The following is a 121,896-nucleotide window of genomic DNA, read 5'->3' as shown; positions in this document are numbered from 1 at the left end:
AGGGTCAAAGCTCTTATTGTACAAGACAATGATCTTGCCAGTCTTCATGTATTCCTCGGAAACTTGGGTTCTTAGCAAGAAAAATTGCAAATTCTTGGCCACTTTCGAGAAAAGAATCCTCCGAAGAATTTTTGGCCCCCTACATGAGGATGGACGATTCCGTAGCCTACACAATGACGAAATCTATGAGCGATACCATGACCGTCAGGTTGTGGATAAAATCCGGCTCAATAGGTTACGGTGGGCGGGTCACTTAATCCGTATGGATGATGATCCCACCCGGAAAGTCTATAATGGCAATATCTATGGTAGAAAAAGAAGAGGACGCAGTCCTTGCCTGAGATGGAACGATGACATAGGCCAGTACGCCAGGCAGCTTTTAGGGACGTCGAATTAGTGGACTTCGGCCCAAAACCGGAATATCGAACTCCTTATTAAGACAGGTCTAGACCGGATACCGGTTGTTGCGCCGTTGATGATGATGATGACCCTTCATATAAATCCGTAAATTTTCGAACCTACCTTGATCTGATTTATCAAAACTAGGATTAAATTTGACGTCAGGTAAGGATATTTTTATTTTGAAAGAAAAAAAACTGTAAATTAACATTATCTATATATTTTTTTCAAAAATAAATATAAACCGATCGAAAGAAACCTTTCTGCTTAGTCCTGCATTTTATTAGCATCATCACATCGAACAACACATTCTTCATAATTCCATTTAGGGAAAACTCTCTTATATAAATACAGGAACACTGTATCGTACGATTTCAGCTGACCATCGAAAACGCATTTCATATGACCATGCGTGCCTAAAGACTCCTTGATGTGTCCCAAACGGCCGCATTTTGTACGTAGTTGAACTGGTTTGAAGTATTCAACGTCAGGCTTGTTGAAGAACATATAACGGACGGTGGCACTCTTGCGATTTATCTTAAAAGGATGCCCGCTGAGAACTATTCTCTTCAAAATTATCCTGTCTGGATTGCAGGATAGCAGACAACCACGCGCAACGAGGGCTAAGCTCGTATCAGGATTTTCTTTGAAGCACAACACAGGAGCCGGAGGAAATTGAATTGGTGCGTAAAACGTCGCCACTACTGTTGTGTGAGGTCTGAAGAATCGTTCGTACTGAAAGATTAAAAAAAATATTATTTTCGGAAAAATCAGTTGACAGGATCGGTTTGAAATTGTACCTTGTGTTTAGCGCCGTTTGTATGCTGACTAAAAATAGGATTGACAACAAATCTTCGGTAACCGCATTGAATAATCAACTTTTCCTTAGATTTGATTGGAACCTCTGAATCCGGTATTCGCTTCAGTATCACGTTAACAACAGACATTTGGTGTTCATGCGGCAAAATGCCGTACATCACAATATTAGGTGATTGCTGGGCGGATTGATAAGCGGCCCATTTTTCCTGGGGAACGTTGGCAACGTGAACGGTAATATACCACCCGGGCTGAAATTTAAATGTAAAATTAGATTCTATATAACTTTTTGTTGCTTTCTGTGTTGTTTATTGTTGTACATACCATCACACCATCCACTTCCGCCGCTTCCTGGATTACCCGACGTTTCGTACGATCGAAATTTTTGAATTGATAAATCCGTGCATAATCGCTCGGGAGATTCTCTTTAGGATCCCATGGCGACGTTCTATCAAAATAGGTTTATTGAAATGAAATTCGTTTAGAAATAAATCTCGAATATGTACCTGAACGATTCCAATCCTCTGTACTTTTGGAATCTTTCCTTTGCTGGAATGTCCTGTGGAGTATCAATTTCGTCTGGCCATAACTGATCGGTGCGCGCTTCTTTAATTTTTCTCAGAGTTTCTATTTCCTCGTGGAGGTCCATCGCTGAAAATATATGAATAACAATTGTTGCACAGAGAAGCTTATATTTTGGCGAATTTTTGGCAATATTTAGACTATACGTAAAAACTTATTTTATCAGTAAGGTATTGACTGAATGAAAAAACTTGTTTTATATCTGAGTGAAATTATGCGGTGTTTCCAACGATTAATTAATTGAAATAATAAAAACTTGTTGTTTCTTTTTCGTTGGTGTGGATATTTATTCTTGCAAATACCGATATTTCGGGAACCACTTGCTCCCTTCATCAGTGCTAACAAGTTTGCATGTAAAGCAAACGATATTGCACGAGCATTGTTTTTCTTCTTCAGTCTTTGCCCCGTTCAGAAGTGGGGTCGGCTCGTCTTGATGGGTTGAACTATTTCGCTTCATGCATTAGCGCAACCTGGATGACCTGAAGTGGCGTTCCACAACTGGCGGTCTTTGTGATTGACGTACCGCTCTGTCGTATGTCGATATGGGGATGCGCCGATCGTGCAAAAATTGCGAGAAAGACGTCTTGGATGGAAGGGTCATGTAATTCACGTTAAGGAGAATTCACTCGCCAAGATTGGTCTGAACATCGAAGTCGATGATAAGCGAACAAAACAACGGAAAAACGGTGAATCAATACGCTGAATGGGGATTTGAAGGCCTCGCGACTACTTCAAGATCAGGCCTTTGATAAAACATGCATTATGTATATTATGTATATGCATTTAGCATGTCAGACTACTCACTTTAGTGTGTTATTGATATTTAGTACTTTGGCTTGCAGTAAATTTAAATGGTAAAGACAACTTGGAGCTACTCTAACTTTGTTAGTAATAGTATGATTTTGATCAAACTTGGGGATAATATGCTTCATGACTAACTTTTATAACTCTGGGATAAACTTAAGGGGGATTTTTACTCAATTTCATAGATTATTCACTGCATGTCTGGGCGTTCACAGTTCCCACCTTCTCACCAAAGTTCGTCTCAATCGGTATAGCCGTTTCCGAGAAAAGTGCGTGTGACAGACAGACGGACAGACAGACAGACATTGAACCGATTTTAACCGACCCCGCTTGTGAACGAGACGAAGACTAAACAAGTCGGGAAACCGCACTTCAGGTATAAAAGGTTTTGTGTTTCCCTATGCGAGGAGCATAATGCGGTTGGCTGATAAATCTGAGCGATTTAAATACCTCGGGTTAATGCTATCAGCCAATGGAGAACTGCGTAATAAAATTGTTTTACGCATTAACGCAACCTGGATGAAGTGGCATTTCACAACAAGTGTTCTTTGTGATCGACGCATCAGCGCAACATTCCGAATCTAAAATTTACTGCAATGTCGTCCGTCTGCCGCTCTCTATAGTTTTGAGTGTTGGCCGACTATAAAAGACAATGAGCGGTATCTTGCGGTAATGGAGACGAAGATGTTGCGTTGTACGAGTGACGTGACACGTTTTGATGACATTCGAAATGAGGATATCCGCGATCGATATGGGGTTGCACCGATCGTGGAAAAACTGCGAGTGAGGCGTTTTCGATGGTGTGGTCAAGTAATTCACGCTAACGAGAATTCACTTAACAATATTGGGCTGAACATCGAAGTCACTGGTAAGCAACCAAAATGCCGCCCCAAATAACGGTGGCTTGATACGCTGGATGGGGATTTAAAGGCCACGCGATTACATCCTGATCAGTCATTTCATAAAATGAAATGACGAAACCGATCACGGCGAGCCGACCCCGCTTGTGAACGGGACAAAGGCTGAAGAAAACGAAGATGTGAGCGACGAGGAACGACAGCTCCGTGCCACATAGCTAAAAATTCCATTGCTCTCTATTTTTTAAAAAGCAATTTAAATAAATCAATTGATGGAAAGCCCTGACTATTGATAATAGTCAATCTTATACGCTCCCCACACTGAATTTAATATTATTAGCAAATGCCAAGAATTTAACCTACATCAGATATGAAAAAGGGCTGGGGAGAATTAGATTCTTCTTGAATGGAATTTTAATATTTCACTCGAATGTCAATTATTTTTGTTAATTATGACGTCAGCATCTTATTTGTATGGCTGAGGATGATAAGTTTAAACTGCTATAACTTTGACACTAATAGTTGAACTTTCATTAAACTTGGCACGAGGCTGTCCTCTATGTCGGTGCTAAATTTAGTAAACCTAGGATGATCTTAAGGGAAGTTTTCAGTCAATTTCTAAAAGTTGGTAATATACTATTAGTAAGTTTATTTGAGCAGATATCGGAATTGGACATATTTTGAGGCATACATTTCATCTAAATGCACCACCCTGATTTTTTTCGGATTTTTAGCTTGGGTAGCTTCCGAAAATGAGTCCTGTCTCACTTTAAGTGCGTACATTTTGACTCCTCACTCGCACACTTTGCAATTCACGACAAACTAATATCAGTTGCGGAAAGTACTAATCGAGACCTTTCACTTGATACCCTACACGACTATATCCGATGAAAAAAATTGTTGAATCCCCTTTTGCATGTATGGGGGACCCTCCTTTAAGCTCCACCTAAATTTATGCTACTCGCTGTATGCGTGGGATTTCATAATCCCCATCTGTCCACCAAATTTCGTTCGGATCGGTTTAGCGGTTTTGGAGAAAGGTGAGTGTGACAGCCAAACAAACAGACAGTGAGTCGATTTTAATAAGGTTTTGTTTTACACAAAACCTTACAAAAAAAATTAGCAGATATCGAACTTCTCTCAGGCCCCCATTGCCACCAGCTAGAAAAATCTTTTGATAAAAAGAACAAATTTGAACACTCAGTATTTGCCGTAGAAAGAAAAGTTTAAAAGAGCGAAGTACACATCTGTTCATCATTCAACTCAGTCACATCAAAGGAAACTACAACTTAATATTGTCCTTAATAACTTCTTAGAAAACGGTCAGGTACGACACTACTACGAAAACGATAAATATGATACCGCCATTAGGAGTTATTCCATTACACCGATGCGACTAAACCACTTTGTGTTTTTCTAATGAGGTTATGCAGAAATGTTCGAGTTAAACTGATATGGTCACATCGCTGGAATTTGTACGGACAATCAATAAGATTTATCAGCCCTAAAAGACAACACCGTATCAAACTCGTCAGTATAGTGCTGCCATCAGATATTGCTTAAATTTAATCAACTGAAAGAATCGCTCCTTATGTGAATGCCAAGACATCGTTGATATGAGAAGGCTGACAGCCTGGCGCTCAGGGAGGCGACTTTTGGTGTTGAAACCAATCACTGCTATGTTTGCAATGGGATCCAGTAAAAACCGAAAGATTCTTTGCGAACAATACAGAATCTGATTCAGACGATTAAAATTTCAAGAACCTTTTCCCGATACTTATAAAATTGTGCGCACCTAAATCATATTTTTCATCATTAACGGGGCCATCAGATACAGAAACCATTTCGAATTGTTCCTCAGTATCGCTTCGTGCTTGCTCCATCTCCTCATCTGAATTCACTTCTGATGCACATGACATAAAGTCCTGGAAAATGGAATATTGCATTATTCAATTGAAATTTAAAAAACCCATTCAATGATCTACACATACTTCATCACTATTTTCATCGTCATCATCTTCAGCATCGTTATCATCGACTTCCTCCACATCTGGAATCCAACATGCCTGATAGTCACTCATTCCCTTCGGTACGCGCTTCACAAGTCGCGTCTTCTTTGTTTCTTCATTTGCATTTGCAATTTCATCTTCGGTCGGCCAAGTCTGCTCTGCATCCATCTCATCTGGAATATTTTCGGTTTGCAAGCTAGTCTGTTTGCTTGGTTCTGATTTTGCAATCACCCTTACTTCAGTGGTGGTCATTTCTGCCTCTTTACTCTTATCATATTTATGTGGATCGGTGGGAGCATCAATTTGACTCATTTGGAAATCTCCTAAGCCGGGGATATGCACTAATCCGTTAACATCTAACGGGATTCCGCGCAAGAAGCCTGTCAATTTAAGTGTTCCATTTTCTCCATCTGCATCGGGAACGTACTCCACCTTTTCAGCATGTAGATGTGGCCGATTAGCAGCATTGTGTAGGATATTTTTCTTCTGTCCACCAATTCTCCGCAGCATGTTCAGACCTTCTGCATTAGTGTCCAGTTGCATGATTTTCTCCTCCGGCAATAGTTTAGAAATAAATTTTTGAACGTTAGCTTTGAGTTGTTGCTTCTTCTTCGGATTTATTGATTCCATATCCATAAGGGCGACTATTGGAGAGGGAATTCCTTGGGCGCTTATCATATTGAATATTTTCTGACCCCACCGATCAAACACTTCGTCTTCACCGGTGATTGCGGAAGTGAGTAGCAAAGTTGTATCGCAGACTTTCAGATAATCTAAAACTGCTAGTTCATTTCCATGTCCTGTTGGCGGTATGATGAATGCAAATCGCTGCTTGAAACGAGGCACAGTAATGTATGTCACGCCAGCTAGAGATTTATCAACAATTGCTTCGTCATCAGCGGCTGACAGTACAGCTAACGCTGACTGGGCATCAATATGACCGTGAAGTGGTAGAATGCAAACAAGAAATGGAGCTGTGCTGGTTCCGCCCAGTAGTCGCTTTTTTGCGAGAATTTCATCTCGCTTATTTTTACGAATCTAATATAAACGAAAAAGCAGTTTTAGAAATGAAGCATTTGATTTAAGCTACATATGTACAAAGTTTCATATGCTGCAATCCAAAAGCTAATAAGTTTAGCAAAGAAATAATTATAACATGTACAGCGAAAAATAAAAATATGAAAATATTTTGATTTTTTCCGTAGTTTGAAAACACAAAATTGTAATATTATGCCCCTTGGCTTCGTAACTTGGGTTTTTCGTGTAGGGTTGTCTGCTCTGCCCAACCCTCAACCTGGTGGACCAATTGGTACAATTTGTCACGTTTTTAGACGCGGGGGACTTGCCTTCATCCTTCTTCGTCTGCAGTTTTTTATTAAGAAAAAAACCCCAGCCACGTGGGGGTTGATATAGGGTTTGATAGTAGAACTGTTGGTGTTGATTCAGCAGGGGTTTCCTAGGTTTTATGCTCCATCGTGGGTACCAATCCACGTTTCGCTCTAGGACCTATACTACCCTTTGAACGCGGTTATCCACTGTGGTCGGTGAAGAACTAGGTGAGCTTCTATCCATCTATCCATCCACTGAGATAGTAACTCCCTTAATTTAGGGATTGAGAATTCGTTCAATTCGTTCCTTCCTTGCCATAAAAGGAGACTAAAAGGAATAGTGACGTGTGTGTTGTTTTTTGCTTCTCCATGCCTCAGACAAGAACGAACTTATTGTTTATAATGTAGTATTCAAGTTGGTCTTCGAAATGCACGCCCGCTCCTCGACAACTCTATCGAGGGCCCCCAAAAAGCTTACTCTCTCCCCAGCTTAATTTAGAGTTCTACCGCTACAAGTTGGACACTCTGAGAAAAGTTTGCTTCAGAAAATTGTTTAGTATTGGGTCGGCATTAAAGCCTTTTTTGCCGGCGCTACTCAGGTCGCCACGTCTCGAAAGGGCAGCAAAAATTTGGCTGACTGTCAAATCGTGCAAACTGATCGATGGAGACAAGGGGTTAAAGGCTCTATTGCGAGTAATAGCAAGCGTGATGAACTCGAGCTACGATACTGTTTCGAGATGTAAGTATAGTGAGCACCGTGTCGAAGGAACATTTATTATTGCTCTGATCAGATAAGAAGAAGTTACTACAAATGACATGGAGGACCGTATCTCACGTCACGGAATAACTTGCAGGTCTTCTCCGGTCGGAGACTTTAACGTTCGGCTCCTCAATCATGATGAGAAACAGCTGAAGAAGTGAAAGGATCACGGTTCACAGAACTAGGAATGTTTGCACTTCCAAGCAGTAGCTATCCTGCAAAACTGTTCTTTGCATTCTGAGAATCTGATATTTTCCAATTGAATGAAAAAAGCAAATGACCGTAAGGATTCCGAAGGAGGGAACTCGTATTGAGTGCGGCAACTGGAGAAGTTTTTTCGTGCTTCCTGCTGTCGTGAAGATCTTAGCTGACATCATTCTTGAATACATCGAGGAACACCTCAAAAGCTTGGTCGACATGAAGCAGGTTGATTTCCGAGCTGAATCCTTCTGTACCGATCAGATTAACATCGATCCACCTGCTCTTCAACGACAACGTCAACAGGGTGTCTGTTGTCTACAAGAGGGATATTCCGAAAAACTTCCATTAATAAAGAGATACATGATGCAAAATATCATTTGTTGCATTACGGTAAATTTGCCGAGGATTTTGAAGGAGTGTCAGCGAAGCGATGAGCTGCCTAAATAAGAGGAAGACTGACATTCTTTCTAGCCAGTATCCTAAATCACCAATGCCAAGGGATAGATAGCATGATTGTGAGATTTCATTTCGACAAGCAAATAGGAACACGATGGGGTAACAGAGTAAATTGGGAGAGCGTGACCGTGAAGTACGGCTTCAACAACCAACTAATTACCTAGTTCACTGATAAATCCCCTCACAGCAGAGGGAGCGGGCCCCGAGGTCATTAGTCCAAAGAAAACCCATAGATATGCCCCATCAACCCACAAAATATTGATAGATAGCGTAACATTGCTGTTTTGGTCGATATTCAGGCGGCTATTAAAGCATTAAGTCCAACCGGGTAAACTCTAAACTGGATGGGAATGTCTTAATAGACTGGAGACGCTTGGCGAGAATATTAACATTTGGATGCTTTGGGTTCAAAGCTACATTGGATTAGAAGGTAATGAGGCAGCGGATAAGCAGGCCAGGAAAGGAACTGCTACACCGCTATCTGGACCAGAAACCCTCCGTGCAATCAGACGGAGGATGCTGGCCGAACCTACCAGGGATGGGCAATCCAAGGTGATTGGGGATATCTGTGAGTGATGAAACTTCCATATATATCCTGGGACAATGTCCAGCACTTCTGTAAAGTAGGTCAATATACCTGGGAGAATACTTAAAACCTGAAGCCAAGCTGAAACACCTACTAAATTCCTGTCGGTTATAGGCTTGATCGACAAAGTATTATTGATAAGTAAACTAAAAACATTAAAGGGGCACAATAGTGTCCGGATAGCTGAGTGGTTAGAGCACGAGGCTGTCGTACGGAAGGTTGCGGTTCAAATCTTACTGGTGGCAGTGGGATTTGTATCGTGATTTGACGTCAGATACCAGTCGACTCAGCTATAAATGAGTACCTGAGTCAAATCACGGTAATAATCTCGGGCGACCGCAATGCTGACCACATTGCCTCCTATAGGGCACTATAATTCTGTAGTGTACCGTTACGGTCTTGAATGAAGTGCTCTTACACACTTCAAAGTCCTGATCCAATTGGATTGTTGCGCCAACGATTATTATTATTAATAGTTCCTTTAGAACGCGATGCTAACTGACTTGTATATTTTGAACGTAATCACAAGGCAGCACTTAAAAAGATAAGAATAAGGAATGCTTAAAATAATTCCTCTAATTCGGGGATATTAAGCAAACCTGCCATAGACGATACCAAGTTCGTTTGATACAGAGTCGAGTGTAGAACCTGCCATAAAGCCAATTAGTCACTTGCCACAACATCGATCACACCACAATCAGCAGTCGATTTAAACGTGGCTTTCTGGATGTGCGTGGCATAGAGTTACCTGCGCCTTCATGTTGCGGCCACAACAACTGGTTTAGAGAGCTTCGACCCATCATACAGAATTCTGCTGTTATTCGAAAATTGGAAGACTAACTTGCTGATTAGACGATTGTTTCGCGAAAGCCATCAAAAATGTTCCAAAATCCTAGGGATGCGGTGACTGCGGGAACATGGAAACGAATTCACAAACGTGAGGAGTTAAAGGATCCACTTTTCACTGCGAATGGTGGCCAACTCACAGCAATGCAAAATGCGAATACGAACTGTCCTTCCAAAGAAAACTGAAACTAACACGGCCGTCAGTATTCAAAGACGATCTCCGGCAGAACTATTTCTGGCGACCTCTGCAGTTTCTCTTGAAATACTTCTACACAACCGAAAATTTGGGAATTTGAGATCTTTCCCAGGAAATGAAAGACTGGGATGATTGTTTAAATTCAAAGAAAGGTAAACTTCTTGAGTGTGGATCAAAACACTTGCATTTACGAGAAGAGTATTGAAGGCGTCCAAATTACGTACAAATTGATCGTATATGTGAGAACCGTCGTTACTGCGGTTGGAAAATCCCGCTTCCTTATTACAAGGTTTACAGGATGCAGGATCCCTACTCAGAACATATCTGCAACTAGTGAATAATGACCAGCTAGAGTGCCCAAAATACTACTACACGTCTTCAATTCAACAGGATAAACTTTGCAGCATGTTTGTTTGCTTCTAACAGGGAAAGTTTGGTGTGTTTAGCAGCCTTAAGAGGGTCTACCGTCGTGGCTCCAGGAAATTGATTGTTTTGCATATTTTGAAAGTAGATTATGTTTGGAGGCGGAATATGAACACCTGTGGCCTTTTCGAGCGATTACTGGCGTGTGACCGCTCCGTTCATTTTTCCACCTATAAATTGTTCCCCAAAGACGTTAACAGTTAAGCGTTAACATTCTTATAATGCGTATGAATATGTGTCTGGGGCTGTGAGTGCTTTTCAAGGTTTTGTGTAAAACAAAATTCGTACTTTCCAAAGCTGGTCTTAATTTTGACATTTAACAGGGTGCCCAACCGAAAAATCTGAAAAAAAAATTAAGAGGCTGCCACTGTGTGGTGGCTAGGCTCGAAAATACTTTCCATACCGATATCCCTTCAAGTAAAGTTAATAATAGTGTATTACTATAATTTTCAGTAATTGGCTTCAGAGTTTCCCTTAAATTCATCCTAGCACCACGAAATTTTACAAGAATGTAGGCTATAATGTAGAACTTGATCCTACCAAGGTGGTGGAAATCGCACTATTATTAAAAAAGTTAGGTCGAAATTGTCACTTCTTCGGAAATACAAGATTTTAAATGTCAATATCACTCGAAAGTGAATATTCTCACATAATATATGCGTATATTACGTGTTACGCACTAATGGAACAAATTCACACCCACATGTCTTTATAAAAGAAATACACAAAACATTTTATACCTGAAGCGTCCAGCTTCCGGTTTCCCGACTTGTTATATTGTATGTTGAAGATAGCTTAGGTTAGAAAAACCCGGTTTTTCTGCTATTTGAATCAGAAATGGATTCGAAAAGAAAGCAAAGTAAGGGCTACAACGTCGTATCACAGATCGCTTGAAAAAAGGGAAGAACAATAATCCTCATTTGATGGAAAATGAGACGAAATATACAAGTAAGTCGGCGCGAAAACTCAGTTGCAAGTGATCGTTAGGAGCACTGGTCAGCTAGTCTGGAAAAACTGTCATGGAGAAGTGATTCAAATGGATCATTCGGTGTGATAATTTTGACGATAAAAAATGCCAAGTTCTCCGTTAACGCGTTTGATTGGTGTCGGGCTTGAAAGAATGAATAAATTTTTCAACTTTATGGACATTTGTATTAGTATTGCGAATAACACTTTTTATGCGACTCTTAAAAACATCAGGATCGCCAGAGAAAGAGTTAAATGTGGCGCATGGGAATGTTACTGAACATCTGACTTTCGAGTCTTGGAAGAACCATGGTTTTACTTCACTGAAAAGCTTTGGAAGCTTCAGCGGGAAAGTGCTCGACGCGATAATAAAATCTACCCTCTGCCAATTATGCGCCTCTCAAAAACCTTTACGAGAAGAAAACATTGAAGAATTTGAAAAATGATACGAAACGTACCAGAAAGATTGTTCTATCAATCATACAGGAAGTGCGGGTAAAAGGGAGTTCGATGTCATTACGGAAATGTTTATGAGGTCAATTGTGAAATACGTTCAGTACATTTGAGACGGCGGGAGTAAACTTTCAAAGGAATTCTTCAGTCAAACATTATGGGGACGTAGTAATTGTACGAAAAAAAGAATGTGTAGGGCACATCGAAAAGCGAATAGGAACACGGCTCGGAAAACTAAAAAAGATAATGTAAGGCGGCAAGGGAAAAGGAAAGTTGACCGACAAACTTATTGGAGGACGAAATTTTATTGGTTTGTAATTCTGTAGATGACATGAAGAATGCCACTTTGGCTTTGAACCCCAATATTCAAAGTGCCCTGGAGAAAAAAGATCTTTGGCGTAACAGACCTGCACTGAGTTATAGTTTAAGAGCTGTCGGTGAAGCAACAGCCGCACAATCAGAAGACCTACTGGAAGTCAAATTTTGTCGAATTTTGATCAGAAACAAACTGACTCCGGCTCGGCTAAATTTTTGCATACATATAAAGTGAAAACCGTAGAAGATCGTATGGGGGGAAAAATAAAAATATTTACAGGATAAGGAAAAAAACCTAGTTCTTTTTTCAACGTATATACATGGACACTAATTTCAAACATATATATATTTTACAGTCATTTCTTAGCTGCGATTTGACGTGTATTCGAATACTCAAGCTATCGTAGTTTTTAAGTTATTATGACTTTAGTAGTGTAAAGGCGACGATTTTTTTAGAAATTAAAATGCTAAAGGATTAAGAAATCGAAAAAAATGACTTAATATTTTTTGCTTAGAATTACATGAGGAATCGGTTGGAATACAATTTATCCGGTAATTTTGGAACACCATGTATATGTGAGAGATATAAATGCGAAATGTCAAAATACTTTTTCATATGCAAATTCAAGGTGTTTTCTGCAACTTTAAGCCTTCTGACAGTCTTTTATCTTCCACGTAGCCTTCTGACAACATGTGTACTGCATTTGTGGGTCTTCACTCTCTATGTATGCAAGAATTCAAACGTGCAGGAGTCAGTTTCTTTCTGACCAAAATTTGACAGGATTGACAGCCCGCCCACGCCTTAGTCTTCCAGTAGGCTTTCTGACTGTTGCTTCACCGACAACATTCCATCTGCAGTTAAAATTTTGCGTGCATGTAAATTTTCATGTAGCCAGCTATCCGTCTATTAACGGGCTTGGCGATAGCCCAAGACAACCAAGAGGGGAAACTAAGGTGTATTAAAACGTGAGAGAAAGCAATATTGCATATTATTAAAAGCATTCTCTCGTCAGATTGTCGCGTAGCCATAGACACTACAGACCGTTAAATATTGGCAAAGATAAAAGCTTTTCCTTTCTATTCAAAACGTAAACTCCTGCTCCCGAACCCGATTTTGTTTTTAAACTATTGGTGTAGAAGGCCTCAGTATATCCTGCCATGTGTTTCTTCTGGTTCCTCTCAGTTTGTTCTACGTCTGAGTAGAACTTCATATCTTCTGCCAAGCAGGCAGGCAGGGTTTGCAGAAATCTCCAATTCTCCCCCTTCCACTTCTGTCTCCTATTCACCCGAATAATGTACTTCCAAGAGAATCTGTACAGATGCAATTCTGGAACTCATGAAAGTCTCATTTGGCTTTTTAAGAGAAACCACCTTAGCCGACTCATCTCCTTTACGGACTCTACATAGTTTTAAAAATTCTCTTTCGCCTTCCAGTCCCTTACAGTATGTTCTAAAGGAGTCTCGCTGTGAGTTCCAGAAATTTAACCCGTCGTCATTCTTATTGCTTTTATAAACCCAATTCAGAAATCGTTTGTTTAACCTTAAGGGGGTCATCCCGTGTGTCGGATGCGCGGAATCGATTTTTTTTGGCATCAATTGTATCTATATATAAATGTATGGGAAAAGTGATTTTTCGATATTCGGAGTCGTTCGGAAATTATAGTGTTAAACACGTGATAAGTCACATGCCAGATTTATGTCGATCGGCCTAATAAAGTTCGTATTTATCGGTCGGAATAACATTCGAAAGACTTCGCTAAAAGGACAAGAATTGAAGGCAAGGCTGTACTTGTGTCTCTTCAGGAAACCTAAGGTTTATGGACTAGGTATAGCAGATTAATGTCCAGTTAAGGTTTTATGGCTAAAATTCGCATTCTACTTTTTAAATGGGTTTTTCTCGAAACTGCATGTTGGAAATCGGCTGCCACTATAGACCACAATCTATCTACCGAAATTCTTTGAAATTTTCAGGACTTATTCAGAACATATTTCTACGATCCGCAAACTAGGATAATTGCGATTCATTCGTTAGTTGTTAATATTTTTTAATAATCCTAGTTTGCGAAGTATAGGTGAGCCTTACATTAAAATACCGTTTACTTTTTTCTTCAATATGATCGCAGCGCCCTGTAGTGTGGCAACAGAAAAACCCCTTTTTTGGAGATGGGTGTATAAATTCCTCTGTATTTCAACAATGAACTATGTGATCGGGCTGGAAAAATTACTATACACGTTCAAGATATTAATAAATCTATGGTAAATATTCGTACTTGTATCTTTATCCAGTTCTTCACAAAAAAATTGCTAAAGCCAAAAAACGGCCTTAAATTTTTTTACAATTCTCGGTTCCACGAGGAGACCGTTTTACCGTTTTTACCTCAGGTAATAGTACAATCTACTTCAAAGTATTCTAAAAGTGTGCAATTTAGAGTTTCATTGCTACGGCTACGTTATGCACTATCCCAGTATGATCGACAGGTCTGTCGCTTTAGGCTGCCTGGTGCAAAATTGGAGGAAGTGGGTAGCCTTTCCGAGAGATCCTGGAAGTAGCTAAAACACATATTGGCAATCCAATTGTCACTTCCAATCAAATATATAAGGAGTACGCGAAAAACCGATTTTATTTTCAATCATCATTGACCATTAAGTTCACACAAGGAACGATAGATTTAACTCGTCACAGATCACAGAAGAACTGAAACGTTGAAAAAATATAGACTCAAAGTTATAAACTCATCAGCAATGGCCTGAAAGTTGTCTTGAAATTAATGAAAAGTGTCTTTACAATTGTAGGAGGCTCTTGGACTGATGGGAGTTATTCAAGAGTTGCATTAAATATAAGTTTACGGGTGTACCAAATGCACCTAAGCCACAAAGCTAATCCTTCGATAGCAATGAATATTCGCAATATTCGAATCTCCTTTCAACAAGGAAGAAAAATCACTCAAGTCTTGTGAACATAATTTAGCTCATCCCTTGCGCTTGTTGTTCGCTTCTATCAAATTTCGAATAATCAAATGCGAGGTAAACAGCTCTCGTGAGGATTTCGAATTTTACATTACCTGGTTTGCCTGATTACGCCGCTGTTCACGTCGCTGCTGCTGCTTTTGTTTATGCGAGACAGCCTTCAAGGATACTTTGCCTAAACAATAGAAATGATTCCTGATATTTGTTGACTTTTCGAACCACAAAGAGCTAACCTTTGAGTGCATTGTCGATGGCACCCTTCGAACGGTGACGCCCAGTTTTGTGAGGCTTATTAGGTTGCTTAAACGACCCCGGACGATGTGATTGCTGATCTACAGCCATTTTCTTCCGAATTATAATTTATGTAGTGATAAACGCGAAACCGGCCCAATCAAAACAAGAACGAAAACACTAGCACGTTTGAGCACATGTCAAGTGACAGTTGGAAAGGAATGCTGTCAAAACACACTTGAAGAGGGTCAAATATTAAATTGAGTTCAATGGCGCGTACACGTTTGTGGTGAAAAGGTTTGAGGCTAAACTTAGAGCAGGCAAGTCTACTTCAACTTGTGAAGAGCGTTAATCGGTTGATTCGTGGTGAAGGATTAGTCGTCCCTTTGTATATTCTGTAGGATTTGGAAAGCAAATATTTGTAAATTTGAAGGAAAAATCATTCTTAAAAGGGCTTTATTAGCAAAACTACTTTTTATGGCGCTAGATTTATGCTATTCGTTACTAAATTTTTGATCGATGCTAGGCGACCGCAAGTCCACCATTTTCAAATAGACTAAAAAAAAAGTAGAATGACTTCCGCGCCGTAAAACGCCTTACGAATGCTTTTCAAACCGTCGCTAATTCTGGGCTGGTTCGATGTAGGATATTAAAAACTCACGGCTCTATTATTAAGTAGGTTTCAACTAAAACAGATGGGAAGCTTTTATCGCTAATGTGGAGTGTTCATTACAAAGTATATTTTTATAATAATCATACTAAAGTTACTCCATTCTACGAAGAAAAAAACAGCATCATAGAGAACAAAACAAAAAAAAAGGTAAATTATAGTAAAAACTAAAATTTATATATAAAATAATAATAAAAGAAAAAGAGAAAATAATAAGCGAATAAAAGGAAATCAAACCAAAATTCAATAATCTAGAATGATATTCGGTTGTAAAATAATAAATAAGAATAATATAACACAAATAAAATAAAACAAGTCGGGAAACTGGAAGCTTGACGCTTCAGGTATAAAAGGTTTTGTGTTTCCCTTTGTAAAAAGCATACCGCAGTTCCCCACTGGCCAATAGCATTGACTCGAGATATTTAAATTGCTCAGCGCTGTAAGCTACAGTAACCTGCCCAGAACTGAGTAAATTAAATATCTTGGGTCAATGTTATCAGCCAATGGAGACCTGCATGAAATGTTTTCACGCATTAATGCGACCTGGATGAAGTGGCATTCCACAACTGGTGTTCTTTGTGATCGACGTATCAGCGAACGTCTCAAATCTAAAATTTACCACAATGTCGCCCGTCTGCCGCTCTTTATAGTTCTGAGTGTTGGCTGACTATAAAAGACAATGAACGTCTTCGACGGTATGGTCACGTAATTCACGTTAACGAGAATTCACTTATCAAGATTGTTCTGAACATCGAAGTCAATGGTAGGCGACCAAAAGACCGCCGAAACAACGGTGGCTTGATACGCTGGATGGGCCTCTAAAAGCTTCGAAATTACATCCAGATCAGGCATTTGATAAAATAAAATGGCGAAACCGATCACGACGAGCCGACCCCGCTTGTGAACGGGAAAAAGGCTGAAGAAAAACAAGAAAATGTGAGGAGCGACGAGCTAATGACAACTCGGTGTCACATAGTTAAAAATTACATTGCCCTCTAGCTTTTAGAAAGCGATTTAAGGGGGTCATACCGTGTGAAGGTCGTTTTTTTTTCGCTTTTTAGATTTTTTTTTGTGAAGAATTCGATAAAGATACAAACACGAATTTTTGACCACATATTTATTAATGTCTTGAGCATGCGTAGTAGATTGAAATACAGAGCAATTTATACACCCATCTCCAAAAAAAGGTGTTTTTCTGCTGCCACGCTAGACGGCACTGCGATCAAATTTTTGGTGCCGTGTTAAACTTTTTTTCGTGAATTTTGGTGTTTCTTAAGGCTTCTTTAATGAATAAAAAAAAACTACTGAATGAATCGCAATTATCCTAGTTTGCGTTTCCTGAATATTTCAAAGAATTTCGTTGGATAGATTTTGGGCTATGGTGGCAGCAGATTTTCAATATGCAGTTTCGAGAAAAACGCATTTAAAAAGTAGAATGTGATTTTTAGCATAAAATCTTTCTTGATCATTGATCTGCTAAACCTAGTCCATACACTTTAGGTTTCTTCAATAAACACATGTACAGCCTTGGCCTCATTTCAGTGATGCCTTCTGGCGCTTTTAGTGCAAGCGCAGTTTTTAAATAATTCAGATCAGTCAAAATAATTGTGAAGATTTATGTATTAAAATTAATACAATCAAAGTAAAAATTTACACAGAAGGTCGGGTAGGCCAAACAATTGTAATAACCACCCATTGAAATAAAGTTAAGTTAGTTAAGCTTAATATTTAAGCTAGAATTAATCCATCATGTATTAGCGTAAGTCACTATGATCAATAAAAAAAAACTTAAACTTAAAACTTAATGGCCTCATTTCTTGTCCTTTTAGCGAAGTCATTCGAACTTCATTTGGACCGATAAATACGCGCATTATTACGGCGATCGGCATAAATCTGGCATGAAACTTATTACGTGTTTAACACTATAATTTCCGAGCAACTCCAAATATCAAAAAATCACTTTGCCCATATATTCTACACTATATCTAAACACAACTAATGCCAAAAAAAAATCGATTTCACGGATCCGACACACGGGATGACCCCCTTAATTAAATCATTTGATGGAAAGCCCTGTATTGATAATAGTCAATCCATATCCATATCCATATCCACTTTCGAGTGATATTGACATTCGAAGTCTTGAATTTCCAAAGAAGTGACAACTTTGACCTATTATAACTTTGTTAGTAATAGTGCAATTTCCACCAAATTTGGTAAGATCAAGCTGAATATTATAGCCTACATTGCTGCAACATTACGTGGTATTACGATGAACTAAAGGGGGGGTTGTGCAGCCAATTACTGAAAATTATAGCAATATATTCTTATCAACTTTATTTGAAGAGATATCGGTATGAAAGGTATGTCGGAGCCTAGCCACCATATAGTGGCAGCTTCTTGACTTTTTTTCAGATTTTGCGGTTAGGCAGTTTCTGAGAATGGCCCCGTGAAATAAATGATCACTTTCGACCCCCCACACTCCCCGCATTTTCAACAAGTGTCAAAACTAAGACCAGCTTCAGAAAGTACTAGCCGATACCTTCAATTTGATACCCCACATGACTATATTTGATGAAAAAAAAATGTACACCCCCATTTTGCAAGTATGGGGAAACCCTCCTCCTCCCCAAAAAATCCAACGTCAAAACGATGTATACGTGCGTGTTCACAGTTCCCACCTTTGCACCAAATTTGGTGTCAATCGCTATAACCGTCTCCGATATAAAGGCGCGTGACGGACAGACAGACAGACAGTAAACCGATAAGGTTTTGTGTTTACACAAAACCTTAAAAAGGGCCAGGGAGAAGTAGATTTTTCATGACTGGAATTTTAATATTTCATTCGAATGTCAATTATTCTCATTAATTATGACGTCAGTATCTTATTTGTATGGCTAAGGATGCGGTAAATTCGCAGGAAATTGATAAGTTTGAACTTCTATAACTTTGACACTAATAGTGGGATTTCCATAAGATGGTGCATGTGTATGCACGAGACAATCCTCTGTCGGTGCAATTTAGTACTCCTAGGATGAACTTAACGTGAGAATAAGTTGCTCTCCATTTGGTCCAGTCCAACATCAAGTGGATGTGGACTTAGGATCCCTCACTTATTCTAAACAATAACTTAAGGGGGGTTTTCAGTCAATTTCCAAAAGTCGGTAATATGCTATTGGTAAGTTTATTTGAGAAGATATCGAAATGGGAGGAAATTTGAGACCCAGATTTCATCTAAGGGCATCATCTTGTTTTTTTTTTGGATTTTTGGGCTGGGTAGTTTCCGAAAATGAGTCGTGTCTCATTTTAAGTGCGTACATTTTGACTCCTTACTTGCGCACTTACAATTCACGCCAAACCTAATGTTTCGGAACTACTACTAACTATTTAACTATTACTAACCAATACCTTTCATTTGATACCCGACACGACTATATCCAGTGAAAATTTTCTTTAAATCCCCCCTTTCCATGTATGGGGAGCCCCCCTTTAAACTCCACCTAACTTTATGTCACTCACTGTATGCGTGGGATTTCATAGTTCCATCTATCCACCAAATTTCGTTCGGATCGGTTTAGCCGTTTTGCGTATGACAGACAGACAGACAGACAGTGAACCGATTTTAATAAGGTTTTGTTTCACACAAAACCTTGAAAAGATAAAACGTTCCACCGTTTAAATAATGAATAAATAGGCATGTGTATATATTAACAACCTAGTGCTTTACTTTGGCCTGCATACAAGAATAACTTCGTACAACGTACATATATGGGCAACATCTAAGTTTTCAGCACGGTTAAATCAGAGAAAAATTGTCAGTTAAATCATATAAATAAACCACTAGAAAAAGAATCAGATCTGTCTACTCACAATGGAAGGGCTCACGCAATGGTCAGGGAACAAATCTAAATATAATCGTCGTGAAATTGAGTTGTAACTTGGAGATTTTCCGCTCGGCTTTTCTTCTTATCCAAAACGATTGTTTTGTTAAGTTTTGGTTCACTTTCATTCACACACACTATCTACCCATTCTTCTAACATAAAAATACATCTGACTTTATTTTTAATGTTTATTTCCTTTCGAAATGACAAAAAAATCTTTACAACAATAAATTATAAAATTATTATTTCGCATAATTTACATTATATTAAAATATTCTGTTCTAAAGTCTAACTAGATTTACTTATTTGACCATGATGACCATGACCTCGGTTCTCCTAAAATTACTCTTTTGTACCGTCTCTATCTAATAGGATGCTAAAAGATTATGTTTTTATTTCAAAATATTCTGCAAATGCTCTACAGAATATTGAAATTGTTCAAAAAATCTCGGTAATAGAAATTAAGATAAAGGAAGTTTGCCTTTTGGAGTTCATTTAAAATGAAAAATTGACTCTACTTAATGAAATGTGTAAAAAAATATTCCCGAGTTGAAAATCTAAACTCTGTTCCTTTCTAATGGTAAACACTACAATACTTATCTAATATCACGGTTTTACAATTGAAATTACGAAATTAGATCATTTGAATTATCGGTAAATTCTAAATCACACATCAATGAAAAGTGGTCGGAGGGATACTGAAAGCTGGGTGTTCGATTAACGCCAATTTCGTTTTCTGATGGGAATTGTAGACAATTATTGACCTAAAATATACAAAATCTAATTAATTGGATTCAGTTTGGATCTACTAAGCGAATGTAGAAAACTAATAACGAGAACAAATTAAGGAATGCTTTTGAAGAATGAAATTTGGACTACTATATTGCAAACTTTTTTTAGAAGAAATAGGAATGCATATGGTCGCCTTGCATAAGAGCGCGGCATTGTCAAAGTTAAAGTCAAAATAATCAAAACAAAAACCGCTTACCTTCAAATGCTTCTTAGAATAGAAGATATAATCGATCGTATGGCAAACTTCTCCTTCTTCTCGAATCTTCCAAGTAGTATATGGTGGCTCACTGTTAGCAGACAACTCGGCAAGGCTCAAATCTTCTTTTGAACCCCCATCTGACTCACTATTTTCGTTAGTGGTAGCATTGCCGTTACATTGTTTCGATGCATTGGTTTTTTCCTTTATATTCAGATCTGCATATGCACTCGACAGCCCCAACGCTTTGTAACTTAAAACTGTACTGTAGATAGGTTCAATTGGTTCGGCATTGAAGTCCCCAGATATTATAACTGGTCGGCCTTGAGCCATTGCATTCACAAATCTGAGCAAATCCTTGCCTTGTTCATTTCTCAGTTTCGACAATAGGGCACCGTTACGGGCTTTCAAGTGTGTTGTACAAATACAAATTTCCTTTCCACTTTCATTGATTCGTAGATTTGCAACAATCGCAACTTGATTGCTTTGAACTCGCCACACTTCCAGGACGCGGGTGTCAAAATTGATAAGTTCGAATTTATCACGTTTGTAGAAGATAGCACAGCCATCGGGACCATTGTTGTCTTGAATGTAGAGACATGGTGAGTCTGGTTTCGGGAAAAATATGCCGTTGTAGTTTTGTGAGCCGAGCATTCGTTCGAGAAATTTGAAATGATCGACTTCCTAGTTGTGGAGAAAAGATTGAGTAATTTGTAACAAATTGAATGTAAGGGAGACCACTCTCTAAATTACCTGTAAGCAGACGACATCAGGGTTATTGCGTACAATCTCCTCCACAATTAGATATTTTCGATTTTCCCAGGTAAGAGCCTCCTCGGGGCATTTAACGAATCCATCATTGTTTTGTCCAAGACCTGAAAAAATGAAATAACAAGCATGTACTGAGTCCTTTTGAAATAATATGAATGACATATTATATTTATGAAGTGAAATAGATGTGAATAGAGCTGTAGAGAGGGCATTTGTGTGAGTGAAAATGATGCATGCCGCCTATTATTCCTTCCTAGAAAGAACTTGCGGGCTGTTATTGTGGTCTTTGAATTTATGACAATGGTAATATCTCCTGGACCAGTAGAACTTATGGGAAAAAAGCAAGAGCTGTAAGGCGCATGTATTACCGCATGTATTAACAAAGGATCATAAACATTAAGTTTCTCATAACAGTTCTTAATTGCTACAATACCATCAGTTCGTCATAATAAACAAACAAAAACAAACAAGTGCAGGTGCCAATAGTAAACTAAACAATTAAAGAGTAAACATAGGTTCAATAGATTTAAACTTGCCTTTTGTCCTTTAACATTACTAAAACCAAATAGAACCATGTGCGTAATATAGTGAATACTTGTGCTCAAGTGCATAATAATAATACTAGCACGCGCACGTAACAAACTCAAGAATGAATGATCTGCAACAATTGGTCTCCAGATTAAATGGAACGAAAGTGCTGGAAATACCAAAACAGTCAATTGAACAGTAGAAGTGCGGAGGGGAAGACCGCACTTTTTACCAATGATGGGGAGAAATTTTACTAACTTCGACTGCAATATTTCCTCACCAAAGCCTCGCTAGAAGAAAATGTTTGTAGGCAGCCAGTGAATTTTTCTGGAGCTTCAAATATCTTTTTTCCGACAAAGAAAAATAATTCACAAAAAAATTGAACAATCCGCAAAAAACAGTTGCATTTCAGCTTGGACAATGCCGCAAAGAGCCATATCATCAAAAAGTTTTGGGTTCCGGGTGACATACGGGTTATACTTCGAAGTTGACAGAAATTCTTATTAAGGGATCATCATGTGAGCACTGTTTTTCATCCACACACCAGCACCGCAGGATACGCAGATTGATTGGTTGTTCGTCGATTTTAAGCCACTTCCACTCGCCGACGTCAACTGATCAAATCAGACGCGTAATCAACTATTGGAAAGGGGGAAGGATCAGTAAACGACTATGACAAGTCTAAAACTTTTGAAGTTCTATGGAGTGTTGGGCATTGAAATGTATTGAAACTATAATATAATTATGCTAATTCTAAAAACGTCATTCAATCGGGAAAACTACTTTTCCCTCTTCCTTCTGCTCGTGATTTTCCTCAGCTTTAATAGTGTTACCAGGGTAACGAGATAATCACTCTGCACACTGTGTTGGGCCATTAATTTTTCCTCTTTTTTCCAGAAGAGCCGCTATATCTTTGTCGCGATTCTGGCTGATGCGGTATTCCGAACTAGCTAGCAATATGGTCTATAAGAGCTATAACCACGGAAGTTCATTGAACATTACATTGCTACTTTTGCCTCATTTCTAGTTTGCACGCAGGGGAATGTGTGGAATAACATACTCTCTGGATTTAAACGTTTTTGTCAGGGAGAAAAGGAAAAGATAGATGACAACTATTACTCCAAATACGGAGGTAATTTATCGAACTGACATCAAGCGACTGAATAGACAGGATCCGAAAGTGCTCTTCAGGGAAATCCCCAAACCAACTACCCGATTTGGTAGTTCCTGTGTCCTATTCGAAGGCTCGCTTGGTATCCAAATTGAGTTTGTTTGCGAAAGAAGTGCTGGATAATGAACAGAGATACTTAGTTTTCAAAAACTCACTTCTGCTGGCTCGATAATCAATGGCAACGTATTCTCTTTCCGAGGTAGTCAAGCTAGCTGCTCCGACAGACCCCATGACTCGCGGGCAATATACATCGTCGTTCGTGGCAAATGGTGCATAACGTGTTTTCTAGAATCTTAAACCAGAATCTTTAACTGCGATCATGGTAGAAAAAAATGCAATCCCAAGTAACGTAGCAATTTGATGGTTCAAATTGATTATTTTTTGAACTCATTACTCTAAGGAAAATATTTAATGGGATATCTACGGGGGTAATTAGCTACTAGTGAGAACAAAGAAATTAGTTGTAAATATTTTATGAATTAACCAATAATTTGCCGCTGGATATTGTATCCAGTAGATGCATGCATAATATATTTTTTTCGGTTTTCTCAAATCGCGACGTTCATTCCTTCAAATATACTTTACCACCTGCTAGCCGCGTCGGGTTTAGGATGGGGAAAACCCTATTGAAAGTGACAGCTAAGGTAGGGGCCTCAGTCTTGAATGAACTACGACGTCTTCAATATGAAGGTGGAATTAGGTTTTCAGAATCGACTTTTTTTAATTGCATAGATCGTTGACTTAACTTTCCCAAAATGTCCTGCGAAAATTTCAATTCTATGAGCATGGAACCGAGCGCTTTATGTTCTTACGTAATCTTGGAGCGCAATATAAATAGCGTATTTATGAATAAGTGGCATCAGTCCTTCTACGAGTGCATTTGGATTTCTTCTAACTGCATTTTGTTTATAATTACGAATCGTAAATATTCCCTTATCCGAAAGGCGAGTTTTCAAACAATTTATTTTCAAACGCGCTTTTCTCAAAATTACGTTTTTCACCCGCAAAAATAAGTTAGTAATGTAAAATTGAAACCTTTTTGGCTTTAGATAAAAATTGGTGTCGCTACACGCCCTGAGGTTGGAGAACTCTAGTTACGACTTTCAGGGGAATGATGTGGCATAGCTTTTTAATTTTTGGCCTGAATTTTTGGAAAAAATTGGCAAAAGTTATTCGAAATACGATGAAGAAACTATCCTACCACTAAAAATTCCAATTTTTCTACTAAAAAATTCCAATTCCATCTCGGACACAGAGCAGTGAATGTTTGTCGAAATTTTGTTTGCAATTTTCGGCGATAGCGTTGTAACTGAATGTGTCAGGAGTGGTTAATTCAGACATAGTCGTGATGGAGAAAGTTGGATCGAAAATCAGTCGCGTTGTGAAAAGACAAACCTTGAAAGCGACGAATTGTTAGTGGCACTGGAGGAGGAGAGTAAACTGACACGAATCGGAAGGCTCTCTTATCTTTTTAAGAAGAACGAAACACCCCTCTCGACATAAAAAGCAGAATTGCACTCTCATAGCACGCAATAAGGCGTTTTGTAGGATATTCGAGGTATTTTTTAATGGGAACTGTTACCATACTACCGAACCTTAACAGCAGAAGTATAAGGTGCTTAGCTAGAGCATCCCGAGGCGGCGTTGAAGGAAAATTTCCATTCGTGGTGAATAGAGGCAATTGTGAAATGACAATGCTAAGCCTCACACTGCTAAACTTCCCCGACTTTGCCCCATAAAGTGTTGGCCTATTTCGTTCTTTCGCACAATCATTTGGAAGGAAATGATTTTTTTAACAAAGACGCTCTAAAAACCGAACTTTCGGATTTCTTCTTATTTAAATCATATGAAATTTATAAAAAAAACACTACTACTTGTTGGTAGTAAGAAATCGACCACGAAGGACACCAGTACCATATTAGATTAAAAATGGAAACAATTTTCTAAGTTTTATTTAAAAACAAAAAAATGAAACAACTTATGCACACACAATACATAGTCAATAGTCTCCATCACCAAATCGGAATAGTCCCAGAAGCATGCGCACGTTTCTTCCGAGATCAACCGAACAGAACCGTTTGTGGTATACATCGATCGAAATTGACACAAAAAGGTCCAGCCAACAAAAAATTAGGATGAAAATGATTATATTGTTGGGCGACAATAATACAACCCCCTACACTATAATTGATTTGAGCAACACTATTGAGCTTAGATATAAGAGTTCAAATACTTTTGCGGTCAACGAGTCTAAAATAAGGACCTTAACTTGAATCCAACTCAACAGGATGTAAAAAATCGAAAATTATGATGTGGAGAAATTAAATCATCTCAGTAAACTGAAAAATCTTACTATCAGACATGGTATGTTTTGCTTAGTTCTCACAATATGAAGTTTGGAAAAGGCCACAGGAAAGAAGCTATATACGAACTATCTTAAGGCTTGAATAACTGAAGGCACATGAGATGCTAATAAATGTACAAGATAACGGATGCCTGCGGTGCATTTCTGAAATCTAACTTTCATTAAAATATTGAAGCTCCAATGAAATGACAACAGTTACCGAATTGTCTTAAAGAACACCACATAAACGATATAAAAAGTTTACATTTGTTCATAATATTATGCTTTCAAGATTTTTCTAGGAGTGATAGAAAAAGAGCGTTATTATAGAGGATCTGAGCACAATTTGACTTGAGATTTTGCTCACTCGTGGGCAGTTCATTTTGGGATTTTAAACTATACAAACCATGAATTGTTTCCAAATTAAAAGTTTTGTTAGGGGTAAAACAAATCTTCGAAACAAGAAAAATTGTTGCCATGAACGCCAATCGCAAAGGAAAGTTACTTGTAATTTGCAACAACGACAAAAATCGATAATGAATAAGTGCAAATTTGATGTATTGCAAATGAATACTTACATTGAGAGAGAATATTCCATTGCAGAAGCCTTAGCTGATTAGAAGATGTAATTGGAGCACTGCATACTGCAAAGGAAAACAAATTTAATAACTTCTCTTAAGTAATCAAATCATCCCCAAAATACCTTTTGAAACAGCATTCAACTTCAATACACGTAATCCAGCTGTGATATCACTAGAAAGAACTGCTTCCTTGTTTTCAACAGGCTTAAGGAACTGGCGATTCAATAGTGGTGGCCGATTCTCACCCCTCATCATTCTACAATATTGCATTAAGCCAGTCGTCGACAAGCCATGAGGAACTTCTATGCTGTCATCTTGAGAGTCAGGATTATTGATTTTTGGAGCTGAATTGAATGAGCCCATCCTGGAAAAAAAATGTTTATTAAATTATTGCATTGACATATATTGAATAATTCGAAGTTGAATAATCAAAATTACAACACTTAGCAATAATTCTATGTAATTTTTGCACGTTTTTGATTTATAAAGTTTGAAACACTGAACCTTGCAAGCATAACCTTCTGCAAATATGCTTTACGATCATTTTTGCAGGGTTCTTTGGATGATCGTTTCATTATTTCCTTTTCCATTTTAGCAAATTTTGTCTTGAATTCACTTCGATCAATTATTGGGATTTTAAAAACTGTGGTGTAGAATCTGTGCAAGACTGATCTTGTTAAAGGTTCAAAATAAACTGAACAGTTCACTTTAAAGTAGGAGTCGTTCTAAAATTCAGAATAGCTGCGGAAAAATGTATTGCTTCCACAAATGCTTCTCCCGTGCTAACTTGGTTCACATACGCAAACAATAGACTATTTGTAAAGATGATGATCATCGCTCAGGTTGCAGGTCATCGATGATTTTATCTAAATTCTGGCTCTTCTAGGGATAATGTTGTTATTTTTCAGAGGTTTCAATACTCTGGATGTTATGAAACTGAATTTAGTTTCTATGGTTTCATGCGAAAAAGGCTATTAAAGGGTTTGTCATTTAAGTTACATTTTCATGAAGTCATAAAAGATACTTATGTTTAAAAACCGAATTATTTTTGCGCTTTTCCTTCATTATTTGTCAGCAGTATTAATTTGATATTTGATTAAATTTCAATGTCGAGATGTTAAAATGTATAACTGGAGCCAGTTGAAATATATGTTCACTTTTATATTATAGAGGGAAGTGCTACTGAAACACTTTAATAGATTTTGGATTTAAGAAGTGCGATATGGGTATGTGTAGTGGAAGATAGGCAACATTTTGGAAATAAATTGATGCAAAAGCAGAAAACTACGTTTTAGTTATTCTGCATAAGGCTGTCACTGGAAGTGCAAAATGAACGGCTGAATGATGATACGTTTTGAAAGAAGTCTGGTGACAAATAATCATAGCACTAAGGTTATGTGCGCAGGCTTAAATATGAAAAGTTGATTTCATAATTTGCAACATCGATGAAGAAATATTTAAACGTGGTGAACTATAATAAAAAGTTATGCCCTGGGTCATCACCACCTCGTCTCGTACTACACGTCTGGCCAAGAAAAATTTGATCGGACAGGACTGGGAACTACTCAACCATTCAATTCACGTTTGCCGTGTTTCCTCACTCTTCCTTTCTCCAATTTCTCAAATATTTCTTGAACAGCACTTTTGGAACGTGAATATATATATATATCTTGTGAAATGTCTTCTTACTTCAAACTGAGGAATCATAAGTTTCTCAGTAAATTTCTAAAATTTAGTAAAATATTAGAGCGCGTGGTAAATACGATTAGAGCGCGATATATTTGCAAACAGCCACAACTTAGTTGTTTTCATACAGAGGGGGTTTATCAGTACTGCAATCGGTAGTTTAAAATAAAAACGAAACTTTAAGAAAATGCTGGAAGCTTGACATTCACTGTATATCATAGCGGAGAAATGGAAAAAAATCTTTTTTTCTTAAAAGAAATATTAATGGTCTGAAGCTTCTGTCTTGGATTTGGCGGGATCAACAGAGTAGTGTAGTTTATTATAAAGTGCTTAGATCAAATCATCACGCTATCAACTATAGTTTATGGTTTTGAGCCAAGCATTAGAGGAAAACCAGCCATTATACAAGCAAAGACCCCACAATAAAACTTAATTTTTGCTATATAACAACGGTTGCCCTTCTTGGGTGAATAGCTCTCAGATCATCATCTAGCCTTATGGTTTCCTATCGACTTCAATGCTTAGACTAATCTTAGTAAATGAGTTCTAGTTACCGCAAATTACTATACCTATATCTTTATTTGAATATATTCGGTTTTATTTTTAAACCTTGATTTTCGTCAAGTTTTTTATTTGTATTTGCTACCCCACATGACCATTGAGAGAAATAATATAAGCCCCCTTTTGCATACTCGTATATGTGTTTCAAAGGCTATACATATATTCGAACTGAATTTCCTGATATATTTAGCTGTTTTAGAGAAAATTCGATGTGACAGGGAAGCAGACAATCGAAAATCGAGTTGCCAACCTATGTAGCATTATTATATCCTATTCATAGGAGAATTGTAATAAGAAATGAAAATCACGAAAAGAACATTTTCGTGCTACGTTTATTATACGGATTCTTTTGGCAAATAAAATCGATTTACTGTGTCTGTCCCACGCACTTTCCTCGAAAATGACTATAGCAATTGAAATAAACGTTGGTGGACATATGGCGACTATAAGATCCTATGCAAACTGTGTGTGCCACTAATTTGAGTAGAGCTTAAGGAGGGCTCCTCATACATGTAAAAGGGAGATGTAACATTTTTTTCACTTAATTTAGCCGTGTTGATATCCCACATGGAGGTGAAGAGTTTCAATTAGTATCTTTACAAAGAGATCTTAGTTTCGACATCAGTTGAAAAATATGGAAGGTGTCAAAAGGTACCCCCTTATAGTGAAACAGGACAGATTTCCAGAAACTACTCAATCAAAAAATCCGAAAAAATATCAGGATGAAACCCAGATCTCAAAATGCATCCCATTTCGATATTTGCTCAAATGAAGCCAATAATAGTATATCACTAAGTTCATCCTAGGAGAACCAAATTTTGCAGTAGAATGGAAAATGGATATCTCTAGTTCCGGAAGACTATAAAAAAGTTATAGCAGATCAACATTATCAATTCCGTGTGAGTTTACACAGCTTACGCCATAGAAATGTGCTGCAGACCTCATAATTAACGAGAACAGGTGACATACAGGTAGTGCTAAAGACTATTTTTCCCCATTGCTTTTTGATGTTTTATGTGAAACAAAACCTTATTAAAATCGATGCAATGTCTGCCTATCTATCTGTCGCACCTGATTTACTTGGAAGCGCCTGTCGTCTATGATTCCCTGCAATCCGGCAAGTGGTACCATTTTCTGTTGAGTTTATAGGGGGTGCGCCCCACATATGCGAAAAGTAATAATAAAATATACATTTTTGGAAAGTTTGAAGGAAATGCAACTAATGTTAACAAAGTTATAAAAGATCAAAATTTTGAATGATATCATTATCATATAAAGTGAACTTATATGAACGGCGGAGTTGGCTATATAAAGAAATATTTTGAATTTTAAGCTATGTATGAACAGAAAAACATGGATAACAATTTTCTCGCACAGAACGAACACAAAACTTTATATCCGAAGGGTCCAACTTCTGATATTCCGACTTGTCTATATCTGTTTTACCTATAAGTGAATTTTTGGCGCACTTACAAAATAATGCTCAACTCTCGACGCAGTATTTTCAAGAACAAATTAGTTGTGCAAATGGTTTTTAAAGACTAGTGCATAATAAAACTTTCAACTATATACAAATTTAGCTATCGTAGGTGTATATTTAAAGTTCCTCACATAAGAAAACACAACGCCTTTCATACCTTCCAGTTTCCAGTTTCCTGACTTATATTTAGGTTGAAGTGCCTATTCTAGAAGGCAGATCCTCTTTTCTTCAGTGTATTTCATAACTGAGATGGGCACATGAACCAAAAATGGCTAATGATGATTTTTCCCCAGTTGATGTGGTCCAATAGAACTCAGGACTTAATTAATCAACAAAAGTAAAATTTTCAATTCAAATTGTTTTGATGAAATTAAATTTGTGGATGAATCACGCAAAGGATCAAAACCATTAATTTAAACCAACATAAAGACGCTTAAACCTTGATAGCCATAGCCATAGCTATCACTACCAAGTTAAAACTCTCGAAATCATGATTTTAAGTATCGAAAGCGATATAGACCATGATAAACGTCAATTTTGACATACAAGACTTTTAGAAAATTAAGGAAATATTACTGTTAATAGACAACATCTTTCACGCGCCTTCTAAGAACTGTTTATAGTTCCATATTCATTTAACACACGATATACTAATCAATCCAAGAATTTTTGACAGCATATAGTAAATTAATTTAAATTACTTTTTATTTACATGTAGAGCATGCAACTCATTATTATTATTCAAATTAACTTTTTTTCTCATGAAAAGAATATGCAAATCAGACTTTTTGAGTCACATTTATGTATGCTTGTGAGTACGCACGCTTTGTTGTCTATTTCGAGGTGGTTGGCACACGCTCCAGATGAAAGTATGGAGCCAAGCCGGCACCAAAATTCAAATAGTATTCTAAATTGTGTATTGTCAATACTCATACTAAAGGTGAAGATACACTATAACAATTCAAGATAGTGATCATTTTGTAAACTATCTTGCGTTTATTTGTCTGTCTGGCGTGTGTTTGTTGTATATTCTCTGTTATGATTATCTCTGTTATTGCTATGGCTTGACAAAACAATTATTCAAGGTGAAAAACTAGGCAGTCTCTGCATTAGATCGGCAGCAATTCGGATTAGAAAATTCTTTAGCATGCGTTACTGATTGCTTGATTTATTCGAATTCTGCATGGGTCGATTAAAAATTCAAGGTTGATGTATTTTATCTTTTGAAATTGTCAATAAAATAAATTTAAGAACGGAAACCGCATTTGATGTGTATTTATGTGTGTATGCATATGTGATCGATGACTTTTTCATAGAGAAAAATAATATTTTGTAGTTTATGTTGTGGGAAAAAGAATCAACTTTTGATGATGAATGAAACTGGATTATTAGCTCATAAATGCTAACAATTTGTCCTTGAAAGTTTCCTTGAAAAAAACCTACTAACTTTATTATATTGTTGGTTCATAATACAATTTTTGAAATTGAGACGTGCTGATTCAATCATGATAAAATGAGGGTAACCCTTGGTCACGAATCCTCATCGTCAACGGCGCAACAACCGGTATCCGATCTAGGCCTGCCTTAATAAGGAACTCCAGACATCCCGGTTTTGCGCCGAGGTTCACCAATTCGATATCCCTAAAAGCTGTCTGGCGTCCTGACCTACGCCATCGCTCCATCTTAGGCAGGGTCTGCCTCGTCTTCTTTTTCTACCATAGATATTGCCCTTATAGACTTTCCGGGTGGGATCATCCTCATCCATACGGATTAAGTGACTCGCCCACCATAACCTATTGAGCCGGATTTTATCCACAACCGGACGGTCATGGAATCGCTCATATATTTCATCACTGTGTAGGCTACGGAATCGTCCATCCTTATGTAGGGGGCCACAAATTCTTCGGAAGATTCTTCTCTCGAACGCGGCCAAGAGTTCGCAATCCTGCGCGCTATAAAAGTTCATCTATCGCTGAAGGTTTATTTTTCTTGTAATTGGAAACGTTGTCAACTCTCCCCAAAAAATAAGAGATAGATTCGATAAAAAGAACTGATTTGCTTAAAGTTGTTATACAAGTGGTGACTTTTCCCAAAAAGGAACAACGGAAAGTACAAAGTAAAGTAACACGAAAAAAAAATATTCCGTTTAAGAATTCAACTATTTTTATACCCCATTTTGAGGTTTTAATGCAAGGATTGAGGAGATCGTGATAACTGAAAAGTGATAATTCGTTTAACGGACCCGTTCTTAGACACTACACAACCGAAAAATCTGAAAAAATCACGAAACCGCCATTGTGCGATGTCTAAGCCTCAAAATACGCTCCATATTTATATCTATATCTCTTTAAATAAATTATTAATAGAATATTAATTTTCTCGAAATTGACTGAAAGTCCCCTGAAGTCTATCCCAGAAGCAACAAGTTTAGTAATATGGTCTATAATATACACTATGATATTTCCAAGTTTGATGGGAATCGCGCTATTAGTAACAAAGTGATAATAAGTAAAAGTTGTGCGTTTTGTTCAAATTTGCTACAATATAGAACTGAATATCAGTATCACACTTAATTGAATAGTCTGACATACCAAAAACATAAACATTACGAGGTAGGTACAAATAACACAGATGTACACTTAAATATTCTTACATAAGAAATACACAAAACCTTTTATACTTGAAGCGCCGAAAACTGGTTTTATTGATTCAATCGTAAATTTTTTTCGAAGATGAAGCACATACATATACTTGCGAAAAGTAGAGGAAAATTTGCAAGGAAAACTGAAAAAAGTCTTTTCAGAAAACGTATATAATATACATCTTAAAAAGTTCCATTCTCATCCGAGAATTCGAATGTGAGAAACTAAGGAAACATATTATGTCCACTGATATTTACACGTTTAACCCAATAACATATAATTATTTGTTATTTTTAAGAACGCATAGAAAACTAGCATTTTGATATCTGCATCAAATCGTGTGCTCAGAGCAAGACAACAAAGAAAGCGGCTTACAAATCATTTTGCACATTTTTTTGACATTTAACTATATGTTCAATAGGTTTAGGTCAAGAAGAGGCAAGTTATGAATTTTTATGAGACAATAAAGATGGCATCCGGTGGGCGGGCATTTCAATCAAAATTATTTCATATTGTATTAAATAATTATGCCAGTAAATCGGGAAAATGTAATGGTAACAGTAGATTAAATGAACGTATCACTTTGGATTCTTTCGAAACAACTACGTAGAAGGCGGTAATCCAAATAATACACCAATGAAACTTTGTCGATTTTCACTCAAACGTTTTTAACTTGTTGCACGGTTACATGGATACAAGAAGCCAGTCGGTTGCTTTATAACCAGAACATACAATACATTTAAGAGATCTTCAGAGCGCACACCTTGATTCAAGGTTTATTTTTCGATCCCTTTTATTTCCTGTGTGTAGTTTTCCTGGTTTAGGTTTAGCAACATTTTCTTCAAACTTCTCAGAATTATGTCTTATTCCTTATACTGAGTAATCTTCAAAAATATGGTAATATACCATTAATAATGCTATTTGTGCAGATATCGGAATGGAATATATAATACTTTGAGGCAACGATTTCATATAAATATGCTATTGTGATTTTTAGTTGGATAGACTCAGCATGAGACCTATTTCATTTTTTGGATTCACATTTTGACCCCACACTCCCCTAGGTTTCACTCAGTATCAACATGAGCTCATTTGAAAAGTTCTAATTGAACCCTTTCATTTGATACCCCACTTGAACATACTCAGTGAACAAAGTTGCTGCAACCTTTTCCCCCTAAACTCGACAGAAAATAGCGTCACTTGCTATATGCAAAGATATTCACGAACCACACATTATCACTGAATTTCGTGCCAATAAGTACAGTTGTTCCCGAGTGAATCGAATGTGACAGACAGAGAGCAAAGATTGAATCGATTTTAATAAGGTTTTGTTTCACAGAAAACATTCAAAAGGCAAAGGAGGGATCGAATATGCAGTGACATTTAAGCCAATCCTACGTGTGAAATGTTTACGTACAATGTGGATCAGTCCTTAGGAAACCGCACTGGAACTCGCTAATTTTGTTTCTGACGTCTTTAATCTGACTTAATTCGGAAATGCTTGTTAAACCATTGCGCATGGCACAGATAATTACAATTCATCCTCAATTTTATGCATAACATAAGTTTACCTAGTTCATTATTTGTAATTTGTGTTAAAAAGAGGACCAGCAGGACAAACTCATACCAACGTGATCCCACATAATAAACCGTCTACAGTCGACTCAAGTAAAAGTGAACCAAATACTCTTAATGGGTTAAATTAATTTCATATTTATCATGTGAAAGATTACCAAACCCCGCAAATATGCCATATAATTCGCATGCTTTAGAGAAATTTATAATGTACTATTCAAACATGTAAGTTGAATATTATATTAATTAAAATGTAGCCATAAAGTATCATTTCACAAGAAATGATGGTGTTGGAAACGTAAGAGCTTATGATCGAGCATGCAATTGTAATCTAAACTAATCCAAACATTGCATTATCAACATGATTAACAATTTTATCAGCAATACTTGTTTATTAATAGTGAATGCTTTTGCATATAATGACAGACAAAAAGGCGTTATGTAAATTTTGATAATGGTTTGAGAACGGAAGAAACTTTGCCAGACTATATATCAGTAAAACTTTCCAGACTTATATTTGTTTATGTTCATTGAGAATTGGAATAAGTTTCTGCCTTTTTAATACAGGTATCTTAAATAATTTCAATGAAATGACAAAACGAATACACGATCGTAAGCTGAACCTGCCTCTAGGCGTCATCTGTTCTTATTGAGAGAAGGCTATCCTTAGCATTTTTGCGGTTTTGGATCCTAGGTGTTGGCAATTGAAAGGTTGAAGAAGACTCGGAATTATTGGTTTAATGTAGAGTGTTGCGTAATAGAAACTGAAGTCGAGAAACCGGAAGCTGACGCTTCAGGTATGAAAGGTTTTATGTGTTTCTTATATAAAGACATTTGAGTGTGCATTGGTCGCATTAGTACCTAGTATATAATGTGCGAATATCCACTTTCACGTGATATTGACATTTAAAATCTTGAATTTGCAGAGAAGCGGCAAATTTTGTTAGTAAGAGTGCGATTGTCACCAAACTTGGTAGAATCATGCTCTAGGTTATAGCCTATATGGGGGTTTTGCAGCCAATTACTAAAAATTATAGTAATATACTATCATTAACTTTATTTGAATAGGTATCGATATGGAGGCCTAGGCACCATATAGTGGCAGCCTCCTGATTTTTTCAGATTTTCGGTTGGGTAGTTTCTGAGAAAAGATCACTTTCGACCGTTTCCCTCCGCATCTTTCCAACAAATGTTAAAACTAATACCGGCTTCGGAAAGTACTAACCGAGACCTTTCATTTGATACCCCACATGACTATATTTGATGAAGAAAAATTTCACACGGTCCTTTTGCACGGGGACCTCTTCCCTCCCCATAAAGTCAATGTAGAATTATGTAACTCACTGTATGCGTGGGCGTTCACAGTTCCCACCTTTCCACCAAATTTGATATGAACCACTACAATCATCTCCGAAAAAAATGCGTGACGGACAGACAGACAGACAGTAAACCGAAATCGAACTTAGTTCGCAAAGACCCAAGTCTGTCTTGTCATTGGAAAAGTGTTGAATAAAAATTCAACGTTGTATGGTTCTGGAAGAGACGAAATCATGGAAGGGATTGTGATTCCAGAGAATCTCAACTCGAAATTCCCTGATGCTATTAATTGAGTTCTACACATAAGTGTGATCTCGCGATATTTGTAGCAATTAAATTATTTGAAATAGTTCTGACTCGCCTTTTCTATTCGCTAATAATATTTGTTAAGCTTGCTCAAGGTGCAGATTTGTTAGCACTGATGAAGGGAACAGGTGGTTCCCGAAATATCGGAATTCGTAAGCTTAATAACGATTACTAGCGAATAGAAAGGACAAGTCTTAATTATTTCAAATAATTGAGTTCACTAAAAATATTTTTAACATGCCATGGCAGTTCATCCCCCGATGCCATTTCACTCGGTGTTCTCCAGCAAGTTCTAAAAATGAATTAGATCGTTTCCGAGCAAATGTGTATTCTCAGAGCAATCACTGCATGACGACTGGTAATAAGGCATTATTTTTCCGAGACATAAAATGAAGGATATCACGGAGTGCAGCAATTATAGACTACTCTGCTATTTTCCTAGACCTCATACGATCAGAACAACAGCGCCCCATACCAAAGAGACTTCACTGCAGGAAAATCAGCAACACGTCAGGATTTCTCTCTGCTGCAAACGATGTAAAAACTGTCAGAATATGGCCATCAGTTGCACCATCTTTTCATCCTAGGGTGAAACTGTACACGGCCATTAGAGAATTCGGTATCCCGGCCAAATTGATAAGACTGACTAGATTGACTCTGACAGCAGGATCAGTCTCGAGACCATTCAACCTCAACAACGGTCTAAGACAAAGGTATGCCTTATCATGCTTCCTCATTAAACTTGCCCTGGAAAAAGTGATCCTGATGTTAATGTGAGAAGCACTACCCTCTTCGAGTCCACCCAACTATTGACCTATGTTGGCGATATTGACATTGTGGGAGGAATTAACCGAGGTGTACAGCCTACTTTCTTTCAGATCGAGCCGCGGCGATTACCGCGAAATTTTACGCTGCGCTTTAATGAAGGCATGCCGAAATACATGAAGCAAAGAAACAACAACATCAAATCGTACTGGTCAAAGTAGGAGACTACAACTTTGAGACCGTTGATCATTTCAAATGACTACTATCTAGGGTCGAAAATTACAGTTACAGCGATGAAATCTGTACACAGTTGTTGGCGGCCAACAGAGCCTATTTAAGCTTACAAAAACCGTTCCGCTCGAAATGTTTCACCATAACACCAAAGCTCTTACTGTATAAGGTAATGATTTTGCCAGTCCTCATGTCTTCCCCGGAGAGCTGAGTTCTTAGCAAGAAAAATTACCGCGTTCGAGGGACGGATTCTTCGAAGAATTTTTCGCCCTTACATAAGAATAGATGATCCCGTAACTTATACAACACCGATTTATGAGCGATACACTCATGGTATCACCAGGATTACATAATCCGTATGGGTTATGATGATTCAGTCTGGAAAGTCTATAAGACAATATATATATATATATATATGTTAAAAAAAAGAAGACGGATCAGACGCTACCTCAGGTGGAGCGATGGAATTGGTGAACTTTGGCGCAAAACCGGGATGTCTGGGGTTCCTTACTAAGACAAGTCTAGACCGTATACCGTTAATGATGAGAGACAAAAAAATATCAGGAGAGTAAAGTGCCTTGGCTTGGAATGGGTTGACAATGATCCCCACTTAGTGAAACATGTCATTACCGATGATGAATTTTGGATATTTAAATGAAAACTTTGAAATTGAATACTGTTACCTCTTGAAATCCTTTTTTTTAACAGCCATCATTCACAGAAAGTTTGGATATCTAGACGATAGAATTTTGAAAAACTTCCTGGGCCTAATTGTCTTACTTCTTTCCCCTTCTTACGAAATCGAAAAATCAACTCAAGGGATGCCATTGTTCAAAAGATTGTACCTATCCAATTGAAGACTATTCCAGTATCGGAATTTTAGCATTGTTATTAAGGTTGAAAAAACCGTGTTAGCTGGCTTTTTAAGAAAATTATTTTAAGTGATGTTGAATTTCAATTTTTTAGTTATTAACTAGAGGCGTCCTTGAATTAAGTTTTTATCGATTCTAGTCAGCTACGCTAAGCCCTACATTGGAGCCGTCAAATAATATTTAGAAGCAGTGATCCGAATTTGCTCCCTATAGTTTTCATTAATTTCGGTTTAAGCAATTAACTTTGGCTGGAAAGCAGCTTAGTTCTTATAAAGGAGCTAATAATTGCTCTAATGAATGGATTGAGACGAAGGGCGATACGGACCATAAGATTTCCTTAAAAGAGTCTACTAACCATATTTGAGGTCGAAAACTTATTCGTCTTTCCAGAAAAAATCAGTACTCAATCTTGGAAGATCAGAAGCAAAGTGGTAATCCGCTTTCGATTAGCATTCGAGGTACTTTGTGTGATAACCTAATCAGATAAGTACCTCAGACATTTGAAATAATTTTAATTAAACTGATAATAATCACGTTATTCTCACAAGCACGTAATCTTTATAGTAAATTGTATTCAATATTGTTGACCCGAAAAGAAAAAAATGAAAAATATAGGTCAAATGACGATTCCACGACACATTTAATATGGTTTATGTAAATTAATATGCGTAATGTGCCAGGAAGGACTAGCAGGTTAAGTAAACAATGGATCATTGTTGCCAGAGATAATAGTAATTGCACAATGGAAATGACTTTCATTTAACAAAAAAAGGGAAAATGACTGGGATGATTTGCTAAGTATGTGGCGATGTTGGATACGGGGGTACCCAAGGCGAGGCTGTTAAACGTACATCTATTTTGGGCTTTATGTAAAAAAGTATAAAACTTTGATAAAGGTGTATTGTTAGCTTGCCCGGAAAATAATTCCAAATCGATTCAATCTATTCTTATGAGATACTATTTTGATTTTCTAATGGAAATCCCAGACAGTTCCACTTTTTATCATAACATGTAGGACAAAGTGTTTCCCACTATTTTTTATTTGAAATAAGGGGTCAAGAGAATTAGGGACCGAAATATATGACTTCAGTTAGGTTTTCAATAAGCGTTTTTTTTTTCTAAGGCAAACTAAGAACCCAGATAAATTCTTTTTGTGTCAAGTACAAGCACGTTTCTAAGCGTAATCGGAGATTGAGTTGCCTATGCCTTATGAACCTCTATTTTCAAACTCAAAACTAAAGGGTCAGAAATGAACCTACCTCAAATAATTCGTCACGGAAAAAAATAAAAATTATTTTTAAAGTTTGACAGGTTCCGGGATAGATGAAGTTAGTAGCCTTCAACACAAGTTTAATGGATGGCACAGGCAAGGAATCAAGAACTAGAAAGAAAGTGATAATCCAATAAGCTCAGAACACTGTTGATGAATATCTAACTGCTCAATGGTCGATAGATTTAGTGGAGGAAACAAACCGATTAAAGCAGATAGTTGAAGGGAATTGCTGAGCATAAATAAGGAAAGAATACGGGACCAGTTAAATAACTCTGGTTCTTCGGACATCCTGCGGCTTATATAGAACAAAGACAACTAAATCTTGGGATATATCAGCTCGAACAAAGCAAATATTATATTCCAGAGCAGTTTAGAGACGTATTCACGCACATAAGAGAGCTGCCTTAATTTTCCGGCTCCAAGTAAAAAGACTATCTAACCAATCTACATATATGGGTAACAGCAGGCGGAGGTCAGAATTCTAGCAAGGAATGATGCTATTAGTACCAAGTTAGTGTTAGATTGTTCGGTTATTGATGACATGGCGATTCTGTATTGTTATTTGAGCTGTTGCGCCCATAATGCAGCTAAGGTTAATACACCACTACTTGATGTACTCCTGGCGATTCTGTCCAAAAAGTGGTATGCAATCAAAATATATATAGTATCAGATGGATGAGTGGAGTAGAATGTAAATGTAACCACATTGTATTTTTATTCTGCTTTAAATAGTAATAAAGGAAAATCATTCAAAATTTGATATGTACAATATAATTTATTAAGGGTGCCCTTAGTGCCTGAACATTAAGAAAAAAATAATGTGGACAAAGTGTGAATTAATCGACAGCCAAAAAATTGTTAAATTGATGGAACAATGAGGAACAACAGAGTTAGTTTTTTATTGACAATTATTAGCAATTTTTTGCTTTACCTAGGCATAAAAAATCTTCACAGAAGTTTGGTATTGGTATTTACCCTTCGTTTACAAAGTTCAACAAAAACCAGGCGAAACTTAAATAGGCATTTTCTCGAACTATTATGGAAATTAGTGCACTCTATGTATGTGTAAGAATGGAGAGAAGCTTAGCCCTTGAACACTTAGACCGTATTGACCCGTACTCGACTTCCCCGACCCTCATGCTAAACTGAATAATTAAGACAAGTCGGGAAAAGGAAGCTAGACGCTTCAGGTATGAAAGGTTCTGTGTATTTCTTTTATAAGGACAGTTGAGTGCGAATTTGCCCCATTAGTACGTGAAACGTAATATACGCATATATTATGTAAGAATATCCACTTTGGGGTGATATTGACATTCAAAATCTTGAATTTGAACTTTGACCTATTATAACTTTGTTAGTAATAGTGCGATTCCGACAAAACTAGGTAGGATCAAGCTCTATAATATAGCCTACATTGCTGCATTTCGTGGTGCTAGGATGAACTCAACGGAGGTTCTGTAGCCAATTACTGAATAATATTATTAACTTTATTTGAAGGGATATCGGTATAGAAGGTATTTCGGAGCCTAGCCACCATATAGTGGCAGCCTTTTGATTTTTTTTTTTCAAATTTTTCGGTTGGACACTTTCTGAGAATGGCCCCATTAAATAAATGACCACTTTCAACCCCCCGCACTCCCCGCCTTTCCAACAAATGTCGAAGCTAATACCAGCTTGGGAAAGTACTAATCGAAACCTTTCATGTGATGCCCCACATGACTATATTTGGTGGAAAAAAATGTACACCCACGTTTTGCATGTATGAGGAGTTTTTAAAGTTGGCCGACCTCGTAACTGGAACAAATTTTTCCCGATTGACTTGAAATTGTAATTATCTATCTATTATTACATTCTGCATGGAAATACATACGAATTTTTCGATACATTACATAGTTCTTTCAATAAATAATTTTTTAATGATTTTGTCGAAAATATTGAAGCGTTTAAAAAAAACGCTCCATTTTCGGCAAAATTTGACATATTCAAAAATTCTTACACCCTTCTATAGCTATATATAAATTTATAGAGTCAAACTTCATTTCTTTATTCACGATAAATCAAAAATTGTTTCGGCTGCGTGACCTTCAAAAAAGAAATCTTCACCGAGGAAGTGTAGCTGCCATTTTCCTTTGCATTACTTTGAAAAAAAATAATTGATAGTTTATTACAGGTATAATTAACAGAATTTTGATTTACTTCATTGTCTCCCCGAAAAAAAAGCTCTCTTATTTGTCCGTTAAAGTGGCCTAACCCCTTAACTGCTAGTCACTACAATAATTTAGCAGCAGTCATAATAATATGGCCATATAATAATCCCTACCATATTACAATCATTCACTAAAATGTAATATGTAGTCCATGGGTAACATAAGATACATGGATATATTTTCCGATATACTATTGCGAACAATTTACGTAAGGTGCACCTATTTTCAAGAGAATAAGAAAATATAGGGATTTATGGAGACTTGGATGTCGCATTTTCCCCCATTAACTGAGTTTCATTTTCTAAGCATACACTAGCAGGGCCTACCTGAGTCGAATTTACTTCTTCCCCTGGTTATGGTTAGTAAACTTACTGGACGTTAGGCCCCAAGAGATTAGTACTATGGAATTCTTTCTTGTCCAATTCAAAAATAATTAAACAGGAAAAAATTAATAACCAAACAAAAGAAGGGGCTCGCTTCTCTGGTTTCAAGGCCTTTTTTCGCCAATAACATTTCGGGCACAAGTTGTGCCCTTCTTCAGTACCTGATGAACGTATATACTAATAAATAATTTATCCTGTTTCAGGAAAAAATCAATTGCATTTTATTCTATTTAGATTCTTTTAGAAAGCGTAGATAGAAGCAACGATGTTTTTCAATAACCTACTTTAAGAACAAGTTTCTCTCCTCTTTAGTGCAGGCTTTTCGTTCTGTTCATCTTTTTTGTTTAATTTGTAGAGAGCAACTGGTTCCCGAAATACGAAAATTGGGAAAATATCTTTTTCTTTAGTTAAAACAGGAAGCGAAAATTTCTGTTTATAGTAGAATTGAGAGAAAACTAAGCGAAAACATAAAAATTTTCTAGACTGCAAACAGGATTACGAAGGAGATCATGTTAACTCTCAGTTATGATGTAAGCCTTCTTTTAACAATATGACTCATTAATTGTGAATATGAATGAATAAAGTCATGAATCAAAATATTAAAAATAATTCTGAATAGTATTTCATTTACCTTGTCACTATATAAACGCGACGAGATGAATACATTCTCGTCGCTATAATTAAACGTGTCGATTTCATTATGAAATCCATTTTTATTTTACTTTTATTTTAAAACTACACGCGAGTTTTATGAGATCAATGCAATGAAAGTGATTGTGAGCAGTGGAACCTGTTTGTCTACTAATCGACAAATTCGGTTTATTCTTTTTTAAACGCGAATCACAGAAGATGCCACATATGCAGCAAAAAACTTCTAAACGGAACGGTTTATACTTTATATTAAAAACGAATCCCGTTTTTTATTATTTTCACTTTGGCTATTGATGCAAAAGATAGTTCGTCATGAATATCATGACTCTTAAGAAGTCTATATCTGGTTCTATATCCTAGAAAAGAAAGAAAGAATGTATGTGAATTCGTGAAATTAGAAAAAAATCTGTGACGTAACTCAGATTATGCGAAACAAGTTGTCTTTTTTGCTAATCGATCAATTAGCCGGGGGTTATTAAGTCGTTCTGGTACAGGTGATTAACTTTAAATTAGTAAAATAGCGGACTATAAATTTGATGGTATGTTGACTGTCGTGATACTTTTATCCTTTCTTTGTTACTAGCTATAATAGATAGCGAATCTGTAGCCGACCACTGGAGGCCACAGTTTTCACAATGAGAGCAATGATAATGGCGAAAGTCACATGAACTTTACTTGTAGTGTCTGTATTTATTGGCTTAACTGTGAGTTCGATAGATTTTTTGTATGAAAGTCCAATAGGTTTTACGTAAGTGCCGCTTGCGTAGAATAAATTCACGGTTTACACTGGCTGCAGTACCAGGAATCTCACCAGAGAAGGCAAAGATTGCCCTTTGGTGTCAGATAACCCTCGCTCTATTGACGCAAGTCCCGCAAGGAGGCTAATTGTAAATAAAAGAGGCGAAAGTATACCCCTCTAGATTTGCCTTAGAGCATAGCTTCTCAAGGAGCTGTCTTATGGCGCCAGAGAAAACCAATACATAAGCACATAGAGGTGAAAACTACAATAATGTATAAACAATCTGATTGATAAACTGATATTTATGCAATGAATGTCCAAATACTTCGAATAAAAAATGAGGAATATGAACAATATACCGGAAGATCTATACAGGTAGAAGGTTTAACTATTTACGAGGAACAAATAAGAATATAATGAGACAGAAGCAAGAAATTTTGAGGACCAGCGCAGTCAAGGAGCTGAGGATATGTCAGTGAAATTGTTAAAAACTGGATTCAAACGCAGAACAAACATCTCTTTATCTAATTTTCTGCTACTAAAATATTAATAAAAAATAAGAAACTTTTCTCAAAAACTTTCCGAGCTCAGAAAATAATTTTCTCCCAATAGAACCATAATAAGAGCACTCGAGGGAGGAACAAACCTAATTAGCTGAGTCAACAAAAACGAAGGTCAAACATGTTATTCAAGCCCGTATGATAAAATAGCATCGAGTGTGAATGAAACAACGCCAGAGTTATGTGGTATAGACGTGAGAATAGGATCCAAACACAAAAAGGAAGTAGGAGATAGAGTTTTATCCCACCAGAACCTACTGAAGCAAAACTAGTTCCCGTACTCGCAAACTCCGTAATCGAACATGTTATTCAGCAATGTTGGTGAACATAAGGAATGCTCCTATCGAAAACAAAGCATATACGGATGTCGTAAGTAGCATTATTCAATCCTCCTCTGGATTAGTGAGGACAACATTAAAATTATGACGCAACCAAGAAAAAGGATTAAATCTAGACAAATTATTAGAATATCATTTCTTTCATCAAGGATCTAAGTGGACAAAGGATGGAAAAAAATACTATGAAATAAAAAAACGAATGTAACTAGCGAATAAGGTACATTTCCTGTCGTTCGCGTAAATGAAATCTAGATACGTACACAGTCAGCTCCGTTTTTACAAAGCAGAACAAAATAGTAATAAGACCTATCTTATACTTAGGCAGCGAAACGTGGTCACTTAATCACGTTTATCAAAATTAGATATATTGATTTGAACGAAAAATGCTAGGGAAAATTTCTGGCCCAATATGGAGTGGAGATGTATGACGATTACTTCGTAAAAGGGAATATGGAGCAAGTGGTTAATTTTAAGTTCAACTGGCACACACTGTATTTCGGGAACCAACTATCTTCATCATTTAGGTTCAATATTATCATGAAATTCGTAGCATATTTACGGATGGAATACCACGAGGATAAAATTCGGTTTAACAAATTGCGGAGGCTGCGCCACTTAATCCGTAGCATGATCCCAATCCGGAAAGTTTACCAGGAGAATATCTATGACAGAAGAAGACGTAGCAAAACCTGCGCAGATGAGGCGATGGTGTAAGCCAGACAGCAGTGAAGGATATCCGTGGACCTAGATGAAAAACCGGGATGTCTGGAGTTCCTTACTAAGCAAGCCTAGACCGGACACTGTTTCTTGCGCCGTTAATGGTGACAATGACCGCAAAATAATGCTATAAAGTAGGTGCGGAGTTTTAGAAACTGTCAAATGATTTTGGCGTTATCGTGACTATGTCAACATTGAGTTTTGCTGTTATTATTTACATGAATGGGAGCACAAACATAAGCGCAACAACTATAAACAAACTAGAATGCTAATAACATTCATCAAAGGCATGCATAAATGTGAACGATTTCCTGATCATAATCAATGCATTCACTTCCAAAGGAAACTGCATAGTTCATGATTTCTCAACTTTTCATACATGACGTGAGTATTTCTTTATTTGTTTACAATTAGATAAATTCGTTGACTTTAAAATGCATATACATAAATCTCAAACCCGCACAACTTAACTTATTGGATCTCATTACAACCTGCTTCAAGGTTGTTTGCAGCGTGACTCCCATATCTGGAATCCAGTTTCCATTCACTACTATTGCAATCCAATAGACTGTCAAGAATATATTTTTAAAATCCGATAATACCTCACGAAAACTACTACTAAACTGTCGCAAAGATAACACCTGTTGTGTGACCTTGTTTTAAAGTCTTTCATCTATGCGGAAAATTTTGCAGACATTGAATAATGTTGAGTAATTATTCTAGTTAAAATTGGAACGATGATAAGGTTTCGATTTTCTGATCGATAATTCGCGACCTTATGAAGGTGAGACTGTTTACCTTCTCAGGTTGTTTCGAAAAACTGAGGAAGTTGATTCACGTGTTTCTTCTAGAGAATGGAGACATGAGTACATGATGAGTATTAGTTTAAGAACAATTGATTGTCATGAGGTCCAATCACCCCTCATGACTTTATTGTGTTCTTCTAGATATGATGTAACAAGCATTATCTATTAATAGATTCATTCCATGAAATGGTTATGCAAATCAGTACATACAAACAATATCCTAGCCTCCAAATCCGGATAAGACAAGATACTTTTTATAGGACGTAGGTGACAGATCGAATTTGAAAGTTGAACACAAGGATCCCAACCTAACTTGAATTTATGTTAATGTAGGTCAATAATTTCTCACATAAATTTCTATGAGATCTACCTAAAAAATACATCCGGAATAGAACATCCATTAAATCTTCTTCCTAGGCACATACGCCTTTCTGGAAATCCCATTTGATTTCAAATCTTGATTATGACAGAATAATCCTCTTACGTGAAAACGAATATGGAGATAACATTTACGTATTCCTAAACGGGTAGAGAGGAAATATATTTTTCTTTCTTTCAAAATTTTCGAATCTATCTGAATTAATTATGTCTTGGATTGTCTTATCAGATCAAGATATTGTACATATGTTATGCAAATATCATCTTCAACGACGTCATCTATTCTTCGGGCGATTGACTAAATTCTATATAATTATGTACACGTGACACAGCATGTAGTTGTCGAAGTAAAAATCAAGTTCTTACGGTTGATGATGAATGGAAACGTTACGGTTCAATGGGTAGTTGGTGAACTTTTTTATTTTTCATCGATATTAAAGATAAGGAAACATACTGTGAAGTTGGAGATGTGGTAAAGAATTCACAATATATGTATTTGATGCTTTAAGTAAAACATGTTTCGTTGGGGTCTTTCAAGTTTGTGAAAGTTCCTTTCAATGAATATCATGTCTAGGTATTAAAGGTCACTCATTCACATAGATGCATATATTCGTTTTTTTCATTCACATATGCATTCTTTTCTTTTTCATTGTATTAGAATCAGAATCGCATATTCAAAAACAGACATTCATCAAGGCTGTATTATTTTTATTTATTCCAAATGTCAGGAAGCTATTGAGACCACTGTGGGTACAATACTTTACTGGAATTTCTGTATAACCCTTAATCTTCAGGCGATGCAGCTTATCTATGAGGTGAAGAAGGTAGTTCTCATAGTGCAAGGTTCATGGATTAAACATGAATGTCTAGTAGCCTTCTGAGTCCCTACTCCTCATATGGGCGTTGCTTTATTAGCTCTTGAAGACTGCCACTGCGGATCAACTATTCTTAATTGAATAGTTGAGGGTAGATAAGCTCCCTCAAAAAGAAAACGCGTCTTGGATGGATGCGTGGACAGATAACTTGTATAGGTTCAGGATTGATGACTCCATACTGCCTGTGGGCTTATTGTGTGTCGTACTAAATTTCGTTTAAGTAAGTTCGTTTAAGTCCTGTTCCCTTCACTAGGATCAGGAGATAATTGAGATCTTTTTCAGGGTTGATTATTTCCTAGGTCTTCTAGATTTCCATCGCGCAATTACGTTAGGTCTCCGTAAAGGACCGTGACTAGTTTTGAGACTTTAATTAATTTTGCTCAATTCGAAGATTTCGAGTGGCCGTCCATCCTGCAGCATGAATTTGCTATGCTTGTAGCGCAGCTGCGTTTCCCATCGGTGGAACAGTCGGTATAGTTCAGTTGCAAATTTAATAATTCTAAGTGCAGGTTCATGTTCTGCAAATGGTGATTGGGAAGCGGAAGTGTATTCAGTTTTTCATTCCGGGTAATATATCTATGGCCCACTACCGACTTCAACTTTACTTCGACTTCAGTTGACAATGTCTTAAATTTTTTTGGCACCCATACATCATGGTTGGAATGCAACAAGTGTCAAAGCCAAAGTAAGGTATAACTGCTGTTATGTAGATCGTATTCAATACTTCTGCAAGAATGGCAACAAATATAATCATCATCACTTTAAACATTCGTTATGCTCAGCAAAGGTAAGATGATTTTATCGCCAGTATATGCACACCCACACAGTGTCCGGATAGCTCAGTGGTTAGAGCACTAGGCTGTCGTACGGAAGGTCGTGGTTCAAATCTCGCTGGTGGCAGTGGAATTTGCATCGTGATTTGACGTCGGATACCAGTCGACTCAGCTGTGAATGAGTACCTGAGTCAAATCAGGGTAATAATCTCGGGCGAGCGCAATGCTGACCACATTGCCTCCTAGTGTACCGTTACGGTCTTGAATGAAGTGCTCTAACACACTTCAAGGCCCTGATCCAATATGGATTGTTGCGCCAACGATTATTATTATTATTATATGCACACCCACTAAATCTGAGCCATTTAAGCTTACGATAAAATTTTCTCTCTTATGTACATGCATACATTATGTGGAAATATCCACTTTCAAGTGATATTGACATTCAAAGTCTTGAATTTGCAAAGAACTGACAACTTTGAGGGTCGAAAATCACAACCGATAACAGCTACAATGAGGAAATCCGCGCACGGTTGTTGGCAGCCAACAGAGCCTATTACAAAAACTGTTCCGCTCGAAACGTCTCTCCATAGGGTCAAAGCTCTTACCGTACAAGACTATGATCTTGCCAGTCCTCATGTATTCCTCGGAAACTTGGGTTCTTAGCAAGAAAAGTTGCGAACTCTTGGCCGCGTTCGAGAGAAGAATCCTCCGAAGAATTTTTGGCCCCCTACATGAGGATGGACGATTACGTAGCCTACACAATGACGAAATCTATGAGCGATACCATGACCGTTCGGTTGTGGATAAAATCCGGCTCAAAAGGTTACGGTGGACGGGTCACTTAATCCGTATGGATGAGGATGATCCCACCCGGAAAATCTATAAGGGCAATATCTATGGTAGAAAAAGGAGACGAGGCAGACCCTGCCTAAGATGGGGCGATGGCGTAGGTCAGGACGCCAGACAGCTTTTAGAGATACCGAATTGGTGGATCTCGGCGCAAAACCGGGATGTCTGGGGTTCCTTGTTAAGGCAGGCTTAGACCGGATACCGGTTGTTACGCCGTTGATGATGATGAAAAAAAAATGTCTCCGCACACAAATATTCACTAACACGCATAAGTTTTCCTGGGCAGCTGATAAAGAAACTAAAGAAATCACGTTTGCATTAGCTACAGATAGAAACAGTCACTACTAGACTTTCTACTAGAGATATACTTCGTATATATACTAAAAAAACTCAGGAAAATCAACCCCTACCCTCTCGATGGGTTAACTACACACATAGGAGGAAATTCTAGGAACAGGCCAAAAACAAACACATGGAGAAAGACAACAAAAACAGAAAGTTAAAGGTGAAGTTTCTGACTGAAAGCATACACTATCGAAATTTAAATTTTTTTTTTTTAAAATAACGAAAAAGGACTAATAGAATTCGAGAATAATACGACGGAGCTACAAAGGAAAACGAACGAAGGACCCTGCACGAAAAAATGCAATCGCTGTCAAACAACAACATAAAAAGAAGTAGAAGTGGATGTCTACTAACAATTTGTCATTAACAAATGAAATGATAAAGAATGCTAGATCAGAATGGGGAAAAATGCAATACATAGCCAAATAATAGACATCATCAGCGAAGTACAATATATTTCCAGTCGACACATTATAATCGTAAGCTGCGAAGCAATGTGAGATGCCGATAATGCAAAAAAGATAATGAGGGAAAAAATACGTCTAAGCTCTCGACAAGGATACATAACTATTGATGCTATATTATAATGACTTAAGCAAACTTTTTGTTGAATGGAACAAAAAGTCAAAAATGATGTCTGTTCTCCTCGAAATTGTTTATCTGAGTATTGGACAATGCAATCTCTCTACAATACATCCATTACAGAATACAAAGAAATCTACATACAAATTTTTTGTTTAGGATTTTGAGAGTCCCCAATTGGGGAGATATTTTCTCCCTCTGTTTCTTTTCCACGAAACCCACGCTTTGGACTGGAACCCAAGATTTTAAAAAAATATAGACGACTCGCGATTTCGTTCATGGCAAAGGCAATTCATCAGACGCTGCCTCCCCTTTTCCCTGAGAAAAGCGTGGCGAAAGTGGTTACCGAAAGTTTCTCTTCAATTGGTATGGTCCGCTATCAAGTGGATTGTGAACTCAGGACGCTTCCTCGTAGCCTAAACAAACAATTTTAGATTATTCTCGGCCGGCTTAGGCCTGAATTCACAAAGCGGTTTTCACACTGAATATTATTGATACTCATATCATATTTATGAATTATATATAAGGGGGTGATCAACACACGGTAACCACTTCGATCATGCATCATCTCAAGGCAGAGGTGAGGTAGCGTCTTACCTTTATCTTGGACGAAACCGCGTCTATATTTTTTTAAATCTGGATTTGTTATTCATACCTGCGCAAAAAAAAATTAATACTTGACATATTATGAAATATTAAGCTTGTTAATAGCAAACGTTTTCTTGACAAAGAATGTTAAAGAGTTCAATTACCTGCGCAGCATTGTTACCGCAAGTAGTGGAATCGACGCCAAGGTCAACACTAGGTTAAAACTAGATAGTATGGTATTTGCTGTTTAAGGAAAACAGCTAATAAGTAATACGGAAGCCAGACATGGTTCACATAAAAAGCAACTGTAGATAGGCTAGAACAACCACAGTCCGGCTACGGCGAGTCGCAAATCAGGAGTAATGAAAATAAACAAACTGCAGACCGATTGCCGTACAAATTAAAAGACGCAAACAACGAATACCCTGTGAAACACCATATTGAAGAATTTAGTAAACTTGTGTGTGGAAAATAAAAGGAATCTGAGCAGACCGCGTAACGCAAAAACTAAGCGAAAACACTATAACAACTTATTCTTGCAACCAAACAATATGATGGTCTGGAGATCTAACCAAAGTTCTATTGTGGCCGGATTTGGGAAGATAAAAAGTATTAAGCAAACATGTGCTTTAGCCAGCTTCCTCTTATTTTTAAGTATTCTCTCCCTGTTACGAAAATAGCCTACCTAATAAGAAGAAAATCCTGTTAAGTCCAACTCTTCGCATTCTCGGTAGCCCCAGATATGCTGCTTTAAAGCGATATACCCGTCACCTAAATAAAAGAGGGGGCATTCGAAGAAAATAACAGGCTGTGAAAACGGAGGTAGTAGCCATAAAAGCCGCCAAATAATATCAGCCTTATAAAATCAGAAAAAGAGAGGAAAAATACATATTTACTGATCTTTGAATATTATATGCGAAAATTTACGAAAACGATTACAGAACGCTTGAAAAGAAAATGCCTAAGGAGAGCTTTTGAAAATACCTGATTTTGTGGTGTATTTCAATTGAATTCGTAAAATAGGTTAATATTTTACTTACGCCCTTCATTAACTCCTTTGTGGAACATAAGGCATCCATACAACTTTTATTATTGCTATTTTTCGCTCCAGTTAATTTTCCATGAGACTGTACTTTTCTTTCATTGTCGTCACATTTGCCGCTATGTTGCGTAAGCCTGTAGCAACAGGACAAGCACAAAGAAGAACACAAACATCCATGGCGCAAACCAGGGTTTGAGTAGTAGCCACACCATTGACGAAACAATCAAAGAGCTGCATATGATCAGAATAAACTGTGTGGCACAGGTATTAATTGGGCTAGGATATTTCCCAACGAAAACTGATAAAAAAAAATTCAGGAGTAGTATGATCCTGTGTGTAATGTGATGCTTGCCAGTCGTATTCTACTGAATTTGTTTAACATTCACTCCAAGTGAATTTACCCCTACTATGAAAAAAGGGCGCTGATAATAAAAGCGCTATTCACAACAAGTAGTTGTATAATATTATATTGCAACAGGTCAAGTAATTATATTCCTAAGTTTTGTACTATTGAGTCATTAGCCTAGGCAACGCCAAATTCAATTTTTTTGGAAACACATATACCATTTAAGGACTGCTGAATTCTAAAAGTATAAATTTAGCATAATCCCCTTGCGACTAGACAACTAAAGATTATATAAAAATACTAAAAAGATTCCTTATATTGTGTAACAAGTCAGGTGACAATGATAAATATTTTTCCTTTGAATCAAACTCCAAAACACACCGCAGCATCCACAACAACTGATTTAATCGTAAAACGTGCCTTCCATGACGCAAAATATAAAAAAGGAAACGGAGAAGCTCATATTTACCTCACAAGATAAAGTAATAGTTGTCGGGGCGGTATGAATTCCTTTTCATCTTCGCCAGCAGCTGCTTCGAATTCTCCGCCATCCAGTTCCATTTCGATTTTACGAGCGGCCAATCGACTTTTTGCAGCCGGTGAAGTCATCATCGATGTCTTAGCCAATGCTTCGGCCAATGCAAATTTCTCACGGAAGTCTTTCATTGTGAACTCCTCTGCGCGAAGCTCCTCACTGTTACTATCTTCATCGCTACTGGCGGCATTTAGTAAATCATTGAGAAATTCTCTACGTTTTCGATCGATTTGTGATGAAGCAGTTTTGGGGCGAAATCTAATTGTGGTGTTTTCATCATCTGTGCTGGCGATGTCTTCTAAATCTTTTTTCACCGAATCCTTACACTGATCCGAACCACATTCTTCAGGACAAAATCCGATTTGTGGAATAGGCGAACTTTCCCGCGACTTGAATTTACTGCAACTGTTTAGGCGATTATTATTAACTTTATTTGTTTCAGTTTCACTCGGAATGGTATCTTCTGCAGTACACTTGTGAATGCCGACACTTTCGTCCGTTGCATTAAGAGAATAATTCGATTCCACCACTGGCGAGTGCACGTTCTGTGAAACTGCGGGAATGTTGATATCACATTGTTGGGATACCCTACAGATATCATCTGGGCGACTCACAGTCGAATCTTTGAGTTGGAAAAACATAGGTGGCTTTTCAAAGTCCGGTGATAGACCATCCCGTGACAAACTATGGTAGTTCTTTGAATGTGATGGCGGTGAAGGGAAATTCAAGACCAGCGATGTAACTGGCATTGATTTCCCTATCGAAGGATGACGCTGGTGGCCCATTTTGGGCATCTGTGCACCGAGCGATGCGGAATTCTCTTGCATCTCTATTGCGGCTACACGTCCTCCTCCTCAAATACTTTTCCAGCTTAACCGCGCTAATGTAATGTAGTTTATGCACTTTCCTGACACCTGAATAATCCACTTAACTTGAGATTGCCGCCGGGGGAAAAGAAATGCAAAAACTGGTAGATATCACAAATACCCACAATTACGCCACTCTTAGCCGTTACGAAGGTTAACTTAAACTTGAGTCCAGCGCGGTAGGCGCGCACTTCGAGAGCACAAAATTAAAATGCGACAAGCGCGTATCTTGACATTGATTCTACAAATTTGCAAACGGTCTGTAATGTGTTACGTTACAACTATTAACAATTCGATTTTCCAACCTGCGAGCACACACCCCCACACTTTGAACCGTTACAAGAATGTATGAATGTCGCATTTGCATGCAATTATTGAGTTAGTCACTGCACAAACCACTTTCGTTGCACCCGTGAAAAGGTCGTCAATCGATTGATTCAACACTCAATGACTCAATGCGAAAGTTCATTTGTATGAATGGAAATGCGTTGTAGTACTATTAAATTCGATGTAGCAATCGCATGGAGAAATTCACGATACGATTGGAACGGAAAATGTTTGTTACTTCGTCAGGTGTTTTAGCTGACACTGAACAACTTGTCGATCTGATCTCGGTTAGAATTTAAAGCGAGTAATTCGAGCGATCGCTTAGAGTTCTTTATTTATACATAGGCGGCTCGAGTCGGGGCTAAAGACTATCGCGAGATTAAGAAGACTCGCGCTCTTATTCTATGATATATTGTGGTCGTAGAAATCTAGCTTGCCGGCTCAAGAGACAGCAGCGTGTGCACCTGACGTGATCATAAACAGAAACACGTAATAAAATTCAGCCATACCAGATGTAAATAGCTGGATATTTTTTGGCAAATTTTTGAACCCACTCAATGAATATTAGGCAAAAATGGTCCAAGTTCAAGGTCATGTCAATTCAGTGTTAACTTTACAACTAAGTATATTGAGGAATTCAATCGATAGAATTAAAATATTGGTTGTCTGAGGAATAAATATCTGAGACTAAGAACGAGGTACGAAACAATACCCTCTTTCCGAAAGTGGATGCAGTTTTATTAAATAACTGTGCAGTGATATAAGCATTGGTTCCTGAAGTCAAATTCAGAAAGTAAATATTACCACAAAGCTTCCCATTGGAACCCGTAGTGCATTATTACGGAGACTTCTGGCCATTTTCTGCACCTCGTTTCCAGCTATTTCAATAGCCTTCTTTGCCATGTGATGTGTAACACACCCACAATTCTCTTATTCCTTGGCCGCCAGTTTAGGATCTACTTTGTTATGTTACTTGGTAGACTTTGCAGCGCCACTTGCATCTTTGAACTACTACCCGTTCTTTTCTTAAATCTTTCTGGTTTGTTATTTGCCTTGGACAGAATATCCTCCGTATAATTTTTATAAAGTTTAAGCAGGAATTAAATATTGGAAGTTTTGTCTTGTTGTCATATCAACCTAGCTACTGGTTCTTAGCCTATTGCATATGTCGACATCGGACTCACCAGTCTACTGCCTATATCGATATCGGACTACCACGTAGTCTCACCCGTCAAATGCTCCACCCATGAATCAAATATACGCCGAAAACAACTACAGAAAAATAATAGCCAGCTTTGACAAAAAAGATACAAAGTACTACATATACCAATTGAGAAGCTCCAAGAGCATTACAGTAATGCTAAAAGAAGAATTCCAGGTAAAGTCGGTACATAATATTATAAACCGCGATAAAATTCCCCAGCCGCTCTACCGAGTAAAATTCGAACTTGAGGGAATAAAATTAAAGAAAGGTAGAACGCACCCAATGTAGGACCTGCTTGTGCCTTTTGTGCAAATCTGCATGCAATAGCTAATTGCAAGAATAGTATGTAGGATGCTAATGCACACAGCTAACTACAGAGGTTTCCCAGTCTATGCTGAATTTAACTTAAAATCGCAAATATTACTCCCACCAATATATCTGCGGCTGAACACTCTAAAGACATAGCTCGACACTAAGCATCCGGAAGGGAAACCCAAAGTTTAAACTGACTACTCAAGTATTTAAAGAATTTTTCAACACACTAGGGAATAGATTTCTTGCCGCTGGAAATTTTAATGATAAACACACTTATTGGGAATCCAAATTGAGCACTCAAAAAGGAGACAGTTGTGGAACGTGCTAGCCCGAGACACCAGACTTGACATCCGTCTCATCTGCACAGCCCACATATTGGCCAGCAGATCGATGAAAATCTCGGATCTGATTGATTTTGGTGTCACCTACAGCGTAACGCGGAAACTGATAACGAGCGAACCATGCTATGAACTGTTTTCAGACCACTCGCTCATCATTATCACACTCGCGTAGACGTCTCCTATAACAAGCAATACAAGTAGGAAACTAATAACCAAATTAATGAACTGGTTGAATTTCCGTAAGTATATAAGCGCTCATCTGCAAACCAACACTTCCCAGCCAGAAGTGAAGTAGACAAAGTCTCGTTGAAATTCGACGAAGTAGTGACGGTGGCTGGATAGCTCGCTACCCCACGCCCATGTATCGCAAATCTCCCAAAAAATAGCACATAGCATACTACATTTGGTCTAAGTAAAGCGCAAGTTGAGAACAGAATGACAGGCTCACAGATCTCCAGACCTAAAAAAAACACAATTAGCCAAAGCAAATCGATCGCTCCATGAAACTCTTAAGTATCAACTGGAACAGAAATTATAAAGCTACTTACGAGGTTTATCGCCTACTGCATTTGACTACAAGAAGGCTGAAGAGACCTGCTCAATGCGAATTGCCACTAACATTAGCTGATGGCAGATGGGCAAGGAGTGATGTGGAAAAAAGGCAGCATTTGCAAAGCACTTAGAAAAAGTATTCCTCCCCCATTTATCGTAGGTGAAATCAAGACTTCTAAAAATATTTATGGTTAGGTCGAAGGGGAACTTCCCATTCAGAGCCAAACAAGTTGCCTCTAACGAACAAGTGGATTCAAAGAAAGCTCCAAGATATGTCCTAATCACGGGAAAATGTTGGAGGAAGTTAGAAGGTTTTAAAAACTACAATCATTGGTAAATGTGGAAAGGACCAAAAACACAGGTTTCAAAAGAAGAATGGTACAATCGAACAAGTCCAGAGATTCGTCTCTGAAATAAGGAGTGCACTGGAGGATAGAAAGTATTGCTCAGCGATATTCTTGGTATGGCACGTCCGTCAGGTCTTTCAAAAAAAAAAGCTGCATCCAGTACAGTTTCATAGAATTTGGAATCTTTTCTCTTGGAGCGCAAATTCAGGGTGAAATATAAAAACTTCACGTCTCGCGATTACGGCATCCGAGCTGGAATCCCTCAAGGCTTTCCGTCTCTTTTCTTTTTTCATATGTGACGAGCGAGTTTAACATGCTTTGCACGTTCTCGTTTCGGTTTGATAATCGGCTGAACGGTGTCCTTTTTACGTGTGTCAAATGCTCGCTCAAAATCCAAAAATGTGTAGTCGTAAGGCGACTGTTTATTTCTTTTATAGGCACGTGTTTTTCTATTCACAAAATGTTATATTATAATGCTTCCCTAATGGGAGTTTGATGACTACCCAATTTTCCCGGCTACTCGTTTTGTTCCAGAATCATTCAAAAGCTGTTTGCAGGAACGCTAGGCCTCACTTCGCTATTCACTGATACTCTGTCAGCACGCTCTGCCTCATGACTTTTCAGTTTAGGCGTGACGTCTACTACCTCAGTATGTGTTAACCAACCTTGCTCTATACTGCTGATGTTATTCTTCCCCTCCTGTCTTTGCAGGTTACTGTCAGGTATTTTGAAGTATTTCTTCCAGCGCTCAATTCGTTCAAGTGAGCTAGTCTGTAGGTCTCATTTGTTAATGTGTGTATTTCCTCATTCGGCGCCCTTGTATTACTTCTCTCTTGAGCTTTTCCCATGTAGTTATAGAACCTACGCTGGCTACTCCTTGCAGGTTTTTCCACTTCTGATATTTCTGATGAGAAGGTTGTCAAGAATTGTGTTTTGAATTCCCCCAGAGAGTGAGAGAGCACCAAAGAGCCTCAGGGAAACCAATAACTCTCAATACCATTTCTTGAAACTGTAGATCATATAATGCTTGTATTTTTCCCACACCTCACAAATAAAGAAGGGGGTTAAATCCGTCCATGAAAGCATGCTGGAACCCGATTAAAAGAAAATGTAACTCCACATTTTGCCCATTTGCATTCTCGATTTTTTTATTTTAACTGCCACTGGGCTAGGCGCTAACAGTGCTAAATTGGTCAGACACCAGAAGGGCGAGTGTGATATACTTTCATTATTTTCTGCATCCTCGAGTGGTTTTATAGAACTGGCCTGTGCCTATTCCGGAGGGGAGCTCTTTCTTCCATGTTCTATGTACGTTGAATACGTATTCCCTCTGTTGTGATTCTGCGATGACGGTGTAGGGCAGCAAACTGCTCTGAGCTTATGAATGAGTGATGTTGTTAGCGTATCTTTCTGCATGTCGCACAGTCGCAACCGACGCCAGGAAGGTATTGTTGGGTGTTCCTCCTTCCGGTATAAAGGTTGCCCGGGGAGCCACGATCTATATGATCAGGATGGGTGTACCTTTGCTGCAAACCGACTAAATTAATTATGATCAGGTGATGTTTTCCTTGCGTGTAATAACAAAAATGATCTCGAGTAACTTGTCCAAAATTGGAATGATCGCCTCATGCAACACGGTCTCAGATTGAATCTAAACAAAACTGAATTTTTGACGACCGATACCCATGAAACAGGCACAAACTGTCAGCGGTAGTGGCGTGTCCAGAACTGAGCGATTTAAATACCTCGAGTCAATACTTTCAGCCAATGGAGAACTGTGTTATGAAATTGCTTCACGGATTAACGCAACCTGGATGAAGTGGCGTTCCACAACTGATATTCTTTATGATCGACGTATCAACGAACGTCTCAATTCTAAAATTTACCGCAATGTCGTCCGTCCTGTCGCTCTCTATGGTTCTGAGTGTTGGCCGACTATAAAAGACAATGAATGGCATCTTACTGTAGTGGAAACAATGATGTCGCGTTGGACTAGTGGCGTGACACGTTTCGATCCGAAATGAGGATATCCGCGGTCGCGAGGGCATGATATGCTGGATGGCGACTTAAAAACCCCACAAATGCATCCAGATCAAGCATTTGATAGAGCCAAATAGCGAAATCGATACGACGAGCCGACCCCGCTTGTGAACAGGACAAAGGCTGCAGAAAAAGAAGAAAAGAAGAAGATGACGAATGTGACATCTAACCTATATGGAACGAAATGCGTGGCCGCCAAAGGAAGTTCTATCGTGGACTTTGGGTTCGAGTAGCATGGTAGCTTGAATGAGTTTCTCTTCTCGCGGAACCATGCTTGCAGACAGGGTTGTGTTCTGTGTGGGGGAATTTCGGAGGGTTGGTTTCATGTCCTCTATGTCCAGCGTACTGAATCATTCGTAATCAAAACATTCGTCATAGTACCCAGGGACACTATAACCTTCAAAAATGAAAATAGTTCTTGCTAATAATGAGATTTACTCGAAACTTTCCAATATCGTGCGCTGGTTGGGTGGTTTTTCTGAATGATTCCAGTGTGTTAACATACCCAGATGGCATATAGAGGCACTCTTTAGACTTTTTGATTGGATGGTTTTTGAGAATGAGCATTTGAGTTATATCTGCACTGCAAACTCAGCTCTATAATTTCAGAACTCTCGAAATTCTTCGAAATTCTCCACAAATTTCTGTCGCTGATAACCCTCGATCAGTTAAATTCCTAATACAATAGCTACTGTACAACAGTTTATTTGTGACAAATAAACATAACAATATGCGTAATTAAAATATTCACGAATAATATGGTATGAGCGAATTTTCTATTGTAGATGACTTTTTCATAAAAATAAGCACATTGCAAATAAGGTGGACTATTTTCATTAAACGTCACTGTTCCAAAGATACTACCGCTTTACTGGTACCTTCACTATTTCTCTCACGATATGTTTAAAGCTGTCAACGTTTCAATAACAATAACAACAATATTATTTATAAACACAAGACGTGATCTTTACAATTTAATCTCTCGACCGTTATAAATAGTAATATTCATATTTTTGGATACAGCCTCACCTTAGTGAGCGACAAGTGCACTTAAAACTCGTACAACTTCTCGCCTCAGGTACGATTTGGAATAATTTTCATGTCTGGTGATTGATGCGTTTTCTCTTGATTATTGAAGATGTTTGTTTTGTTTTAATCAAGTTCATGAAGTTTTCTACTAACAACAGTGAAAGATTCGTAGGCGGACGTGACTGAATCGTCTGCTGCAATTGCGACTCACTTAGTCCCTAATAACTTTTTTGATAGTCTTAATTGGACTGTGATAAAAATATTGGATACAATTCAAGTCGATGAACTTGAAGACTGCACAATTGAGAAAACTATCAACTGAAGGTTATCAGACGTTTAGTATGAAAGTAATTATATTTAAATTTGTTTTAGATTAAAAATTATCTATCCAAGTATTTCAGTTGATTTCCGAGTATTTTAGTGATTATTATATTTCGTTTATAATTCGCTAATTTTCAAATGTCACGTACAAATAGGATTTGACCTCAAAACATCTAATAGTGGTGTTTACCCCGGAAACAAGAGTTCCGCATTATTCTTCGTCATTTCATTTGGAGAGTAGTTGAGGACGATTTGATAATCCTTTGGGCAGGAGAGAAGTATTTTATTGAAAAAACAATTGAAACGTTGCTGCATGAATAAACAAATAGGAAAAGTTTGCAATTTGCTGGGTGTAATTAGAGTAGGGATTTGTATTTTGAAGAAAAGCAAAAAAGCTGTACGTTTCATCAATTTCTTTCAATAAATTTCCCTTCCAAATTAAACCTGTCCTCAGACTATGTAAATACATAAGCTCATGTTATGATTAAACACAAGTCAAGTCACGAAAGCCATGAGATCGAATTTGGGTATCTGCACCACCAAGTAAACAATCACCTACATTTCCATGCCTAAATGTCAATATACTTTTCGAGAAAACATACCCAACCAAAAAAAGTTTCCCAATAACCCATAAAATTTACAATCTGTTCACCGGAATTCACTTTTTTAGAGACACTCGCATCATTTTATTGCAAAATCTCATTTTTATGAGAATTAGCACAGCAAAATTTGGTGTTAAATTCAAAACAATTGTAGTCGGAGGCTTCTTAGTTCTTCAGTGTCAACTTTTTCTATTCGTATTATTAAATATGAAAACCTTTATCGGTATCGGTAATCAGCACTAGAAACCAATAAGCATGTTTGTTACATAGAAATAGATACATTTGTTTATAAGTAAAACAATATAAAAAATGCTAATGGGATCGCTACTATCTTTCTCTAAAGGCATATCTACAACTACAAACTGAACTCATGACCAATCATCGACATCATCGTCTGAATTTTAGCAAATATCGTCACCGTTGCCAATATTAGTCATCTTAATCTTCATATGAAGCTTTTGCAGACTAGACAGGTTGGTTCGACTTTTTTGCTGATTTTTTTTGATAAAGTAGTTACCTATGATATCTTAACCATGGGTTACTGAAATTTGAGAACCAATCATATGACATTTCTTGTGAGGAATGAGTAACAGTCACTCCAATAAAATATATAAATATAAATGATTCAAGTCACGAAAGCACACAATGCAGTTACCCCAAACAGTGTAATGGTTGAATTTGAGAGACTCCATTTAGTTTTAGTTCTGACAAAAGATAGGGGAAGAGTTGAATATAACGATTAGATTTTTGCGAATTAGTACAGGTTGAGAACCACACAACCGTACCCCTTAAAGATATTCTCAATTATTCGTCTGAGCACACTCAGAAGAACGACGATGCTTTAGGTTCAATATCGGAACCTTTTAGTGATCCAAATACATTTCTGTACAGGGAAATTTATCTCGTTGAATCAACAAAAATTTCTTGAGTAAACCACTGAAAACTATTGAGGAACACGGTGCCGCTTGGATTTATCTCTGACGTAAACAAATTCTATGGCCACGCTCCAAAAGCTTAATACCCTCGGAAACTTTAAGGTAGGCGGAAGAGCGTAAGCACATAACTCGCGAAGCCGATTGCGAATGTATGCCGATGGAACGATTGAAGTTCGGTACCGTGACATAACCCGGGAAGCACCTGTTTCGGCCAGGCAAGAAATGCTTTATTAAAGAGTTACTCAGAAAAGTAGAGGATGCTGTAAACAGGATCATTTTTCGTTTTTATATACCGCACCTAACTTGTAAGTGGTTTCAAGTCTGTCAATATTCCATGTATTCATGATGAGTAACGCAGAAATGGAAAAGGTACTTCACCATGACTTCAAACCGTGCCAGGATAGGTGAAGTCCCATCCTCACCAATGAAGTATCTAAAAAATTTGCGTAATGCAGGATGTTTACAGAAATTTAAGTGAACCGAAAAAATACAATTTTTATTAATACTTTCCTGAACATATGATTTTTGGATCATCTAACCCGAAATTCAAGAAGTTAGTTGCTATTTTTTTCGACATTTGCGAAACCGTCTTCTCGGTAAAAAGAAACTTTCGATACATAGATATATATATAGCGGTTTACAATCTTGAAAAACACCTCCACTTTTCGGTTGAATATTTTTCTTTTTTTGAAAAGTTGCAGTATTTTTTTTTATGTAAACAAATTTGAAATAGATTGCAATGCGTAATCTTGACAAGCATTTCATGAAAGGAACGCGATGTAGGTGTATCAAATTTAAGGAGTTTTCCTATGTGACGCTTGGTATTTCAACATTTTAATTAACGAATTTGATAATTGTCTATAATTGTCTTTTACAGCCAAAGTGGGCTCCTCTTAAAAAAAAGTGGGTGGCTGATGGGAGCGCATCTTCATTTGTAGTAATCTGAAACCGACAATCCAGACGTCTTCTCAATCTCTATACTATCGTCCCAATCATGCTTATAATTTTACCTTAGTAAGGAATAAAATGGCAAGTTGTAAAGAAACGTCTTCAAAAATCGCGTTTATTTTTCTTGGAAAAACCAAAATAGGAAATTATTAGCGGAGATACATAATAGTGTTTTGGACCAGAACTACTGATGGATAGAAGAATGTGTACAAATTTCAGCCCGATCGATTCAATAGAATTTCAGTTGTGCTTGCTACTAATTGAAAAAATGTGGGATCGAGAAAATCGCGTTTAAAGTTCGCGTTTAGTAGAGACCTCCACATAGCACATGCTCTTTCACTAGCTGTAACTTGGTAAATAATTTTTTTAAATTATCGGAAAATTTGTTATTCTTAATTTCTTGAGTTTCGCTTATACCGGGGCATTCCGTGCATTTGAATATTATCTTGTTTATGAGGCGGCCTAGTCAGCAGCCACGAAAACAATTTGAAAAAGTGGCTTCTTTTTTTGGAATAACTAAAAACCTCGATGTTTCCCAACTATAATACTGGCTTATCTGCATCAGGTTTGTCGACCTTTCGGTCGTATGTATTTACTGCAAGAATAATAAGACTGAAAAGTAAAACCGGGGAGCTATCCGGCGTTGTATGAAGAGTATGATTACACTAAAATTTGTGGAGACTTCTAATTGCATATATAGTACAGTTTGGGGGGTGGGGGAATTCTACAGCCAATGAAAAATATAGTATAACGCAGAATAACGTACTTCTAGTAACTGCAGCAAATATAGAATCATGAAGGAAGCAAAACTCGTTCAGCTTAGTGCCTTTAACAAAGAAAGCGCTGAAACTGATTCTCGAAATACCGTATTTGTCTAATAAATTACTTTGTATACAACAGGAAAAACATTATCACATCAAACCACTCAGTAATGGCAAATATAATGAAATAATTGATATGTTATAAAACTGAAATTGATATGTCATAATAAGCCACTTTCAACCCTCCAAAATCATGTCAATTTCTAAGTAAGGAGGTAGATTTAACCTAGAATTTAATTCAACCCAACGACGGCATATTTTTTAATTTTGTTTCGGCGGGACAATGAAGTAAATCAAAATTCTGAAAAAAGTCTGTAACTGCACGTGTGATAACTGTAGAAATTATTGCATAGCTTTTTCTGTGAAAGATTTTTAAAATTTATATTATACATATTGAGGGTGTTTCAAAACTACTGGACGAACTGTATAATATGCAATTCTTCAAACAATTCAACCAGTTTAATTTATAATCAAATCGGGAAACCGCTTGTAACAAGGGATACACATGTCTTCTATAGTGGTTACTACCCGCAAGCTTTATTAACACATACATATATGTACATACACATCATATAACTGTTTTACACAAAACCTTAAAAGGGGCTGGAGGGAAGTAGAATGACATAGCTTAAAATGCACTAAATTCCCATAAAATTGAAATGTTTGAATTGCGATAACTTTGATAATAATAGCCGGATTTCCATGAAACTTGGCAGTATTATGCGCGATGCTGTTACTGACAGGCGGGTTTTTCAGGCAACTTCAAAAAGTTTGTAATATACTATTAGTAACATTATTTGAACAGATATCGGAAAATGACATATTTTGAAGCCTAGATTTCGTATAAGCGCATCACCTTGATTTTTTTTCTGAAAATGAGTCCTGTCTCACTTTAAGAGTGCACACTTTGGTTTCTTACTCACACACTTTACAACCCACGTCGAACCTAATATCAGTCTCGAAATGTACTAATCATTTGATACCCCACATGACTATATCCGGTAAAAGAAAATTTACATCCCAGATTTTGTTTTATACAATACCTTGAAAAATTGCCCGACAACGATTACTTGGACTGTCGTTAAAATGAGCATCGATTTGAGGTACTTTTTAAGGTTTTGTGTCATTTGGATATGAATATCAAGTACTCCAAACAGACATGTGTATATGTAGGTATATAGTATATGCGTGCTAATGAAGTTTGCTAGTAGTGTCTAATTCAGATAGATATATCTGTACATTAAACCAGCCGTATTTAATATATGTACCATGTATGTACATATGTATGCTTTTGTGCGCGAAGTAAATCGGACATATGGGTACAATCAATTTATATACGTGCATATATACGTACAGTATTCGGAAATAGGCAGTTTCTTTGTTTAGGGCGAGGATAATATCTATGCCTGTAATATGTACGTATGCCTGTGTCCGATTGGTTGGATTTGCAGCTATATAGGGATAGAAAAATGTGCAATGAAATTTCTTACATAAGATGAACGCAAAACCTATATACCTGAAGCGCGAGCTTCCGGTATTCCGACTTGTTTCAACATTGTTAATGCAATTTTTAACTAATCTTCAATAAAATTGAGAAAGCGCTTCTTCACAAATGTTATACAGTAACTCTGAGCTATCCATAAATATAATACAAGGTGTATAAAATGTGAGAAAAAAAGCTAAAGCGTCGTACTCTGCTTTGTCTCTATTCAAAGCAGTTCCTATTATTACCCTTAAAACAACAGCTACACCCTATTTCGTTGAGAATTTTTTATTAACATTTTGAAAGACGCTTCTTGAAGGCAAAAGGGAGTAAAATATATAAAAAGCAAAATATTTATTTCATGGTAATTTTGAAACAGAAAGTCCCCTTAAGCAAAGAAAAAATCGGGCTCCTGGTACTCATTAAGAGTACTCGTACATGGATTCTGCAACCATAATGAATAGTACGTTACCATTGTGGAGCTCGAGAATCCAATCAAAAAAGTTGGGAGTAACATCTACAATACTATATTTAGAACCTTATTCAATTCAACGAATAGCTATATTCCCGTTATTATTAGTGGTCATGGCATTGCTACTATGCTACTATGTATTGTTTAATAAATTTTAATAAATGCTTCTATGTTATTAGTTTCAATGAATGTTTTTCATTTCGACCTTTAATAAATCGGTATTCTGATAAAAAAAACGCGAATTCAAAGGTAAAGATTCTACTTTTTAATGAAGATAATTGCTATTGATTCATCATCTCTACAACCATAAATCTCAGCTCCGTTTCGCGGTTTCGAAAATACGATTAAAAATGAGATGGATCTAAAAACCTTTGCAGCAGTGTAAGCGACCACAACGTGCTGTTTTCAAGTTCGTCACAAACACATATAAGTGAAGGTGGTTATTATTATAAAATAAAAATGTATCATTTCTCTTAGATCTCCTGATGATGCTGAGACCGCAAGACAAATTGCTTGTGAAAAAATAAAAAAGTAAAAGAAAAACAAACAAACACAATTGGTCTAATCTTAAATCATTTGCATATAAAATCATTTCTCCACGTTTATAATACTATAAATAAGCTAATTTTGCATTCCAGCAGAGATTGTAGCAATTTCACTAAACATAACACACGAGCTATTAAAATTTTAATAATTAATCTTAGCGTTGATATTTTCCAAACATATCAATTAAAAGTAATTTGCACGCACTAAATACTGTACTCAATTTGCACCTCGTGTTAATTATCAGTTATCGGAACATAAAAATATAACTTTGAGTAAACATTCTAATTAACTTTGAATAAACTTAAGAGAAATCGGCATCTTTTGCTGATAATATAGAAGAGTCAATTAACACGGGGTAAAATAATCTATTCTGAATGAATTTATTCCGAATACCATTTTATATTTTGATTTCTTATTGTGTTTCAGCATTACGTTCACTTTTATTTTAGATTATGGGTTCAGTTTTTTTTCGAAAGTCATTGATGAGCTATGAGCTATGAGAATGTCTCATTCTAAATCTGGGAAATTTTAAGGGCTTTCGTGAAAGTGTTTTATGTATCAAACAAAAGCAAGTGAATCATTTGCATTTCAAGAGCAATGTTTTTATTTGAATACTACAGCTTCATTCATCTAGCAACGAAACCACCAATACTGAAAAATATTATTGCCAAATATTTAACGGCGTGTTGGTTTAGATGTAAAGCGTCAGTCTTTGAATCTCGCTGCTTTGGGTTCGAATCCCTGTCGCCATGGGTGTCTGCGTTCGTTTTGTGTCTGTCCCACTGCTGTGGGCTCATCACTTGCAAAGCGTCAAGTGTAATGATAGTGAAACTACCCCCAATCTCCCCGACAAATGGGGTTTTGTTCTAAGAGAGCCCGATCCTCCTTTACTTAGCGGATTGGTGAGCCTTCGTGATCTGAAGTCGCCAGCGGGGCACAAATTTCAACTAGTCCGTCGGCTTGCACATTCCCCTGTATGTTCATAAGACTGGGAACCCAGAGGAGGAGGGGCTTTGAAAGTGTCGCCCGGACTATTCAACGTGTTTCTGCACTGCTTCACCTGGCTAGGAGCCTTAATCGCGGCTGGATGGGCAAAATGACTATGTTACGCGACAGAATTTGACTATGGACGATTTTGACATTATGAATATTGATCATTTAACCTATTTCGGAGTTCCCTTTTATGAAACAGGGAACGAAGAAGGTGAAATTCGGCGAGATTAATGCAGCCAAAACAGCATACTTCGCTTCGCTGGATTTCCGAAGTCATGCAGATAGAGTGCATTAAGAACACCTTCGATACATCTGTTTCCCCCAATTATCTTCTTTAGCCTTTGTCGCGATTGGCTCGTCGCGCCAGTTTGTCCTATCAAAGACCTGGTCTGGATGCAGTAACGAGGCATTCAAATCCCCATCCTGCGTATCAAGCCACCATTCACTTACCATCGAATTCGATGTTCAGACCAATATATTCGTAAGTGCGAATTACGTGACATATCATCGAAGATGCCTCTCTCATAATTTTTCCACGATCGGTGCAACCCCATATCGACCGCGGATATGCGCATTTTGGAAGTGATGGGACACCCAAAAATTTCACCCATGGAGTTTTGTTGCTTCTCCTCTAAAACGCGAAAAAAAATCTGTCAAGCCAAGAATGTGAAAAATTCATGTGTTGATGGGTAAACTGTCGGTAGAAACATATTTTTATACAATATTCGAACCCTTTTGGAATTACTTTGCTCTTGGTGTCGCCGACATCGTGGACATTGCGGTCACAGTTCAATTGATGTATTTTCATTCTCTGCAACTTTGCAGGAAATTCAGTTTTCAATGATAATTTCTGATATAATAAACCGAAAACATATCTTAATTAAATTTAATAGAAGTTTTCCTAAAGGAACCCAGAATAATCAATTCATGAGGAATACATTTTTTTTTTTAAATTTAAATTTTGCAATTTCATGACAATCATAAAGTTGCTATTGAAGATGAATGCAAAATACAACATAAAATGCTGTGACGGACGCACTATCCGTTCTATCATCAAAACCTATCGTCACCCTCTTGTGATCACCGCTGAGTGTAACTAACTTACAGGAAACAAGGGCTGATGCCAACTATCCCATCTATAAAACAGGATCCTGCTGTTGGTACCTTAAAGTAGAAGTGGCGCAAGGGGAGACAGGAGGAGAGGGGCTAAAAAATACTAACAAATATTGTTCTGGCAGAAAAGAAAACACTCCCCGGGGCGAACGTATTCAACAACAATGACTTGACTGACGGAAAATTTTTTTATGAATTTAGGAATATCCACGCTATAAATAGAGCCTGCCGGTCTAAGAAATATTTATGATATACGCTGATCACACACAATGTTTGCTAGTGGCAAAAAACTGGGAAGGAGAATGTTTCGTGTGTCATGTATTGCTGACACCAATTTAACGAGCAAGTCAACAATTTCCAAGTGGCTAATTTATTGGTCCATATAGGTGCTTGGACCGGTGAAAAAGGACGGCCAGTGGCGAATTCGAGACGAGAACAAATTGCATAATCTTGTGATCAGTGGTATCAGCGAATGTTAAATTACCCAGACTACGGGTGACCTGTCACGTACAGCGAATGGAAAAACAGCCCATGCCCATTGTATGGAAGGAAATTTAGCCGTAGGAAAACCTTATAAGCACTTTTTTGACGATAGGCTAGTAACAAAATCAAGTCGTTGAAAAAGTTATATCCGGGAGCCCGCAGTTCTAATTGGACTACCGCACTATTTCAGGAGATTTTCTAGGAAGTGTGGCAATATTATCAATTTTGTGAATGACATTCAATGAATTTTCCTGCTTGACTTGTCATAGGCCCTGTCATCAGGATTAGGAGATCAGATAGGATTTAGCATGGTAGTGAAAAATCACCTGCACTTTTCTCTTTGCCTGGCCTACGCACTTTGTTTTAATTTTAGTAAAGAAAGCACTGTATATCTTACCTCAAACAGTCGTCTTTTAATTTGACTTGAAACCATCAGTTCACCTGGATAAAGTGACCCTCCGCAATTGCAACCGACGTATCAGCGAACGCCTTAAATTTAAAAGTTGCTGCAGTGCCATTCGCTCTCTATGATATCAAGGGTTCGCGGGCCATTAGAAGGAATGAATCCCGTTCCGCGGTAAAAGGGGCTATACATAACTATATTCGAAATAGTCGTGATCGTCAAGAGGTTGCGAAAGAAGAGCATTCGATGGTTTGGTGCAAACGAACCAACGACCAACCAAAACATATGACTTGATACGCTAAATGCTGATTTGAGAATCTCTCGCACTCTCCCGGACCAAGCTTACGACCGAGAGAAGATGCGAACTCAACCCAGATGAGCCATCACCGTCACTGAATGCTACTAACTCGTCAACAGCAGAAAGAAAGGTTTGCACTTGAAATATTATCCCCCCAACGGAATCGAGGACTTTTTGTTTTTGCTATGTACCTCCTTATTCCATTATTGATGATATGAAATACTGCATCTTATTCATCAGCATTACTATTGATACTTTCAGGTCATTTCACTTAACGCGATTCCATCACCTGAATATCCGGCTCTACTGTTGGATATAAAGTACATATGTGAGCAAATTGCTTTGACTTTGATGGAGTCATATGTTATGTGCTATGATGTAAAAAATTTTTTGACGAAATCGGCTCGATTGGAAAATTAATTATTGGGTTTTGCCAGCACCCTCCAGAATTACCAGCCGAAGAATCATTTCGACTTTTGAAGAGTAGCATCTTATTAAACCTTTGTATCTGTATAACTTGTTGCAGAATGTATTTTTTTTTTGCAAAATCATGTGGGCATCGAATAATACTATATCCAATATTGTAACATTAGTTATAATTTAAAGTGAATAGGAAAATGTGAAGTACCTCAAATTCCCAAGAGTTGTATCTTAGGAGCACGAATATCCACTTGGAAAAACATAAGATATTAGCTCAAGGTTTTGGATTTTCTTTAAGATGAGTCATGTTGATGAGACATTAACGTTGCTTTTAGGGACAACCAGCTTCTGGTTTGGCTTTTAATGATGTCGTATTTATGAGTGTAATGGAATGAAAGGGTCTTGTTGGAAAATCTCTGAATTTGGGGTGAATATGTATGTGTGTAATTCATTTAAGCAAAGGTTTAATTTAATTCAATTTAGTGAAAATATCTATTAGAAGGCCTAAGGTGGGCTGTATTAAATCCAGGAATGTGCCCATATTTAAAATGTCTATTTTGGTCAAACCCGGGTGCCATAATTAGAAAATTAGACTGCATCAATAATATCATCACCGCTTTTTAAGGTTTGGTGTGAAACAAAACCTTTTTAGAATCGTTTCAATGTCGGTCTGTCTGTCACATTCGATTTATTCGGAAACGACTCAGGCTATTATCACGAAATTTGGTGAGAACATGTGGTCTGGGAATCTCTTTACATATGGCATGTGGCGCCATTTTCTGTAGAGTTTATATGTGAAAGGGGGTTTAAATTTTTTTTCAAGGAATATGATCACATATTGTATCAAATGAAAGGGTATCAGTACTTTTCGAAACTTATGATATTGGATCAAATTTATGACATTGGATGAAACATCAGGCCCTTATGTAGCTCAAAATATATGCCCCGAAAAGTGTAACAGGTCTCGTTCTCAGAACCTATCCAATCGAAAATCTAGAAAAAATAGCAATAGTACAACTATACAAAATCTAGGCCTCAATACCTGCTCAAATAAAGATAATATATTACTATATATATACTATATATTACTATATTTTACAAATTTATCCGAAAGCCCCCCTTGCCTTAAGTTCATTCTAGACGTACAAGACTTGGTATCATTATAAGTAATAATATAATACACAATTTTTGAGGGTCAATTTAGAAGATCAAAATTTTGTCTTTTTTGTATGATGTATGACGTCGTCACCATATAAAGTGAACTCATATGAACGGTGGAGTAGGATATATCAAGGAAAATTTTGCATTTTTAGCTGTGTACGAATGAAAAACGTGCATAGGAAATTTCTCATACAAGATGAACACAAAACCTTTATACCTGAAGCATCCAGCTTCTGGTATTCCGACTTGTTTATCTAGATATTTCAGTTACTTTCCAGCGAAAGAAACTTTTATGTTCTCATAACTTTATAATAATAATTAATAATATACTAGCGTGAGCAGTGCAGGTACACCGCTATCTAGATACAAATTTCTCAACTTAAGACATCGAAAACGAATCCAATCACACAATTTCTGGAAAACATAACTGAATTCAACTAACAGCTAGAATAAATTGAAGCAATCACTGTTTTGGGCACTGTGTTACGTTTAAACTCTAAAGAAAGATTGGGGAGGCTCGACTTGAATCGCAATGTTTATCACGGTGTACGCCACGTTGTATTTTTTATACTTTTTTCACGGTAATGGAGCTGTAGCTAATTCCCACTCGCAAACATCAACAAAGCTATCAAATCCTTATGTTCATCAATCGACCGTGGCCGTCAGCTATATCCATACCGGAGGTTAAGACATTTTTTATGACGACCCAGTGTTCACAAATATTCTCAGTTGGGTTTTTTAGAGTTCACATCGTTTTGGCGCCACGAACGTTTTTCCACTGTTTGATGGCCGGTATTGAATTTGGAGATACTCCGTTGCCCACGAGCAGATGCAATAGCAACATGCAAACGAAGACCGATGTCAGCATATCTTTTGTCACGCACGTTTACAAAACAACTCCTAATCTACTGCTCATCGCGATCTGATTAAATGTCCATTGCCGGTTAGACCAAAAACCAACTAATCTTATGGCGGGAGCAGTGTGCCTCAATGATAAAATGGTGAAAGTTAAAGTTGTATAACTCTACAACCTTTGCACCGTTATTGTTTTGGCCACTAAAAGCACGCCTCCCCATCACATTTCCGAGCAAGGTATTGTCTGAGCCCAGCTTCAAAACACCCATGCTCATAGTATGCATCATCCTCCTCTATGTCGGAAATCTCCGTTGCATTAGCATTTCACCGTTGTGATACTCCTTAACTTGGGCTGGAACCTCGTAGCCAATATACTGTCAGAAACTGCACTACAGCTATATCACTTTTCAAATTTAATTTTTAAGCCACATCTTCGATTACAGAGAATTCTCCAAGTAACTATTTTTGATGTTTTGTGTAGTAACCACGTCGATTTTGGTCTTCAGCTGTCTTTCCTCGAGCAAGTCTCGTTTTTTTTTTTTGTGAATGACTCGGAAACGACAAACAAAGAAAGTTTGTTTGAGGAGTGATCGCCGCAATGTGATTTTCCTTTGCGAGAAAAAAATGGAAACTGTCAAGAGGCTAAGTTTTGGCATATTAAGCACGGCCAAAATTGCACTATTAAATCATAAATCAAGAAATACGTATAGATACGCCCAGTTCGATTATAATCTAAACAGAAAATCCTGAAGAAACAGAAATCTAAAACGCCATAAAGGAGAATAGAGAAAACATTGAGATTTCTAGAGGATTCTCGACGCGACGAACGGTCGCCAAAGGTTGGAAATTTTTGTGGATGTCTTTCTATACGTGGGTGATTAAGATACCCTGTCACGACTGATTCACCAAAGTTTACTGATTGCGAAAGTGTCAAAACGGAGTTTCGAAGGGGATTGTGTAAGTAAGTATTCTCATTTTAATTTTTGTTTGTTATTTGTTTTCCTATTCTATTCTCTTTTCTTATTTTAATTTATTATGTTTTAAGTTTGACATTTATTATTGTTTCTATCTATCGGCGTCAATAATTGAATTCACGTTCGGAATAAAGTAGGTATTATGAAGGACTACGTCTTTAATTTGAGGATTTTCACTTGTTACTCTTTCCGCAAAACTCACACTACATAATAAGAAATGTCATTCATTTTTATGGTCCGAGAATACCAAGGGTGGGAATGCCAAAGGCTGCACCTTCTAAAGTTCTGAGGCAGGAGAGAGATCGATTAAGGATCGATAAATTCATCGGTCGCGGCATTCTGGTCTTGAATTTTCCGGTTCCACGCGCGAGCTAGTCGGTCTTTGTCCTCTCATTTGACCTTGCCCACTCAGCTGGTCTTTGGCTACGTACAAACCACTATTCTGCTTGGCAGCGATAAAATTTCGGAAGGTACAGAGCCTAGTGTATCAACTACGCCTACTCCAGCTTACTTCAAAACTTTACGGGTAGACAACTCAAAATTCGCTAAAGGTGTTCTAATTAAAGAACGAACAGTCGATACTGCTACTACATCGAAGTTTTATGTATGGAATTGAAAGACGCGGTAATCAATTGAAGTGATTGGAAGCAGCATTTCAGGAATGGGTCCAAACCAGCTGCAATGAACTGGAAAGCTTTCACTATAATCACTGTCGAAGTAAGTTTCCATTCCAAACAAAATCTATATAGGAGGAAGAAAATGCTTAATGCGAGCAAAAATTCAAAAGTGAACAACCTGAATACGTGAACAAAAACCAAGAGTAATTGTTATTCAATGGTCGTATTCAAAAGAGCTTCCGTACAGCTTAATTGACACATCCTGTTAATAAAACCATTTGGGTAAGTTACAACGAGGAAGATAAATTAAACCGCCTGTAATATGCTAATTGAATCTTATCGCTGCAAAAGCTCATTCATGCTCACAAAATTGACCAATGCCAAAGAGTCCGACATCAGAGAATTCTTATTGCAATACCATCATTTCACGAAGTATAAAACTTTTTATTATGCGGCGTAGCATTTTCTTCATGCATTAATTAGTATCTCACCTTTACGACGAGCGGATGGAAAAATCAGTGGCGGATAGGAAGTTCAAGACGTATTCTATGCAAAAGAATATTTACGGACGCCGAAATACAAAATGAATTGTTTCATGGTAGTAAGACAGAAAAAGGCAAAAGAAAGTAATAGTACCAAGCAGAAAAGATATAAAATAAAAGCTTTAAGGCTATTTTCGGCCTGCAGAAAACGAAGGGCAAGAGCATATGCTCACGCATTGTGAATAAGAATTGTACGCAACATTTGGTTGACATTAACGGCTAATGAGAGGCCGTGATTCCACTAATTTATTGCTTTCATTAAAACATTCCACTTTAATTGAAAGAAATTAACTGTCTTTGATCGATCAGCAAAGTCATTTGATAGAATGCATTTGTGCTTTGTGTTGTGGGAAATAGCCTGCAGGTAATTTAGATGCTTCCTACATATCAAAGGTTCTGTGTAATGTTTGATTGCAATAAATAAGACACTGACAGTTTGGAATAAGAATAACATTGCATTCGAATGGAGATAGATGGTAAACATCTTTTTGTAAGATGTTCATGAAAGCATTCATAAATTTTTAATGCGATTTTGCTGCTTACAATGTAGCACTTTTCTACACAATTTCAGAACTCATAAAGTTTCAATTTTGCCAAGACGCACCAGAAGTTTTCGTGACCTCTATAATAGATATACTTATGGGAAGTATATACTATACATACGAGCAATAATATGAGCTAAAACCAATAACAATTGAAAATGTAATATATGATGGCGCTTGCGAAATTGATTTTCTGTTTAAAATCTGTTTACTTGACTTAACAATATTTCGAATAGTTTTAAACCGCAATATGTTGAATCATGAACGTGAAAGCATCAAAATACCACGAAACACTTTTAAATAGATGACGGTATACTTCATTGTGGCATTTTCACTAAAAAGTTTCAGGAAATAATATTCTAACTTGCTGCGAAATTGCCTGGAAAGTTTCATAAATATTTCCATCATCTATTGTACGTTGTTTATCTTCAAAAACACAAACAATTTACTGCGCAATCCAAATAAATTTAAGAACATAGCCAAGTGAGCTTCCCAAAACAAAATCTCGTTGTAAAATTAAACTAATTGAAATAATAAAAACAAATCATATGCCATCTTCACTCATCACTCTTTACTGTCTTTCGGATGGGAACTTCAGGGGGTGTCGAGAATCTCTTGGTATCGAGTATCTGCACATACAGTTTTTACTAATGACAAAATATCAAGAAGGAAATTGTTCACAAAACTGGCCGTCAATTTCAAACTCGTCCAAAAATTCGAAATTTTCGGAAAAATGTAGCGTCCTACTCATGTACCACCTCCCAGACTTTCTTGGTCGCTTTGCCCAGAATACCCTCCAAATACAGTCTCTTCGAAAAAGGAATACATGTTCGATTCAAAAGAGGATGCGAAACATATTTGCTGAAAGAACATCCAAAAGATACGAAACAGACGGCTGCAAAGACAAATAAGTACCTTGACGTACCGAAGGCCCTTGTCACCAACATTACCAGTAGATATCAACATGCAGGCAATGTTAATAAGAAGCAGGGAGGGGATCCAAGAGAACGACTATAGAATGCCTGGATAAATGAAAAGTTGTTTTTGAAAAATTATACTCAGATCGAATATGGTGCGTACCTATCCCAGATTATAGGAATGCCTCGACTTTTTGAAAATGAAATGATCCAAAAAGGTAATCTTCGGTGGATCCAAGAAAATATTAGTCGAAACTAGGCCAACTTGACAGATGAATCATCTTTTCATGAAGAGGTATTTTTGCCCAACATTCTATAAACGATTCTCAATGCAAGGTTTTCACATATTAGTTTGCTACCTAAAAATTTCGAGCATACAATCGTACAATCATACAAATTTGATTTGCTGAAGTTTGGCAGCGCCCACACACGGACAACCAACCGAACCAACCAAGTTGCAAATTGAAGCAAAGTTCCACGTCTGTAGGGAAATTGCAGTCGCTCACTCAATTTTCAGCAATGGTTGCAAGAATATCGAAAAATTTTGATATTTGTGTACGAAGGCTCAGGTTGACAACCAAGCTGCACTGTCTGTGGTTTGCAGCTTACTTTGCAGCTTCAGTATAATACAACAATAACAACAATCCCTCATCACCTGACCTTCGCTTTTCAAGATCTTAGAATGTAATGAAGTTATTAATTAAGTTACACGGTTAGTGGCGAGCGAATCGCAACTTTGTTGGCAACCGAGTCTTCTAGGGCGCTAATAATGAAAAACTATAGAACAAAAATAATCGGCTCTTCAAAGAACACAACCATTCCAAACACTGGGCCAATAGCAAAGAACGACCAGATTAGTCACAAGGTACCAACCCAAAAGAAAATGATTAAGTTTTCGTAAAGCTCCAAATAGTAAAGGACATTTTGTTAAACTGAAAGGATATGGTAACCAGAGTATAGTATGCGGATCGAAAAAGGTGAAAATTACCAGAATAAATTTAGTCGTCAACAATAGATGAAATATAGATTAAATATCTAACAGTAGTAGTAGACTTAGCAAACCTCAGTATTATAACGAAATAAGAAATAAAAAAAATAATTGAACAAGTCGGGAAACCGGAGCTGGCCACTTCAGGTAGGAAAGGTTTTCTTGATTTTTTTTTGTGTGAATATTATATATATATATATATATATATAGGTCATAGTCATATTCGCCAAAGTACCCGATATTCAATTCGATGTGGTACTAACACAACATAACGGGAGTAATTTGGCACGAAAGAGGCAACTTTGACCTACTATAACTACTGTTAATAATAGTAGGATTTCAACCGAACTTTCCAGTATGATGCTTCACATATTTTACGGACGAACTAAAGGCGAGTCCGTAATAAATTTTGAAAATATAACAACATACTATTATTATTGAGATATCATCACGAAGACTGTTTCGAAGCCTAGGTACCATGTGCATGGACCACTACAATTTTTTTCAGATTTTTCGGTTTGCTACCCATGGATACGCTTGAAAAAGGTAACATTTTCCGATGGGGCGCACCATTTATTTCAAAGTCTTTAACTCTTCGCAGATTTTGCTGATCTATCGGCTGCTTATTCACTCCTACTGCGCACTAAAGATATCATTTAACTTATAATATTTATTTCTACAATGATTTAGCTTTCTTTTATTTGTCATACAAAAAAAATCTGCTTTTTACTTAGCAGAAATTGATATTAGTCAAATATCTTAAAGCATTTTATGTATTTCTTGACTCCCGCTCGTAACTCTCAAAAGCGATCACGCTTGCGGTCTTAAAAACAGTAATGCAAAAATATATTTACTAAAAGAATCTCATAATGAACCATTAATGTGTTAGTTTGATAACGTTAGAACCTGATGTCATATATTTTAAGTGATTTCAGCTATGCATTTACATGAAATACTGATAGCATTTCATACTCGGCAACAGTGTGATCGATTTGAGAGTAACTCCATAATCAACCGTCATTTTTTTGAAGAAATGCAATTCTTAGACATTTTTGATGCATTTTATTTATTATAATCCTCTTAAAAAGTCCTGTCTTCCTATCCTATCCTAGAACTTTTAGTTCATTAGATATACATTAAAAGTTGTATTGAGGCCGCCTAAACGATTTGAAAGCAGGTTTCAAGAAATCAATTTTTTTCGTTTTGAAACATAGCCGCATTGGGCCATTCTAAACGCTCTAGCGAAGCGTGAACGATCCAAACTTTCCTTTTTTTTTCAAGAATAAATTCTTTCGCAGAAGAATCAACACTGCAATTCTTAGCAACTCGCCAACGAAAAAGAGCTTTACAGAACTCGTATTGCAAATTAAATTGTAAATTTCTCCAATCATATGCTATCATCATCATCAACGACGCAACAACCCTTATCCGGTCTATGGCTGCCTAAATAAGGAACTCCAGACATCCCCAGTTTGCGCTGAGCTCCACAAATTCGATATCCCTAAAAGCTGTCTGGCGTCCTGGCCCCCATCCATCTCAGGCAGGATCTGCCTCGTCTTCTTTTTCTACTACCTTATAGACTTTTCGGGTGGGATCATCCTCATCCATACGGTTTAAGTGACCCGCCCACTGTGACCTATTGAACAGAGCAAGTAATAATCGGGCAGCACAATATCTGGGCAATATGGCGGATAGGTTTCCCAGGTTTGGCACTTTTTCGTGCTTTACGCAGTGTTTGGCTCAATAACCATCCCGGTCTGATGGCATATACAGTACAACCTTACAGCGTGAGTATTCGACGAACCAACGACATAGACCTCAAGAATCCCAATCACTTTCGTCTTTTTAGGTTACTGTAATGAATCTATTTTTCATCGCCCGTTAAGATGCAATGAAGAAAATCCTTGCTTTTTTACCGCTGGATCAGCTGTTCACAGACGAAAAAACAACGATCAATCTCCTTTGACTTCAGATCATGAGGAACCCAAATTCCTTGCGGATGCAATCACTTGAAAATGATATTGTGAGTAATTCCCAATGCTGAAGGATCCTTTCAGGGCAGCATTTTCGAAGGTTTTTGGCCTTCCTTCACATAGGCGGTACTCGCCATCGAAATTATCTTCTTCGAAGCGACGGAACCAATCACGGCGCATTCTTTCACTAAGAGTTGCATTTTTTGAAGCCCTCGATACGCTTCAGCCACCGTTTTCTTCCGATGAAAGAAGAAAATCCGCACTTCTCGCAAATGACAATTATTTGGCACAAAATAAGAAAAAAACAAAAGCATATGACGACAAAACAAAATCACTAATGTGTCAAAGCGCTTTGCTTGCCATATATCTAGGCTTGGTTCACGGCGTTTTGGATATTTCAAAATCTACCAGCACTTACTGATGGAGGCATCTATTGATAAACATGCGATTTCCCAAAAGTCGCCGTTTTTTAACTTTGTAATAAGACTTGGAAACATTTGTAAAATTTGACAAATTTTTCTTTCTGACAATGTTTTGTTCGATTTTTACAGCTTCTAATAGGCCCAAAAATAGGACGAAATTCGATTTTTTTAATCATTGCGTAATTTTCACAAATTTAAAAAAAATCGTCTTGAGGAAACATCCCCAACTCAACACGAACCAAAAAAATATTTCAATTTTAAGGTTTTTGCGAACAATCTTATTAAAATTGGTTCACTCTGCCCCATGTCTCTCACTTTTCCTAGAAAGGTTTTTATCCATTGTGACGAAATTTGGCAGAGGAAACGGAAGTGGAACCCCTATTCGACATTTTCTAGAGTTTAAGGGTTTAAAAAGTTCCCATACATGCAAAAGGGTAGCGTACATTTTTACCATTATTAACAAGGTCGAATCTGAATCTTTTGAGTGAAGTTACTGCACCACCGATAATTAGTACATCGATAATTTTTATTTCCGGCTAATTTGTACAAATTTGCCGATGCCCAAAGTTAATTTTCTCTATTTTGCACTCGAGATAATTGGTAATTCCAATATTTCGTACAAATCATCAGTCTCTTGACAAGACCGTGTAAGCCATAAAATGTCAGTATCACATGGAAGTGAATAGTCCAACATGCTCAATGCACATATACTACGAGCTACATACGTTCAAATGAATCGCCAGGTGGCCATGTATTATCACATAAAGAAATTCACAAAACTTTTGATAACTGAAGACCGAGCTTCCAGTTTCCGACTTATTTCGATTTAATGCATGTCAGGCCAGCGCCTATGACACTTCTACATTGACGAAGTCAAGGACATTTCAATATGGCAGCAGTAATTATTATTAATTTTCAAAGATACATTTGTAAAGATTTGTCGAGCGACGAACTTCTCATCTGAGGTAGAAAAATAGGAATGCATTTTGAACAACTAACTTACAAAATGAGCTTCAAACTATTATCATCATATCATATTTTAGCTACAGAGATTTAATTCAGGAGAATGATGATGATATATGTATCTCCTATCCATTCTTTTGGGGAGTAGGGGACATCCATACAGCGTATTTCGTATTTTTCTTGCTATTTGAAAGCCCACAGTAATGCAACAGCACAAATCTGAACACAAACATCCACACTGAACTCTGGGAAACGAAATCAAGAGATTGACGCTCAATCAACTCGACTATCGCACCGTCAAGATGATATCCTCCGCTGTAATTTTTGAGAAGAGTACAATCAAGGCATCTAGATCAAGCATCGAAAGAAAAAGAACTGAAACTTTATTGCAACTTACAATCATAATAGATTAATCTGAAGGACGATGACAGAGTTCTGCAGCATTACTTTCAACCGGTAGAATAACCTTCTATACTCGTACATGATTATAAAAGAACAGATTGAAAAACGAGGCAAGCTCATGAATAAAATGATCACCCACTCAAAATAGAACCCACCCTCATCACATTGTCCAGACATAAATCTCACTTCAATTCAATTATCGGTTGTTTATCTACGCGATCGACATGACAGCACATATTAATGAAATAATGAACTCAAATGTAAATCAAATAAATCGAATAGCAATGCAAATGTCCACAATCCACCTGCAAGGTCGAGACTGAGATCGATCGCAGCCTAGCGTCGCTGGTAACCCATTGAAAACAGGTGGAAGCCAAGAAACAGTTGGGAAGTCAATTTCAGTTAGTATCATTGCACGAGATATCAATCGTTGTCCGTGATTTAACTTGTATTCTCTTTCCATCCATAATGAGAAATGCAAGCAGAAGACAAATTATGCACGGTCAAATAGCAGGAAGTTGGCAAATATTAAAAACATTCAAAATGAAGTGTTTCATGCTGATTAGCTGGACTGCCCTGAAGTCGAAGCGGAATCAACAATCTTTCATTGCAACCGCAAGACCTGTAAATCAAATTACGTATGTGATGCACCACGGTTACTGACGGATTGTGGGAACCAAAGCAATGCTTGATCGTGGAGATATAAGATATTCGTTGGCGGAAATAATGATAACAACGTAGGCAAGTTCGCTGAACTATAACCAGCAAAAATACCCCTGACGTATGACTCTGCGCCTGCACAGGGAAATGTACTACTCCGCGAATATGAACCCAATATTATCGAAATTTTGAAAGCACTAATCCGGTGGATATTTGTTAGCAACCGGCTTAGTTTGAGTCGTATTTATCAATAACATCTTATGATGTTGATACCTTTATTGTGCAAAGGTGACTCAATTTGCTAGACCCAACTAAGGTCTAAGACAGAAGATAATATCTTTATGTATCCACTCAAAAAATACCAGATTAGCCGCAAAATGTTCACAATCAAAAATTTCAGACTAATTCCAAGGCTGGGGCACGAGAATGGCGGGTGAATTTACTACTCGATCTGACGAAACCGCTTACCATTTCCTTTCTGAAATGGAAGAAACCGTAGCGCAAAGTCTACAAAACCTGATTTCAGTAAAAGTAGTTACAAAGTGTGAATTAACTAGTGCCTAGTGCTTTCGCTACTTTCTTCTGATTTTGCAATCAGGGTGCTCACATTGGTTATAGTTGGGAAATACAGGGTGCGGCAGCATAACTTCCTTTTTTAAAATGCGCGCCACTCAGTTAGTTGATGTCATAGCGGAGCGCTAGTGGTCTCGTTCAAGAGGGGATACTGTAAAGTTTTGTCCCGACACGGTTCAGTCGCCATCATGCGTTGGAATAGTGAGGAGCGTGCCTTTGCCGTTGAGGTTTACTTTTCAAGCGGATGTTCGGTTATTGCAACACAGCGTGCATTTCGGAATCGCTTTAATTTAGCCCCGTTGGCTCCCGTCCCAGACCGCAAATCAATTGTTACATGGGTCACTACATTCAGACAAAGTGCAAGTGCGACAAAAGGAAGAACTGGAGTCCCTCGGCTCGTTAGATCACCTGAGAACATTGAAGCAGTGAGAGCGTCAACGTTGCGATCGCCACGGCGTTCTGCGCGCAAACACGCATCTACCCTTCGACTATCCGATCGTTCTGTGAGAAGAATTCTTCGTGATGATCTTCATTTTCATCCCTATAAGATGGCGATAGTGCAGGAACTTTCAGAACGTGACTTCAATTCTCGGATGAACGCGTGTGAGCTTCTTCTTGATGTCATTCCCGAGGGTGCTACTGTTTTTTTTAGCGATGAAGCCCATTTTCATTTGTGTGGGTCGCTTAACAAACGAAACATACGCTACTGGGCTGACACCAACCCTCGAGAATTGCATCAAAAGCCTTTGCATTCACCCAAAGTCACAGTGTGGTGTGCAATTTCCTCAGTTGGAATTATTGGTCCCTGGTTTTTTGAGGAAAATGAGGTTACAGTGACAGTGAATTTGGACCGGTATGTAAACATGCTACAGAATTTTTTTTCCCACGGCTAGAAAATTTGGATTTGGGGGACACTTGGTTCCAACAAGACGGTGCAACAGCACACACTTCAAGATCATCGATGGCTGTTTTGAGGGAACACTTTCCAGAGCGCCTTATCTCAATTAGAAGCGATTTGGAATGGCCGGCACGCTCTCCCGATCTGTCCCCTTGTGATTTTTTTCTATGGGGCTTTTTGAAATCCCGTGTTTATGTGCACCGTCCAAGAACCCTACAAGATTTGAAGACCAACATCCAAGAAGAAATTGCCAACATAACACCTGCTATGTTAACAAGAGTCATGACAAACGCCAGAAATTGGTTTACGCAATGTATGGAGAATGGGGGACGTCACCTAACAGATTTGATCTTCAAAACAATGTAAATAAAAACTTTAGACATGTACCTACATTATAAAAAATAAATAAATATTTTCCGATGCATATAATAGTTTTTATTGAGTTTTGAAAAAAGGAAGTTATGCTGCCGCACCCTGTATATTTCTAGTAATTTAACTAGTTTCGTTTCGTTAAAAGCACACAGATACTATCATGAATCTGTTACACACGATAAGTCATACTTTAGTTAAACTTCCAACCAAGTTTCTACTTGAAACTCCTTCGTTAAGCGCCTGTTGTATTCCGTTAATTGATATACAATGTCCGGTTTGTTACAGACTTTTGAGCAGAAAATTTAATAGGTTAATTATTTCGAATGATAATGTAAAGAAGAAATTAGCGCGTCACAGATACATCTCGCCAACAAGATGTTTTAGTACTAACCCTTGTAATGTAAGGTATTATTGCAATATCTGATTTAGGATGAAGGCACATATTCTGTGTAAAGTGGCAGACGCTACGAATCTGGATTGCGAAGTTGAAAAACACCTCCCACAAGGCAGGTATCAGCTGGTACTTTCTTGGCAGATTTCTAGACCCTAGCTCACTTCGGATTCGGAGTTACCCCACCACCCGTGGTTTTAATTTAGGACCATAGTGGTAGGCGCAAATCATATCAATGATGGTGAAACGATGCATAAAATACTGTTGTTGTTTTATTGCTGGCAAATGCGGCACCCATGATGCACACAGCTTTCTCAAAATCTAAACTCCACCTAAAGTATCGCGCACACTGTCTAATGAGACTCCTAGGCCTCCACTGATTCCCTCTCAGTTAATCTAGGATCTTCCAAAATCATATCCTGTATTTTTGCTATGATTTCTGATGTTAATGCACTTTTAGGCGTCGTTTGCGTGAATCGCTTGCAATACTTGTATGACCAGGTTTAAAGTCCTTATACTCTTTTGATTATCATTCATGAATTGGCGCCACACCTTCCAAAAAATAAAATTTGAAATATGTGAATGAGTTGGAAGATCTATATGAAAATCCACGCGTATTCATCAGACAGCAATCTCTCTTATCTCTTATCGAACCACAAAACTTATTAAACAATCAAGTATAAAGGGAAACCAAAGAAGCAATTTTCCGGAGAAACAGTCGGGCTTTCATAAAGAGCAGTGCGGGGTCGAAACAGCGACAGCAGGCGGAGCCATGCTCCTGGGCATCGGATAAAAATTCTACTGAGATTTGAAAAGAAAAAGCCAAAATGATTGGTACAGAAAGAGCAGAAAACTACCTATTGAAAAAGATAAACTAGACTCAAACTAAGCAAAGCGTGTCGTAGACAAAAAATATGTCAAATGAGGAAAAGATCCTAGCATTGAAAGAAAGCTCTAAATTACATATAATGGAATGAATAGCCAGTATAGCATTGCTCAAATAAACCTCCACCATGCAAAGACTACGTATGTATGCAGTAATTACGGGTCCCAAGCCCGGTTGGGGAAGGAGGAGGAATAGATAGCTTTTGTCTGAATGGTTATACATTAATGCACCATCTCAGGGGGTAGGTGAGGAAAATGTAGGAACTTTGCAGTCATGCAGATTACTCACTAAGGAAGCTATCACACCTGGCAGTTATGTATAAAGTGCAAATCCAGAAATGAGGAAAGGGAGAAATGTGAGGTTCGGTACGGATAACCGGTAGGAATCATCTGACTTGGTAACTAGGTCGGGCTCTCATAAATAACAGTACAGGGTCGAAACAGCGACAGCAGGCGAAGCCCTTCTCCTGGTCATGATGGCGCCTGGTCATCGAACCGCCCCAAGATTAGGTTCGATGACCAGGTGCCATCATGACCAGGACGATGGCCCCCCCTGCTGTCGCTGTTTCGCTACAATCTGTGGCGACAACTTGTGCAGGTTCGCGTAGGCAGCGGATGAAGTCGTATGGGGAAATCAGCCTCTTCATCATTCGCTCCTACTATGAATTAACGGCGGGGGCATGTTACACCAGAGATTCGTCGAGCGTCTCCCGTACATGACTATGCGGAGGGTCACAGACCAGTATCGCTTCAATACTCGCAGCGACACAATCCCAGCCGTCATCGGGGAACGTGTTCGACATTAGGTCATCGCGGAAATTGGTGACCAAGAGTCGACAGAGGCAGAGGCAGCAGTATCAATAACATCACGCCGAAGTGCAGGGAACATTTTTAATACTTGCCGAAGCACTCTCGTTCACCGTCCAGCTCTGATGACCACCTTAGAAGTCTGTTGCGAATAATATTCGTGTTTAACCGTGATATTTGGATGGAGTTGAATTAGAAAAGTGCCGAATCCAAGGCATCCGCAAAGATCATCACGAGCCACATGCCGGTCATAGCATTGTTGACGTCCATATCCAAGCTAAGTATCTAGGAATTCTGCACAGAACCCATGCTCGAGTTGGTGATCTGAAGGATACTCTGCTGTCCGAATACTTGCGACATGTAAAGCTGAAGCTAAAATCGCATCCCTCGGGGAAGAATAAAATAAATGCAATGAGTGTGTTTGCTATCCGTGGACGAACACCGATATGGAAAACGTCCAGCGGCAAATACGGACTACTATATCCAAATTCAGAATTCATCATCCAAACTCTGCCGTGTGTAGCATCGGAGGTAGTGGTGTGGTTTACCTGGCGCAGAACATCACCGAAAAGTCAACTCACTGCGCACGAATTTTTACAATAAAGAGCATGCGGCTGTCTGTAAGGCAGACCGTGGACAGACTCCAATTAACTTGAAAGGTCGATCTTTCAATACACTAAGTGGTGTGGAGTCAGACCAAGAGCGGATCGATGAAAACCTTGCCTACAAGCATGGGCTGATCACGGGAACATGTCCAGTTTATCGGTATGAGCCGTAGGTATTGTATGTATTGGGACCAACAAATCAAACATGACGTGTTCTTCGTTGACAGGACGGATCACTCTGCATGTATTATTGATGTTGCTATCCCCGAGCAACATTAAACGGAAATACGTGGAGAAGAAGGTGAATTATGAGCCACTGGCTCGGGAAAACAAAGAAATTTAGCGTAGGTATTGTACCTATATCTCTCACGACTTGATGTCCTTGAACTCTCACACAGCCTGGTTCAAACCATATAAATATACACCATTCTGCATAGGTGTCGGATGTTGCGGGGAATTCTCAACAGATTTTTCCATTAGCCTGCCATTGTAAACCACCACTAGAGCTCTTTATCTTTTAAGGAGGTAGGATCTTCTGAGCCTAAATGCTTGACACTAAGTGCTAGTATTAGGTAAAATTGGGCATCTGCCGAGATTGTGACAGCTCGGATAAATAATAATCGTTGAAGCGACAATCCAGTTAAATCTGGACAATAAAGTGAGTTAGAGCACTTCATTCAAGACCGTATGGCTAGACTACAGTACCATGTAGGAGACAATGTGGCCAGCATTGCACTCGCCCGTGATTATTACTATGATTTGACTCACAGCTAAGTCAACTGGTATCCGACATGAAAGTTACGATATAAATCCCACTGTCACCAATGAGATTTGAATCGCGAATGAGACTTGAATCGCGACCTTCCGTACAATAGCCTAGCGCTCTAACCACTGAGCCGTTCAGACACAAATTATGGGAATAATTTCAAAAACCATATTCAAAAAAGCTGGTTAAAGAACCTTAGGTATACCTGTAGCAAATTCGTAGTCTATGAGGAAAAATTACGTAGGTAATTTGGGACACATCTTGTGAAACTGTAATCATAATAAATAATTCATACATACATTTTTAAGGTTTTGTGTAAACACAAAACCTTATTAAAATCGGTTTGTCTGTCTGTCCGTCACACGCATTTTTCTCGGAGACGGTTATAGCGATTGACACCAAATTTGGTAGAAAGGTGGGAACTATGAACGCTCACGCATACAGTGAATTACATCCTTTTACGTCGAACATACATGCAAAAGGGGGGTGTAAAATTTTTTTTCATCAAATATAGTCATGTGGGGTATCAAATTAAAGGTCTCGATTAGCACTTTTCAAAGCCGATCTTAGTTTTGATATTCGTTGGAAGGGTAGGGAGCGCGGGGGGTTGAAAGTGATCACTTCTTTAAGAGGGCCATTCTCGGAAACTACTAAACCGAAAAATTTGAAAAAAATCAGGAGGCTGCCACTATATGGTGCCTGGGCTCCGAAATACCTTCCATGCCGATATCTGTTTAAATAAAGTTAATGATAGTATATTACTACAATTTTTTTTAATTGGTTAGAGATGCAGTGATATAGGCTATAGTATAGAGCATGATCTTACCAAGTTTGGTGGAAATTGCATTATTACTAACAAAGTTATAATACCTCAAATTTGTTGCTTCTTTGAAAATTGAGGAGTATGAATGTCAATATCACCCGAAAGTGGATACTCTCACATAATATATGGATATATTACGTGCTACGTACTAAGAAATACACAAAACCTTTCGTACCTGAAGCGTCCAGCTTCCGGTTTCCCGACTTGTTTTACACTAGAGAGGAACTGAAAAGTGTACCAAAGAAAGTCAATGGATAAACATCTATTACAATAATACTGATACGGTCGACTCTCAACAATTTGAAATATTTTCTCGGTCCCTTGAATTACCTTGATGATTTGAAAAATATCAGTGTATTTTGGTTCGAGTGCCTATTACTCATCAACATTCTATAATTTGAAGCTATTTACCTCACTCTAGAACAAACAAGTGCCTGTCCATTGAGCAAAAAAGGCTTATTAGTCATGCTGTGGAAAGTGGAGTTTCAAAAAAATGTGGGAAAACAATTTGATATTTTACCATCTACATTATCGAATAAAGAACTTGTCGCCGAAACTGTCTTACGGGCAGGGAGAGAAAGAACACGTCCAGGCGAATTTCCCCATCTTGAGGTGTGCTTGGTAAAATGGATCGTTCAATGTAGAGGACAAACGTTCCCGTAGGTGGTTTCATAATGAAGGAAAAAATCAAGTCTTTTGCTTAGTCACTCTGGATTGAAGGATTTACGGTAAGTAAATTTCAAAAAACGTCACGCCAGAGAGAGTGTGGACAACTCGGTTTGTTCTTCATGGATAGATGAACTTAAACAACATTTGAAGAGATACGACCCATACCACATATTGAACACAGATGAAACTGATCTATTTTATAAGTGACTTGCTTAGCGTACCCTGAAATTTAAAAACGAATAGTGTGAACTAAGCAAGAACAGAGTGACTAAGCTAGAAAGACGCCTGTAACATGGATTGATCGCAAATATTAAAACCACTTATAGTAGGAAAAGCTGCAAAACCATGCTGTTTCAAGGGAATAAAATCGGTTCCTACAACTTATTAATAATAATCGTTGGCGCAACAGTCCATATTGGATCAGGGCCTTGAACTGTGTGAGAACACTTCATTCAAGACCGCAACGGTACACTACAATAGTACACTGTAGGAGGCAACGTGGTCAGCATTGCGTTCACCCGAGATTATTACCCTGATTTGACTCAGGTACTCATTCACAGCTGAGTTGACTGGTATCCGAAGTCAACTCACGATACAAATCCCACTGTCAACAATGATATTTGAACCGCGACCTTCCGTACGACAGCGTTGTGCTCTAACCACTCAGCTTTCCGGACACTATAACTTATCGCTCGAACAAAAATTGTGGATAACCACAGAATTTTTCAATGAATGGCTGACCTCGATTATCAGTGATATGAAAAAAAGAGAAACGCGAAGTTTTATTGTTTTTGGACAACTGCAGCGTTTACCACAAAGCACGATCATTAGATCACAAAAAATAATGGTTTTCCTATCCAAGACGACATCAAGTTTGCAGCCGTTGGACCAGAACATCATCCAAAATTTTAAAACCCTCTACCGCAGAGAAATTGTTCCACACAACTTAACATTTTTAACTGTCATAATTATAATTGATAAGGCCTGAAAAATTGTCAACCCTACTACCCTTTATAATTGCTTCAAAGAGTGGGGGTTTGATATACAGAGATAAAATGCAAAGCGAAGAAGATAACGAAAAGGAAAGTGTTCCAATTGTAGTCACATTAAACGAGGCAAGATCATCCATTGATACCTTACGCACCTACCCCTTCAGAATGGAAACAAGTGGTCCAGGAAGACTAAGCAATTTGAAACTTTCTTCCTTCCTACCTTAACTCCATGTGCCAGCGAAGATGCTTACCCCAACATTGAAATAGTTACAAAGTGCGGGTATATACTCTCTGCTTCCAATTAATCACTTACACTATTGACCTAGTTGCAAGTCGATTCTGCAAAGAACCATTAAACTCAATGGCCTACAATTCATCCAAGGCAGAAACCAGGCAATTAATACAAGTGTCTTATTTCCGAAAATAGTCCAGCGACTCAACAATCAGGGAGGAACCTTTAACTTTTAAACTATTAATCAAGGACAATCGCCCTTATGTTCATATTTTTGCTCCCAAATAAACTCGTTTCCATGAAACCTAGCATAATTTCGCCTATCGTAAAAAACCCATTACATTTTGCCATATAAAAGTTTCCGGATTCAACGCACGCATAAAACCAGTCTGTTTGTTTGTATAACATGTACAAGTCGATCTCAAGTGTCAAAACTACAATGCAAAAAATATCACTTCCGATTTTTATCTTTATTCTTTTCGAAGTACATTAAAAGTACACTTAACAGCAGATCCAACGAACTAACAAAAACTTTCAACTTGAACTTCCAAAGTTTCACGGTGATTGTTTCTACAATATTTACATCTGACTGACATATAAATTTATCCCTGGCTGACCTTCGGTAAGATATTGACTTTGGGCACCGTATCTACACACGTATGTGAAATTTATACGTAATTATAGGTGTTGAGTGCACTGGCTTTCGGTTAATTGCTATATTTACCTACCGTTTAAGAGTGGTAATTGCAGCAAGTATTTCACTTACTGGCATTTTTTTCATTTTAGAAATCACATTATTTGCGTACAGTCGTGGAGAGAGATACTGGGAATGGGAATTGCTTAATTAATTATTTTTTCAGTTGATTTTGATCAGAGCAAGCAATCCATGCACTCATGTCAAACATAATGAACCATTCATTGAATACCAGTGGCATGGCACCAAGTGGTATGGCAGACAATGTAACCCCTGCACCTAAACCACTTTCTTCAATGGGTTCATAAAATAATGCTAGAAATGCTGAAAATTCTTGCAGATCCCGTAAAATCATCAAATTAGGGATGCTTCGCTTTCTCAATGATCAGATTAACGAATAAAATAATCATCATGCTCACACTAAGCTGTAGATATTGAAGGGGGAAAATTCTATAGTGTGATTCTTAAAAAGGAGCTGGCCTTTAAAACTTCAATATGCAGATGTGAATACACCTAAACGAAAATATTTCATCTAACTTTGTCATGACTTCTAAATAATGCGCGAACCCCACAATAACCTTTGGAACAGAATAAGTGCACTTGCTCTCAACCACCTACTTATCTCTTTCAATTAAAACTTAAAAGTATATAATTACTTCGGAATTCAGATGCGCAGATTCCTTACTGGAAACTATTTTGAACTCCGCCAACTCTGAAACATGTGCACAATACTATTCTGGGATGAAAACAATAAGATCATTGGACTGATGAGGCCTTTTTCAACTAATACCAAAGGTGCTTGAAATTGTTGAAAGAATTAGTCACCATATCCGGCAGAGATTCGTGGAACTCATTATTCATTACGTTTAGTATTAAGAGTAATACAAGACATGTAAGTACATAATGGGTAACCAAGAATTTTGAAGCCTCTAAATTGACTCAATGTTCCTTCAAAACAATGCACAATGTCTCCGCCATGTCAGGCCAAAATCATATGGAGGCTAACAGCTGAAATAGTACGGTTCCAAGTTCAATTAGTCGGAAAACGGAAGCTCGACACTTCAGGTATGAACAGTTTGGTCGATTTCTTTTCAAGAAATATTTCAATGCAAGAAGGTTCCGTTTGTAGGTACCCGCCTACCTTGCCTACTAATGTATTTATATGCATTTAGCTTGTTTGACTATTCATTGTGATGTGATACCATCAGTACCGCAGTAAATTTTAACCTATAATAACTTTGTTAGTAGAATTTTCAAAAAAAACTCCTTAATTTTACGTTTGTCACCAAATTAGAAGTATGTGTGTATGAAAAACCCCGATTTTTTAAATAAGGTTTTCCTTTTTGCTTCCGAGAAGTAATATAGGCTATTACCTAAAAAATTTATTGGTTTTCAATTAGTTTTTATTAAGGTTCTTTTTTATTTAGTTTTTATTAAAATCGGTTCAATGTCTGTCTGTCTGCCTGTCTTTTTTTCGATGAAAGGTGGAAAGCTTCAAAAGCTACCGCAGGCTTCTGCCACACGGTTATGTGGGACCCTTACCCACTAAAAAACCACCTCCTTCTCCTTCCACTCTCCCCGCGCTCTGGTATTACGTCGCAGAGCTGGAATAGAATTTATTCTGCGCTCATGTTAATATTCGTGTTCCTCTCGCGTTCATTCTTTCGGATGACTTCTTCCTGCCTAAGCTTCTTTCCGATGGCTGCAATCACTTTTTCGACTTTGGTCCACATCCCCTTTGGTTTCACCATAAGCTCCATTGTATTTTCGGGTGTAAAGTGCTCCCCGATTGTAGCTTCTAATGTAGCCCTTTGGGCTTCGAATCTGAGGCAATGAAAAAAGACGTGTTCTGCGTCCTCCGCAATACTTGGGCACTTTGGGCAATATGGCGAATCATCACGCCCAAATCAATACAGGTATGCTCGATAGCCTCCGTGTCCGCTCAAGAATTGAGTTAGGTCGAAACCTACTTCGCCGTGGGGTCAATCGATCCATTTCCGGATATCCCATATGATTTGATGAGTCCAGCGGCCTTTTTCTGACTCGTCCCACTTCTCCTGCCATTCCGCGACAGTTTCAGTTCATGCGAACTGTCGCCGACGGCCAGGAGATTTTCCGGTGAGGTACGTTCGATCGTAAAGTTGTTGTATTTCTTTCGCCAGGATTTCAATCGAGACCATTCCTGCTATCACGCAGGGGTATTGTTCTGTAAGCGGTCTGTCTATCTGTCTGTCACACGCCGCACTTTTCTCAGAAGCAGCTATACCGATTGACACCAAATTTGGTGAGAAGGTTGGAATTGTGAACCCCCACACATGCAGTGATATCCTTATACGTTGAGATTAAGGGGGGGGGTTCCAATACATGCAAAAGGGGGAGTACAATTTTTTTCGCCAAATATAGTCATGTTGCATATCCAATGAAAGGTCTCGATCAGTACTTTTCGAAGCCAAACTTAGTTTTGACATTTGTTAGAAAGATTGGGAGTGGCAGGGTCGGAAAGTGATGATTACTTTAACAGACCCATTCTCAGAAACTACCCAACCGAAAAATCAGGAAAAATCATTAAGTTGCTTCTATAGGCCTCAAAATACTCTACATATCGATATCCGCTCAAATTAGGTTAATAATAGTATATTATCATATTTTTGGGGAAATTGAGTGAATAGTTCTGCACTGAAATATATTCACAGAAGAAGCAAACAAAACCTTTCATACCTGAAGCGCCGAGCTTCCGGTTTCGCCACTTGTTATGAATTATTGATAAAATTACAAGGTCAAAAAAATAAATTCACTCAATTTTGCCATTTTAGGGGTGTTTGGAGGTAAGTCTAGATGTACGGACTCATCGCTCACGACCTAAGAGCAAGGAAACTGCGTTTGGTCCGCATTTGACCATATAGGCATAGCAGATGGTTTCACCAATTTCAATCGAAAATAAGCTTCTACGAAGATTTTCATTCTTAACGTTCCATTCTGGATTCAACGGCATGGAAATACCGAAAGCATTTTACGCAGATATGTATATCGACAATGTTGTATCACACACAAACATATGCATAGGGTTTACACTTGTTCATTAAGGTTTTGTGTAAAATCGTATGTAAATGTACTGACTGTACGTCTGTCTGTCACAACTATTATGTCAGAAACGGTTGCTCCTCTCATCATGAAATTTGTTTGAAAAATGAGACCTATGAACCACGTTGCATGCAGTGAGTAACATGGTCCTACTTGGAGTTAAAGGGGGGAGATCCCCATACATGCAAAAGGGGGGGGGGGGGGGGTGAGCTTGGGTTCAAAATACATGCAAAAGGGGGGTGTACATTTTTTACACCGAACACGATCAAGTGGTATTTCAAATTAAAGGTCTCGATCAGTACTTTCCGCAGCCGGTATTAATTTTGACATTGGTTGCAAAGGGGAAGAGTGCAAAACGGGTCAGTCACTTCAAATACTCAGAAACTACCTAAACCAAATATCTGAAAATAAATAAAATACTCTTCATGCCGATACCTGTTTGAATAAAGATAATAACAGTATACCATAGTGATAAATATATTTTTTGAAAATTGCCAAATCTTTTGCAGTAATATAAGCTACACTATATAATATCATCAATTTTTTTTTTAAGGATTGAGGAGTCCTAAGTCCGCATCCATTTGACGTTGAACCGAAACAAATGTAGAGCGACTTTCTCACACTTTTTTGGTCCACCCCTCTTTTGGACTTACCACCAAAGTTCAAAAATTAAAAGGAGACGAAGACCGCTACGGTTTCATACCAGAGCAGAGGAAAATCATCAGATGCTGCATTACCTCTGCCCTGGGAGCAGCGTGACCGAAGCGGCTCGCAGGTGTTATACGCTCCTTTTCATAATTCGCAATGATACTATTAAGTTTGGTCGAAGTCGCACTATTATTAAAGCTTATAATAGATAGCGGACTAACGTAGCGGAAGGTCGCCGGTCAATTCTCACTGGTGGCAGAGGAATTTGTTATTGTGTTTGGATGTCAGATACCAGTTGACTGACTCAGTTGTGAATGAGTACCTGAGTCAAATCAGGGTAATAGTCTCGGACGAGCGCAATACTGACCACATTGCCTCCTACATTGTACTGTAGTGTACCGTTACGGTCTTGGATGAAGTGCTCTCACACCCCTGATCCAATATGGATTGTTCGCCAACGATTATTATTAAAATGGGTTAAGGTTGTGGATTTTGTAAAAATTTACTGCAATGTAAGACTTTGAAACTCAGCATCACACTTAGCCAAAAGTCCACTCAAATATTCTAATACAGGATGTTTCAAAACTACCGCGCAAACTGTATGCCAGGCGAGCACAAAATATTAAGTAATTTTTTCTTAACCCTTTAACTACCACAGATATTTCAAACTCTAAAAAAAATGCCACCCTTATGCCACTAAAATCATAATAACAGGAAAAGTACTATACCTAGAGCATTGGAATAAACATTGAAATCGGAAACGTGAACCATAAAAAATGAAAAAAAAAATCAATTTCACACAGTAACAAAGATATTTGTTTTCAACAGACGAAAGAATATAACGGACACTTTGAGGGAAGAAAATTGAAGGAAGATTGTATTTTGAATGAAAGCGCCATTTAATTTTTTATGAAAAATTTTCAAAGTCAGCACCCCTCCATTGTTAAACATAATATTTAGTTTGATATTTTTGCTGTAGTATTACTTATTTTAGAAGAAACTCCTTATAAGGACTTTAGGGTGTCCTTATGGACCATTGCTTTTAATTATACTCGCAGGGAGTGGTCTAGTAGATTAAATCTACCCACCGTTCACAATATTTTTCCTCAAGACAGAATATATTATAACACCACTGATCTGGAGGTGTGCCATCCTGATGAAAATACATTCTCTTCCCTCTCCTAAGTGGCACATTTTATAATAAATCGAGCGTGACACTCCGCAAAAGAAGATTTATACCCTTTACCTGTAAGTTTGTCTCCAATAATTCTTGCCTGAACTATGAAATTCCATCGATTTTGCTTCACGATTCACTCCACCGGTGAGTATTGTGGTAATTAAAAGCCTATTCTTGGGTAAAAAACATTCTTCGCCCCCTGCACCCAAACGCAAAACTGAATTCCATTTTGATTTAAAAGAAGAAGAAACTTTCTTATGGTTAACCAATGAAATTGCGTCTGAGTTGTACTTTTTCCAAGTTATGATGATTTTAGTAAGTTACAATGACACATAGTATTGCAGCCGAATATATTGGTAATTTTTGTCTTGTAATTTAAATAACAACATGTTCGGCCAATTTCAAAGTGCTTCCCTTTAGCGACAATACATAAATCTGGCTTGAAATATTCGGCAATTAGCCGCAGGACCACAGAGGTATCACCTCCATCTCACCTCACTAAAATAAAAATAGAATACTTAGATCAGGGAAAGAGATAAAGAACGTATAGTCGGAGTTACTCTTCCATGCTAAATCCTAACCCCTCTCCCTTAGTAGGTCCCTTGATAGGTCCCATGATAGGTCAACCAAGAAAAAGCATTGAATGCTGTTGCAAAAATGATCAAGCCATTGATGAAAAAGCCTTGTAGGAATTCTCATGTGTCCATCTCAGTTGAGGCGGCAGTATGGGCTCCGGTACTGCCGAGAAATTAGCAAAGGTTTCTGACACATGGATGGCATCAGGTGGTAAGCAAATTAGTCCGAACCAAACAAATACGTGTCTTCACGTTAAATATTGGAACCTCGCTAGTAAAACGGAGGAACTCGCAAAAGTCCTTCGTACCCGCTTCGGCCGCTGACTGCAAACGGCTCTCTGTGAAATCATCGCACCTAAACATCGACCGTTGACCCCTATCTTGCGAATCACGTCACCGTTAAAACAACGTGAGGAATGAATTAGCTCACCTCGAATTAAATGATGGCGTTTTTATGAGAAAAAAGAAGAAATGATCTCGCCAATCCTTTCCACCAAAAATTTCGTTGGAATAACACTGTCCAAATGAAGGTCCATGAGAAGAAACGTCTCTATCATAAGTTTTTCGTTAATAAAACGCTGGCTAATTGGCAAATTTTGAAGAATGCCAACCGGAAAGCAAAGAATGCGATCGATATTACTCGAGCCGCTTATTACGAATAACTTTACGATAGTTCGTAGTGCTTAATATCTCTGCCCATGTTCATCAAGGAAGCGCCCTCTTATCACTCCTCTTTGTTCTTGACACGAGACATCCAGCCGCCAGTGCCCTATACACCACTCCATGCAGGTAATGTTTTCCTAGCATTCCCATATAAAAACTGATCTCGAGCTACTTGTACAAAAACAGAGCGATCGCTTCATGCAGCACGGCCTAAGACTGAATCTGGATAAAAGACAATCTACTATCACGCATCAGCACAACTTTCTTTGTGATCGGCATATCAACGAACATCTCAAATCCAAAATTTGCCCTCTGTGATTCTGATTGCTGGCCGACTATACGAGAAGTTAAACTGCGGGGGATGGTGCGGACACGATTTGAACATCGAAACGACAAAAAAGCCGATCGAAACAATGATACAGCTTAATACGGTAGATGGTGCCTCCCGACTACATCCAGATCAGGCTTATGCCGAGCGAAATGACACAATCGATCGAGGCCAGTCAACCTCGCTTCTGAATAGGATAAACGCTAAAAAAAGAAGGTTTTAACATGGAGCATGATATTGGAAAGTTTGATAGAAATCTCACTTCTCTTAGCAAAGTGGGTAAAAATCGCACTAAAGTGACTAGTCTGACACATTCAAGCGTTTGAAGCGTCATGCACCGAAATATTCTTTGATATGAAATATACAAAACTTTTCTATATATATATTTTTTTTGTTTTAGGATGGACTGTGTAAGTTCGCATCCAATCATTAACGGACCGCAGCAATTAGGGAAAAACTATCTTCAACTTTTTTTATCTGCGGAACTTTCGTTTTAGGCAAAACACCCCCAAGACAATTCCTGAGTCACCTCTATTCTAGGTGAAACCGTTTATCCTCATTTTTGATAAAGCCTTTTATGTATGAAGCACCGAGCTCCCGGTTTCCAACTTGTTTGCAAATTACACTACTCTTTCTATCACGACTGCTTACCATGTGGAATAGAGGCAGTTTCATTTTCCGACTCACTTCTTAAGAATTACAATTTAAATTTCATTGTTCTGAACCATATACCTTTTCGAACTAATTATGAATGATATGACAGGCAATGAGTCACTCTGACTAAGAGCACTTAATTTAAGAAAAACCGTCGTCTTCTGAACGACGGACAAATACTGCCACCACCAAGTATTGCAATTCATCGGCTTAAAAATCATAAGTCGCCAGGAACCGATGGAATTATAGCCGAATTAGTCAAATATGGAGGCGACCAGTTACACCAAATGATTCATCAACTTGTGCTCAAGGTATGGGACAGCGAATCAATGCCTGACAATTGGCAACGAGGCATTATCTGTCTCATACATAAAAAGGGAGATATCACACAGTGCAGAAATTATAGAGGTATCACGTTGCTGAGTACCATCTTTAAGATAGCCTCATACGCCCACAACATCATTGGCCCATATCAAAGAGGCTTCACTCCAGACAAATCAGCAACAGATCAGATTTTCTCTCTGCGGCGAGCGATGGAAAAACTGTTGGAATATGGACAACAGTTGCACCATCTATTCATCGACTTTAAAGCCGCCTATGATAGCATAGCCAGGGTAAAACTGTACACGGCCATGAGAGAATTCGGTATACCGACGAAATTGATAAGACTGACTAAACTGACCCTGACCAATGTGCGAGGCCAGATAAAATCAGCAGGATCACTCTCAAGACCATTCGACATCAACAACGGTCTACGACAAGGAGATGCCCTATCATGCGTCCTCTTTAACCTGGTCCTCGGGAAAGTGATCCGTGATGCTGTGGTAAATGCAAGAGGTACAATCCTCTTTAAATCCACCCAACTGTTGGCCTATACTGACGATATCGACATCATAGGAAGAACCACCCGAGACGTACAAACTGCCTTCATCCAGATCGAGCAGGCCGCGTGAGATCTTGGGCTGCATATCAATGAAGGCAAGACAAAGTATATGGTGGCAACGTCAGCATCGAAAGCCAACCAAACAACAATATCAAACCGCACTGGTCAAACAGGAAGAATAAGGATAGGAGAATACAACTTTGAGACCGTAGATAATTTCTCTTATCTAGGGTCGAAAATCACAACTGATAACAGTTACGATGATGAAATCCGCGCACGGTTGTTGTCTGCCAACAGAGCCTATTTCAGCTTACAGAAACTGTTCCGCTCGAAACGTCTCACCATAGGGTCAAAGCTCTTACTCTACAAGACAATGATCTTGCCAGTCCTCATTTATTCCTCGGAGACTTGGGTTCTTAGCAAGAAGAATTGCGAACTCTTGGCCGCGTTCGAGAGAAAAACCCTCCGAAGAATTTTTGGCCCCCTACATGAGGATGGACGATTCCGTAGCCTCCATAACGACGAAATCTATGAGCGATACCATGACCGTCCGGTTGTGGATAAAATCCGGTTCAATAGGTTACGGTGGGCGGGTCACTTAATCCGTATGGATGAGGATGATCCCACCCGGAAAGTCTATAAGGGCAATATCTATGGTAGAAAAAGAAGACGAGACAGACCCTGCCTAAGATGGAGCGATGGCGTAGGTTAGGACGCCAGACAGCTTTTAGGGGTATCGAATTGGTGGACCTCGGCGCAAAACCGAGATGTCTGGAGTTCCTTATTAAGGCAGGCCTAGACCGAATACCGGTTGTTGCGCCGTTGATGATGATTGTCTTGTTCCTAAATAATCTCTCTCGATTCTCATACGCAATATGGTAGTAAGACCATGACTTATTGAGCCAGGTAAAGATAGAATCTCAATTCAGGCTCCTACCTTCTCAAAGCATATCAATAAAATACCTCACTAAGCTGCATTTATACTGGTGGTGTACTTAAGCAGACTCCGCCTTAGTAGTTGAATTAAGTCAACTTAGATTATCATATCATATCATTCGATATCTGATCTATTTGTACAGTAACACAAAAATAGCACCAATAATCAACACCAACGCCAACCAACGCCATAATAAAATCTTTCTTGAAAGTAATTCATCTGGCTATACTTTATGTACGATCTGGTGGATGCCGGATCTGACATTACGCTAAAATTACAATGTGACCTGGTCCAACCTCTGAATAATTCCAGAAATTGTACCATATTCAAATGGTAGCCCCTTATAACCATATACAGTAGAATCCCGATAATTCGTATCGTCAAGGGACTGACGGTTTGGTACGATTTATCTGGATTACTAATTATCTGGAATACAAAACAAAAGCAATAGAGAAACGTACTGCATACAGAGTAAAGCAAATATGTACAATCATATGTATATATTAAGGTATCTCCAAAGTGATTTTGCCTTTGTTCTTCAGAATCGTTGTAATTGAGGGAGGGGCCTTAGAAAGCTTGGGTATATCAGTTACCTTACCGCCATGACGTTTATGATTTGTTGTTTTTCTTAAATAGCATGGCTAGCTTTTTTGAAGGCATAGTAACGTGCCACATTGCAACGAATACGAGACTGAATTATAGGAAGGAAAGAAAATCCAGCACCAGATCAATAAAATCCTCCTTTGACTTTGTAGGTGTTAAATGATTACCTAGAAATCATTTATATTTCAACACTACGAACAAACAAGGTTTTGAAGGTGGAGATACGGATTAAAAAACGTTTTTAATGACCTCGAACAGAAAAATAATATGAATTACCGAGAGGTCTAAATGCATTGCTTTTATAAAACTTATTGGTATTTTCTCTGGGGACCAGATAATTTGTACCAATTAACCGGAAACGGATGAGAATTATCGGGATTTCACTGTATAATATGACGTACTTCCTCACAAAGCTGAAAGTTGAATTGATTTCTTTCATTTTCTGAAGCGATCGCCCTAGGTGCCAGCACTGCTCTCAACTGACACACGCTGAGTACTCCCGACTCCAGATTTTTTATTGCAAAAAGTTTTCAATCTCTGATATAAAAACCTTCGTAAAAATAGGATATCTTTGTTTTTACTTGATATTCAATTGATCTCTTCCGGAGAATGCTGCTGTCTTTATTGAATACTCATGATTCTCGGATGGCAACCACTCCTACCAAATATAATATTTTTGGAACCAATTTTTCTATAGAACTCAACTGGAATAAGCGGTGGAAACAATCGAAGATCATTCCTCTGCCGATAAACGAAAGATAAGGCCTCTCTATGCATGCAATCTCCTAAAACTCCGATTCCAGCCAATACCAAACTAAGGATTCGAATAGGGCTTTCAACTTGACACCGAACACCGCGTACTACGTAAATATGTAAGCTCCATACTCTTTTCATAATCGGAAGGCAGGTTAACTATTCGCATCATTTTCACTATCTGGTTTCAACCGGTTGTAGGCAATTTCAAAGCATAAACATGTGGGGAGGAAATTGGACTGGGTTTCAATTATAGTGCATTGTATTTTCACATGATCAAGGAAAATGTTATCTTCTTTGAATTTTGAATATATCAAATATTAGACATAAAACCAGAAAAAATATAATAGACCGTTAATTGGATGTCACTTTTTTGTTATATTCGAGTAAACTAAGCAATTAGAACTGCAGTACCAAGACAACTTGTTTCAGCATAACTTTGAGAAAAAGGTATCACATAGTATCTAAGGAGAATCTTCACTCACCATTGTCCTGAGAAGCAACCGAAACTAGAAATAACGAATTTAAACCCACAATATATCAGTAGTCGTGATCAGAGTCACAGTGAACATATACACTCCACTTTTGGCGTTTTCCTGTACAATTTATTCACAGGATCGTCACTGGTTAAACACATTCACTTGGCAAAAGTTTACTTATTCTGCACGAAAACGGAATACACCAGCCCGAGTGGATTGTATAGTTTCCAACCGAATCAGACTCTGCACTAACCGCTATCAATTGCACCAGATTTCAGACTGTCACTGACTTCATTATCAAAAGCCGGTACACATGTGTATTCTATTCTCTTATCAGCTAATAGCATACGATCGAGTAGGAAGGAAAGTCCAACATGTGAAACACTCGGCTAGTGATAAGAATACAACAGCCTCCTATTTTATTTGATGTATATATATGTATATAGTTAACTAAAAATGAAAACAAAAAACATTAAAATGGGAAACCTTGAACTATTAGATGGCTATGAAGGGTTGTGTAGTGTAGAAATTGTCTGAAGTTTATCAATTAATTACTTTTGGAGATATAAACACCTCTTTTTATACGTATACAAGACATAATTGCTCTGAAGGACATTCTATAATAGTTAAGTAGAGCAAACTTTTAGACGAAGGTCATCAAAAAAAAGTTGCTACCATACTAAGTATATTCTGCCTTTACCTAGATAGTTGACGTGACACGCAAATCGTGAATTTCATCAAGCCTAACTGTGACTCAATTGTATGATTCAATACAAAACCCAACAGAATACTTTACATAGTTCACTCGTACTCCTGACAGTAACTTCAAAGTAGCGAAAGAGTTCATTTTCGGATTAGATGTTCAAGAAGAGAAAATACAATTAGTTTCACGACATAATGTTGAAGCCAAATTGCAAGTTTGGTATGGCGATTTCCTGTGAACATGAACTGCTTTATCTGTCAAGGAGAAATGATTGGTATGACTCCAAGTGTCTTTTGGAAGCGTCGAAAAATCAAGGTCATTGTGAACAGCTCTTGATAAGAAAGTCGAAGTAATTAGATGCACGTTATTCAAGATTCTTATTAAAGATAAATTGTTAAAATTAAGCATATTTGAAACATTGACATCGTTAAAGGCATCTTATAAAGTATGTTAATTAAAGCCCAACTGCCGATAAACAATTGTTTTTATGTAGTTCATTGAGGTTCAAGCTCAATGCATCAAATAATCAACGCAGATAGTTATCACGAAATGTATTGTTAGACATATTCCAATCAAACTCATAATGACTCCGGAGATATCGAAATGAATCGATAAACTGACACTCTAATACCGTGACAAAGTTCGTCAAACTTCACGTGCTTTGTCGTGATTGAAGTGAATCCAGTATTAAGCTTGTCAGATAGATAAAGGATATCACTGAATTTTATAGTTCACTGATTATGCTTTTCCAAAGTAAGAATCTTAATCTACATAAGTATTTTACTCTGACTTTCTCACTTTATCATATATAAATCAACTGAGTTTGCAATAGCATCGGTTTCTTCTTCTATGGCGTGACAGTCCGTTTTCGGTTCTTGGCCTTTCGAAATCTATTTGTGAAAAGGAAAGTTCGATCGGTAATGACGTAAATCACTTTGAAAAATTATGTATGACGTCAATTGATGTAATTCAAGGTAATGACAATTACCAAGTAACAATACTTGATAGCAGATGACTAGAATATCAGTAAAAGCTTCCGATAATAAAGTAGTTTTCTACCAAAGTATTCACGCGCTCTTCTGGAGTATCCACCGAGGTATAGAAGGCTCTTAGGTCCGCCCGCAGTCAGTCAGTAACACATTTAAAATACGCCTCAAATATAATAAAATACATAATTAAGGGTAAATAAAACGTTAGTAAGAAATAACTCCGCCATGCTATTAACGTAGTATGCTGGTGCCAAGCCCAGGTAAAGGAGGAGGGTTTGAGGCAACGTACTCTGTACTATCCTCAGTAAAATAAAAATAAAATGTTGAGATCAGGGAAAGAGATAAATAGAGTATAGTTGAAGTTATTCCCCTATGCTAAATCCTACCTGATCTCTCTTAGTGACAGGCCCCGCGACAGGCCGACCAAGAAAATGATTATATGTCGTTACAAACATGATGATCGGATTGAGTCACAAGCCTTGGAGAAATACTTGGGCGGCCACCTTAGTCGACGCGGCAAGACGGGCCCCGGTCCAGTCGAGAAATGGGCAAGGGTTCTTGACGCATGGACGGCATCAGGACGTAAGCAAGTTAGTCCGAACAAAACGAACAAAACAAATACGTGTCTGCACGCTAAATGTTGGTACTCTAACTGGAAAGACCGAGGAACTCACAAGAGCCCTTCGGAAAAGGCGCATTGATATCTGCGCTCTGCAAGAAACCCGATGGTCTGGTGCCAAATGCTGCGACATTGAAAGCGAACGCGTTAAAAATGGCTATAAACTTCTCTATTTTGGTAGCCCACACACTAAATATGGTGTTGGCATTGCCATGTCAGAGGGTTTCCGTGATGCCCTTAAAGAAGTCGAACGATTTGATGATCGGCTGATGAAGCTCACCATTATATCAGCTGATCGCACTATTCAATTCTTCACCGCGTACGCACCACAGACAGGTCGACTTGATGCCGAGAAAGATGCCTTCTGGCAACTTCTCGATAAAAAGATTTGTCACGTGCCTGCTGACGACTATATCATCATTGCCGACGACCTTAATGGTCATGTGGATGAAAAGGCAGACGGTAACAGGTGCCATGAGGGAAAGGGGTTCGGAGCGCGCAACGAGGGTGGCGAGCGTATAATCGATTTTGCGGGCACACATGACCTTGTACTTATGAATATATGGTTCATCAAACGATTGTCTCGTCTTCCTACATTTTATAGTGGGAACAGTAAAACGCAAATCGACTATATTCTCATAAAACGCCGCCATTTTACCACTATCACTGATTGCAAAGCCCTTCCCTATGAGACCATCGCACCTCAACATCGGCCAAACAGCGTGAGAAACGCACTGGCTCGCGACGCATTAACTGGTGGCGATTTGGTGAGAAGAAAGAAGAAACGATCTCACTCACACGATTACCGACCATTACGAATGTGGAAGAATCGTGGAACCAAATGAAGGACATGATCCACAAAGCGGCCTCTGCAACCCTCGGGGTCACCAAGCCGGGTAAGCGGTATATCAACCGAGATACTTGAAAAGAAACGCCTCTACCGCAAATTTCTCGACGATAAAACGCTTGTTAATTAGCATATATAAGGCTGTCATACGGAAGGTCGCGGTTCAAATCTCACTGGTGGCAGTGGGATTTGTATCGTGATTTGACGTCGGATACCAGTCAACTCAGCTGTGAATGAGTACCTGAGTCAAATCAGGGTAATAATCTCGGGCAAGCGCAATGCTGACCGCATTGCCTCCTACAGTGGACTGTAGTGTACCGTTACGGTCTTGAATGAAGTGCTCTAACACACTTCAAAGCCCTGATCCAATATGGATTGTTGCGCCAACGGTTATTATTATTAATTGGCATATTTATAAAAATGCCAACCGGGAAGCAAAGAAAACAGTCGCTGTCACCCGAAAGAACCATTACAAAAATCTTTACGATAAACTCGACACTCGGGATGGCAAGAGAGATCTGTATCAACTTGCTAAAAGCCGTAACGAGCATACACAGGATATCGAACACTTCTGTTGCGTTAATGACAAGAACGATACTTTGCTTACCAACCGTCGAGCCGCAACGGATAGATGGCGAGAATACTTCGAGTAGATTTCAACTAAAGAATTTGCTGATCCTCCACTTCCACAATCATTGCCGACATTTGGACCAGTTCCACCTGTCAGCGCAACCCTGTCGGCGAAACCAAAACCAAGTGGCCGAGGAGAACCTCCATAGTGGTGGGACCGGGAAACGCTGTACTCATTTTGGTTTGCCGGCCGTGATGCAGTAGGCGAATGCTCCAAAGGCCTAATTAGGGCGATCAGACCCGAGTCTGCACGGGGACTCATCTGAAGTGGCAAATTGGTCACGAAACCTTACCAGGGGTATATTGGTACCATGAGAACCGGGATAGTCCCTGGACTCTCATACTTCGGGTGAACTCCCGTTGTATGTGAGTACAGCTCGATTATTTGCGGTTGGTCATGGTGGCTGTGGTGGTGCTCAAGCGAGAAGAGACCTTCGGGCCTCGGCGTGGTGTTGCGTTTCAATACGGGTGCCGTACTCCTTAGTTCGGTAGAGATTTAGGTAATTCTTGCATCGACCAGTATGAATGCTAAGCCATGCACTTGGTATAGACTGGTACCGTTGTTGCTTGTGGTCACAAAATCAATCCGTGTCTGAAGAGGACCGTAGAATTAAGTCTCCACGACAGGTACCAACATTGAACACCAATGGGCTTAACTGTCAGCGCAACTAAAGTCGAGGAGGCAATAAAACGAATGAAATCGGGGAAAGCCACAGGACCTAATGACATTGCATCTGAGCTCTGGAAATCGAAGAGCTGGGACCCAACACTGTGACTCAATGAATTCTTTAGTCGGGTTATACAGGAAGGAAGAACACCATCTGAGTGGCAAGAAAGTACTACTGTTGAACGCATTCTTCACAACCATATTCGCGAAATTGCGCGGTTACTCATGGATAAACACCGTGAGAAGCATCGCCCTCTTTACATTGCATTTCTGAATCTAGAGAAAGCGTTTGACCGTATGGTATCTGGTATGCTTTACGACAACATTTAGTGTTAGAAGAATTCGTGCGCTGGGTTCATTACTCTACCACCATCCGAAAAATAAAGTTCGAAGTATGACGAGTGTATCAAAACCGCTTTGTGTCTCTGTTGGTGTTCATCAAGAAAGCGCTCTCTCACCACTCCTCTTTGCTCTTGTTCACGGGATATCCAATGTCCGGCACTCTACACACTGCTTTGTGCAGATGATGTATTCCTAGCATCTGATAGCAAAAATGATATTGAGCAACTTGTCCAAAAATAGAATGATCGCCTCATGCAACACGGTCTCAAATTGAATTTAAGCAAAACTGAATTTTTGACGATCGATCCCCATGAAACAGGCATAATCACTGTCAGCGGCAGTGATCTGCCCAGAACTGAGCGATTTAAATACCTCGGGTCAACGCTATCAGCCAATGGAGAACTGCGTTATGAAATTGCTTCACGCATTAACGCAACATGGATGAAGTGGCGTTCCACAACTGGTGTTCTTTGTGATCGACGTATGAACGAACGTCTCAAATCTAAAATTTACCGCAATGTCGTTCGTCCAGTCGCTCTCTATGGTTCTGAGTGTTGGCCGACTATAAAAGACAATGAACGGCGTCTTGCGGTAATGGAGTAGAAGATGCTACGCTGGACTAGTGGCGTGATACGTTTTGATCATATCCGAAATGAGGATATCCGCGATCGTTATGGGGTTGCACCGATTGTGAAAAAATTGCGCGAGAGGCGTCTTCGATGGTATGGTGACGCAATTCGTGCTAACGAGAATTCACTTGCCAAGATTGGTTTGAATATCGAAGTCGATGGTAAACGACCGAAAGGCAGACCGAAACAACGGTGGCTTGATACGCTGAATACGGATTTAAAAGACTCGAGATTGCACACAAATCAGGCATTCGATAGAGCCAAATGGCGACACCGATCACGACGAGCCGACCCCGCTTGCTAACGGGACAAAGGCTGAAGAAAAAGAAGAAGAAAACATTTGTATGAAATAGACGACTTGCGGTTTTGTTGTTTATATGGAAATTATAGAACGAGATTTTGTTAGGCCGCTACGCTATCCAGTGATATGAATCAACGGAAATAATATGTACAATTCATACGAGTGTTAAAAATTACGTGTAAGTATTCTAAATACGGAAGTCTCAGATATAATTTAAGCAAATCGAGAAACCGAAAGATGATGTAAAAGGTTTTGTGTATTTCTTATATAAGAATTTTTAAGTGGATGTTTGTCCAATTTAAAAAAAGTACATCTCCTTTTGCATGTATGGGAACTCAATGTAGAACGATGTTACTCACTGCATGCGATCACGGTTCCAAGCTTCCCAGCAAATTCCGTGTCAATTGATATAACCATTTCCGAGAAAAATGGACGTGAGAAACAGATAGGCATATACTTGTGCCGATCACAGAAAGAAAGGGTGTCTTCTCAGATAGGCAATTCAGATTCCGAAAGGCGATATCTGCGATAAATGCAATCAGCACGCTAAAGAAAATGTTGAAGGCAGCAATGGAGGCCAATAAATCTTCCGCGTTAGTCACACTAGATGTGAGAAATGCCTTCAATTCAGCAATATGGAATAAAATAATTATGGCTTTAAGTAAATTAAGGACTCCCAAATACACTACCATCCAAAAGTTTGGAAGAAGTACAGTCAAATCAAATAAAATAAAATTAGCTATCTTCAATTATTTTAATTTTAAATTAAACAAAAACTAACTTAAAAAAAATAAAAACTTAACGCACAATATAAAATTTTAACCAAATTTTAGCATCATGGAAGTGTCACCTCTGACTCTTCTAATTCATTTCTTAAAATAAACTTCATCTAACTTATTCCATTCGCTCTCCAAATATCCTGAACTTGTAGGAGATCAATTTTTCATCTTTCTGTCGAGTTCATCCCAAGCAAGTTCAACTGGAGAAAGGTCAGGCGACTGTTTTGGCCATTGCATGATTTTTAAAATCTTTTAATCATTTTTTTTACTACAAAAATGTCTGGAACAGTTTAGAAGATTGCTTAGGATCGTTAAGTTGAAAAATTAATTGAAGAACAATAAAATTCAGTCCACTGGGTATGGCTGAATCCTGAAGAATTTTCAAATAACCTTCTCTATTTAGTTTTCCGCCTAATCTCACCTGTTCACTTGCTAGCAAAATACCCCGAACCCATCGCATTACCACCAACATGTTTCACAATAGGAACTGTACATAATGCGGAAGTCCTTTCTTCCTTGAAACACCGTACAAAGAAACATCTATTGGATCCGAAAATAAAAAACTTGGATTCGTCCCTCGATAGAAGATTTTCCCATTGTTCTGCAGTACAGAGTAGGCTTTGGTCTAAAATAGATGTGATTCCAGACTTTTGGACGGTAATGTATCTGGTGCGTATCGTTATGGAATTGCTCCTGAAGAGCAATTGCGAAGTGGCCCTAAAATGTATCGGACACCCACAAAGGTCGGTCCTTTCCTTAGCGCAGTGCTTCAGACGTTAAATCTAGCACGAAGAAAGTTCTAACTTCGCAACTGTTCTAAGTGGGGTTAATTACTGCAAAACAATATTCTACTAAAAATATAGACGTAAAAATTCTTTATGAAATCTAGCACGAAGAAAATACCAAATAATGGTAATTTAACTTTTTTATTTTAAAAATAAGTACCAAATATCTATTCTCTCAGAAAAGCAAAAGAAAATTGAGAAAAACATTTAAGTCACTATCTAGATATCATCAGTATCATTGCGCTGTTGGCTCAATATTTCTTGCATCCATGGATCAGCTAGCAAACATACAATTTCTGCACACAATATATGAGAATTCCGTCTGCGATTTTCGTGAAAGGATGCGACGACAATCGCAACATATAAAACAAATCTTCCATCGCCTTTTTACATGAAATTTTTTAGGTATAAAACTCTCTAAAGTTTCTGAAGTCTTTGCTCCTTGAGTCCAATGCTTCTTCGGACAGCATCCTTATAGGCAATGTAGAGGTATGCATTTTATCGGCTCCATGAATCAATTTTGTGAACACTTGAGGACATGCAGTACCATGGATATAGTTCTACATAAGCAATGCATTTCAGCTTTAAACTTATCAACTATATTTTCTTTTCATTTCCTTTATTAGAATCTTTTTCAGCCTCATGAACTTGCCATTTCTGAATTGGAAGTCTGTACGCTATGTGCAAAAAACATTCAAATCATCTGATCGAGGTGTGCAGCCTAAATAGACCATATTCAAAATCTGACGTTGCAACTTGTAATTTAGCTAATTTGTCTAAGTCGTTCATAATTTTTGGGTTTGCCTTGCATATTCCACATACTTGGGACACCCTTCCCCCAATAGCACTAAACACTTTTCCATCAGCCATCGTTAGGCGAAAAATGTTTATTGAGTTGAAATATCGGTATTTGCAAGAATAAATACCCACACCAACGAAAAAGAAACAACAAGTTTTTATTATTTCAATTTCGAAAAATGTTTTTTATGTTGGCACTATTTATTATTGTTACAGCTAATGCGTAAATTTAAAAGTCAAAGGACTTTCCCAATTTCGATAGAATCGAGTAGATGACGGCCGCGGATTTTCCCAAATACTTTTGAAATTTTCCTTTAGCTGTAAAAGGGCAATACAAACTGCAAACAAATCCTCATCGAATTTATTTGAACTGTTATTCTGGAATTTTTGTTTGTATGTTTCATGGTCACTGCCTCTATTACATCCCCATTTATACGCCATAACTAGCTACCTCCTTTGTTCTATAACTTCGAATAAGCCTTGTAAAATATCTTCGGCTGAAATATCAGTAATAGATTTTCTGTCAGGATTGCATTTTTCTGTTACTGCCAATTTGCTGTAATATGATAGATAACACCCGAACGCATCAGCATATAGGGCCTTTTAGGGAATCCTCTGTAAATATACAAAGCAAGCGCTTCTTCATCTGTGTAGTTAATTGGCAATTTCAGAGAAGAATGCTCTATCTTTTTTAATTTCCCTCTCCGGTGAAGTTTGCACATCATCTACAATTTGTACAGCATTCCAGTTTTCCAGGAAGATACTGATGAAATGATCGCTCTTTCACCGAGAAAGGACGTAAGTAACAATACGAGCTGCAGTTCGTAACCTATCCTGCCCTGCGATCTAATACCTAAATGGCAGTCCCGCGGTGTAAGCGAAGGGGAAGTAATTTCACATAACCATATGGCAGGAGCCAACGGTAGGTAGGTAAGCAGGTAGGTGTCAGTGACCGCTCCGAGAAGCCCAATTGGCGCTGTGGAGCGCCGTTTTAATGCCACAAACTCCTAAGACCGTAACTGCTGTTATGAAAGCCAATGGTAGGTTTTGAACCTTTCCACATTTCGACGAAAAAAAAAGAGACTGATTGACTGCGAAACAAAAACCTTAAAAACTAATTGACAGCTGAATTCTACTCACTATAAAATAATTTTATGAATATTTCAACTGTATTCATTTTTTCCCAAGTAAAATCTATTATTGGTTTTTTTCTAATACGTCTGCCATTTGGAGGTACGGGAACCATAGAAACCCCCACGGAAAGAAGATTTTTGGGCGCAATCTTGACATATTCGCGACATTGTTCTAATAACAATGAGTCAAGCCGGACTTGCCAAAAACTGCGGAGCTACCCACACAATACACACTGCGCGATTGCTTATCGAGAAACGCCTTAAGAAGCACTCATTTCTCTACATTGCCTTTCTGGATCTAGAGAAGCCGTTTGACCGTATGCCAGCAAACTCATCTGGTATGCTCTCTGGCAAACCAGATAGCACAGAGGAACTCGCAGGTTAGGTGAAATTGCTCTATCTCGAACCGAAATCAAAACCGCTTCGTATCTGTCGGTATACATCAACATTCCTCTTTATTCTAGTTATGGACACTGTCACATAAGCAGCTTATTCAGAAATGGATTGATCGCCTCATGTAATACGGTCTCAGACAGAATCCGAAGAAAACAGAATTTTTGACGGCCGACCCAAAAAAACAGGAATTATCGTTGTCATTGGCAGTAACCTGCCCAGAACACAGCGATTTAAATATCTTCGATCGCGATCGATTGCAGCGATCGTGGAAAAATTGCAAGAAAAGCGTTTTCTATGCTATGGATATGTAATTCACACTGATGAAAACTCACTTGCGAAAATTTGTCTAAACATCGAAGTCGATGGGAAACGACCAAAAATGCCTCGCGACTACATCCATATCAAGCCTTTGATTGACTAAAATGAAAACCGACCAGGACGAACTGACACCGCCTCTGAATGGAACAACAGCTGAAGAAGAAAACGAATATGGCTAAACTGCCTCAAGAGCATTTATTTATAAGAATCGGTATAGTTTTTTAGCAACGAAAGTAGGGCGCGCACACACGCAATTGCGAATCACGTTGCCCATGACATCGAAAAACAATTTGTGACAGCGAAAATTATTTTCCGATGTCAGTGCTGTTTCTGCAGACCATTGTATGGGCCCTTTTCACTACATTGTGAAATATATGTCATTTACATAATCTCTTTCCCGTATTGTTATTTTTTTTTCTTTTTTGTTTTCTCCAATTTCATTGTCATCACACTTAATGCTGTCAAAGTTATAAGCCTACAGCAACGAGGTAACACCGAGGCGACAAATATTCTTGATGAACCGGGATTCGAACACGGGTTCGAAAGAGTGACGCTCAGCCAAATCGACCATCGTGCCGTTGCACCTTAGAACCTATATTATTGAAAAATTCTGTTATGAACTTAAGAGGGGGGAGGAGAGGGTGGGCTCCCAATAAATTAAAAAAAAATAGAATACTATCAACTTTGCTTGAGAGGAGATTGATAGCTAGGTATCATGTATTAGGTTGTTGCACATGAAATGGCCGATTTGGTACTAAAATTTGAAACGACTGTAAAGCTTACAAAAATTTATTTAATTAATCAAAGCACTTCTCCCAGCGAGATACAAGAGCATGTATGCCAGTTTTGTAGAAGTCCAATTTTCGGGTGTTGATAAACTCTTCGAAGGCAATTTTGATAGCCTGTTCATTCCTAAATTGTTTTTCCGCCAAAAAATAATTCAAATGCTTGAAAAAGTGGTAGTCGGTTGGCGAAAGGTGAGGTGAATATGGTGGATGAGGCAGAGTCTCATACTGCAATTCGTTCAACTTTTGAACCGTTGTTCTGGATACATGAGGTCGTGCATTGTCGTGAAGGAGTATCACACCATCCCTGTTGACTAAACTCGGCCGTTGAATACTCAATTTTTGGTGCATTTCCTCCAGTTGGGCACAGTATTTCTGTGCATTTATCGTTTCTCCAGGTGTCAAAAAAGAATAGTAGATAACTCCAGCTGTAGACCACCAAACAGTCACCATTACCTTCTTCGGATGGAGGCTCCGTTTCGGCATATGCTTCGGTGGCTCATCAGCATCTATCCATTGGGCTGATCGGCGACGATTGTCGTATAATATAAACTTTACATCACGTGTTACTATTCTGTGCAAAAATGGATCGCTTCTGTTGCGGGGGAGTAAAGAACTGGAAATTTCCATTCGAAGCGCCATGTTTTGCTCCGTAAGGGCATGCGGAACCCATTTGTCAAGCTTTCTCACCTTTCCAAGTTGTTGCAAGTGCCGGGAAACTGTCGAATAGTGTACGCCCCGTTTCTCTGCAATGTCTCTCACGGACTGACGTGTGTCGGATTCGACTAGCAAACGCAGCTCGTGGTTGTCAAGCGATGGTCATGCATGTCCACGTGGCGCAATTTGAAGGTTTACGTCCACTGACCGGAATTTTTCGAACCACCGCCGTGTGGTTCGTTCGCTTACCGTAACAGCTCCAAATGGGCTGTTAATGTTTTTGGTCGCCTCCGCTGCTTTATGACCGAGTCTGAATTCATACAGGAAAAGTAAACGTTTTTGGCTATCACAACGATGGTCAAAACTGAAATGACTTCTTGATTAAATGTAGGAGTATTTATACTTCATTATCCGACACCAACAGCGCCAATTAGTGGTGCTTTGATACATGCAAAATCGCAACTAACTTCACTTGATTGCCAAATCAGCCATTTCATTTGCAACAACCTAATAGATTCTTCCTCAGATATTTCGACTAGGTACCTTCTGACGATGTGTCCTGGATTTAAGTGTGCCATTTATAATGCTCAACCTTCTTCTTTTGATTCCTCACATAGCTATATTCAGCAACATGTAGCCCTTCCTTTTGAAAATATAAGGACGCGCAAACCCAACATGTGTCGACGTCGTTTACTCCACGTACATATTGGGGGTCATAGTGCCAAGGTTTCCACCAAATTTACTATCAACAGGTATAACCATTTCCGAATAAAGTGCATGTGGCAGACAGACAGCAGTTTACACAAAACCTTAATAAAAACGAGCTATTTATATTGTCGTTGTTTTGATTAATAAACTGTTAAGAAATCTCCTTTGTACTTTACCCATCAACAGACCACAGTTGTATTTCAGGAAAAAATGCAAAATATTCAATCGCAAAAATTGATAAGTTTCATCGCCTTTTTTACACTCGAAATCACGTTTCTCCTCCCATAATCAAATTTTCCAAGTCTTACAGTCTTCGCACCTATCAGTGTAACAAATATCATTGCATTGAGCCAATTGTTTCCTTCTTCTAATAGTGCCGCAATCTCGGCACTTGACTACTCAAACACCCACAATCTACATTAAACCTAAATATCTCAACTTTTTTTGGGGTAATCCGACCTTCAATTACGATTATCTAACACCACTGTTAACGAACTCATGCCTTCCACTAATTCATAAAAAATTCAAAATAAAGTTACAATTGTTTGAAAAAAAAAGTACTTTTGCGATAAGTTCGCTCATGTGGTTCTTATCATACCAAGCGGCTACGCTGAACCAGTTGTATCTACTTTTGTTTGCATTCTGGTGAATCTTTGTACCTATTTGTGTATTTCAACAATCAGTAGTGCTTTTCTCAGAAGCTACGTCTACTCGGAATACACATTTATCAGGTTTTTTTATGTTGTAGAAGGAAAATAATGATGATGACGAATAGATGTTTTCCAGTTTGGTGATTAAGAAAAGAAGAAAACAATTTTTGGCCTACATTTCGTTTGAAAAACAACCGAAATCGGGGCAGAAGGGCCATGGCAACCGGTGCTGAAAATAAATGTTGGGTCCTCAAATAGCAGCAGCATATATAAAAATATTGATTTGAAATAAACAAAATTAATTTTTATTTTAAACAAATCGTAAAAAATAGCAGCTCTCCATTTTATTGCCTGGATGGTCTATCAATGTGACTCTGCGTAAAGAAAAAAAGTCTTAAGTTTGGTTTAGGCGTCTCCACGACTAGTGACACAAAAACGAGAGGCAGTTGATTAATAGTCGAAATTTGGTATTTTCTATAATATTTCATGGATAATCAATTAGATGTGAATATCCATGTTTATATATTGTCTTTGCTTTAGCAGATTATTAAATTTCTGTAATTTGTTTTTACTTCATACTATGACATACTGTTAAGGAACAGAGCTTTTCCTCTGATAGCTGGATGGAACTGGAGCCAACTACATACCGACCGGCAGTTCACTTAGAAATTGCATTTGAAGTGTGTGTCGAAAAAGGATCCTGCCTCAACCTCGCGGTGACTATCATTTAATTTGAAATAATAAAAAACTTGTTTTTTCTTTTTCACTGGTATAAATATTTATTCTTGCAAATACCGATATTTCGGGAACCAATTGTTCCCTTCATCAGTGGTAACAAGACTTGTTAGCACTGATGAAGGAAACAAGTGGTTCCTGAAATATCGGGAACTTGACTTGTTAGCACTGATGAAGGTAACAAGTAGTTCCAGAAATATCGGTATTTGCAAGAATAAATATCAACACCAGCGAAAAAGAAAAACAAGTTTTTCATTATTTCAAATAATCAATCGCTGGAAACACAACATAATTCCACTCAAATATCATTTAATGCTTAGTTTAACCTACGTGCCGGATAGCTGAGTGGTTAGAGCGCAAGGCTGTCGTACGGAAGGTCGCGGTTCAAATCTCCCTGGTGGCAGTGGAATTTGTATCGTAATTTGACGTCGGATACCAGTCGACTCAGCTGTGAATGAGTACCTGAGTCAAATCAGGGTAATAATCTCGGGCGAGCGCAATGCTGACCACATTGCCTCCTAGTGTACCGTTACGGTCTTGAATGAAGTGCTCTAAACACTTCAAGGCCCTGATCTAACATGGATTATTGCGCCAACGATTATTATTATTATTAGCCTACGTGCTGCATTTCTTACCATCCAAACTTCAACTCGTAAGGTCTGGCTGACTAGGGAATTGTGGGAGCGGATCGATGAAAGGAAGGGGTTTAAGACTCTATTGACCGATACCGAGTGAAATCCCGGGAACGTCAGTGTAGTGTGACCCGTGACAAAAAGGAATTTGCTATTGCGTTGGTCAGGGAAGCGAAAGATGCCGCGGAACGCAATGATTTCATGATCCGAAAAGTAAAGTGTGAAGTGTGCTAGGTGTATCGAAACCGCTTCGTATCTCTGTCGGTGTTCACCATTCCTCTTTGTTCGTAGTGTGGACACTGTCACATGCGACATCTAACGTCCAGCGCTCTATACACTGCTTTATGCAGATGATGTTTTCCTACCATCTCATAGAAGTTATCGCCTCATACAACACGGTCGCAGTCTGGATGGAGTGGCGTTCCATAACTGTCGCCTCTATGGTTCTGAGTGTTGACCGACTATAAAAGATAATGAACGGCATCTTGCGATAATAGAGACGAAGATATTGCGTTGGACTAGTGGTGTGATACGCCTTGATCACATCCGAAATGAGGATATCAGCGATCGATATGGGGTTGCACCGATAGGGGGCAAAAAGAAAAGAAGATGTTTTGGATTACTGTCCTTTTTGAAGACACGTTTAAGAAGTACCTCGTACGTAGCATACAATAGGATAACTTCCTGCAAAATTTTTGCATAGACATTGCTATCTATGAGGCTCTTGATCTAGTATATTGAACCAACACTATAATTGGTAAAGCAGCCCCATATCTCGCTGCTGGATATGGGTCCCTCCACCGTGTCTAATCGCTTTCGTTATCGAACGAGGACCGTACTCACAATTTTACCTTCGTCTGTCAATAAAATATTCATCTATTTTTGTATGACCCAGTCCACATTCCAATCGAACAACTGTGTTGCTTTCAAAAGTGGTTCTTTTTTAAGACTTCGGACGTTCAAATTATGATCTGTCCCGAACTGTTTCGGCGCTTGCCTGAACTTGAATTTCCCTTTTATATAAGTTGCAGGCAATGGCGGATTTTTCATCGACAATTTGACGATACGTTTTTCACCCCAATCATTGTTTTTAAGGTTTTGTGTAAAACAAAACCATATTAAAATTGTCGGTCACTCGCACTTTTCCCAAAAACGGCTAAACCAATCCGAACCAAATTTGGTGGACATATGAAAACTATGAAATCTCACACACACAGTGAGTAACGTGGAGTTTAAAAAAAAATTTTGTTTGTCGAATATAGTCACGTGGGGTATCAAATAAAAGGTCTCGATTAGTACGCGGGTAAGGAATCAAAATGTGCACACTTAAAGCGAGACAGGGCTCATTTTCGGAAACTGTCCAACGCAAAAATTGTAAAAAAGGCTGGTGGGCTTAAATGAAATGTAAGTTTCAAAATATGTCCCATTTTGATATCTGCTCAAATAAACTTACTAGTAGTATATTGCCAGCTTTTGAACATTGGCTGCAAAAAAACCCTTCATCCTAGGAGTACTTAATTTTGCACCACCATGGAAGTCAGTCTATTAGTGCTATAGTTATAACAGTTCAAGCCTGTTACTTTCGTGCGAATTTACTGCATCTTAAGCCGTGCAAATAAGATACTGACGTTATAATTAACGAGAATAATCGACATTCGAGTGAAATATTAAAGTTCCATTCATGAATAATCTACTTCTCCCCAGCCCTTATTAAAATGTCTGTTTGTCTGTCCGTCACACCCGATTTGATCGGAAAGTGCCCCAAGTGTCCCCATTTTGTGTTGAGTTTGAGGGAAACTCTTCATACATGCAAAGTCATGTGGGGTATCAAATGAAAGGGCTCAATTAATACTGATCTTATTTCGGATATAGAGTGAAACATGGGGGAGTGAGTGCTCAAAATGTTTGCCCTAAAAGGTGAAGCAGGTATCATTCTCAAAGCCTATCCAGCCGAAAAATCTGGAAAAATTCAGAATAGTGCATCTATACAAAATCTAGGCCTTAAAATACACCCCAGTCCGATATCTGCTCAAATAAAGTGAATTATTCTATTTTATAGGACCCATACACTATCAAACAAATTGCGCAACGGAGCAATGTGCAACGTTGCGTTGTGCATTTGCATTTCCCATATACTTGATGAAATGTTGTTCAAACATTATTTATAAGTTCAAACGATACGAGTAACATACCGTTAAAACCCTTTTGTATCGATCTGTCTTGTAATCGCGTGCGACTCTTAACCAGTCTAATTTAAGGTTCACATTTATCTTCCCATCTTAATTTTAAAAATTCTTTGAGGATGGATCCAAATACTTTCGGAGATCTTTTGCAAATGGTACCTCCGCATACATATCAACATAACAAACAACAACACTAGGAAAAATTAAAAGTTTAATTTTTAACCCCATCCCCGGAGGAAGGGAGAAGTTCATGGAGGGAGTGAGCACCCGCGCGAGTACGGGACGGGGTAGAGGGGCAATGGGATGGTCCCCTGATTCGAAAATAGCCCTTGTTCGGAGCGCCGTATCTTTAACAGAAGTAGAAAGGTGGGACGTTTTTTTCTTCTATATATCCTCTTTACACCTTTACTCTAAGGAAGTATGGTTGGCAAACCCATCTTTACCATGATGATATCAGAGCACCCATATTAAATGGGGGGAATTTAAGAGAAAGGGACTCCTTTACCACTGCGAGAATAGGGCTCAAAATGAAACTCTATTATTTAAAGAGATGCTGATCGCCGCCGGGGTTAGTAAAAAGAGAAGCTTTCTTTTTCTTCTCCATACCCTCCCCATTCTGTCCTCCTCACGGGATAGGTTTGAAAATTCAACTTGGCCATGATAATGTAAAAGCAACCCCAATTTGGGACACATAACATTTTAAGGGGGATGTGCCCCACGAGATTTTACCAGGTTTGAAGAGAGGGCACCACCCCCTTCCTCCTCCATAAACTTCCCATGGGAATGAGTTGGAAATTCAACCTTTGCCAAAATGATGATTCAGCCGTCAGCTGGAAAATATTGCACAACGAGGCACAATATGCCCATACATATCACAACGCGTTGCGCAACCGTCTCCGTTGCGCAAAAGACCCCAATTCAAATTCGTCGAACATTTGCACAACGCATCAAAAGCGCCCATTCATTAGCAAATTATTGCGCAACAGCCTGCGCTGCGCAATTTGCTTGATAATATGTGGGCCCTATCAGAAATTTACTCGAAAACCTCCCCCTTAAGTTCATTCTACAAATACAAAATAGGACATAACCTTGCGAAGTTTGAAAGAAATCAAACTATTATTAACAAAGTTATGGAGAGTCAAGGTTTCGCATTTCATGTGAATTTATTGCACTCTAAGAAGTGCATGATGGCATCATCATCATATAAATTCGTTTATATGAGCGAGCGAGGGGGGCCCATAGAGATATTTTAGATTTCCGTTTTCAACTTTTTTTTAGTTATTTGTATATCAGCATGAATTACAGGAGGCAGACATCTGTGTGCTTATGAATGAGCTAATAAAGTTTGCGGGTAGCATTTTTGGGCTTATTTCAACGAAGAAAACCGCTGCGGAAATACGTATACTGAGAATTAAAGAAACATCATGGACTTAAAAAGAAATTGGATTTGTTTGTTTATTTTTTCGGGCATGAATTCTGTCAATGCAAACACGCGGAGCGCAACACACAACACTAGCAAAACCTTTATACTCGAAACCTCCAACTTCCGGTGTTCAGACTTGTTTCTATATAGAAATTACAAAATTATTATTAGGCGATCAGTTAAGCTTATGAAGTAAATATACACCAGCAAAAATTATCTGATTTTCAAATAGAGTCTCTGGCGGGGTTGAATGATGATCATGATGCCCAAGTAAATATGACTTAAGTGTGGTTTCCTTTTTTTAAGGCTTTAAACAAAAACTTATCGGTCTTATCTTGTCTGTCTGTCACACCCCATTTACTCGGAAACAGCTGAACCAACTATCATGAATTTGATCCCTTTACATACAGCAAATGGCGAAAGGGGCTACATGTGAAAGGCGGATGTAAAATCTGTTTTCACTGAATATGGCCATGTGAGATATCAAATGAAAAGGCTCGATTAATACTTTTCGAAAATGATCTTATGTCTAATATTGATTGAAACATAGTGGAGTGAGGGCTGTGTGCTCCAAAAAGTGAAACAAGCCTCGTTCTCAGAACCTATCCAACCGAAAAATCTGAAAAAAATTATAGTGACCCATCTACGTGAAATCTAGGTTTCAAAATATATCCCGTTCCAATAACTGCAAAAATAAAGTTAATAAGAGTATATTATCATATTTGAGAAATTTACCCGAAAACCTCCCTTAGGTTCATCCTAAGGGTACAAAATTTAGAATTGGTATAGATGATGTGGATAAAATCCGGCTCAATAGGTTACGGTGGGCGGGTCACTTAATCCGTATGGATGAGGATGATCCAGCCTGGAAAGTCTATAAGGGAAATATCTATGGTAGAAAAAGAAGACGAGGTAGACCCTGCCTAAGATGGAGCGATGGCGTAGGTCAGGATGCCAGACAGCTTTTAGGGATATTGAATTGGTGGACCTCGTCACAAAACCGGGATGTCTGGAATTCCTTATTAAGGCAGGCCTAGACCGGATACCGGTTGTTGCGCCGTCCATGATGATGATGCGCTTATAATAAAATTATATATAGTATTACAGCAGTACATTTAGATAAATACAGTTGTGGTCAAAACTTTCGAAACTTCTCTTTAAAGGGAATGAAATGTTGGTAAAATTTGTATTTTTTGATATATATGAAAAAAATAAATTGTATTGAGCTTTCTATATATTCTTTCGTATTGAGGATTGCTCTGAATTTAAATTTTTAAAAAACTAAAAAAAAAATTAACAAAACACTTTGGAAATTTTGGATACTACAATTTTTAAAAGATGCCTCGTACTAAAATACTTTAAAATAAGATGAAGGAACTAATGATAAGTGCAATCCAGAACGATAACACTTTTCGAGAAGTCGGAGTGCTCTCCAAATATGACCAGCAAAAAGTGTAACAGATCTCGTTCTGAGAAGCTATCCAACCGAAAAATGTAAAAGCATCAGTTTTGTATCTAAATGAAATCTAGGCCTCAAAATACATCCCATTCCGAAATCTGCATAAATTAAGTTAATAATAACCCCCTTAAATTCTAGGGATGGTAGTGATATAAGGGATAACATCAGGCATAACTCATTATTAACAAAGTTACAGAAGGTGAAACTTTTACATTTTACCTTAACCTGGTGGATTCGACGTTATCATAACATATCAATTCATCAATACCATAAAGTGAACGCATACGAAAGGGGGGGGGGCTAATTCAGACAGATAAATTTTTACATTAAACCAGTCAATATACGTGCTGTATGCCATATGTATGCTTTTGTACACAAAGTAAACCGTACGTATGGGTACGATCAATTTATGTACGTGCATTTATGAGTATAATATTAGGTAATAAGGGATGTTTGTTTGTTTAAGGTAAGCATAATATTTACGTCTGTATTATGTATGTCTTGTAGTTTTTTAGAATATACGAATGTAAAAATGTGCATAGAAAGTTTCCCACAAAGATGAACACAAAACCTTTATACACGGAACACCAGCTTCCGGTCAATTTTAGTGAGAACCTGAGGAATGCCAACGATAGGCTTCACGAAGATCCCTACTTTTACCCCATTTCTGAACACATTTGTATTTCGTACGACGTTGTCTGAAGTTCAATTCTGCCCATTGTATGTATTCATCAATATGCGGTAATAGGCAATGTTTGTTTATGTAGCATGAGCACAATATTTATGACTTTGGTATGTATCAACATATGTATATGAAAAAACGTGCATAGTTGCTCACATAGGACGAACACAAAACCGTATACCCGAAATCCCAGCTTCCGGTATTCCGACTTGTTTGTATCCAAACTGATTTCATTGCAATTACTAACCCTTAAAATGATTCACATGCAATATTTATGTTAAATTTCCAGAATTATTGATTATACAAATGCTTCCGGAATGGTGACTGTTGTCTATGCATCGTAATGCAAACTCCTTCATCCTTTGTTAATACATAATTTTCGTATTCTTATGTTATTTTCTCCCACATCATTGGGATATGCGCTACGTGCTACATGTCGCGGACGAACTTATTCACCCACCCACCCGTCTTATGTTGGATAGCACATAACGTCATATCTCACTGCCAAGTTCAATGACTCAAACTCCAACCTCTTCGGATGAAGGTCGTCATTCTAATGAGGGTTCCCCTTTGACTCAGAATTGATGATGACTTTCAGAAAAGATTCCTATTTCCAACATTGGCGTTCAAAGTTTTCATCTTTATTTTCGTATCCCTGATACGTTTCTGTGTGCTTTACGCATCCTACGGAAGAGATTACGACAGGCAATTAGGAACTGTCTATCTTTTCCTCTAAACATTTACGACTTCGCCACACCCCCCATTCGAGGTCAATGTTGTCTTCCCAAATTGGAAATGGGCCAATATCCGCAAGTGCGAAAGTATGAGATAAAGTCGCGCTGAAAATTTTTCAAGAACAAACAATTCTTTCTCCAAAAATATCAAAGTTGCCAATTGTGCCAGTCAATGGGCATGAAAAGTGTTTCACATTGAAAACCCAAAGGTCACCCCATTTACTAATCGCTCTGCGAAAATGATGTGTGCACGGTTCCGCATGCACTCGCACTCGACATTCCGCTTATGTACTAAATTTAATGCACTCAAAAAGTGATTGATACTCACACGTAGCGGATGGTTCTCAAGAGCCAAATGATAAGGAACACGGGCCCTTTCCACACCGACACTTGCTGCATTTCCCGCTTAATTTCTTATTGCACTTCACTTATCGAACGGTAAATTACACGTGCGTGTTCTGTCAAACTGTCAAAGGCCAAGGTATGTAGGTGACGCGAATTCCGAACAATACGCAAGCACGAGAACATCGTGCCGAGAACGTGGGAAGAGAACGGAGCGCTGCGATTGCAGCCAGGCCACAGAGTCTGTTAACGCGCTGTAGAAGTGTAAACAAGCACTCACCTACCAGGGAAGCGTCGTGCTGTCTCGTGCCTATTGGCGATTTCGGAAGTTTGATGAGTTAAGGGAAAGGAGCATGTCATTGTTCTAATTTGAAAAGCGAATTCTTACTAGAACCGCATAGAATTCTTTTCATAAACAATATCTTCATCGATTAACAGGAGGGAGCTAAGAAGAAATCTTGGAAGCTACTTAAAAAAAAAAAAAATTTGCCAAAAGAGGAAGGAAGGAACCCGAAGGTGAAGTTTGCCAAATGAACTTTAACAAGCGAACAAATAATTAATTAACCTGGTTTTTGAAATATCGATATATGTGAAGAACAAAACATTTTAATTTCAAAATCGGGCAAACAAAAAAACTACAGATAGAGCACAACTTTTTTAAACTGAGTCTTCAGTCCATGACCCACTAAGAAGGCAAGCAAGGTGATCAATATATTCAAAAGAAAAAAGTGGAATCTATAAGGCCAACTGTCCAGACTGTGAAAAAGTATATATTGGTCAGACTAAAAAGCTAGTGACCACAAGATTTGAGGAACACATAAGAGAGTATACCAAACGAACGTCCAATTTGGCAGCTTGACTCCGCTTCAGCGCATTGATAGCAGAAAGGATGGGGATTCTGCTTGAAAAACTCGAATGTTATAATTAGATGTTCCATCCACAACAGGGGAAATTTCAGAATATTTAACACCATTTATAATCGTCATGATGTGTCCCTTCTATCCTTGCGAAAAGGGCCTGCCATGAATTTACTGGACCGGACTATCAAAAAAATTATGAACACTTGCAAGTTCTTTCATGATGAAGTACAATCATTATGAACATGTATTGGTAACGAACTCCAGACATCCCGGTTTTGTTACGAAGTTTACCAATTCACTATCCTTAAAAACTGTCTGGCGTCCTGGCCTACGTTCCATCTCAGACAAAGTCCGAAACGTCTTCTTGTTCTACCATAGATATTACCCTTTCCGGGTTGGATCGTTGTCACCCATACGTATACGCCTACCGCACTTTATTTAAGCAGATTCTATCGATAAACAGATGGCTACCGAATCGTCCATCCTCTTGTAGGGGACCAAATATTCTTCGAAGGATTCTGCGCACCGAACGCGGCTAAGAATTCGCAATTTTTCTTGCTAAGTCTCCAAGGAATATATCAGGACTGGCAAAATAATTATCTTCTACAGTAAATACTTTGACTCTATGGTGTAACGTTTCACCAAACAATTTGTGTAAGCTGAAATAAGATCTGTTGCCTGCCAACAACCGTGTGCGGATTTCAATGTCGTAGCTCTTATCGGTTATGATTTCCGACCTGCCATCATTGTTCTCATTTGACCAGTGCCATTTAATTTTATCCTTTCGTGGTACTTCGTTCCGCTTTCATTAATGTGCAGCCCAAGATTTCGTGCCGATTGCCGCCTGCTCGATCTAAATGAAGGTAGATTGCATATCTCGGGTTGCTCGTCCCATAATGTCAATGTCGTCAGCATAGACCAGTAGTTTGGTGGACTTTAAGAGGATTGTGCCTCTCGCATTTACATCAGCATTACGGATGTTCAATGGTCTCGCAAATGATCCTGCTGCTTTAATCTGTTATTAAGTGAAGCCTCTTTGGGGGCCGATGATATTCTGGGTTTCTGGAGCTACCTAACCAAGCAAAATAAGGAAGAATATCTTCTAGATGGTACTCCGCAACGTGATACCTTTATCATTGATGAACCGCATGATATCCGCCTTTTTATGTATGGGACAGATCATTGCCAGTCA

At 38.2% G+C, this 121,896-nt stretch overlaps 2 protein-coding genes across 2 annotated transcripts; both read right to left on the bottom strand.

Moving 5' to 3' along the window:
* Positions 1 to 599: 599 nt before the first annotated feature.
* Positions 600 to 15,424, bottom strand: LOC119647578 (pre-rRNA-processing protein TSR1 homolog). The gene is made up of 8 exons (XM_038048585.1): positions 15,198 to 15,424; positions 15,060 to 15,139; positions 5,450 to 6,505; positions 5,254 to 5,383; positions 1,722 to 1,866; positions 1,540 to 1,663; positions 1,200 to 1,466; positions 600 to 1,134 (listed from the first exon to the last, which is right to left on the bottom strand). Exons 1-8 carry the CDS (start codon positions 15,304 to 15,306, stop codon positions 667 to 669), a joined length of 2,379 nt encoding a protein of 792 aa, XP_037904513.1. The 5' UTR covers positions 15,307 to 15,424; the 3' UTR covers positions 600 to 666.
* A 4,497-nt stretch (positions 15,425 to 19,921) lies between these two features.
* On the bottom strand, positions 19,922 to 53,070 carry LOC119647579 (nocturnin). Its single transcript, XM_038048586.1, has 6 exons — positions 51,490 to 53,070; positions 26,253 to 26,494; positions 26,128 to 26,193; positions 21,489 to 21,610; positions 20,736 to 21,419; positions 19,922 to 20,511 (listed from the first exon to the last, which is right to left on the bottom strand). Exons 1-6 carry the CDS (start codon positions 52,380 to 52,382, stop codon positions 20,374 to 20,376), a joined length of 2,145 nt encoding a protein of 714 aa, XP_037904514.1. The 5' UTR covers positions 52,383 to 53,070; the 3' UTR covers positions 19,922 to 20,373.
* Between the last annotated feature and the right edge of the window lie 68,826 nt (positions 53,071 to 121,896).

This window comes from Hermetia illucens, chromosome 2, assembly GCF_905115235.1.
Source record: "Hermetia illucens chromosome 2, iHerIll2.2.curated.20191125, whole genome shotgun sequence".
Lineage (NCBI taxonomy): Eukaryota > Metazoa > Arthropoda > Insecta > Diptera > Stratiomyidae > Hermetia > Hermetia illucens.
This window is presented reverse-complemented; position numbering and strand designations above follow the sequence as displayed.

Excerpts from the sequence above, each read along its gene's own strand:
- LOC119647578 (XM_038048585.1), bottom strand. The coding sequence starts at position 15,306 with ATGGCTGTAGATCAGCAATCACATCGTCCGGGGTCGTTTAAGCAACCT. Across the intron at positions 1,664-1,721 it reads AGAGGATTGGAATCGTTCAG|AACGTCGCCATGGGATCCTA; the intron begins GTACATATTCGA and ends CTATTTTGATAG. Across the intron at positions 1,467-1,539 it reads CGGAAGTGGATGGTGTGATG|CCCGGGTGGTATATTACCGT; the intron begins GTATGTACAACA and ends TTTAAATTTCAG.
- LOC119647579 (XM_038048586.1), bottom strand. The coding sequence starts at position 52,382 with ATGCAAGAGAATTCCGCATCGCTCGGTGCACAGATGCCCAAAATGGGC. Across the intron at positions 26,194-26,252 it reads GTTGAATGCTGTTTCAAAAG|TATGCAGTGCTCCAATTACA; the intron begins GTATTTTGGGGA and ends TTTCCTTTGCAG. Across the intron at positions 21,611-26,127 it reads ATGGAATATTCTCTCTCAAT|GTCTTGGACAAAACAATGAT; the intron begins GTAAGTATTCAT and ends TCATTTTTTCAG.